The 102,603-nt window shown below is 47.5% G+C and overlaps 1 protein-coding gene across 2 annotated transcripts; it reads right to left on the bottom strand.

Moving 5' to 3' along the window:
• Window positions 1–9,844: 9,844 nt before the first annotated feature.
• Window positions 9,845–90,051, bottom strand: DCX (doublecortin). 2 transcript variants are annotated; one of them, XM_040084123.1, is made up of 7 exons: window positions 89,897–90,051; window positions 87,983–88,373; window positions 76,926–77,266; window positions 35,439–35,541; window positions 31,181–31,318; window positions 24,473–24,567; window positions 9,845–21,611 (listed from the first exon to the last, which is right to left on the bottom strand). In XM_040084123.1, the coding sequence occupies exons 2-7, from the start codon at window positions 88,344–88,346 to the stop codon at window positions 21,555–21,557; spliced, it is 1,098 nt and encodes a 365-aa protein (XP_039940057.1). In that variant the 5' UTR covers window positions 88,347–88,373; window positions 89,897–90,051; the 3' UTR covers window positions 9,845–21,554. The 2 variants fall into 2 exon arrangements, with proteins under 2 accessions (XP_039940057.1, XP_039940059.1); XM_040084125.2 differs by having other exon boundaries at window positions 31,196–31,318.
• Between the last annotated feature and the right edge of the window lie 12,552 nt (window positions 90,052–102,603).

The following is a 102,603-nucleotide window of genomic DNA, read 5'->3' as shown; positions in this document are numbered from 1 at the left end:
GAAAAACAAGCTTCTCTCCATACTTTGCTCAGCCTCAATTTCCTTTTGGGCAAATCCTAAACATCTGGGTTAATTTGACTTGAATTTTTTTCTGATTTCAGGACAATAACACATTTATTTTGCCATTATGTGGCTTTTACTTGTATTTTAGTAAATGTGGTCTCATTTTTGAACAAGCGCCATTTCAAAATGCATTACAACATTTCATCTGTACCATAGTTTTATATATTCTCCCCAGTTTTCTTCCTCCATTTAATCCTGATTTTAGCATAACTGGTCTAAGTTTACAAATAGGTTCATTCCTTCTCCTCAACATTATTACTGAGTAAGTCTCCTAGAGGAGTATTTTACATCCACAAAACACTCTGAAGATGATTAAGAAGTATCACAGATTTCTGTACTGCAAGGTTCTGTTGCAGGACTATTTGCTCTTTTACCCCCATTCCTTTTGAAGGCACTCTGAAACTTGGACTAAAAGTCCCTGGAAGCTGCCACTACAATTTTATGATTTCATGAGCAAAAAAGCCTTACATCCTAAAGCCATGCGTTTCCAATTCCTGATTGAGTAAGTAGCCCAGAGTTTAAATCATAATAAAAAGCTGATGCCTGTATATTCCACGTACATTGTGATTCATTTGCACAGCTGAGGGAAGAACGTGAAAACCCCCACAAGAGCACAACAAAATTCCACCTCGTGAGCTGATAATAAATATTCACAGCTTATAAGATGTGTTCTCGCAGTAGCTGCCTTTGCTTTGATCCAGTGCAGAAGAAAACGAGGAGAACTTTTTCACGTGAGTAGTGTAATCCAAGAATTGGATGGGATTTGTCTGGGCTGAGGAGGAGCTCTTGCTGGAAGTGTTGTCAGAAACAGAAATTCCTTTGGACAGGCAGCGAGATGAGCCAGACAGATGACACCTAATGGAAAAAAACCAACCAGGAAAAGAGGTCTCACTTATTGTGAACCATTTAACCTCACAACATCTCAAGTGAAATCCTTGAATGAACCCTGCAGCTTTTAGCTTCCTTGGTGGATGTGTCCCCTCCTGTGGACTGGTTTCCATCCATGACTGTTGCACCTCCTGGTGTCCCCAGTTTGCTCACTGCTCTCCTGCACAGCCTGCAAGCACGCCCCAAGCAGTGCCCCACTACACTCCTCCCTGCTCCAGACTCGCTGCTTTCCAAACCAGACTGCTCCTGCACCCTCAGCAGCAAACCAGAGCCCAGAGCCAGCCTGTTTGGTAAAGAGACACCACAGCACAAGTAACCAGCAGAACTTGCTCCTTCACAAGGTCTCCTCTACCCCACACCTTCAGAAATTCCTGCCCATCCTTGCACACACGCTCCACTGCCAGGCTCTTGCGTCCCACCAGAGATAGGTTCATCTGTTATTCACTTAATTTCATGGGGCAATTCATTAATAAAACATGAGGTGGTTTCCAGCAGAGATTCGACTTAAATCCTACATGTTTACTCTACTCTTTCTAATTCCAGCAGTTTAAACAAAGAAGAGCCCAAGAGGCAGAATCTGAAAACTAAGCAAGGTTCACTGAAAACTTTCAGAGTTGTGTATCCAGTTGTGTCTGATTTTGCTCAACAACAGCATTTTGAGCCTGGATCACTCATCCCCTGCTTTGTGGAATTTTGATAACAGGTTCCGTTCCTTCCTACTTTCTCCCGAACCATAAATGACAGGAGGGGTTGGAGTAAGGGATCAGTCCCAGGCTGATGGCTTGCTAGCACTGAGCCTTCTCCACAGCACTGAGTTAAGGGAAGATAAACCCTAAAACAGAAGGCACAGAAGGTGCTGTGCTTCACCCCTGTCTACAGCTCTCACAGAAAGAGCAGGATATATCCCTTAACTACCTTAACCACAAAAAAGAAGAAAATTTTCTAAGCAGACAAGGCAGCGCTACCGTCGCTCATGTTCCCCGGAGCAGCAGGGTTTGAAGAGGGCGTTTGGAGTTATTTTTCAGGCAGGCTAGTCACGGGGGAAGGAGGAGCAGGGGAACAGCCCTGAGAAGGGATGGCCGCAGGATTTATTTCCCTGCAGAAATCACAGAATCCTCCCTCCCTCTCTCCCTCCCGCCCTCCAGTGAGCCCGGGGACTGGCGGAACGTGCCCGGCAGCCGCGAGGTGGCGACATCGCCCAGGGATGCGAGGGTGGGAAAGGGGAGGGAGGGGCGGGAAAGGGGAGGGAGGGGTGGGAAAGAGGAGGGAGGGGTGGGAATGGCAAGGGATGGGTGGGAATGGCAAGGACAGGGGTGGGAATGGCAAGGGATGGGTGGGAAAGGCAAAGGAGAGGTGGGGAAGGCAAAGGATAGGGGTGGGAGAGGAAAGGGATGGATGGGGATGGCAAGGGATGGGTGGGAATGGCAAGGACAGGGGTGGGATAGGCAAGGATGGGGTGGGAATGGCAAGGGATGGGTGGGATAGGCAAGGGAGAGGTGGGAAAGACAAGGGATGGGGTAGGAAAGACAAGGACGGGGTGGGAAAGGCAAGGGATGGCTGGTAAAGGCAAGGGTTGGGTGGTAAAGGCAAGGGTTGGGTGGGATAGGCAAGGGAGAGGTGGGAAAGACAAGGGATGGGGTAGGAAAGACAAGGGATGGGGTAGGAAAGACATGGACGGGGTGGGAAAGGCAAGGGATGGCTGGTAAAGGCAAGGGTTGGGTGGGAAATGCGAGGACAGGAGTGAGAAAGGCAAGGGAGAGGTGGGAAACGCAAGGGAGAGGTGGGAATGGCGAGGGATGGCGTAGGAAAGACAAGGACGGGGTGGGAAAGGCAAGGGATGGGCGGGAAATACAAGGATGGGGAGAGAAGACGAGGCAAGGCAAGGGAGGGTCGGCAAAGCAAGAAAGGCGTGAGGAAGGCAAGGCAAGGTGTGGGAAGGGTCAGCAAGGCATGACTAGGGGAAGGTTGGAAAGGCAAGGGAAGAGAGGTGTAGCTAAGGCATGATAGCCCTTCCCTTGCCTTGCCCCGCATCTTCCTCCCTTGCTTTGCACTTCCTTGCCTTGCCCTGCCTGCTCTTCCCTTGCCTTCAGATCCCTTGTCTTGCCCTGCCTACTGCTGCTTTGCCTTGCCTTGCTTTCCCTTCCCTGCCCCTCTTGCCTTTCTTTGCCGAGCCTGGCCTTGCCTTGTCCTTCCCTTATCTCCCTCTCCCTTTCCTTTTCTAGCCCTTCACTGCCTCTCCTTGCCTTGCCTACCCATCCCTTGTTCTGCCTGCATTTCCCGGCCCTCCCGTGCCCTCTGTGCCAGCGGGAGCTCCCTGAGGGGCCTTGGGGCCCGGGAAGGGTCACCGGGGTTCCCGGGTGAGGGAAGGAGCGGGTGGAATCCCTGCAGTGCCAGGACAGCGACTGTAGGGATGGAGCTGAAATTATGGGATAGTGAATGGCTGGAACTGGAGTAAAATTGTGATGCGGCAGTTGGAATGCGCGTTCTAGAGCTGGAGATGAAACCTCAGAGAGCTGCAAGCAAAAAAGATCCTGCCGTGAGAACCAGGAGAGGTTTCACCTGGCGGTGGTGGAAGTGGAGATGCGGAGATCGAGCTGAAACGGCAGTGAAAACAGAACTGGCAGTGAAATAAAGCTTGCGGGGCTGGAGCTGAAATCACTGTCGGGATGGCAGAGAGATTGTTGGGAAGTGGTAGCGACATTTGGGATGGAGTAGAGGCTGTCGGGATGTGATAGGGGCTTGTTGGTGTGCGATAGGGATTGTCGGGTGCCATAGGGATTGTTGGGACGCCATAGGGAGTGTAGGGATGCAATAGGGATTGTTGGGATGCGATAAGGACTGTCGGATAGGGACTATCTTTCAACGCGGCCGCGGTCCCGCCGCGGTCCCGCCGAGCTCCGCCCGGGCAGTCACGGCCCGGCCCCCTCAGCCCGGCTGTCCCGAGCCGCAGTTCACACGGCCGCCACTTCGGGACCCTGCAGAGCCGCGGTCTCGCTACCGCAGCCCCGGCAGGTGCTGTTGGGGCCCGGGAAGGGCTGGCGGGGCGCTCCGGTCCCGTTCCGGCAAGGAGTTTGCCGTGGGGACGGCGGGGAGCGGGCGGGACCACGCCCCGGAGCGGCGGCGGCGGCGGGAGCGCGTCCTGAGGGGACAGAGGGGACCGAGGGGAGGAGGGAGGCGGGAACGGGCTGGCCGGGCCGCGGGCTGGGATTGGCTGGGCTGGCGGGTAGCGGGCTGGGATTGGCTGGGCTGGCCGGGGCGGGGTATAAATAGCATGCGCGGTGGGCAGGGGTCGCAGTGAAGTTGTGGCGGTGCTGCAGTGTTGAGGGGTGTGAGCGCTGGGGAGCCGGGTCAGGGCCCTCAGCTACCCGGGCAGGGGACCGCCGGTGGGCCCGGGCCGAGCCCCTGGAAGGGCTGTCGGGCTGCGGCGTCCCGGGGCAGTGTCGGTGATCGGGCTGGCCCCGTCAGTGTCCGCGATGTCCCGTGAGGGGCGGGCAGCGGCGCCGCTGGAGCCTGTGGGGGGAAAGTTGGGCCCGAATCAGGAGTGGTCGGGGTGCGGCCCCGTGGGGATCTGGAGCTTGAAGTAATATTAAAAGTATAGGCAATAAAGTTGTTTTATTCCAGTATTATGTTGCTTTTATGTTCTACTAATATTTTGCATTAGACTATTTTTTTTTTTTTCGCTCTCTTATTAGATAGTGTTTATTAAATAAAGGTTGTAGCACTAGGGCCACAGAGGACATAAAGCCCTGTGGCTGGAGCCAGACCCACGTGGAGCTGAAATAAATCCCACAGGGAAGGGGATGCAGCTGCAGGAGCTCCCCAGGGGCTCCCAGCCCAGCCAGGGATGGAATCTCAGCAGGTTCCTGGGGCTCAGAACCAGCCCAAGGACACATTTTGGGATGGGGAAGCTGGGGCTCAGTGGCTGTTCCTTGCCCCTCTAGGTGGCTGGGGTGGGATTGTGGAAAGGTGTTGGGGGTCAGGTCTCGTTAGCTGCTATTGGGGTGGCTGTGACAGCTCATGGAAATACTGAACTGATGGCAGTGGCTGATTCGTGTCCTTACCAACAGCCCTGGGCTGCAGTGAGAGCCAGGAGCAGCTTTTAGCTGGAGGCAGAGGGAAGCTGAAGAGCAGGAGCTGAAGCAGCACAGCTGGCGAGACAAACATGGGAGGGCTGGAGGTGAAACTGGGGTCGGGACTGGGGGGCTGGAGATAAAATGAAGATCCCGCTGAGAACCTGGAGCAGCTTCACCTGTCAGCAGTGGGGAGATGTGGAGCTGGAGTAGAAACTGAGCTGGCAGTGAAATAAAGCTTGTGGGGCTGGAGAAGGAGCTGAAATCGCTGTGGGGTTGGGATGGGACAGCAATGTAGTGGTGGAGCTCATTGCAGACTAGGCTGGAGCTATAGCAAAGATCCTGCTGTGACAACCTGGAGCAGCTTCACCTGATGGCAGATGTGGAACGAGCTGAATCGGCAGAGCTGGCAGTGGAATAAAGTTTATGGGGCTGGGGTGGGGACTAAAGGAGCTGAAATCACTGATTCTTCCCCAGCTTCCCCCCACTCCTCTGGCAGTGAGGGCCCTGTGCAGTGGAGCAGGACTGGTGGTTTTGGGGCACATGGGACACATCCCCTGCTGCCTTTTGCTCTCTGTGTGGGCAGGCGTCAATCAAGCTGAAAAACACACATGAAGTGAAAACTCCCTGAGGAGCTCACAGAGACAGGAGTTCCCTTCTCTTTGAATTGCCATTTGTATTCCGAGTGTTGTATAAACATTAAATATTTAAAACATTGCCTGTAGCACTCCTGTTTCTCAGTGGGATTTGGATAAAGCCGTTCCTGTCTCAGGGTCATGAGAAATGTGCTCAGGCTTCGTGCCTTCCCCTTCTCCATCAGAGATGCTGAGGCTTCCAGGAGCGCTGCCTCTCACACAGCCTGAAATCAGAGCCTTGTTTAATGTTGGCAGGAGTTGGACGGGGTTTGGCTCAGTTTGCCCTGTAATCCTGGTCTGTGGGATTCTGCTGCTGCTGCAGGAACATTGTCCAGGCCTCCCCCAGCACAGGAGCAGATCTGCGGTCCCAGACAGAACCCACTGCACCAAGCTTTAGGGTTTTTAGCAGTGCCCAGGCCATGCTCACTGCAGTCCACATCTGCTTTGGAGCTGGGACATTTCACCTTGATCATGCAACGACATTTTTTTATTTAGTGAAGATCTGTCTTGCAATTTCAGATGCCAGCTCTGCTCTCACAGTGCTGGTGATTTCTTGCGCTGGCAACTCTTAGCAGCTGTTGTAGTTTCCCAGGTGAAACTCCTTACATCGAGTCTGAAGTTGTGATTATCCCCATCCTGCTGGCACTTGGAGGCCAAAGAAACTCTAAGCCCACTTTGGGAACTTGCTGTGTTTTGCCTGTGGTCCCAGGTGACACAGAAACCTGTGGCTGAAAGAGCTGAAACTCTCCTGAGTTGTAGCCTACTGTTCTAAATATTCTTTTCCTAGTTCTGGTGCCTGGTGTTTAGAGTCACAGCTGATCCACTTTTCTGACCAGAAAAAGCACAGTATCCTGAGTCATTTAAAGACTTAAGGATATTAAGGGCAGGCTTGGTTTTATGTACCTAAATCCATGTCAAGGGGACAGAAGGGTGTTTTTTAATTTCTACTTTAAGGGGGTAAGCCATGAGGGGATGTTGCACTATCCCCTGTGTGCCTGGAGCCTGTTCCAGGGTACTTTGTCATGAGACCCAGGAATTAGGGAATTGTCCTTTAAGAGGAGAGCAGGGGAGGACACGTTTGCCCTTGTCCTCAAGTTCTCCAGCACAGAACTGCATTCCCCCCTCGTGTCCCCTCCCCACCCGTTCATTTGCAGAGCTACAAAAGCTTGGCCTCATCTCCCCGCACTTGGCTCCTGCTCCCGCTGCGTGTGCACAAGCAGTGCATGGGTGGGCGACCTCATTTGAGAGCTGATTTCATTATAGATCAACTGTGTCCCTCCCCTCACGTATCTCACAGTTATCTTCCTCCCTGATGAGGACTTCTTAATTAAAGCATGGACAATTTGTGACAGAACGGCATTTTCTGAAGATTTCCTTCCCTGGTTGCACAAATGCTTCGCTCTCCAGAGGCCAGGCTGGTCATGAAGGTTTTCTTGCTGCACCCTGCTCTAGGTGCTGCTCACCTTTCTAGGCAGTGCTGGAAGAAACACCACAGCCTGATGACAGGTTTGGCTGTGGGTTATTCCAGCCAGGCTTCTGTCCTGTGCTAATTCAAGTTTATGTTGGCATTGGTGCCTTATTTTTCAGCAAAACTGAGGCCATGTCTTTGTCTCCCTCCTGTCCCTGAGGAGAGCAACTGAGTTCTCCTGTTCCACCAACCCTGAAGACCTCAGCAGACCCCAGTGCCTTTGAAGGTCTTTCTGCTTCCTCTGGTGTTCCCTTCCTCGGGCTGTGGCAGCCACGGGGACCCTGCCCTGTCCCCAAAGGCACCGAGGCCACATCAGAGAGCGAGGGAGCTGCGCTGCCTCCAGGACCCTGCCAGCTCAGCCCCTGCCCCCTGTCACACTGGGGGATGATCTCAGGGGGGCTGCTTTAACCCCAGCCCCACACAGCTCACTGCCTTCCCAGGGGATGCAGAGAGTCAGGAGGGTGAAAGGGAGACAACTTGTGGGTTGAGATTAAGACAGTCTAATGCATCAGAAAGGAAGAAACTAATCATGATGATGGAAATAAAAGAGTATTACAATGTACAAAGCAATGCACAATGCAGTTGTCCAGCCCATGGATGGCTTTCCCTCTGTTTATTTGGATAAGCATGGCTCCAGATGGTCTGGAATATCCTTGGGTCAGTCGGGGTCAGCTGTCCTGACTGTGACCCCTCCCAGCTCCTTGTGCCCCCCAACCTCCTCACTGGCAGCTCATGAGACGCTGAAAAGTCTGAGCACAGGCACTGCTTAGCCATGGCTGAAAGCAAGAGTGTGTTACCAACATTATCCTCACACTGACTCCAAACCACAGCACCTGGAGTTGGTGCTCCTGGGAAAAAAATTAACTCTCTCCCAGCCAAAACCAGGCCAGGGAACTCTTAGTCAGGTCTCTTGTGTTCAGAATATATGAATATTGAAAGGTTATGAATAAGCTTTTGAGGCAGCTAAAGATGTGGGTCAGGCTGATGAGGCTGATAAAGCACTGATGCAATTAAAGCAGTGCCACTGGGGTGTTTATCCCACTCAGGGGTTTTCACAGCTCCCTGGAGAATCTCCCTGTGGTTACGGTCACTCCCATCCTTTGGAACACCTCTGCTTTAGAAGGTGGACCAGCACTGCCTGGTGTGCTGTCTGGGGCACAGCACAGAGCCAGCCTGGGGTGACAACCTGAAAAAAGCTTTTTAAACCCCAAGATTTGTTGGCAGATAGTGAAAGGGAGCAGCAGAGAGTGGGGTCAAACTCCAGATTTGATACCACAGGCTCAAGAAGCCAAAAATCTGAACACAGATGCTGAGCATCATTTCCAGTGAGCTAAAATCCTGCCCTGTGTTGTCTTCACAAACCAGGAAAAGCAGAAGACAGCAGCCAAAGGGTTTTGAACCAGGCCAGAAGTTACTCCAGTCCAAGCAACTGATACCACATAAGGCTGACACACTCGAACTGAGACTTTTCAGGAGCAACCATTTTTGCTGCTCTGGATTCCAGGATCCCTGATGTTCATTTCTGTCTAGGTCCAGGCTGATGCAGCAGGAAGGCCAGGCTGTGGAAGCTCAGTTTTTACTCACTGACACGACAGTAAATCTGGAGTGATTCCTTATGTGCCAGAGGAATTCCTGCTAAGACAGCAGCATCATTTCCAGCGGCTTGCAGTGCTGGTTGGGGGTGCCACACTACCAACATTTAGATTTCCTTTTAACTCTCTCCGGAGTCCCTGGAATAGCTGTGATACATGCACACGGCAGGCTTTAAATCTGCCATTTTCAGAACGTTTTGCATGGGCAGGAGCACTTCCTCCAGGATTTTATTGACCTGACCCAACACACAGCCCCTGGAAGAGACACCAGGGTGCTTTGTTGACTCCCCGAGTGCACAAGGACACCAGCAGAGAGTTTTCTAAAGCACTCCTTCTGCTTTTCTGATGACATTTCCTTCAGTTTCAGCCCATGCACATTCACATAAAGGCTGCCCTGAGAGTGGCTTTCTCCTGGTTTCATGATGGGAACTGCATTTTTTTTTTTTCTCCACGTGGCTTTTCCCTGCAAACAGAACTGCACTGTCTGTGCTGCTCTGGCCTGTCCGGGCACAAGTGGGTGCCAGCACTTTGCCAAGAGGGGCGATGGCTTGGTGGCCTCAGCCTTTTTGTCATTTCTCAGGGCTCCTGGGGAAGAAATCTTTGGTCCTCACTGTGGTTCTGACAGAGAGGCTGGGAAAGGACAGCTTGGAGCTTTTTCAGGCCTGTGTGGGAAGGCAGGACAAACACAGTGCAGCTCTCAAATCTCACCAAACTTCCCCAAACTCATGTGGGACCGCGCAGGCCTTGCCCAGGCCCTGGATGCCAGGGCAGAGTTCAGACGGGGGTCACGTTTGCTGCTTTGAATCCGCAGTTTGATCTGCAGTGCTCACACGGGGAAAGAGCTGCCTTTATTTTCCTCTTTTCTCCCAGAGTGGGACCCACAAGGAGCTCATCCCTTTAGGCAAAAGTATGGGTCCTGCACAGGTTGGGCTGCTTCAGTCAGGCAGATTTGTATCTTAATTAATTCAGGAGCATCAAATTCCCTCCCCAGCCTCTTTTTTTTTTTTTTCTTCTGCATTTATACAAGTGAGGCAGGTTTGGGAAAGCTGAGGTATCAAAATGAACGAGTGTTCTATAATTCCCAAGTCACAGTCAACACACACTCGACAAATAAAAGCCTCAGAAAGGTTTTTCTCGGCCTAAATATTGAAACCAAATTTTATTTTTTGAAAATGACATTACACACATCTTGCAAATGTACATTTAGATGAGAAAACAATGAGTAACAAATATTGAGAGCAAAGCTATAAAGTGGACAGGTTCTCTGCTGCATGGCATTGCATTACAAGAATACTCAGACCCGGGATGGTTATTACAAGGAGTAAAAACAGTTCACAACACCTCACAAAAATGGAAATTTTTTTCCTAGTCAAATCTTCTGACAAAAGGAAATTCTGTTAAGGGAGAAGAGCCATAGGGAGTAGAGGTGTGGATCTAGGTACGCTTTGTGATTTTGTGGCACGGCTTTTTGGGGTTTCCTTAAGTCCATCTCTTACAAAATGCATCTTTGTGAGTGACCCCATCTTTTCCAAGACTTTGCCAACAGAACCACAGCTAATAAACGAGAAGCCCCTTGTACTCAACTCAGAGCTCGGGAGTGTGGAGCAGGAGTTGTCCACAGACCCCCCCCCAACAACACAATTGCCATATCCCACCCCACCCCCTCGCTGTGTATGCAAGAAAATCAAAAGTGTGTGCAAACTCCGCAAATCAGGGGCCGTGGGACGAGTCCCAGGGACAACCACCACCGCCAGGAGCCGAGGCGCGGCCAACGCCGCTCGTGCCTCAGCTGCAGTGGCCCAGCAGCACCTCACCCTCCGCCAGAGCCAAACTTCCAAAGGCTGGACTCGCTCCCCAGCTCCAGCAGAGGCAGCGGGGCACTGATCTCCGCCTGCTGTATCCTGGAAGTTGGATCTGATCAACGTGCCAAGGCAAGGCACTGCGAGAAATACGTTCCCCGAGAGAACCTGTTGAGAACTGCTTTTCAAACCTGGTCGTTTTGTCATTTTATTTATGCCCAAATCTGTACTTTACAACCACGAGAGAGAGAGAGAGAGAGAGAGAGAGAGAGAGAGAGAGAGACAAAGACAGAGTAAGAGAGAGGGAGAGAGAGAGAATCTTTCCAGGAGGAAAGGAAGAGCTAATTAAGAAAAGAGAGGTACAGGACCATGCATTTACTCTCAAGAGCTTGTTCACGAGCAAGCCAACATTTCTAACACTACAACCACTCGTCTACATCTGTTTGCTAAGTAACTGAGTTCTACCTACAACTAGAGAGCAGAAGGGGTCTTTTTATCTTCTTCCCCCTCCCCTTAAAACGTCGATAAAAATGTTTTCTGTACAAGTTGAATGGCACAAAAGGTGGTTAAAATGCTAAATAACTCACCACAAGTGGAGAATGCAAAATTAGTTCAAAACATGCATGGACTGTGTACAGGTAAGCAAGGAATCATTGGCATAAAGCTGCAATATATTACAAGATGATACAGTTGAGATCTTTTGGAATAACCTCTGCTTGTTCTGTCCCTTTGAGGAGACCTTCGCATAAAAAATTCGGCATAAAGGGAATTCAAGGTATGCGTCCAAGCAGGAAGTTAACTATGGGCAACGTTATTTGTCTGAAGAGAAAAGCATTTCCCCTCCCCTTCCACACACTCTCCCAAGGTACAAAAGTCAACATGATCAGCATTGCTGCAGGCTTGCCAAAAAGAAAGGTTAGACAGGTCTGGGGTAGGAGAACGAAAGCACCATTTAAATTAACAGCTCTTTGTACAGTGTCATTAATTAAATACCTTACTCTTTAAACAAAAACATCCTGAAGTTTACCAATCCCACCAAAATAACCACGGACCCCTTCCCACCCCCGTGTCCTCCAAGGTTATGTACACAGAGTTTAAAGTATACCAGCTAAACTTTAAACCCAGCTGCCCCTCCAACCCCCGCCCTCTGAGCGACAAGAGAAAATACATCGTGGCCTCTCAGTTATATTATATTATATTGCAGCTTTGTCGTTAATGAGGAAATCACACCAACTCAAGGAATGACCTAAGACAGTAACCCACGCTCAGGGTGCAGGTCAGCTGCACATCTCCCTCCCTCAGCACCACTGCGTGGTGGCTCTGCAGCTCTGGGAGCCGCAGGGTCCTGAGCAAAGGCAGCTCCTGCTCTGCGCACACGAGCAGCGTGAGGAGCTCGGGCTGAGGGGATGGGAGCTGCTCGCCTCAGCCTGGGACGGGATTTGTAGCTGAGAAAGCAGACAAAGGCTAGTGACAGCAAAGCCAGCAGGCTGATCCTCCTTTCCTGTGCTTCCAGACTAGGCAGTGTCACAAAATCCGGAGAATTACGCAGGGGAATGTGTCATTTCAGAGAATGGAAGAGATTTGGCTAGACAGGTTTCCTCTTTCCAAAAGACCCTGGGTGTTTTCTAATGGCTAATCACAGCTGTACTAGGACTGCCACGGTGCTAAAGCTGCTTGGATCACCCATCATTTAAATAAGAAGCAAACTAACAACAATTTCGCGTGTCAGTATTCAGCATGTAATTACAACTCACAGGCTTCCTTGTTCTTACATTCAATACTCCTGTTTCACCATAACTAAAAACGCCAATTAACAGTGCAATTAATTCCCTAGACATTCTTCTTTTTAGGCAGATGCATCATTAGACATCACACTAAATCTGGAAAAAGCTCCTCTGTCTCAAAGAGGGGGAGAGAAAGGAAAAAATGCTGTGTGTTCTGCAACCCACCCATGACTGTATGGACAGCATGAGAGAGAAACAGAATATCACAGGATTTCACCTGCCACCTGCTAAGGAAAGTGAATTACAAGTCCACCCATACCTGCTCTGCAGTGTTTGGAAGCAGGTGGATAAAAGCAGCCATGCTGTAATTAAAATAAAACCAAAATACTCCCCCAACATAACCCCAAAACCCAAACAACAAAAATAAACCCCGCAAAATGTTTCTCAGGGATTCTGTGAAAATGAAGTTTGTCATGTTGAGAACTGGGCCTGGACCCAGGGTTGGGATCCATTTGGTATTTCCCAAGTCGGACCCTGTGCGTGGGTTTCCCAGAACTCGGGGATTCCGGGCAGGGTTTGGTTCTGGCTCTCCCTGACCAGGTGCCACCACCGTGTTCCATCCTGACTGCACGTGCCACGTGAGTCCCAGGGCTCTGCAACTGTGCAAATGTAACTCCATTTCAGCTCCATCTCCTATATATAAACTCTTGCAAAGAGAGATGAAAGAACCAGCTCGGATAAAATTCAAAAGCAGCCTTGAGTTTAGATGAGTCACCTAAAATGAACCGAACCTTCCTTTTTATTTCAGGCGATGCGTTTCTCTAAAAACCAAGCCAACCATGAATCTCTATTCTGCCTGGTACTAGCTGGGGCTAGAGTAGAAAAATCCTGGCAGAAACAGAAATACTACTTCTAGTTCCATAAACCTGCTGGGTTCAGGGCACGTCTATTGGAAGACTGAGTGAGAGTAAAGTGAGATAAAGCCAACACTCTTCAAAAGCAAAAAATATGGAGGAGGCCCTGATTTGCTGAGGTTCCTTGTTTAATTTTCAATTCTAAAACTTTTAAGGTATTTCAACAAACTATTTCAGCTTTATCATTAACTATAATTAAACTATACAAAATATCTCCCATCTATAACTTGCTATTCGAGGTCCATACATGAGATCACTTTATAACCGGGGTCAGTGAGGTTTTCTCTGCAAAGGCTGCAGCTGTCACCCAGGAAACTGAATCTGCACTCAAGTAATCAATCACACAAAAACTATCAACAGTAATCAGTGTTTGAAACAGGAGACCAACCTTGGACCAAGTAGATTCATAAATTAATTACAGAGGAGCTTCTGCCTGGTTAAAGCAGCAGAAAATTAAGTGTATTGGGTTTCATTTGATTTATATTGAGTGTCTGAGAATTTATGGAAATAGAAGAAACACAATCTTTATGCAACAACAATAAAAATAATCGAGACTATACAGCAAAAAAGTGCTTGGATAAGTCAGTTATTCTGTGGTTTAGGATTAAATTCACAAGCACTATAACTCAACTGGATTTAGGAAAAAGATCTCATGAGAAAACCAGTGTTAAACACAGGTGCCCTCATTCAGCACGGACTTCCCATTGCTGTGGTGGCTGCAGCAGCTCTCACACAGGGGCTGAGCATTTCCTGGGCAGGATCAGCATCACCTCTGTGCCCACACAGCAAACCCAGGAAACCTCCCCGAGGAGTCTGTCCTGGCTTTTCACCGTGGCTGGCACTTTTCCCAGAGTTTGCTGAGCTCTGTGGGAAGGGATGGGAGGCTCTGAGGTGCCCTCATTATTCTCCTACATTCCCAGAGTGCCAGTTCTGTCCTGCCCAGGCCAGGGCGTGCCGATCAGTGATTGCTATTTCTGATCTGACGCGGGCAGGAGTGGGAATAAACCCAACCCACGGCTTGGTGCTGTCCTTCAGCACAGGGCTGCATCCTCCCTCTCCCTTTGAGGGGTGGGACATGCTGGCAGTGGACTTCAACAGCAGCAGGGGAGAAGCTTCACACCAAGTTCTGCCTGCAGCCAGGTTTGGCCTTATTTCTGCCAGGGGGAGAGGGACAGACTCTGCTCAGACACTACCCCTGGCCTAGGGACCTGACAGTGACTCCCAGCAAACAGCCAGGAGCTGCTGCTGCTCCTCTTCTGTCCAAACCAAACACAGATCCTCCGTGAGCCCCAACCTCCTTCCTTGTTCATGCCCAGAATTTCTTGGCTTTTGTCTTTCGTGATTCCCACCATCAGTGGCACTGACATGTCCAGTGCTGTGCCTCGTGCTCTCCCTGCCGTTGGATCCCTCAAGCTCCAGCTCCTTTCATGACCTACCTCCCACCAAACATCCCCCACCATTCCTCTAAGGAACAGGCTTTTCCCTTCATTTCCTGTGTCTTCCATCATGGCATCTTTCCCTGATGATGCCAACTTCCTTTTTATCAGCTGACAGATTAATGACTGCCAAGATTTGTTAATTCCATTTGGGCATCCTCCTTTTTTTCTTCGGTTTGAGGGATAAACTGCCAGACCTAGGGAACCTCCAAACTGGCTCGAGAGCCCTGAGCTCATGGAGATAAAGAGCAAGAGTGACAAGAGGTGAGTTCAAGTGCACTAAGCAAGGACACTGCAATGCAGCTCTCTCCCATGCAGCCATCTGGCCACAAACACTTTCTAAACAAGGTTTCCAACACCTGGCCCACTGTTGACTTGGTAGAAAGCCCCTGAAATAATTAGACTTATTCATTGTTTGTAAACACAAGGCTCGTATTTTGACTACTAGCACGAATCGCCCCTGATATGTGCAGGTACATTTAACAAAAAGAGGGGCAGTGGGGGCCGTGTTCAGGCACCAGAGAAATGGGCTGCTGGATGAGGGTATCTCCTTCCTCCCAGGGAAGGTGCTGGTTCCCCATTGTTTCAATGGAGAACTAAAAATCAAGTGTCTGTCTTTCACCATGACAAATACTGAAGCGTTTTTACAGCAGAGTTTTGAGAGAGCCAGAGTTCTGTGAGAGACTTGCCAGAGATAACAACGTGCTTCTATAAGGTGTTCAGACTTTGCTGAGCAAGGAATATATTTTAAAATCAAGCTCTCTGTATCTGCTTATCTCAAAGCACCCTACAGGTGGGGGGAAGTGTTGGGACCAGCCCTCTGTGCACTGGGACACCATGGCACAAGGAGAAGTGATCTGTCCAGAGTTGTGCCACCCCCCAACAGCTCTGAAACCCCAATGGCTCTGAAACACCACTGCTGAATCCACTGGGTTCGATTCCCATTTGCTCAGAAGCTCATCTGTTGGCCAAAAATAGGTGTTGATGTGTTTAACCTTCTCTAAGCAGCGTCCTGAGGGATGGACAGTGGCCTGTGACCCCAAAACTCCACATTTTCACCTGCAGGTGTAGTACTCATACCATGCCCTGCAGCTGGGATCCTGTCAGAGCAGCTGTGCAATGGCATCGCTGGAAAAGCCTTTCCACCCACCTACTTACATTCCCTGGAAATCTCCCCTCTCCCTATCAAAACGTGGTTTGTCAGCTTGGCCTCAGACTCTCAACCATCACTGACTTGAACTGTTCCAGAGGAAACAAAACAAAACAAGGAGGGGTCTGTACATTGCTGCTCCCAGCCTCTCACCTGCAGGCACCAAGGGAAAGCAGCTCTCGAGCAGGAGCAGAGGAGGAGGATGAAGAACATCTGACCAGCAGAATCAACAACCACTGCAGCAGAACCCAGCCCTGTTGATCCACAGCGAGGAGCAGCTGTGAGACACAAGACTCAGCTTCAACATTTCCTGAGATACTGCAGAGAGGCTCAGATTCATGCAGATGGGACAGAGGCATCAGCCAGAAGAAATCCGTGGTCCTGGAGACAGCAGTTTTCAAGAGATGGGCTAAACGCCTCAAGACAAAGTGTGCCCTGTCTCCTTTTGATCAAGGCCTTGCTGGGCACACGCACAGTCCTGCTTCTGAAGCCCAAGGGATGTTAGAAGGCACTTAAAGTCTTCACCTTCCTGCTCTCATCACACCAAGGTGGGGTTTCAGCTGGATCTCTTCCAGGTGTCTTGTGGAAAGCACTCGTCCTGTTGCACAGACTGACCTGACTCTTCAGATACACCCAAAAAAGATCCTCATCTCGTGCCATCCATTTGCTTCTACAAAAAACCTCCCCAGTCCCAAACACTGTCCCAGCCTGCTTCCACCAGCAACCAGAAGAATAACCTGGAGCCTAAGTCTCCACGAGGAAAAGCAGCTGTTTTGTTCCATCGTGGTCGTGATCAGCACCTGGCGTGTGGCAAACACACCTCCACAGAGCTTTTCTCTGGTTATGGATTGTCTTAGCTTGAGGAGACACCTTCTAGCCTAATTTTTCATCTACTTTACTTGTCTATTTTTTATCCCCTTCTCTAATAATGGTTCTGCCTGTAGCACAGTGAAAGAGAACTCTCGGTTGCTTTGCGTGGCTGTGGGGCACCACCGAGGTGAGCGACAAAATCGCTCCCAGCACACTGGGGAAGGCTCAGACTGGAAAATCCACGCTGGGCCCCTGCAGAGAAGATGCCACTTCCAGGGATGGTTGTCCCTGGAACAGTGTCTGGGTAGGGACTCAGCCTGGAATCCCAGAGCACTCCCACAGGGTTTTGCTGGGAAGCAGCAGGAAGAGCAGCGCTGACCTCAAAGGCGTGATAAAGCAAAGACACGGCATCCTAGAAAATGTTATCCATATGGATAAGGAGAAATGAACGCTTGAATGCCCTTGTTTCCCACTGGAAATGCCTGGGTGTAACACTGCTTTGCTGTTTGGCACAACTTTTGGTCCTACCTCCTTTTTTTTCCCCTTCAAAAGTACTGAACAAGCAAATGAAAGAGAAATAGCAGCTGGGCCAGGTGTGTGGGTTTTTGTGTGCCTACACATGTGCTAGCTGAGGATGAGAGAGATGTGGAACTCGTTTTCTAAGCAGGATTCTTCTTTTGTCTATGGAAATAACACAATTAATGTTTCTAGCACCTGGGAAGACCATAAATAATCTGCAGATATAGGAATCACAGACAGTGGTAGGGAAAAGCTGCTTCCAGCTCCCACCACAAAGCAAAATCCCATTATCAAACTCTTTCCAAATCACTTCAAGATATTTAGCTGGTGGAACTGAACTAGCTCCAAATCTTATACCAGATGAGGCTTTGAACCAGAAACTTCAGGATTATAAATGCTTTACAAGTGATGAAAATCCCAAGGCTGAAGGTTTTGCTGCATTGCTCTGATTTTTACAGTCAAGACCAACACCTGAGCCTAAGAATGTTAAACCCCCCAGTCTCTGCTATTCCTTCCTAATGACTGTGTCAGAAATAGGGATCTTTATATGGCAATTTGCTAAATTATACTAAATAAAGGCAGATTTCAAAGAAACAAGCCCTGCTACTTTAAGAGTTTCTCCAGTTTGGTTTTAAATACTGTATTGTTTTAAAACAATATAGTCTCAGTGATTCAATTAGTCTCTGAAAGCACTAAAGGCAGCCTCATGAGGCAAATTAGACAGGGTTTTTATAGGAGAATTAATGTGGCAAATCCTCATATCATGTGGAGCTTTATGTGCTTGTAAATATTAAAAAAAAAAAAAATAATAAAATGAAAGGTGAACTCTGGAGTATACAATGGAATTACTATCATCTGCTCCAGGATCTCACAGGGTCAGGAATTGCTATAATATATTGGAAGTAATTACTAATTCACAGCAGTTCAGGAAAGCTTTCTGACCAAACCCAAGCTTAATCTCGTGAAAAGTCAACAGGAATAAAGCATGTGCTAAAATTTAAACGTTTAAGTTCTTTCCTGAATCAGGGCTGTCCTTCTGTTTAAATAATTCAGGTCTGATGCCTGTGCACTGTTTTTCTTTGTATTCAAATCTAGATGAGGGATCCTACAAAGCCAAAGATAACTAGTTCTGAATGTATGTAACATTCCACATGCATTTCTGTACAAGAACTCATGCAATATTGGCATTAATACAGACTTCACTCTATGCTACAGCTGAAATGCTCACTGACTTCTACTGCCCAGGCATTTCTACCTAGAAAATTGCTTCTTAAACTTGGGAGTTTGACCTCATACCCTGTTTTCTTTGTGGCTTCTGCTGGTTTGAATGGCTATTTTTCCCATGGAACAATTTTTTAAAAATTCTTTTAGGCCTTTTCAAGGTCCCCCTAGTTCCCTGAAGGAATTGCTGGGCTCAGCCCCACCACAGGATGATCCTCATGCAAACAAAGCTGCACTCTCAAGGGAGAGCTGGCAGGATCAGGTTTTAGAGGTGTCACCAGGTGCAGCTCAGGAGGAAGAGCTCAGGGATTCCTTAGTCATGCTCCACCAGGAAAAACATCTCCAAATAACCAAGCAGAACTTTTGGCAGGAAGGAAAAGAACCCCTTCTCGAGAGCCATCCAAACAAAGGATCATTCCTCCCTTGGGATCCTGCTTTCTCTTGCACCAGCTGCACTCACAGACACTGGGTGAAAGCATCTCCCAGATCCCTTTTCCTCCCACCAGCAGCTCAGGCTGCAGAGAGCAGCCCAGGATAGCAAGGATTTGGGATTCCTGGTGGATGTGTGGTGAGTGTCCCGCAGTGAGCAGCAGGAGAACCTGGATGGGACTGCATGGCTGGTCTCCTGGTTTATCTGAGGACAGGTGGCAGGACAGGCTCACGCTGACTGTGACAGGAGTGGCCTCTGTCCCCATGTGACAGCACCCTGAGCTGCAGCTCCAGTCCATCCATGGCTACTGCCCAGGGTCCCTGGAAAGGCAGAGACTCAGGGAGGGACGCTGAGATTTCCACCAACAGAAACAGGGGAGAGGGTAAAAGCATGTCAAATTATCTGTCCCACTAAAGCTTTCACCAAGACAAAAGCTCTGATGAATAATATTGTTATTAGCATAACCAAGGCCTTTGACATCCTTATGCTTAAAAAAGTCCTTTTTTGTTCATGACCGGTGTCTACAGTAGCACTCACAGGGTTAAACAGCCAAAACTTAGCACCCATAACCAAATCTGCACCCAGAATATTCCAGCACCTTCTGTTAGAGGATCTGAAAGCACTTGACAAATGTTAACCAACATTTGGCCTCACAACCCCCAGTGAGGTAGAACAGAGCTGTCCCTGCAGGGACAGACAGACAGATTGAGGCACAGGGTTACTCAGAGACCTGCTCCCATTCAGACACGAAATTCAGCAATGCCAAGGGCTGAGAGGTGTGCTGGCTACTGCACCCAAGCTTTGTCCACAGCACCATCCTTCCCCCCACAAACCCTCAACACGAGCCCTTAGCCTGTGAACTCACCCCAGGATTCTATTTACAGTATTTAAAATGACTATTTAGCAGTTGTGCAGTCAGAGGGTTACTCAATCAAATGAAGCTATCAGTGAGGACAAATGGTTTCTTGTGCAAAACTCCGGGTGTAAATGATCATGCACTAAAACTACTGGGTGCAAATTTGGTGCATGATAACTCTGACCCCTTGACAATTCCCAATCCTGGCCTCTCTCTGCTAAATCTCTTTTAAAAAGTTGCATTGTAAGCGTGATCGCACGAGCCTCGGAAGATGCAGCCTGCACAGATTGTTTCATCCCAGCAATGCAAGCAAACAAAACGTGGAGTGGCTCTGGGAACAACCCAGCGTTCACGGAGCATCAATCATCACAAGGATAAAATCCATCCTAATCACAAGGGGTTGCAAGGCAACAGGGAGTAGGTGTCTATGTGGGGGAAAAAAAATAAAAAAAAACCAAAAAAGGCAAATAGAGCAACAAAGACTTGATTGCACAGATTTCATTTAGGTAAAGTTCTGCAAGAATCAGTTTCATCAAAGCTTATTCCATGAGGGAGGGAGGCAATGGCAGCTAGGACAAAGCTTCAGCGCAGTAAAAACCACCAGACCTGCGTGAGGAGATGAACTTTGCATTCTGGAGGAGGCATTACTGATTAATAAAAGCAAAAGCTTTCTCTAAATACAGCGAGTTTGTTTTTCTCACTTAGAAGATTTTCTTAAAATACGGGTTTTAGAACATTTTGTTTGTTACACAAGTAGAGAATCTGGCCATAGTTAGGAATACTGAAGTGTAAAAAAATGAAATACGCAGTCTTAAACATTACAAAAACTATCAAAACATTCAATATTTTGAATTGACCTTTTTTTCCCCCCCCTACATGTGTCTGTTTTGGCAGTGATGACAAGATTTCTAAACTGAGTTGCTGTTATTATTGTTCTGCAGTTGTGGTTGGTTTTTTTTTTTTTTTGTACTTTTTTTTTCCTGAACATGTTTTTTAAACAAAAGAAAATTACCAGCGTCTATAAAAAAGAAGGAGCTTGAATCCTTACTCCCGAAACACAGATACAAGATTTTCCTTTATAAAAAGTGTATTGATTTTTTGCTATAAAAAGTGACCTATAGGGTGTCAAACCTGAAAACAAATTCTCACAGTGTTTTCAGTGTTGGCTGTTCACAAGGCATTACTGTTACAAACAGAGATAGAGAGATACCATAGGGGAGGTATAAATATTTGTTACCAGCTAGCAGCATCCTTGGATTGCATGTGGAAGGTGTTCTGCTCCAGATAACTCAGCTGATTTATGGGGTTTTTTTTTTTGCTTAATTATTAAAAAAAAAAAAAAAATCCCAAACAATATTGGAATAATTTGAATTATTGTACTAACCTTACTTAGCATCTGACACAATCATTCCTAATCTCATCCAAGCTTCTGCTGGCTTACTAAGCATCGAACTAGAAACTCCCTTCCTGTCCTAAAACAATAAAACTAAGACTCTTTAGAATGCAGGTGCCAAAATTGTGGCTGTGAGTGAGGAGCAGGTGAGCTGGCACGGGCTGGCAGTTTGCACAGGTGGAGAACGTCATCTGCTCTGCTCCAGCTTGCAAACTGCTCAGCAAGGGGTTCACTTGCACACCTCCAGGGCAGCTACTTCACTAACGCCAGGAAAACCACATGGTCGCAGCAGAAGAAGAAATCTTAGAAGAAAATGGGGAATGCACGGAATCGCTGGCACCGTCGGCCCCAAATTTCTCACAAATGCCCATTTTGCATCCCTGTAACTCAGAAGAATGGTATCCCTCTATCTCTATAGACTGGCAGGTGTTGGGTTTGTGGCACAGAGAGGAGAAATCACAGAACAAAAATGACATTTAACCGTGTGTCCTTTGACTTGAAAGCACCAGTCACCTGTCTGCTTGTTTTGGCAGAGGTACTTTGCTGTATCCCAAATGCAGCGCGGGCGTTTTCGCTCCGCGGCGCTCTACATGGAATCTCCGAGGGAATCCGAGTCATCCAAAGACAGAGGCAGGTACAAGTCCTGTAGGGGGAAAGGGGAAAATGTTAACCCTCACCATCAGCTCCCACCTGTGACGGTTCTGGCTTCTTTTTTTTTCCTTGCCAAGGTCGGGATGAATAATACACGGGAAACGGAGATTTCGAGTTCTGGCTTGGGTGTTTATTGTTTCTTATCTATGTACAGCCTCACAAGCTGTGAGCTCTAAGTAGCAAGGTAGAGAAATGGTAAAATGGAGTGCCTCTAACTCTTTCCAACGTTATTTAAGTGCTAATCACCCAATAACGAGGTGACACCTCTATTATTTATATTTCTGACCCAGTAATGACCACCCAAGGCCCGCAATGCAGACCTTTTTCACCAGATTACAGAAAACCACCCAAACCCATGGAGAAGAAGGAAGAAGAAGGTGAAGGAGAAGGACTCAGACAATGCCCAAAGTTCTCCATCTTGACTCACACACATTACTATGTACTAAAAACTTAAATCTCAGTTTTTCACCCTGTGATATCACACAATTCCATTCAAACCACACACCCACAACCCCAGTGCTATCACTCAATTTTGGAAGCCTGTCCCACGGCCTCAGGTCTAATGTGGTGCTTGCCTGAGGGTCAGCATCCCTCAGCTCAGAAAGCCTGGAATTTTCAGCCTCCAGGGTTCCAACACCCTCCCTTGGCCAGGCAAAAGGAAGCAGCTGAGTGGTTCAGTTGTGGGCAGCTCAGAGGGTGGAATGGGGTGACTGGGCTGGGCTCCCCAGAATCCAGGGAGTTCCAGGCTAAAATCAAGGCAGGCTCCTTGCACAGAGGAGCAAGAGCATCTCTGTTCCTGACTGTTCAGGGATAAGTATGAGAAGTGTTTTATTAGTTGTTCTGGATCAATGTGTCCATTCCAGCACGTGCATGAAAGAGCTGCACCTTGCCTTAACCACATCTCTTTAAACCTGAGCCCACAATGAAGAGTCTTACCTTGGTTTGGCAGCTGCCCTCAGGACAAATCTCCAGGAAAATCACGTGTTCCATGGTTTATTCTTTATTTTAAGTAACTTCTAATTGGTTGGAACGGTTAATAAAATAATCCCAAGTTGATTATTTGGATCAAATGCTCAATGTAAAGCTTTTCCAGTGTCCCTTTCGGGCTTAACCATTTTATTCCACTTGTTTAAAGTTCTGTGTAGGACAAGGTACAGGAAACAGCTCAAGGGCTAAAGCTCTCCTGGGACCTTTTTGAACTCTGATCCACACACAGGTAATAACTGTGAGCAAAATGAAGAAAAACCCCAATATTCAGGAAGGAAATTCACAGAAATCTTGATATAAGAAGAGGTAAAAATAGGACTTTGTGGTGAACTCAACCTAAGCATTTCTCACTTGAGCTTTAAGGGCAAAAAAGAAAAGCGATTTCATCATAAGCAGGAAATTGCTCCTGGGAGAAAGACAGTGATGCATGAATATTCTGGTAACCTAAAATGCTGCATTTGTGCTTGCTGATTGGCTTAACTTAGTGGGGAAAATCATAGCTGGGTTGGCTTTGCCCTCAGAAGTCACCATTTATTACAAATGGTCTCAGGGCTGCACTGGAAAGTCATAAATCAGCCAGCTGAAAACATCCATAAAACATAAAAAAGGTGAGTTTTACTTGTCTTGCCCGAGAAACAAATCCTCATCTCCAAAGTTCTAAATGAAGTGGAAAGTTTGAAAAATATTTTGTGTCCCTGCTGCTGAAGCACAGGACGTAGTCTGTAGCATTAATTCTACTGAACTGATGAACTCAGACCATGGGCCAGGTTCCGTTCTCAATTATAAATTAGTAATAAATCTGGACACGCTGTGTTAAATTTGGTGTGTTTTCTCAAACATAGACTGAGCAGCTGAGAACAGAGTGAGGTCCTGAGGAAGGCAGAGTTTTCATTTGGATTGAGCTGTGCCTTTGTTAAACAGAGTTAGCTCAAGCCCTGCAGTCTGGCCCACGGTGGGTTCCACGTGGCTGCTGACTGCAAAACCTCAGCACCACCAGAATTCTTTAATTACTCTTCAAAAACTTTGAGTCAATGCTCTGAAAGTCAGGCTGAGATGTACATTCTGTTTGATAAAGAGAAACCTTCCTGAGTGCCTCTCACACCTACATTTGTGTCCCAGCTCCAATTCCCGCATCAAGAGAAAACTTCTGGAAGCAGCAGTGTGGCTATTCCAGAACTGCAAAAACCCACGGAAATGAAAGTCAGAACTCAGCACAGAGGGGCCCTGAGTAACAGGAACTGAAAAAGCCGTGACAGCTGCTGTACCTTTTAAATAAATCAATACATGAATTATCCATGAGGCAGCAGAGGTTTCCTGATCTCTGCCAGGATGCTGTGCTACCTGTCGGCCACGCTGTCTGTGACCAGCTACTGTTCCACAACACAATCACCACGCCAGCTGTAAGAACCACCTGCTTCCTGTAAAACAGAGCACGGCCTTCAATAATTTACAAAAAATGCAATTCTTGAGGAGCATCGTTGAAGTGATGTCTTAGAGCTCCAGTGGCGTTTGTGGGGCTGATTTGCCAACACCTGGGGCTTTCCAGGGCAGGAGAGTTCACATGAAACCACATCCATCAGTGAATTTTTCAAATAGTGGTACAAGCTCGTGGTGAAGTTGTGTCCTCTGATCCCTCTGGATGGTCTCCAGCACACATCACCCGCTCCAGGGCAGGAGTCAGGCCGGTGCTTTGTTCACCACCTTGCCCAAAAGGCACAACTTTTACAGGTAAAAGGCCAATCCCCGCTGTTTGAACATCGGGAGCTGTTGTTATTCTTGCAGAGGACACGGCCAGGACTTCAGTGCCACACAGATCTGAGGGGCTGAGGCAGAAGGAGGTGTAGTAAGGTATAAGAAACGTAATACCTTGTGCTTACGGAGGCTCCCTGGGCTGGTGGGCGTGGAGATCGGCGACTGCTTGGATTTGGGTGTGGACAGCTGACTGCTGGAGGTCCCGTTTGCTGGCAGAAAACAAGACACAAGCTGGAAATCAGGCAAGCAAGGGGAAGATCTTTCTCCTTTTGGGAGATGGAAGGTCTCCAAGCGTTTAACACCGTGGTTTGTTCATGTTAGGCAGGAGGTAAAAAAAAAAAAAATTAAAAAAAAAAAAGTGAACAGCATAGCTCTAAACATAAATCCAGGATTTCAGCTGCTCAGGGTGACTGCAAAATACAGTGAGATACAAAATAAATGGAGGGAGCGATACTTCACACAACAAATATTCGCCAAGTCGATCCAAAGCACACATCACCAGAAAAACAGGAAGACAATTTCTGTGTTCTCAGACTGGAAACCAGAGGCTGAAGACATTCTGAATCCTACCCAAGCAATGTCAGATGTCAATTATACACATTAAAAATTGGACAAACAGCAGCCTGGAATGCCCTGGCTGTAGTTTGCTGTGGGTGGGATTAAGTGACGATGGAATTATGCTTTCAGTTGTAACAGCTGAATCTGCAAATCAGTTACTTAAAACTCATCAAGTACTTGAGTGTCTGGAGGAGACTGAAGTATGAAGTATGGTAGAGTAAAATGTGTGAATGCTGTATTTTTGAGAGCAAAACCAGCACAGCTCTTGCTTTAATGCCTAAGAATGGCTCACTCCTCTTCTCTGTTCCCTCCTCGTGAGAAACGGGGGGAGCTCAGGTTTGCAGCAAAGGCAGAGCTCAAACAGGTGTGAAAAGAAAAGTGTTCAAAGCCCCGGGGCAAAGGAGGAGCTGCCAGCACGTTAAAGCAGCTCCGATGCAAGAAATTCACTGCCATGTGGCTGCTCTGCCTTCACAGCCATCATCTCCATGCATTTCCCCCTCTGTTGAAGGAGGAGGTTGGTTATTCATCACACACAGCTTTTTTCCTACCACAAATGCACCGTACTGAGGAAATGGATATTTTTAAAAGGTGGTAGAAATAATGATTTATAGCTAATTGGGGCACAGAGTGACACATCATCTCCCTATCCCCCTCAGACCATTATTTTATTGATAGGGGGGAAAAAAACTGTTCTGGAAAGGCAGAAGGTGTTTCCTGCTGGTCCCTGCACTGAGCTGTGCCACACTACAAAATGAGCTGCCCTTCAGGCTGCTGCGGGGAAAAAAAAGCAGAGTTCTCTAACTATATGCCAAATAATGAAGGCAATTCGGTAAAAAAGAACTTGGATCTCTTCTATGTTTTATTTCACTGAGTGAATTTGTGTTCCCTATTAAAGAAAATGTGGGGAACAAGAGGACTGATATGATCTCCATTAGCTAGAATCCATTTCCAATTTCTAAAATGCCTCTTTCTTCATCTCCAGTTGTCGCTGATCCTTCCTAAGCTGAAGAATGCCACCTAACAACTCCGCAAGAAACCCCAATTTCCCTTCCACAAACAAGACTGGAACAACAGCAGAGCCAGTGTGCAGCAAAAAGGACGTAATTGCTGCAGGGCAGGACAGAAACTCCCTAATACAATGAGAGTTTTAAGTGCTACAGCAGGGATGTAAATATTTTATGAGCATCAACAAAAAGCCAGATGTGACATCCAAATCAGAAATGGAATGAGACGGATGGATATCATTACAAATGCAGCAGAATTCTGCAGCAGGAGCAACAATGAAGGAGCCCAGTTTAATTTTCTCTGCCTGCTAATGAAGAATGGTGCTCATAAGCAAACTTGCCTGCATTTCCTTTGAACTGAAATGCAAGAAAATAACAGGAGGCAAAGAGCAGCTCCCAGGTGGTGCATATCACTGCTGCTCCACTGAAATCTGCTGATGATTTAGGGTAGCTCAGGATCCCACCTACACTCAGTTATTAGGAACTGTTCTTTAGAACCAGCTTTCATTTCAATTCTTTGGTGTTTTTTTCCCCCACTGTTTTATTCTTTGTGCATTATGGCTTATTCATGGCACTGTATTTGCTCTGCAACATCAATTTACCTTAAAGTGCACATATAATATCCTTTAATTGCAGGAGCACCTGCACCTTTTTCCACAGGATCCTCACCTCCCCCCGTGCACGAGGCAGTTTGCGCTCAGGAGAGGAATCAGCCTTGTCCATGAGCACATGAGAGGGAGGATGGAGAATATTCCTGCCATGTTGGAGATGAGAGATCCAGGCAAGCTGAATTCTCCCTCTGCTTCCCCCACAGATATTTTAGAATGGTGTGGGTTGGCAGGGACCTTAAAGCCATGGCAGGGACACCTTCCACCATCCCACATTGCTCCAAGCCCTGTCCAACCTGGCCTTGGGCACTTCCAGGGATCCAGGGGCAGCCACAGCTTCTCTGGGCACCCTGTGCCAGAGCCTGCTCACCCTCACAGTAAAGAATTTCTTCTTACTATCTAAACCTGCCCTCCTTCAGTGTGACTCCATTCCCCCTTTGTCCTGTCACTCTGTGCCCTTGTCAAAAGTCCCTCTCCAGCCTTTTTTTAGGTCCTTTTTTAGTCAGATTTCTCATATGGAGTTGTTCCCTGAGTGTTGTTTAGGTTTGCTGGGATGACTGGGGCTCTGGATCTGAATTTCCAGTGGTGATAAGCACCAAGACCTGCAAATGAGGTTAGTGAGATCCATCTTTTGAACTCAGTTTCTGTCCACAAACAGAACTGGAAAAAGCAGGGCCTGAGGCTCACAGTGAGTGCTCAGAATGTGTGAAGATACCCATTTCTACTAATTTGTTAAATAAGGTTAATAATCCGTGCTTGATTGGGGTTCCCAGGATTCTGCAAATGAGATCCCAGTCTGAGGAGCCCGTACACCACAGGAGTGAGAGGAAGGACCATGAAATCCATGGGTAGCTTTGTCTCCAGGTCAGGGTTTGAAGTGCCACCAAGAAAATAGAGAAAGGGAACAAGCAGAACAAGGACAGCAGGAACCAAATGTAGAAACAGCAGCTTGTTCAGAGAGCACGAGCCATCCTGCCCTTCAGGACAGAAAGATAAATCCTCAGGAGTGGAAGAACTCAGATTGCACAGGCATCCTTTGCTCAGGCACCTCCAAACCTCCAGGCACTCAGCTCTGCAGGGCAGGAACCTTTCCCCCCGTGTTTGGTGAGGGGATCTCTCCTGGGCGCGCCCCGTGGGCTGGCAGTGAGCAGGACACAGGGACGAGCAGGGGACAAGCTGCTCTGTCCCGTGTGGCATTCCCCAGACATCTGCTGCCTTTGAACACACCCATCCCTAATGACCCCTGGGAGCAGCCCTGCCGCCAGGACAGACGGACACCGGGTCTGTTTGCTGTTGGCTGCTGCCTGGAGAATGTGCTTTTGTCCCTCTGTCCATCAGTGCACTGAGACTTTAAGGTCCTGCAGCAGCCTCAGAGCCCTGCTCGTATTCTCCCCGAGCCAAGGCAAGGCAAAGACATTTTCAAATTTCAGTTCAGGTACCTGTGACTCTGTCCTGGTTTTAAAAAATCATAAGCTCTGCTATCACAGCACAGGTTTTTATACACTGCACCCTCGTTTGGTATGTCAGTAGGTGTAAGATAAATTCATGGTTTTGTAACAAAGAAAGAATGGCAAATGACATCATTCTTTTCTCTCCTGGATCTCTCCTCTGAGATTTAGCTCTGGCTTTTGCTTAGTCTGACTCCTCATTGGAGCAGTCTGTTAAAGAAATTTTGCCAAACTCCACGCTGACCCTACTCCATTTAAATCTCACGGATCAGAGCAGAAGCACAGAGACTCTCTCGATGTGCCCATTTTTCCTCTGCCATCTTAGGAGAAGGAATTGGATGGTGCCCTGCAGGTGTGGTTCAGTACGGATTTCACTGCTCTAAGCTGTGCCTTTTAGCAAAGCTGACTCCTTAGGAAGAAAAATTAAAGCTAGAAATACACAGAAGCTTTGTAACTCCAATTTTGCCAGAAATCCACTGGCATTGCTGAGGAAGTAGAGATATGGGTTGGGCATTAGTGAGGGAAGGGAGAAGGGATTTCCCTTGGGAATACAAGGATTGGGGTGTGTCCTCATCTCCTTATGGCAAGACACTTTTTGTTCTGCATTTATTCACTTAATTTTCATCCGTTCATTTAAATGACTGCGTGGTAAGAGAAAAGCACCCTGCCAACAAAATAATGTTTCAATTGCTTCTGTGGCTTTGCTGCCTCGCTTTTTTGGATATCCTGGGAGCTGAGGGGCTCTGGCTGCCTGAAGGGATTGAGCTTTTCACAGTGAGGCCCTGACACCTCCCTGTGAGGTGGGTTCAGACCCCTCTCACCCAAAGATTGACCTCCAAACCTGCACTGACATCAGTGCCCAGATATGTCCCAGTGGCCTCGCAGACCTTGGTGGGAAGAAAGGATACAGAAACCTACACAGAAAAGAGCTGGAAAGAACAGAAACAACACAAAACCAAGGAATCTCTGCTGAGTTTCCACATGACAGCCACAGCAGAGTGAAAGACGGCAAAGACAAAAGGTACAAATGGGTAGGAGAGCGAATACAAAGCAGAAATATTGCATATATTTGAAGTAAAACTGCTTTTAAATAGTTTCATGTATTAAATGGGTGAGACTCTGTGGGGAAAAAAATAGGTCAGATCATCTTTTATTAATCAGACTTCATTCAGCTTTCTTTGCTTTTTGAAAGTGATAACTCAAAAATGCCATCTAAATGTAAATATTGATTCTTAAAAGATGTGTAAATCCACTTAATTTATTACCAGTTCAGTACAAGAATACAAAATGGCATTCTTTTTTCTCTCTGTCCTGAGAAAACAAGAGTCTTCTATTTTTCAGTACTGAAAGAGCTCAGTCTTTTTTATTCTCATTAAGCAGGACAAGTGCCATTTTTTTCCTTTATTGAAATTACAGGAAAGCACGAAAGACCCTTGTCTGGACAGATTAAAGAAACCTGATTTGCTCTTCATTACTGACCTTAACTCCAGGAACTGGTTATTGTTCAGCCTTTCTGGTCGTTTTAATCTCCCCCTGAAAAGCTCTGCTAAGTGTGTTCATTAAAGCTCATCAGATGAGTCACCATCCTGGGCCTGGTTAAAATCAGTTAAATCAGGCACACAATAATTGCCATTTCATATTAAACTCTATGTTCACGCAGTAAACTCTGGCTCTGGTGGGAACCAGCACCTGATGCTTGTGGAGGAAGTTTAAAGCTGCTCATGCATGAGCTGACTCCCACATCACTGAATGTTACTTCTGGGTTTTTTGGAAATCAGCATCGTGCCTTCAATTGTGCCTACACAGCTTTAGCACGCATTTGGGATTGTGAAAGTGGTTAAGTTATGGCAATTAATACATTGAATTGAATACAATGACCCAAAATACTCCCAAACCCGGCCCGAAAGTGGCCTGGAAACAGCCTCAAAACAGCCTGAGAATGCCCCCAAATCCCCCCCAAATCAACTGGAAAACAGCCCAAAAACAGCCTGGAAAGTGCCCCCAAAATACCTCAGAAACACCACGGAAACAGCCTGAAAACAGCCCCTAAATACCCCAAAAAACATCCTGAAAACAGCCTGGAAACACTCTGAGTTTGAGAATAGCCAACAACAGATTCTCAAAGAAAAACTTCATGAATGCAGAATCACCTGAGAGAGAAACATTTTTTTAAAAAATACAGAGTCTTGGCATGTGCCAACCGATTTCACCCTGTCTCTTTAGGTAGCTGAAGAACACCCACGCACCCTAAACAAACGAGCTGCTTCCTGGGGAAACTCCTTCTGACTACTGCCAAGAGAGTTTTCTATCTAACAATCCCATTCCTGCTGTTGTGTGGTGTTCCCATGCAATATGCAGCACGTTAGCATGATGGTGAAAAGGAATTTCTGGGTTTTATCACCTCTGTTGGTGCTGTGGGACACCTGAACTCAAGCTGTGAAGCTCTCCTGGAATTCTGACATGTTTAATTGATGATTTGGCCATTTTAGTGAGAGGCCACATCTGGGGCTCTTTTGGAACAGAACAGGCAGGCAGGTGATGGATCAATCATAACCCCAGAAACTCTCCATGACTCTGAAAACCATCAATTACCAGAATTACTGCAATTTGCAGCCCAGCCTTGGATTGACAGCTCTGCAGCTCTCCCTCCACATGTGCTGCAAACCCAGGTTGCTACAGAAGGAGGAGGGAGACAATTTCAAATGGTGCAAGCTGCTGCAGCAAATTAGGATTCCCATTTTCCTTCTCTTCCATCCCTGAATGAGTGTCTCAGTGTCACATCAATAAAGCCATCACCAGTTCTGCCATTGCAAGGTCACTGGTCTCCTTTAAATAATGACTGGAGGGAGCCACTCCTGACCCGTGCAATAATCACCAATAATCACCAATCATCACCAATCACACAGGAGGCCACCCTAAATCACTCTGCATCTACAGGGACCATCTCTGGGGCCTTGATTTCCTGCCTAGGGAATAGAAACCTCTTTTAAAATATTTCTGGGGAAGGAGGCTCTGAGGCTGTGGGTGGGACAGCCTCAAGCCACAACGGCGCTTCACCAGCCGGGAGATTCCTTCCCAATGTTTTTTAAGCGCCCGTAGCGTCTCGTTTCCAAAAAACACCCGAGTTTCCTCTGCAGGCACAGGGAAGTTTTTGCTTTTCCCTTGAGCACAGTGAAACCCAGACACCAAGGAAGAATCACTCACCATCTTGGTGGTTACCTGAATCGGCCGGGGACTTGCTGCGGCGCATGGGCGCGGGGCTCTTGGCCGAGCTCTTCTGAGGGGTGGGGGAGGATTTGCTGCCCGTGGCCCCTGCTGGGCTCCCCTTCATCACCCGGCACTCTGGGGAAACACAAACACACCTGATGCTTTCTATCTTCTTTTCTGCCAGGGTCGGGATTAAATGCTCGAGACAGTATTTCGTGTTTGGACTCAGATGTTTATCAATTCTTATCTCTATCACAGTCTTCACAAGCTGAGAGTTCTACAGCACTTCTAGCTAACAAAGTAAAAAATGGCCCCATCTCTCTCTCTACGAGGCCTTTTATGAATAAACTGTCCAATTAAGAAATGACACCTATATTATTTTTACTTTTAACCCAATAACCAGCCACCCGTGGCCTGCAATGTAGATTTTTCTACCCAATTACAAAATCCCACCCAGACCCATGGAGAAGAAGGTGAAAAAGAAGGATTGGCCTATGCCCTAAACCCTCCATGTTGCTTTATATATACATTACTATATTCTAAACCCTTTAATTCTACGTTTTCCACTGCGTGATATTACACACTTCTATTCAAACTCCACACTCATAATCCCAGTGCTATCACTTAATTTTGGAAGCCTTCTCCATGACCTCAGGTCAATGAAGTGGTTTTTTGGGGGTCAGTGCCTATCAGCACAGAAAGCCTGAAATTCTCAGTGCCCAGGGTTCCAACACCCACCTGGTTCTGACCTTGCTGCTCCCTGGTGGGAAACAGCCACGGGCAGCTCGGTGCTTTGTCTACAGAGAGATGCAGAAAATACCCAGGGCGAGAGAAAAGCTGGTTATCATCCTTTGTTCTCCAGGGCTGAAAGGAGACTCTTCAAGGGGAGGGCAAAGAGAACAGCTCTGCTCCTCTGGAGGAGGTGCTGAGACTCTCTGTGTGTCAGGCTGGCTCCTACCTGTGTCCTACCAAACGTTTTCTGCCCTTCCCCTTCCCTTGGCTCTCATGAGCGCAATGAAAATGGTCAGCACTGAGTGAGGGAACACTCAGGCCAGGGAAATCCAGTTAATTTGCTGTAGCCCTTCCATGAAGACCCAGTGACAGGAATGATGAGTGCCCTTTGTGCAGGTGCAGAGAGGCAGCAAACAGCTCATGGTGTGATGTAAATAAAGTGTCCAAGTGGCAGATGGGGCAGCTGCCCCCAGGAGGCTTTCACCCAGCTGGGATCAGCCTCTTCTGTCCTCAACAAGCTGCAGCTCCTCAGATGCAGAAAGGAAGGGGGACTAAATGGTTTTAACACAGCACATCCTCTGTCCTGGCCACTCGTCCCTTTCAGCAAGGTTTGTATATATATAAACAAGCCCAGCAGATTTATGTACTGGAAGAAGTGAGCAGATGAGAACCCCAACTGTGCTTTCTTAAAAAATTAAATAGGCCAGGAAGAGTGGAATATGTAAACATGATCTACAGGGTCCTGCAGAGGGGAACTGAAATGCTAACAGACCTCCACGTGTCCCAGGATTTCAGGTCTTCAGAACCAGGCTTTATTTACACTGAGAGCCAACAGAAAAAGAACTTTCCACCCCTCAAGTTATTAACTTAACCCGGTTAAGAAGAAGGCAATAAAAAAGGGATTTCCTTTTTGTCAGATGCTAGCTGGTCCCACCTCATCTCCTCCAACAGCTCGTCCTCACCAAGATGTGAAAAACGTGTCGTTTTTCCAGATGTGAATTACGTGTTCCACATGCAGGCAGCTTTTCGTGGCAAAGTTCAGCTCAGCCCCACGTGCTCCATGCTGAGGACCCCCTGGAATGGAGTCCCCGATGGAACTGAGGCAGCACAGAGCAGAGAAATAATTGGCCAACCGAAAGCAAGCTGTCTGACCCTAAATGTACGTGTTATTTAATTATATATCAGTGTATCTACGAAGATGTAATTGCCCTAAATTTTTCCCCAGGCTTTCCTCATTCTCAGCCAGCCAAGGATCCATCTCTGCTCCTTCTGGATGGTTTGAGGGAGAGTTTTGCTGTTGGGTCGTGCAGCACAAGAATGTGAAGGAGAGGAGGCCTTGTGCTCCAGGGATGCTGCACGGCAAGAATTAAACCTACACTCAGCTTGTTTTTTCTCCTGCTAAATCAGTTTTGGAGATTGTAAATCAGGGGTAGAAAAAGTTGTGGGTTTTTTCCTTCAAAAGTACTTGAATTCTCATTGATGATGTCACAGAAAAGCTTGTAGAGGTCCAGCACCAATTTAGCCCCCATTTTTTGTACATGAAGAGCAGTACTGATGTTGTGAGGGGACTCAAAGGGTGTCAGGCAGCTGTGTTTAGTCACCTGAACCACTCACTAAAAAAAAAAAAAAACAACTAAAAAGTAAAAATACTTCATGTTAGGTCTTTGCGAGAGCTTCCAAATTTATCTTCTTCTTCCCAGGGGAGTAATTCCTTGGAAGGAAACCTGGCTTTGCCTTTTCCAGCACAGAAAGGCTGACTCGGAGGAATTCCTCCAGCTCAGCCCTTGGCAAGTGTCTGCACACGAGAGGCAATCCCTGAGCTTCTGCCGGAGGTGGAAACCTGGCTGTGCTGAGGCTGGTGTAAAAAGGCCTCTAAATGTCCCCAAAATGACATTTCCACCATGCTGAAACCAGTGGGTACAAAAGGGACAGAGCAATGTCATCTGGAGGGTGCTCAGCAGCAGGGATTAGAGGGTGGAAGCTGTGGTGGGCAGCCAGGAGGAAAAAGATGACATAATCCTCCCTTGTGCTGCTTCTCTTTTTGTTTCCTGATGTCCTGCCAGAGCGAACATAATAACCAGCAATCCTGGTGTGTGTCATCCAAACAGGCAAGGGAAATTTCCCCGTGACAGGCGAGGTTTCAGTAAGTGACACTCATCTGCCAAAGCTCAGGATTTACAGCTCTGCTGGCAGCATCTGCCTGGGAAGGAGGAAGGGTGATGTGTGTACAGTGGGGAAACGATGCTGAGGCTCCTCATCTGCCTCCTGAGTGCTGCAAGGCTCCCCTGAAAATACCCCTGGAGCTCCTTTGCTGCCTTCCCAACAGCAAATTTGGCTTCTTTCTGCCAGAGAAATTCAAGCTGGAGGAGAGAGCGGTGAGCAGAAGCGAAGGCAATGAGCTGGGCTTTCCATCCAGTTGTTGTGCCAGGACTGCATCCAAGCTCTTTTCCAGTGTGGAGCTCCCTGTGGAGCTGACTCAACTGCTGAGTGGTAAAAAATGTGAAGCTCAGCTTACAGATCACTTCCCCAGCCTGACACGGGCTTTATTCTCTGCCTGCAAAGTCTCAGCTGAACCTTGGAAATTCTCTTTGAATTACCCAAGAGCATCAAATGGGTTCATCTGGAGTACACAGGTCAGAAGGACCAGCACTAAAATAAAATCAGGCCTGCAAAGGAGTCGTAAAAAACACGGTGATTGGAGATTGGAGGCTGCTTGACTTCCCGGCGCCCACCAAAAATCCTTTTTGTTCCTCAATACAGAGCAAGTTTGCAGCACACAGGACAGGATGGGGTTGTGCTCCTTACACAGCACACCCAGAGCTTTGGACAGCAAGCCTAGATGATTGGAGACCACATTTTTTTTTTAGTTTGAATGGTCAAAATGACATTAATTCCCTCTTGCTGCCCTCACTGGCACTGCAGACAGGTGGGTACAGTTGCCAGGGAGGGTGGGTGGTATGTCCTACAAGCAAGCTCTGTATATTCTGTAAAATGAAAGATTTTTTTTTTAATTGATCCCAGAGACTCACACTATTACAGGCTTCTGCTGGCAGTGGTATCAACAAGAAATAACAGTGCTGTCCCAGTCATGCCCCCAAAAAGGGAATTATTGCCCTGCTTTTTGAATCAGCAGAAATAAGCAGTGGAAGCGTGATTTTTTTTTTTTTTTTCATCTGTTGCTTGCTTCCATTTTTAATATGCATGTGTCTGCATAAGGATGATTACTTCTCAAGAGAATTGCATCTATCTGACTGTGACTAGAGAAAATTGGAAGTATAAACACTCCCAGATTTTGCAAAATGTCACATTTTGCTGTAGGAATGAATTTATTCTGACTCGGGCTACCTCAATCAGTATTTGCCTGATTATAATACTGCTGACTGGAGAAGTATCACAAAGGGATGTTAAACTCCTTGAAGTGGGCCTTAAAAACCAGAACAAAAGCATGCATCATTATTATTACTATCAGATATGAGCAAGTGAATGGCAAGGCAATAAAACCACAGAGCGTGGTCGATGTTACCGCTTTCATCCAGGGAAAAGTCATCCTGTGCATAGCGGAATTTCTCTGGGCCACAGGCGATGAACACATCATCATCCCCAAAGAAATCATGGAGACAGGTCACCTAGAGAGAGAGCAAAGTCATTCATTTTATTTTTAATTGGCAGCACTCTGACGTGGCTCAGCGTTGTCTGGAGCAGAAGGGGGCTCTGCCTCTCTGCTTCCCCGGGCAAGCCAAGCCTAACAGAGTCATTAAAAAGTAAAACCAACAAAAACTGGAGATAAAAATCCCAAACAACTCCCTTGCAAGTCCTTGGAGGTTTGGCATTTCCCACCCAGCTGATGGATACATCGGTCACCCGAAGGAATGACACAGCTGCTTCTAAAATAAGAGCCCACGCTGGCAGGGCTGTGACACCACTGCCTGTGCTGAGGGGTGTCTTGGTACCTGCAGAGCCTAAAACCTCAGAGAATCGCTGGGTGTGAGCACAGATGTGGAGATGTGACTCCTCCTGAGCAACCCTGATGACAAATTCGAAAGCCAAAACGTTTATTCGGGGAGAGACCCGAAGTATGACAGGACAGCTTTCCCACCCCAGCAGCATTTAAATGCAGATTCACTGCAGGTGTTGTGCCAGCCTCTCCCTCACTGAGTGCCTTGCTCCTCATTTTTGCCATCCTCAACAGGAGGAAGTTTTATCTTGCAGTACCTGGAGCTCCAACCTCTGCCTTGCCTTGCAGCATCAAACAGGAACAAAGCACAAGACGTGGGAGCCCCAGATCCACTGATTTAATCAGAGAACTGATACCTGGGAGTTTGGAAATGTGAAAATGCATTCACGTTGCTGGGAGAAAAATTTAAAATCCCATCAGGCTGGGAGCTCCTCCCCGTATTCAGCTGGCAGAGATCTGCAGTTCTCTACAGATGATGGACTTGTTTTAACAATTCCTAATATCCTGATATCCCAGACAAATATTGTGTCAGGAGCAGCAAAAACGCTCATCTGCAAACACCCCAGAGTGGGACAGCTCCAGCAGAGCCAGCCTGGGGCAGCCACACAGCCAGCAGAGCCCAAAGTAGCTTCCTGAAGTCCCACTCTTGCAGGAAACCATTCCAAGCAAGCACAAGGTGGGCACTGATGTTTCTGATGGAGGTGAGAGGCTGAGAGCTGCTGCTGCTGCCCAGTGTTTCACCGTGTCTGGGCACTGGGAGGGACTGGGAAGAGCACTATAGAAAACCACGGGGAGCTGACTGCAGGCAGAGCTGAATTTCTGTATCTACTCATCTCCTGGAGCTGGACTGCGAAAAGTTAATTTCAAGCTCTAATAAATCAACTCTAAAGAAGGCTTTTGGCTATCTTAATAAGGCTCAGTATTTCACAGTGGTTAGTATAATGTGTAATTAAAGCACTGCCTGTGACTGCCAGCCCTGGTTAAGATGCCAAACCTTAGTGAAAAGCCTGTTTTTCACATTGTCATGGCTTCCAAAATGGAGCGGGCTGAAATCTGCCGTGCCTTTGATCAGAGTTAGAATTTTCTCTGCTAACTCTGGTGAATTCCTATTGCTGAATGCCTAAAATTAGATTGGAAATAGCTAACTTCATCTATAGAGAATTCTCCCGAGGAAAAGATGACATTTCAAACCAGCACTTGGTATTACAGCCCTCCCCCTGAGGATGTGTGGCACTGATTCAATTGCAAATAATTGGGTTTGGCTCAACGCACGAGTCCCCATCTGAACGCCAAGCACTCCACTTGTGCCACTGAAAAGACCCGTGGGTTGCTCTGCTCCATTGTGCAGTTAAATCTGTGATCCAAAGCTGCACCAAAAAGGCTTCAAAAATTTCCCAGCCTTCTGCATGAAAGCAGAAAGAACCCACAGATGCTTTTGTTGTCTCCAGGTCAGAAGTCCAAGCGTGGATTTTGTCCTTGACTGCCCACAACCACCCCGAGCAAAAAGGAAGTCCAGGCAATCAAGAAAATCTCCAGATCCAAGGGTCCAAGCACGATGGAGAATCCCCAACGTGTCCAAGGACGGGAACCTGACTGCATTTCAAACAGAGATACCTGCAATCCACTTTTTGCATTCCTGTCCCTGCAGAGAGCATCATTATGTGTATTTTAGAGTTGTGAACAGCTCAGGGCTGAGCACTGGAGGCCGGTAGAGAATTCAATAATCTACTCGCTGAACTCTGAATATTCAGGAAACAATCATTTCAGTATTTGTCTTGCTTGTTCCTTTTTGGCTTCCTGTTGTAACTTCCACCACTAAGAGCTCACCACAACATAGCAGAAAGGACAGCCAAAACCCATCCCCACCCTCCTTAAACAGTGCAAAATCCAGAAAACCACTGGGGTCCTGTACTATGGGCCCGTGGCTCTGTTGCTTATGCTCACCACGTGTGTGGTATTTTCTATTTACCTTCTGTTTATTCAACTCCAGCCCTTGGTCCCTGCTCTGAGTCCCTGAAACACGTCCCAGATGGGTTCCTGTGCACAGGAAACCTCTGGAGTAAACTTTCTTTGGGAAAACACGTGATTTCACTGCTGGAGCTGAGAGCACCAGAGCCAGCTCGTGTGAGGGGTGCAGGGAAAAGAGAAACCCACAGGATAAACCCTGGATGTGCTCATCCCTGAAGGACATGAGGCTGGGAAGTGGGGCCAGAACTGGTTTGAGACCTCATTAACCAGCAGGGAATGTTTAAGGGCTGTTCTTGACAGGCAAGGCCAAACCTCTACCTGCAGTAATGTAGTAGAGGCTTTTAGAGACTCCCAAATGACATTATTGGTCTTCTCTCCGGTCTTCAGAAGTCTTTTCTCTGATGTTTTCACCGTTAGAATAAATAAATAGAATAATAGATATTTTTATTTTATTAAAATAATATTATTTTTATTTTCTTTTAAATTTAAATAGATAGGAGATGTTTTATTTATATTAATGCGTCTATTTATTAAAATAATTAAAATAATAAACAAATAAATAAACATAGTACAAGTCTCCCCCCAAGCAGTGTGGACATTTTGAAAGAATATTTTCTGCTTTAGCTTGCTCTGATCTACCATTCTAATTATGTCCAAAGAAGGTTTATATCAACAAAACATTCACCCCAGATGATAAGGTGATTTTTTTTTTTTTTTTTTTTAATGCTGCCTTTTGCTTTTAGTTATAAATTTATTAAAGCACAAGACAAAACCCAGTAGAATCCAGACAGTGCAAGGACCAATGCTGCCACTTGCAAAAGGTGATTTTGTTGGTGGCTGCACCCTCAGCAGTGACTCCAGGAACCAACAAAATAGGAAGATTTTGTCTTTCTGCAGTTTTCAGTCTACAAGCATTTTTCTTCTATAACAAAAATTAAACTTGTGTATATAACTACAGTAGACAAGACAAATAGCATTGATTTCCAAGCATGCCTTTGTTTAAGGGAGGATAATATTGAATTTGAAATTCAGGATTGAAAGGACAATATTGACTTGGGAAAGGATCCTACTGTATGAAATGTTTGCTCTCCAATTCCTGTAGCTTAAGCAATTCCAAGGAAGGAAATCATATTTTCACACACAGTCAATGAGGCACAAATTTATTTCCTACAAAGTCATTATTTCTAATAGATCTGATGGCAGCATTTTTCTTTGTGCCAAGGCCTGGCCTTTAAAAACCTTTATAATATATATTCTGGATGAAATAGAAGGTTGTAGAGATTAGTTTGCAATTCCTTAGGTTTTTCCTGGTTAAATTAAATCCTTCTCTGCTTATATGAGAAAAAACTTCCCTGAGAGGATGATCTAGCTGGGATTTCTGCAGTGCCAGTCCATCAGTGTCTGCTGCAGCAATTCTAATTGCTGCAAGGAAAAGCTGCAGCCTTGTGAGAGCTGCTGATGAGCCCTGCTTCATTTTAATACAGCACTTGTAGGACTAAGCATTTTTCAGGATTTTGACAAAATGGAGCTTGCCTCACACACACATCCCTGGCTGTGAGCTCCCAGTTTGCTGAAATGCCTGCGATGGCTCAGACAGAAATTCTGAGTTCACCTGGAAACAGAGCAGTGAAAACTCAGGATCTACAACCGGCACAGCTCGGAGGAACTGGCTGTTCCCACGTTCCTCCAGGAGGCAGCAGCAGTATTTGGAAACTGTATTTTATTAATAAATAAAACAATTTAAAAGAATTAGAGGGGGGGAAAAAAAAAAATGTTTGGAGACTTCAGTTTCAGCCTGACTCACCCAGCAGTGCAGAGCCTGGGCTGCTTGGAAGGGCTGGGATTATCCAGCTCCTTTTGCCCCCTCTCAGCTCCTCACTGGTCCCTCCAAACGTGGGCACAGCAGTGACAGAGGGTGAACTGATCTGTCCTCTTCACCCTCCAGAGAAGTGTCTTTTTCAGTCAGAAAATGTTCTCGTTTTCAGCTCTCTCCCTCGGTGGTGATTCTGTAAACCATTCTCTGTGTGATATCCCTCCTGTTTAGGAATTTAGGCAGCAGAACAGTGATAGCGGCACAAAAGTAGCTTCAAAGTCCTTAAATTTCTGTGAATCTAATGGATATGTTCAAAGAGAACAGATCTCCACTTGCTTTCTTAAAATCATCAGTTCTTCAGCTTGTAGGCTTCCAAAGGTCAGAACAGGGGGGAAACTGTCTACAGAAAAAGCCAAAAAAGGGCCAAGAAGACCACAGAAGACAACTGCATGCTGTACACACCTACAGCCTGTAAGAACAGAGCTGAGTTAAGGCACACTCTTCTTTTCTAGGCTGCTTTGATAAGTGCTGTACTTATCTGTACATAACTGAACACATCCAATCACCAGATAAATATAATTAATGTGTTTTTAGATGCCGGCTCCTGTCCTTTCTCTCTCAAGTCAGACCAGCAGCCAGACAGGCACCAAGAGTCAGCTGGGCTGAAAATGTCACTAAAACCTCTTTAAACTCTGTTTTAACTCACACCAGCAATCTCAGGGATTTATTTATACTCCATCAGCTGTACTCCAAGTCGGATTGGCGGTGGCCTGTTTGTCTCAGGTCTGAGGAGCCAAAGTCCTAAATCACAAAGATTTGTGCTTTATGATGTGTCGCTTGGGTGTCTGCAATCAGCAAAGCACAGAAACCAAACACAGACTGACCCACAGAAAGATTCAGAGGAATACTGGAATTAATGAAATCAGGTAGTGAGCTCTTCACCACACGCCCCCAAAGAAAAAGATTTCAGAAGACTGAAGGGTTAAGGGAGTGCGATGGAAAATAAAGATGTTGGTATTGGAATGCAACAGCACTTAATGCATTTTTCTTTTTAACAGTCTGAAGACTGCAAGCCCAAAGCAGACACTGAATTGATTTACATTTTATTAGATTCTGGTTTCCTGCATTTAAAAATAAGAGATGTTTGGATTCAATTATTCTTTTAAAGTACACACACACCCACTCAATAGAGTCCACATTTGCAATCACAGAAAGAGAATTACTCACCGGCTTTCCTGAAAAAATACTGCTTAAAATTGATAAGCAATAAAAAGAGGAGCAGGAAAACCACAAATATTAACACAAAGTGGACCCAGAGCGCTCCTGCATGCCCAGGCCTGTGCCACACAAATATTTTAATTGCATTTTGGGGAGCCCTTCTCTGAGCAGCGAGGGAAGGGGCCTCTGTCACCCTGCTCTTCCATCTCTGCCCCCCTGGGTCACCAAGGGTCCATGTGGACACCATGGCCAGGCTGTCCCCTCACTGCTGGAAAAGGGCAGGAAAAGTCACCTCTGGGTTTCTGTGTGCCCTTTCAATAGAAATATGCAGAGATTTCTCCATTCCTTCATGCATTATTCAGAGATCTCAACTTTTCCTTGTATTCACATTCAGGCCCTGCCTACACAGTTTGGTTGAAACAGCCCAATTCCACTCTCCTGTAGAGTTTTTTTTTTCTTCCTTTCTCACCTACAGAAGAGAAAGTTCTGGGCCAGTCAAGATGATCAAATGTTTTCTTTGATGCCAGAAGGAATCTTTACACTCTTTTTTTTGTTGCTGAAAAAAGGAAATCCTCTTAATCAGGCAGATCCTCCAGCAGGTGGATCATGAAGAAACTAAACCAGAGCAGGGACACCAGCTCCTGACCAATATGCATTATGTCTAGGACAAGCATTTGTGATGCTTATTGAAGTGGAATAAGAAATATTCATGCATGTGTGTCCACAGCAGCTTGTAAGAGTCCATGCATGAAGAAATGCTGCTCTCAAGGGGCTGCAGCACACGGTGCCTGTTTATTTAAGTACTGGAAATGGGTGAGTTTGAAACAGAATGGAACAAAAAGCAGGAGGGAAGGGAGGTCAATAGCCAAGCTACCCAGTAGGAATGTTAAAGCTGAATTTTAATGTAACTGGTGAATTAGTGGTGATTCCAAACTGTGTGAAAATCCAGTTAGCCTCTGGGAGAAAGGTTAGTTTGTTATCCCCATTCCCTATACATATGGAGGAGACTGAAACAGATATTCAGGCTGTTGATTCTTTTTAACCAGAAGAAAGGCTTGCTCTTGCATTCATGAGGGTATTACTCCGGGGATAAATGTGCTGTGAAGTTTGGGGGAACAAAGAGCACAGCCATGCAAACCCTTATATAAAACATTACCATCTCTCCAGTCGGAAAACCGTAAAATGAGGAGTTCTGGGCGACAGATTGACTTTGAAAGGAGAGATTGCCAGCACAAACAGCTCCAAAACAGGTAGCACTTAGGAATTCAGAAAGCTGAACCCTAACCAGCATCCCCTCATCACTCTTGGGAGGAAACTGTAGTTTGGGATGACAGAAGATCAGCAGAGACTTTGGAAGCAGCACAACTGCATGGCGAAGGTCAAGCAACGCTAATTGAAAAGGGAGTCTTGAAAGGAAGGACACAGGGAGCTTGTAAAGGTGAGGCTGGAATATCCATTAATGGGATTTCCAGATCCCAAAAACTCCTAAAATCTATAGCTGTTGTTGATCCTGTTGTGCACAGTTTCAGGACAGGGAAAGGCTGATGTTCATCTTCGTGCAGGTCTCTCCTGAGTGAGGCACTGACAGCGATGAGGAGATTTTGGGAAACAGATCCTCACCCTACTTACAACACAAACACAGCACACTGTGCCAGAATGGAGTGCTTTGGGACAAAGCTGATGTGTTCATGCATTTCCACTTCCAGGAGTAAATCCACATTCCTTCTTCCCAACTGCTGCCAGCACGCAGCCATGGAAGGAGAGGGCAACATCCCAGCACAAATAAAGTTCTGGAAAAATGGAAATCACACAGAAAAGCTTCATTTGTTCCTACATCCTCTGTGATGCAGTGTAAAGAGACGCGAGAGAAAATTCTGTCTACAGTCATCGCCCGGAGTGACAAAGGGAACGACAGGAAACGTGATTTAGTTTCCCTGTAACACGTGGATGTGTTTTACTCACTGAGGCAGCCTCTCTGAGAAATGGAGTTATTTGAGGTTGTCCCGCGTCCTGCTGACATCAGTAACTGCCTTCCAAAATAAGTGCTGGGGGGAAATGAGTGTCAGGCTTGCTTGTTTTTATCAGTGCATCAGCAGAGTTCGGGGACGTTTCAGTTCACTCCTTTGAAGGAGCAAATTTTGCACTGGCTGTGTCTGTCCTGGCACACTGACACACTTCGTCAGAGATGCCCTCATCCTCCCTGGCACTTGTGGTAGACAGATTATGTTGATTAGGATTGAGTAAATCACAAAAAAACCCACAAATCTCGCTCTAAAAGACACAGAGGCCTGGCCTCGTTTGGCCTACGTAACCTTCTTTTCAAGAGTGGGCGATAAAAAAAAAAACACAACACCAAACCAACAAAAACACAACAAATCAAGAAAGTAGCCGGATAAATGCTTTCCCTCCATCTTATTTGGCACTTGTCCAAGGTGTTTTTGGGCTCCTCAGTGCCGTCCTGGGTTTCCCAGCCCAGGGAAGAGCAGGAACGGGAGTGTGGGCCCCAATCCTTCGGGGTGTGAGGGGGCCTGGGGCACAGGTACGGGGTTTGCCCCTCTCTTTTGTACATCTGTAAAATCCTGCACGCCTCCCCAACCAGGGAGATGTTGAGGAGCGTCACCCTGGTTTTTCTGAGTTTTTTAAAGCCTTCTGATTGTTCATAAGATGGAGTCGGTTTCTTTAGCTTCTGCACAATATTAGGAGCAGTTTTTCCCTTTTTTCACGCACGGTACACATAAACAAACCTTTTGTTTTTCATTCCTTGTCCTTTTTTTGCATATTTCTAACCTGAAAACAACTGTAACTGACAGCTGGTCTGGCCACTGGGGTGAGAGGTGATAACCCCAGAAGCCAATCCACAACCAGCATCAGAAATGTATAAAAAGTAAGAAATAAACAGGCAGAGAGGCTCTTGGCCTTGGGCTCTCTCTGAGGAGCAACTCTGCCCTGCAAATCTCTTGTCTCCGTGTGATTACTTTGCGTGCCGCGATCACAGAGTTATATTTTTTACTTTCTGCCATCAACCTGCATGGAAAAAAAGACACCAGTGTGAAGTATTCAGCTTCTAAGTTGTTTTTGCCCACCCAGAGAAGGCAGTTGTCGGGGGCTCCTTTTGCAGGAGTTTAAATTCCCCGGCATTCCGGTGGTTTTAGAGTCCCGGCCCTCTGCAAAGCTCTGAGCCAAACCGAAGGAAGAGACGGAGTCTTCAGGTTTAGATTTTTCAAGGTTGCATACTTTGTGTTTATTGTTTCTTATCTTACAATTTTCTCAGTCCAACAAGATGTTTGCCGCGGCTTGGACTTCTCACGTCTCCCCCCGAGCTGGGTTGTCCTTATCTTTTATACTGATTGCTACGTATTTCTTATTTACTATTTCTCGCCAATGCCTATCACTATTACTAAAAAGGTCATCTCTACTCTGACCCAATCCTCACTAACTACTTTGTGCCAACGTCACTGCAGAAATGGAGTGAGGGAACAAGAAGGAAGAAGAAGGAAGAAGAAGGAAGAAGAAGGAAGAAGAAGGAAGAAGAAGGAGACAATGCCCCAAATCCTCCATCTTGCCCCATTCACTTCAATGCCAAAAATCCCAAACCCACTGTTTTTTCACCCTGTGATATACTAAACTACTATTTTTCACACTCTTGTGGCCTGCAATGCTTCCTGCAGTGCAAGAAGCCTCTCCCATGGACTGAAATCAAATCCAGTGTCTCTCTGAGCTCTGGGCTCTGGGCTGGGGTCCCAGACCCCCCTGCCCAGGTCTCTGACCCTCCAGGGCAGCCAAAGGAATGCCCTGGACTCCAACACTAAGTAACTCTTCCTAATGCATCTCCAAAGCTGGTGAGGGACAAACTATCCCATCCTCCAGCAGCATAAATTCATTTACAGCCCATGGATACAAAGTCAGCCAAACTCTCGAATTACGTGGGAAGATGCAACTGGTCTGTGTCTCATTAACACTGGCTTTGCATTTCATCTCGCTCAAAGCATCAGTGCTGTTGCTCAATTCCTTAAATATTCTGTAAAGGCTCCTGGAGGCATTGTGACTCGTTAAATTTCAGTGTTTGCCAGGATCTTTATCACGCTGTTAATTCTGGGGATTAATGGGAATTTAAAATGGTGGCCTTTAAAAATTAAATTGCAACAGATGCGACATGAAATCTAAAGGAAAGTAACAATTGTTATCAAGCTGTTCTTCCAGGGAGCTAAATTTTCTTCCTTAATTACAATTCTGAACCTGTTCTTTGTGTTTTGGGAGATATCCTGAACTTACAGCGAATGCCTATCCCCTCCCTACCAGAAGAGTTTTGTTTTCACCCTAATTTCTGTTAATCTTTGAATAAAGCTATTAATTTCTTTTTTCCTAATTAACAGGTCTTTTCAACTCAGCTGACAGTGAACAGAGTAGTGGAAAATTCAGCATTATGTCCTGAGCTAAACCATATTAGGGTAGAAATTACCAGTGTTAAGCAGTCTGGGAGATAAAAATACTTTGTATAGCACATGTAGAGAGGCTGCTGAAATGGATGTCCCAAAGCCCTTTCACATGAAAATCTCCTTTTTTTGCCTTTTTTTTGCGATGTATTTCATCCCTTCCACATCTGCAGGACCAGTGACACTCGGTGTGCAGCAGCGTTAATGGAATAATTGATGCAGGAATAGTGAAATAGATGATGTGTAAAATGGCAGGCTGCATAATTGTCTGGAGTGAGTTCAAGTATTTCTGCAGTGAAAAATTGTCCTGTTTTACACTCCCATCACGTCTCCTTGCTGCTGCGTGGCGAGCGAATTTCATTTGGAGAGGATCCCAAGATGCAGTTGATTTACTGGCGGGATTCCAGAAGGCAGGAGGTTAAAACCTCCCTACCCCAACCAAACAGCACCTGGGAGAGGCATTCCAGGGTTCACACTGCTCTGGGGAGTCACCCCTCAAATTACAGCCCAGTAATAAACACAGCACACCAGGGTGGAGCTGTGCCACTGAGCAGTGGGCAGAAGAGCACCTGATCAGAGAAACAGAAAATATGACCTTTTTAATATTTCTCTTTTTTTGGCAATATTACGTGACGGAAGGAGGGGGAATGGGAAGAAGGTGAGTTTTTAGAATGATGGTGCAATTAATTTGTGCTCCTGTGAAACATGCAAGAACCATTAGACTTGCATGGTGTTTCTCATCAAATCGGTTGTAGACTACTGAAGCAATTAGAAACTAATTGCTGTGAGATTCCCCCAAGAGATATAAGATGGAAACAGGAGGTGGCCAGAGGCTTACAAACAGAGGTGTATCTGTTCCTTTGCCAACCTCTAGGAAACAGCACATCCCACCTCTGGAATGGTGCAGAGGTGACTGCAGGAGCTCGTAGATCAGACACTGACGTTCCCTTTGTGCACTCTCTGGGATAATTGGGTGTTGCTTTGCTTGTTTGAACCACAGAAATCATCCATCGGGATTTTTAACTCCTCTGCCCGCTGCTGCATGAACTCATCAGCTCTTCACCTATCCTTCACTCTCCAGTTCTCCCCCAGCCCTCACCCCTGGAGACTGAGGGTCGTTTCCATGGTAAATGGATCCTTTCTGCTGGTGTGGGCTCCAGGCTGGCAGCTGCCATGCAGTGCCTCCCTGTCCTGCCACAGGAGCTGTGCTGAGCTGGTCGTTCCCCCTGGCACTCTGCTGTGAGGCCATAATGAACGCAGGGAGCTCCTCACAGTCGTCTTCACCCTTCCAGGGGTAGATATTGTAGATTCTTTCCTCCCCTGACCCTTCCTGCTGAGCCTCACCTCTGCACAGAAGAGTTTCTTGTTCCTTGGCAGGTTTTGAGTCAGCTTCTGATGTCAATTATGTGCCCACCACCCCTGGGTCAAAGCATTCTGAGTCCCCTTTGTGACTGGGAGCAGTAATTTTGCAACTACAGTTGAACAAAAGGATGTTAAATAACCCTTTGTTAGCTTCAGCAAAGCTGACACATTAATAATATCCACGAAAAGATGCAGGTGTTTTGTTGGGTTGGCTCGTCACTGCAGGGTTTTTTGTTCGTTTCAGGGTTTTTTAAATTTTGTTGTGGATGCCAAGGAAGAAGCAAGGTTTGCTGTCTGCTCACGAGGGGAGTGCTGCTCATGCATAAACAGCTGTGTGGGCATCGCACAGAGGCTGAGGACCCAGTTTTGAACAGGAATGTAAACAGCAAGGCCAGAGCCACGCTGACACATGAGCCTCGTGGTGCAAATCCGCTGAAGCAGAGCATCAGTCGGGCTTCACTCCCTGATCATACTGACAGCACTTCTGAAACTTTCCGTTTTTAGTTTTTCCCCCTCAGATATTCTATGGCCTCCCTTTGCTGCCTTCCCCTTTCATCTCAGCCCCAGATCATTCCTGACAGGTAATCCAGCAGTGTCAGCCTCTCCCATGGCAATCTCCCTTCCCTCGGCGGTGTGCTTTCAATCTGCTCCAGCACTCTCATAAACATCCAGCACAGACAGCCAGGGCTGAGCTTTTTAAAGAAACACTGAATGTCTGCAATTCCTGTTGGGCTCAAGAACTGCAGAAACACGGCATTTCTGAAGCTTGGGATAGCAGGGATAAGTGGAGGGAGGTAACAGTAACAAAACCAGTGTTGTGCTTTCCTTGGTGTCTCTGAAGAAATCTTGTTCAGAATATATATTTCCATCCAGAATATGGAGCTGGAGGTCACTAAAATGTCACCGTGCTAAAACAACTTCCTCTTATTTCCCCCCGTGTGCCCAGGCAGTGAAACAGCTGTAACCAAATAAGGCAACACACGAGCATCCTTAAAAAAGAATTAGGGAATCATGTCCTGACAATTAATATGCTGGTGCAGTCAATTCCTGGAACATCAACTCAGCCATGGTACTTGCACACTACAACAGCTTAACAAGCATCTTGCTTTCGCTGCCTTGAACTCAAACATGCTGAAGTAATTTTAAAAACCTGACACTCTTCTCCCTTTGTAGTCCAGGCTAAATATTTTGTTTCTTTCCTCCAGAGAATTCATAATCTACACTATTGTCTTGTTTTAGTTCCAAGGCAGCCCTCTTAGACAAAAGAAAAATAACTGCCTGCCTAGAAAATCAGCCTTAGATAATGAACGGTGCAGTCTCTTTGCAACTCCTTTTCACTTCTTTGTAACACCAAGACAAGTGTTAAATTCACTTATCCAAGCTGACTTATATTCCAATTTTTACTGAGAACTCTGCTGTCCCTTTCCCCTGGTGAGCTGATCTGGTCCCGAGGATGCACCCATTGTCCCTGGGTGTGGTGGATTTTTTTATTCAGTTTTATTGAGTTTTATTCAGCTTGGATTCTGACCATGGAAATCCCAGCTTGGGCACCCACAGCCTGTCTGGGGTGGAGCTCTTGCCAAGAGCAGGAGCCCCTGGGAGAGCAGGAGGAAGCTCTCCAGGCCAGTGTGTGCAAACCAAACTCTCCTGGTTACTCTGTGAGGTGCTGTTTCCACCCAGATCTCCTTCACTGGCAGCAAACCCAGACTGTATAAATATCCATTTATTTAATGACCACCAGGTGAACTAAGCATTATGCCACAATAACATATTGACTCATGACAAAAGAGTGCTATTCTGCCTACTGCAAGTAAAATTTAGGCCAGCGAGTGGCAGAAAAAGTTTCCAGTCATTCCCAGAACAGATTTCTTTTCTTCTCTTCAGGATGCAAATGGAAATCTGGGAAGTCTTATTTTATGATCTGAGCCTTTGTAATCCCGTTTAAGGTGCCCATTTAATCCCATTTCAACTCACCTACACTGAATTAGACTGAACTAGAAATAAAGCATCGCTTTTGTTAGGTCTGGCACTGTGCTACAGTCATCCACTCCAATTCTGCATGAAAGGGACAACTCTGAAGAGCCCTGGGGTGCTTTTATTCAGTCCTTTGCAGCTCCTCTGGGATGTCCCAGAATCTGGGGGAATTTGGGGGAATTTGGGGTTTACCCTGGTGAGCACCACACCCAGTGAGAATCAGGAGCAGATATCCCATGTTGTGGTGCCTTGGGTACATGTGAAAAATAATGCCATTCATTTTAAAAAAATCATTCTGCTAGATTTATTTTTGAATGTTCTGTTGAGAACTTGGTTTTGTTTTGGTTTTTTTGTTTTTTTTTTTCCTTCAGCAGGTAGCATCATAGCAGCACACAAGAAAAGGCATCCAATTTGAATTGTGCATACATTCATCCTGCTGTAATTTCCCACTCACGGTCACAGCCCCTAACAAGATGATGCTGCTCTCTTGTTTGTGTACACAGCCCAGTCTGACGTTTTGGGGGTTAATGAATGGTAGCAAGGGAAGGCATGGAAATAAAATTAGCAATGCCCAGAGCAGCCCACTTCATCAAACTCACCAGTTTATAGGATTAGCAATGGATTCTGTGCAAATCTCTGCTATGGGTATTACGAGCAAGATTTATGCCAATTAGCAGTAACAGTGCAGATTATTTGGGAAGAGCATTGACAAGAGTTAAAAGCTCCCTGCACTTTCAAACTGTGTTGTTGGTACATCCATTTCAAGCATTCAAGTCCACTTCCAGGATTATTTTTACTCATCTCCCAAATGCTCTTTGATTTCTCACATGTATTCACGGCATTGTTTCCTGAGGCAGTAAAGAAGGATGAGTTGTTCCTTTCCTAAGATAAATCTTGCACTCTCAAACTTCTCTGGGTTCAGGCCAGGCTGCCCTCAGCAGAAGCCCTCGTTTGTTACATTCTGCACTTTTTGTGTGATTTCTCACCACACAGAACCCACTGGGGAAATTCCCTGCTGAATTCAGGAGGGATCAGGCCCAAATCCTCATGGCAATCAAGGACCTGAGGGATGGAATTCCAGAAGTGTGTTGTTAGGTGCCACTCGAGCAGCAGGAGAGCTCAGCAGAGTCTCCAGCAGAGGAACATTCCTGATGGAACACAGCTCCTAAAACCTGCAGCTCTCCTGTGGGCATCAGGACAGCAAATCCACGTACAGATTCCATTGACAGACTGATTAGAAAAGGAAAACTTCAAACCTACAAGACAGGGACAAGGCTGAAACCGGTGCCACTGTAGATAAAACATCCCTTGGAAAGCCAAGTTTTTGGGGGGAGTAACATTTGTTCTGCTCCTTTACAACCAAGTTTTAATAAATTAATGAACTTCCAAGACAGCATCCTCTCATCTCTGCACAGTGGATTATTGGGAGCCCTGGGGGATGTGTGAGCTCGTCCCACTCTGCAGGGACAAAGGTGCTGAGTTTGGTCTAATTCCACACACACACACACGAGCCACAGATACACTCATGGGCTTTTGCTCTAAAACAGTTGATAATCTCCCAGCCTGTTCATCCTGAAGAAAAGCTGGTTAATAGAACTAGGTATTTACAACTGTGACAATTACATTGAAGCAATTTGTGTGCGGTCATAATTATGTTTCTAACTAAGATTAACTTAAATTAAATGCTTTTAATTACAACTTGCACTGCCTTTGGCTGTTGTGCAGACCGTATTGTGACACTTACGCCTCACCAGACGTGAGATTTACACTTTGCTGTCAAAGCTGACCGTAATTATTGGCTAGATATTTGATGTCAGGTGCTGCTGACATCGCAAAAGGGCTCAGTGCTGGAAACCACGGAGTGGAAGGAGCAGAGATTGAACCTTTCAAGAGCTATTTGCTCAAACTCCTCTGCTAACACCCTGTCTGCCCTTGTGATTGCAAGTTCTTCTACCTGTCTGCTCCAGAAGAGGAGCAAATGTTGCTTTTTATTTCAGCAGGAGCATGTGGAAGCCTCCATCTCTGTATAATTTGCTGGAGTCCCTTCTTGACAACTACAGGAGCCCAGCTTACATATTAGATCCGAATTTGAAAAAAAAATTAATTCCAAAGGGTCCTCAGAGGCGGCATCTTCATTATCCAGAAAAGCTTGGCATGTAAACTCCACCTACCAGCATTCAAAAGGAATGAGTGATCAAAGCCAGATTACAAATTCATTAGCAATTAATCTGTTCAGGAAAACCTTCCCTGGTGCTTTGCAGGAATATGATAGGAATATGATTAATGGCAATAGTTACAATAGGATTATGGCCAAACCCATAAACAGCTGCTAAAAAACATAACCACAAGAGCCTTGGAGCTTCCTTGCTGAAGAGAGACTGTTTGGTGGAGATGTGCTCAGAGCTCTGTGTCCTTCCACTGTGACTGGAGACCTTTACAAGCCTTAACATCACTGTGGAGAGTTGGTAATAAGAGACTCAGTTGTATTTCAGGGCCAGCATTGCAGTGCTTTGCCTCCTTTGTGCCCCATCCAACTGTAATGTCTTCAGGAAAATTGAAGATGACTTAAGGCAGGGCAGAACTCAGCCCAGGGCTTCCCCTTTTGGGGTTTGCCTCGTTCTCTCTCTCCACGTGTTGGAGTGGGAAAGAGTTACAGAAAATATTTCATCCCTCCCTTCTTTCTGGGAAGACTGTCACAAGAACAGCTCTCACCGTGGGCACACGTGTGACACCTCCCCTCCAGCACAGCCCTGTGCCTTGGAGCCTGCATCAGCACCTTGTCCTTCCCCAGGAGGCTGTCACAGCCCTGCCTGCCCTCCTGGTGAAGGGGAGATCAGGAGGCCCCAAATCCCCCTTTAAAGCATAGTCTCATCTAGAGAAGGCGTGTTTTGTGCAGTAAGAAACATTAAAAAGATCTCCAACCAGAGCTACAGCCTGTCTGATTAGCCTGACAGGAACGAATCACAGAACGGTTTACGTTGGGAAAGAGCCTTAAGATCGAGTCCAGCCATGAACCCAGCACTGCCAAGGCCACCACTCAGTGGAGAATAATGCTCATCCCACTTGGTATTCATTCCAATACATATTTCATCATGTTGATGCATATTTTATTGCACTTTTTGTACCAATTGCTCCAGCATTTTGCTTTTGCAATGGTGCCTAATAACCCATGATTGCATGCAGCCCTGTGTGTTTGTGACTGGTGTGATTCCCCCCTGTCCCAAGGAGGGAAGGATCTCCCCAGGCTCCTGTTTTTCCCTGTGTATTGCTTCCAGTTTAGTTCTCCTTCCCTGGGTCACTCAGCCCATGTTTTTTCCGTTACAAGAATGATCCCATTCCCAGCTCTACTCCATTCCTGCAAACTTTTAGATACAACATCCATGGCCACTCTACCCAGAGAAACCAGATCCTGGAATTTTTACTTTCACCCACCGTCGTCCTGACTGGAGTAAGTTTTATTCATAGAAATACAGATTATCATCTGGTAAAACACTAAGAAAAAACATAAATTTGCACAAAAGATAAACCAGTGCTCACAAAAAGATAAACCAAGCTGCCATTTCTGAGTTAAGCTGCTGGCTTGTGGATGGCCATTGCAGTGCACCACTGTCACCGGGACACACAAAGCAGTCACATGCAGACAAGAGATTTTTGCAGAGGTTCTTCCGATCCAGCTCACAGCTGAGAAAGCCGAGAGAAGAGACCCCTTTGTTTATTTCTTACTTTTTATACATTTGTGGGTCTAGCAGAAGATTGGCTTTTTGGGGTTTCTACCCCTCAGCCTCAGTGGCCAGAGCAATTGTCAGTTACAATTGTTTTCAGGTTAGAAATATGCAAACAAAGGACAGAGAATGAAAAACAAAGGATTTGTTTATGTTACATCTGTGGGAAAAAGGTAGAAAACTGCTCTTAATATTGTACACTAACTAAAAAGATCTGACTCCATTTAAGAAAATCAAAAGGCTCAGAAAAACCAGGGTAACACACCACACTCTGCAAAATCAGGCAACGGAAACCATGAACCTTTCTGCAGTAGATTGTTTCCAGCATGTTATTTGACCCACCAAAGAAATCTCCCAGCTTTTAAGAGCTCAGCAAGAAGGATGCAGAGCACAGTCTGGTGTTTCACTCCATTCCACAGCCCAAGCTAACCCTAGGAAGAGCCACCTGAAAATGCACAAAAGGTCGTGTCTGCAGAGCTGCACACGTCTGCTTGTGTTTATATATTTCATGTGTATTCATATCCTTATGTGCAAGTACACAAAGATGATTTCACATCTTGAAAGAACACACAATATAATATTTCACAATACCCCAGATGAAATGGTTTCACCATCAGATCCTCGAGGACAAAATGTCAAAGCAGCTGTTGAAGGTCCTACATCAAATTAGTTCCTAGAAGGAAATAGATTCCTGTCTACAGAAATCACTGTGGCTTTAATGACCCGTGTTAGAACTTGGAGCATTTGAATAAAGCTCCACGAATGTATCAAAATTAAATCAGCACCCTTGCAGAGTTATGTCTTTTAAATCAAATGCCATATGTGCTTTTGCACTCAGATTTAACACGTGAATTTTAGGCCGTTTCCCTAAGAGAAATCGAATAAACAAATTTCATATGTATTTATTTCTAGCAGTACAAAATACATCCCTCTTCCCAACACACTTCAGGGCAGATTTAAAAAACACACATGTACACGCACACACGTGTGTGTGTATACATACACATATACATATATATATATATATATATAAAATTACCAGATTTGTGGACACCATGCCCAGGGAAACACAAGAGTGAGGAGCACCACTGACATTTTTTCAATGTGTTTCAGGCCACTGGGAAGGCAGTGTCCAAATGTGAGGGCCTTCCAGGTCAAGTTACCCCTGAGCTACTGGATTTGGGGAGCCCTCAGAGCACCCACTTTTCTGGAGCCTCAGCACTCGAGGTGAGAGAAGCCCTCTCAGGAACTCATTTAAAACTCCTATCTGCAGTTTTGAAAGTCCAAGTCAATACCCTGATTTTATAACAGAGGAGCGGGGAAAGAAAAAGAGAAGGAAAAATGTGTTTTTAGCAGATGAGAGCCTTGCAGGTTGGTTTTCCCCGCTCTGGATGTTCTTTGGGCAGAAGAGCAGAGAACAAAGCCCGGACTGGCAGGTTCCTAAGGGCTGGATTAGCATTCTGAGACCCAGAAGCAGATGGCCACAGGAGTCCCCTGGGACAGGATATCACAGACACAAAGCCTGGTCCCTGAGACAAGCACAGGTCCTTCCATGGCTCCGGACAGAACCTTGCCTGGGCAGGCTCCAAAGTTTGCTCTTTGGGCAGTAAAGCACAGGCACTAAAGTGGCTGAATTTAGCTAAATTCAATCACTCTGCTCTCTCACTGAAGGTGACATAACCCAGCTTGTTCCCACCATCCCCAATCCACCCAGCCCTGAGGAGCACTGACACAGTCCAGCCCCGGAGATGTGTCCTGACGATGCAAAGACACTGCGCCAGTGTCACCCTGCAGGGGACAGGCAGTGCCTCAGTGAGCACCAGGATTCCTTCCCTGCACTCAGAACACTGGATCAGGAGGGGCAGGGCATTCCCTGTGCGTCCAGCTGCTCCAGGAACAGGTGAGGCCATGTATCTAACCAGCAAAACAACTTGAAAAGCATCTTCTGCCAAACAGCAAGATTCAGTGTTTGCAAAGGATGCTGGAAAAGCACTGCTGACTCTCTTTTAGCTAATTCCCTTCTCCTGCTCTTCCAAATTATTCTGTTCCCTGTGGCAGATTAATGATAAAGAGGCTCTTCTACCAGCCACACGTGGGGTAAGTAATGATCCCAAACTTCAGGTCACCAGCCTGTTTGTTGCCCTCTCCTTTCCTCCTGTACTCTCCACGCACACTTCCCCCTCAAGGAATTCCTTCTTCACTCTGGAGCTGTGAGAAAAACCGAGTTATTTCAGCTGCTCACAGGTACAGGCCCCATTTCCACCTGGAGGTCCTGCAGGGATAAGTGGAGATTAATTGTGCTCTCCCCAAAGCCCTTACTTTTGATAAATGAAATTTGCCTACGTGCTTTGTCCGGGAAGAGCAATTTCGAGCAGGTATGGAGTGCACACACTGCAGCAGTTCAGCACAATGCAGTTGGGAGCCTGGTTAATTGACAAGGAAAAATAGAAATAGAAATAAACCTTCCTGTAGGGAACCAGGCTGCATTAGTGGGGGAAGTGAGAGAGGTGTGGAGAGGATTGCTGAGCCGGGCAGGGGAGGAGGTGAAGGCTGGAACTTCTCCACTGCTGCTGACCTGGAGCTGCCAAGAGGACTGGGGGTGTAAAATAAAAAGAGATCAGTGACAGAAGGGCTCTTGGCTGCCTTTAGGACCAGTGTGACAAATGCTACCCACAAAATGAGACCTGAGCTGCACCGTCCTTCCCGAGGATGCAGCATCACCTCCCACACCCAACACCAGGTCTCGTTATTCTCCAAATGGACTTGATGCCCCTGGATTTTGGTCTGACACACCCTTGAATAATTTAATCAAGCCTAGAGTGTTCCTATGCTTGACTAATTGCTTGTCTTGGAAGGTGCTCTTCCCCCCCCAAATTAAAAGGTGCGCTCAGCCAAAGTAATCCTTGTTGAGGCATAAATCCGTTTATGCAAGTTACCAAAGCTACCGCTCAGCTTTTGAGGGCTGGAAAAGTTAAAGAGTGTCCTATATTGAACTGAATCACAAGTACTTCTCCATTTCATCAATATTCCCTGAACTTCCCACTCTGAATTCCTGCAGGACAAAGTGTCTTTCCCTATCAGCGTCCTTACATTAAAATTTTTAATCTTTCATGCCGCCTGCTGGGACCGTCTGAGAAAGGAACCCAGAATAACCACAGTAATCACAGCAATTCTAAACTTTGCACCCGAATTCATCCATTTGGCACCTGTGATTACTGAATTTGAGCCCAATTTGACACTGCCCTTATTTTGACGCAGATTTGCCACAACATTTCTTTTGCCATGTGCCAGTTCAATTACAAATACTCTGTCTGCGCACTGCTGCCTTCCAGATGCACTGAACTTCCCTCCTGCAGACTACAAGAAAATGACTTGGCTCCCTTTCCACTGCTTTCTTTTTATTCCATTACATCAGGCAAACAAACAAGACATGTTTGCATTAATTTAGTACATCACTTAAAATTTCCTGTGCTATTTTTTTTCTTCCGAAGAGACACCAAAAAAAAAAAACCCAAAGCATGCAAGCCCTGTGCATTGGTAACCTGTGTACTAAAATATCCATATTCTTTCTTATTCCAGGGAGTAAGAGAGGGATAGAAAGCAAGAGGAATTTTTATAACATCTCCCCAGGTGGTAAATGCTGGTTCTTTCATGTAACTGAATTTTATTACTGGTGTTCAAGGGCCGAATCCTGCTTGATTAATTTTCAGTCCACCTATTTTCTATAAATGCTGGAGTAAAATGGAGAGGAATCTGGCCACTGTAGTAGGTTAAAAATGCACTGGATTCTCGCCTCCTACAGGTTTGGGGGAGTTTTTTGTGACTTCCAAGATCTGGTCGCTTGGTTATAATTGATCCAGTGACAACTCTTAGAGCAGAACCGATCCACAGCCAGAGATGCCAAGCAAATGGCTCCGCTCTCTGAACAAGTGCTTACCTTTACCCAAGGCTCTTCAGACTTGAGATCTGCTCCAGCAAGCAAATGCAGGCAACCTATTTGATAAGGCTGAAATAACCATCAGGCTGGATGCATCTTATAACCAAGGAAATGAACTTTTGGACCTTATTGAGCTCCACAAGAGGATGATTTTTTTTTTTTTCCCCAGTCCAGTGTACTGGGCCTGCTGGATTTAGAGCACTTGAGCAGTTGGCTTTCTACAACAATTTTATTTCTTTGTGCAAGAGGGAGGCAGCACATCCCACGGGCACCCTTCCATTCACCTGTGCAGATCTCTCTTCTAATCCTCTGCCCATTGGGGTGTGCAATAACGTCTCTTTCCTCACCTGCCTCCCTGCATGGACATGTGGGAGGAGCTGCTGCTGACCTGACAGTGAACCTCACTGGTGGGAACCGGGGCAGCACCTTGGCCTTGACCCAGGGGCACCAGAGCACTGCTACCACAGCAGGGCAGGACAGCCCTGCGTGTGCTCCACTTCTGATCTGCTCTGGCTTTTGGGCACCTCACAGCACCAGAGCCCACTGCCAGCAGCCCCAGGCTTTGCTCAGCCATTTACACCAACCAAAAGTGAGAGCAGGCTGCAAAGGAAGGCAGAAAATCAGGGGCTCTGTGGCCAGCTGGGCAATAAACAAGCATCTCCAGTAACAGGATTAAACCCTTGCTAGGTTACAAGTGTGTCAAGTTCACAAACAATCAGATGGGGCCATGCCCTCAATCTGCAGCGCTTGACGTGGCAGCTCTGGGGCAGGCACACCGAGCCTATTGGCACACACATTCATATTTGGGAGATCAATATAATGCCCTCATCCTCTCCAGTCAGACATTTTGCCGTTTTCCTTTCAGCACATCGAGTGGATCCCCACCTCAGTCCCTCTGTGCAGGTTCCTTTCCCTGTCTCTTGCTGTCACACTGACAGCTCGACAGCTGATGGCCCCTGCACAGTGGAGAAGCCAAGTGCAAGCTGGAGCAGGGGTCTGCCCAGTGAGTAAAAGAAAAACCTGAAAACTACCTCCATAGAACTGGGGAAACCTGGAACTGGGAGCTCGTGTTGTGTTCTGAAGGTGAACAGACAAATGGTTGGATTAATGAAGTCCAGTTCTGCTTAGAGATTCTCGGATGAGATTTGAATCCCAGGATTCCTCTCTGCTCCAGTCTGTCTGTTCAGTAAATTAATGAGCCAGAGCAGGATCTCCAAAGGTGCTTGTCTTACCCTGCAGTGATGCAGCAGAGGGGAAGGGGCCGTGTCCTGGACAGTCCGGTTCTGACCTGTGCCAGTGGCACGACCAGAATGAAAACAAGATAATAAGGGAAGCACCTCTGAGGAAATCATCCCTTCCAAGGCAGGCAGGAGAAGGTATTTCTTGGAGCTCTCAGCTGTGAGACACAGCTCCTCTGCCACAGCCCCAGGAGCTCAGCTTTGGCACTGAGGCAATTCCTCAGACAAAGGATGTGCTGGAGCTGGGTTACATCCCTGCTGCTGTGTGAGCCCAGCTGCACATCCACAGGGATCCACTGCCCTCGCCTCCCTCTGCTGAGAGAACTCTGCTACAAGGATGCAGCTGCCTAGAAATGATCCTGAGCTGCTCGGTTCAGATAAATTAGGAGAGATTTTTTTTTCCCTTCTGCACATTTTGTTTTTTCCTCTGCGGCCATGAAGGGGACAAACACTGAATCTCCTGCCTGGAGCTGCCTCAGATGCTGGCAGGGAGAAAATAGTAAAGGTTGTTTTGTCTGGTGCCTAAGTGGATAAAATGGCAGATTTGCCCTAAGAGAAAACTGGGTAATTTCTGAGACTGGCAGAACAATGCTCCTGCTAACAGTATCATGCTCAAAATGCTCTGTACACCCTTTCCAAATGCATTTTTAAGCTGTTAGCACTTAAACAAGGGAAAGAAGCAACACTGTTAGAAAGGACAAGGGAAAGCAATATGAACTACATTACTTTGGTTTTAAAAGCAGCTTCAGGAACAGATTATCAGCCAGTGTAAGTCAATAAATCTGCTCTGTTTTAATAGAGTGACCCAGGCTTATGTGAGTTCTTCCTCTGCAAATAGCACCTCATCCCTCCCCTTTCACAGCGTCTCAAATTCATGCTTTGGGGACATTCCATTGTCAAGAAGGATCTATTTTTTTAACAGTTCTCTTGCAAGCACATCCCCAAATGTGACAGCCAGACAACTCCCATACCAGCCTTGCTAATGGATTTCTGCAAAGTCTAGACCTGCGTGCACTGTGCTTTGGGAATATGTGTGTTTGGAGTGCCACCAGAAATAGCATCTCCACCACGGTGCCAGCCATTACATGGGTGCTGCCCACAAGGAATTCTTTCACAGCTCTCCACTGCGAGTTCCGAATTTTGCTCCTAACTAAAAGGAAGAAAAGGGATCGAAACCTCGAGTATCACGCCTGGTTATTACAAATACACTGTGGCACTGGGGATGTTCCCAGTCTGGGGCCGAGGTCCCCACCTGCAAAGCCTCACAGAGCTTAGTCTGTCCCTAAGCTTGGATATTTTCCCTCTTACAGGTATTATTTAAAACCTGAAACCAGGCTGAAGCAGCTCCAGCCATGTCCATTTCTGCATTCAACAAGATGAACTGGTTTCATGGGAGAACAAAGAGAAAGTGCTGAAACAGCACTGGGCAACAGAGAACAGGCTCTGCTTAGGCACCTTTAGTACGAGAAAACGCTGATCCAGGGCATCAAGACCAGAAAATATCAGAATTGCTTCAGTCAGGCTGAAAAAAATGGCATGCAATTATCAAAACCATCAGAAAAGGCTGCATTTGCTGAGGATCCACCCAGAGACTTGATTACTGCCACAGCTGCCTCTGCATTTCTCAGGGGTTCCTTAAAATCACTGAGGAATTCTTAAAATAAACTGAGCCCAGCCAGGCCAGGGGGATCTGCAGGGGGGGACAGACCTGCACACAGGTCACTAACTCAAAGCTAGACACGAGTAAAACAATACAAAATAAAAGTAGCTCTTGGGGATGCTGTGACCTTTGCTGTTACAGATGGGTTTATTCCAAGTGACAGAAGCATTTAAATGACTGGGTAATGGTTTCCCCTCCAAAACTGCGTTTCTTGCTATATCAGACGTTGCTGATTCCTAAATTATAGTTTGTCTTTAAGTAGGTTTTTCCAGTCCTTGCTCCACAGGGGCTGGCTGGGACAGTGATATCATTCCTAGGGAAAAGCCACAAACTTTTAAGTGAGCTACAGTCAAGTTCAATTAAAAACAACACAAGCATTTAGAGTTACAAAGAACAAAACTTTCTACAGCCAGCTGGCCCGGGGAGGGAAAAAAACCCATAAAATCAAGGCTTATTTTGTGTAGCAGCAGATTTAAGTCAGTGTGCTGGCATTTTGGATGCAAATGCTGCAAGGGTTGCACGGGGAGGATGGACTCTGCTGAGGATGGGGATAAAGGCCTGACTGTTGAAGAGCCTCATTCTGCTCTGGTGAAAAGCAAGTCCAAAGTGCAGCGTGGAGTAACAACGGGGCAGACAAAGAGCAGCCCAGAGGGGCTGGAGCCACAACAAGAGAGCAGGCAGGGAGTAACAAGCTTCTGCAGTGAGGAATGAAGCAGAACAAAAGGCTGGTCTGGAAAAGCTTTGACAGTGGGCAAACCAGGACACGTTTACACAGGTTTCCTCCAAAGGGCCAGCTACCCACTGCAGGCTGAAGCTGTGCACACATCATGCTGTGATCCCAGGTGACATCCACCCTGCTCAGGTGGCTTGGGTTGCAAGATGTAACCAAAAGTGTGTGTTCTATTTGCCATCTCTTGAAATTGGCTGGGGAGGTGTTTTCTTTATTTCTTGTATAATCCATTCCTCATAACTCTGGTCTGCAGGGGTTGGGTGCCTTCTGATAATGGGAAGCTGTTAATCCAGGTGTGTCACTGCTCTTTATCCCCTCCAGGACCCATCCTCCCTGCAGGGATCTCTGCTGTTCCTGGCCCATCCAGGCTCACTGCAGGGCTGAGACAATTCCATCATCCATGGGGAGATGCTGCACCCAGGGGAGGAGCCCGGCATTCCCAGCTGGATCACACCTGGCACTGGGAACAGCAGCACAGGCTGTGTGCACTGGATTGCCAGAGGAACACCAGAGCCATCTCAGCACCACTGGAGCTTCTACAGGATCATCTCTGCTCCAACAGAACCACACCTGGCACTGCAGGAGGACTGGACTGGGCTGCTCCAACACCCTGACCAACAGCGTGTCAGGCTGTGTTCTGACTCTGTCAGGGTTTCTAGGATTTGTTTGTTTTCTTGTAGTACATTTGTATTTTTAATATTCCTAGTAAAGAACCATTATTCCTATTCCCATATCTTTACCTGAAAGCCCCTTAATTTCAAAATTAAAATAATTCAGAGGGAGGGGGTTTGCATTCTCCATTCCAAGGGAGGCTCCAGCTTTCCCTGGCAGGCACCTGTCTTTCCAAACCAAGACATCAGGGCTTGAGGAGGCAGAGCAAACAGGGTGGGGCAGTGATGCTCCCCAGCAGCACATCCAGGTGCTTAACTGGCACTCAAAATTATCTTCACAACCAGGAGCACAAGAGGTGCAAACGTGGCCCTTCTGGGGCTGAGGAAAGCAGCCTCTGTGCGAGGCAATTAGCTCCCTGTTGTAGGGGACACCAGTGCATCCTTACTGTCAGGGGTGACAGTTCAGGAGCAGTGCTGGTTCTCCCCTCATCATGGAAGGCCTTGGACCATCAGGCTGAGGTCATGGCCTGTGGATGTGTTCTGCAGACCTCAGTGAGCTTTGGACAAAGCTCTGCAGCCGGGCAAGGAATAAATCTCCATGCCTCAGAGATTAATGCATATCTATATGGGAAAAGGTGAGTCCAAGGCACTGTCCAGCCCCTGCCACGTGCTGTGCTCCAGCATTTTTCATACTTCTTTGAGGTTACATAAGAATGTAAATTACAGGTTTATTCAGGATGACACCACCTGCACTGCTGGACACTTCCTCCAACCTGAGCAGTGGAAGCCCAGGACTCAGGGAGCTGTGCCAAGCTGCAGGGCACAACCTGGATTGCTGCAGGGCTCAGGAGGGAATCCCATTCCTCCCACTCCTGCAGACCCTGCTGTATTGCCCAGGGAGCATTTCCAGCTAAAGCAGAGTCAGCCAGGGGCAAAATGAAGGGCTCGGTAGGTTAATGGTCTCATTTGGTGTGGCAAATCCGCTGAAATCCACTGACAAATCAGGAACATAATCCCATCTCTTTTATTAGTGACATGCTTCAGTCTTCCCTACAAATCTGAGAGCGGAGCTTCCCCAGTACCTCAAACCCAGTGATTTCCCTCAGAAGGGACGGACTCCTCAAACTGCCTGGTAGGAATGTCTTTGCCCCTGAACACAGTGAGGATTAAGGTGTGAAATTCCTATTAGGGCGAGGGGATTAGGCTGGTGGATTTACATAAGGATTTGACACAGAGGATCGGTTCATCGGTGGCTGATGCTCTGCCTCAGCGAGGGGCAAACTGCTGATGTTTCAGCGAACAGTGACGCTCCTCCTGCACAAACATACTTGCATCTTTCTGCACAGTGCTGCCTGGAAAGGACAATTCCTTCCTGATCCCCTCAGTGATGGCTGTAAACCCTAAAGCGCGAGCTAGGGGATTGCCCCGATTATTGTCCCGACACATCCCAAAGTCATCGGTGAGGAGAACTGCCGGATTTGGAATCAACAAAATCCATGCAAATGCCACGCTTGCAAAAAGTATCTGGGAAGCACCAGCTCAGGGATGAAAACCCTGCCATGAGTAACTGTATTAGAGTGACAAAATGTTTTCAGGGCAAAAAAAGGAGATTATGGCTTAAGTATGTGAAGCTTTTAAGAAAGAAATTCCACCCCAGCTGCTGTTTCTTCACTGAAATAAGGCCCTGTGCAGGCACGTGGGCATAGATAAAAGGTCCAAAGCCCCCAGGTGTCCACTACAACACCTGCTGTGACAGCTGATGAGTGTGAGGCACTAAAATTCAGAGCCCTCACTCTCACAGAAGATCACACCAGCGTAGCCCTTCCCCTCAGCAGCTCTGCATGCTACATTTAGCACCGAGTTAGGCAGGTATGTTTCCACTTCAGTTCATGTTCCTCAATCTTTTCTGACCTTAGCCTTGGGAGCAGAGCAGCCCAAACTCTCAAAAGGTAGTTTTACCTCTTGGTACCTTCAGGGCTTTTGGTCTGGCAGGAAAATGCCAGAAACCAACAGCACTTTCTGGTCTTGAATTTAACAGCAGAGCCTTAGTGCATTTACACATCAGTTTATCCATGTTAGCGTGCATTTCCTCAGTGAACTGTAAACATTCAGGGTTTACTTGTTATTTATGCACCCTGCATTAATAAATTACTAAAAAGCCATTAACACCTGACTAGAATCAACGTATTATTCATTGTTTTACCTTTCACAAAACCCGAGGAGCAGTGTGCTCTTGTGAGGCAGAGGAGGACTCATTCATAGCTGTTTCACAGATGTGACCTGCACTGCACAGGATTATTACAAAGAATGAACAGGCAGGCAGTCACACACTGGATTAAGGAACAATGATTCATAAATCCAAATCCCCGTCTCACATGTTGCTTTTATATAGAAGCTGGTAAAAGCCTGCCTGAACCAGCAGTGGAAATCACACCTTTTCATTTCATTCCTGCGTTTCTGAAACGACAGGCTACACGCCGTCACTTCCCTGACACGGGAAGGAAAAGGTGCACGCTAAAGAAGCCATAAATAGTGTCTGCTGGTGCTCCCTTTTCTATTCTGTTGACTTTGATTCGGGTCCTCGCAATTACTGGGAACAAGAGAAAGACAAATAAAATTATCCCAGCTGTTTGTGGCGGACAGCCCATGCCTCCCAGCTGAGAGCTCTTTGTGCTGCTGAGAGCGTCACCAAGCAACCAGCCCTGGCAGCTGCCAGGCTGCAGAAAAGAAGTGAAAGCATGACTTATGGAAAAGAAGCACACGTGAAGGCTGGGACTGGATCAAGCTCAGCTTTGTCTCCTGCCTAAATGTGGCACCAGAGATTGCCCCCGGTGGATCTCACCCGCTGAGGGGGCAGAACCCGGATGCTTCTTTTGTTTTAGAAGCCTTGCAGAACTGAGACCAGGTATTCTGTAAGCTGTGCAATGAAAGGAAGGGGGAATTCAGTCTGTTACGATGCTGTTGTGACTTCTACTCCCCGTCAGTCTTAGCTGGTGGTCCAAAAAGCAGCAGAAGGTGGCCCGGGATGCAGCTGCCAGAATGAGTGCATTGTCCCAGCTGTAAGTCATACCCACGAGTAAGTTAAGTGGAGGTGAAAAAAGATTGTCTGATAATTGGAACAATATGGCAAGGAAAGCAGAGCAAACAGGCAAATCCCCATGCACACAGGCAGGGAGTGAATAAAACGGGAGGAGGGGGTATGGAGAGATAAATGACTCAGTCCAAGTGTGCTCTGCTTGCTCCTGATTGTACAGCAGAGAGGGGCAATAGACATTCTTCCTGCAGAATTTAGGCAAGGCTGAGAAACCCTGGCTGGCACCTTCCCTGAGCCACAGCATTCCCCAGCTCTCAGCAGTCTTACAAATGAGTCCTGTTTTACCTAAAGGCAGCTGAGACAGAGATGCGTGGAAACTCTTCCAGCCTGGACATTAAAGACAAATTGACAAACTCATTTCAGCTCCCCGAGAGTTTAAACGTGTCACAGCAGCCCAGCCTGAATACAGCAAATTAAATGCCTCACTCGTGGTCACAGAGTGTGGTTGGATTCAGGCCAGGACCCACTCCTGAATACCTGCAGCACACTGTCACTCATCTGTGACATCAGATATTTCCTGCGGCAATTACCTTCTTCTGCTTCTGAGAGAAAGAAGGTCTTTGTGAGCTATGCTGGAAAAAAAAAAAAAACAAGTTGGTTTTCACTCATTATGAGATCTGTAAAACAGTGCTCAGTGCACTTTTTGGCCCAAATTTATTTTTCCTTATCTGCTGTCTGCTTTACGCTACACTGAACGCATGCGACTGGACACAACCCAAACAGCGCACGTCAGGATCAGACGGCTTTTTCTCCAGCATCTCCTTTTTGGAAGAAAGGGCCTTCTGCAGAAATGGTGTAAAAATGGAGCAGTTCTGCACTGCTTGGCACTAAATCACTACCTGCTGCCAAGAGCAGTGCAAAAACTTTATGAAGAAACTCATGATATGGATGAAAATTCAAGGAAGAGCAGACATTTCAAAGAGCTGTTCTCCATTTTAAAGCTGCAAGAAACGCCAAGACTGTAAAGATCTCTGTTGCTCTGCAGTGCTAAAAATAACATTTGCCAACAACTCTATCGAGTCTCTTGCAGAAAATTCAGCCTTATGGCTTTCATTTTCATTGTGAAATGAACACAGCATTTTGCAAACCTCCGTGACTGGGGTTGTCTAAAATGAAGTAAATCCCCAGTACCATTTACTCTCAAAATATTAAAATTCACTAGAAGCAAAAAAAAAAAAAGATGCTTCAAATTTCAGCTGGTATTAAGAGATGTAAGTTCTTGTTTCTAATCCATTATGAAGGGCTTTCAAGTAGGCAAGAATGACGTTCTTAGATCCTAATGTTGGCTACCTAACTCGACTCTTTGATACACTTCATTTACATGTAATCCTGCCGCCTGCCAGCAGTTGATAAGGTTCCTGATATCTGCACGTTTGAGAAGGAGAAGTTCAGTTCATGATGGGCTAAAGCTGAGCTCCGTGATGGGAGGCTGCTCAGGTTTAGGGTTTCACACAGATTTTTTTGCTTGCCTGCAAATGCTTCTCAGCATTTCTCCCCAAATAATTTATCTGCCAAGTTTAAAATTCTTGACCAAGTTGAAATGGCTGCATTGGATTTTTTGCTTTTTTCCGTTACTAAAATATTTTATGAGTTCCTGTGAGCACTGGGTGGTGGGGAGGAAAGCGAGGGGCGTATTTTTCTCTCCATTTATACTCTCTGGTAGATAAAAGGAGAGCAAAAGTTTACAGAAGTGGCTGAGAGAAGCTACAAATGCTGAGTTAGTGGCTCTACAGCACATCTGACTGAAGGATGGACAGGTCCATACCCATCAAGAGCAAGACATTTCCAAGCACTAAATTTTATGTCCCTCATGTAACGAGCAGGATCATTCCACGTGGTTTTGACAAACCCATTTCAAAGGTCCCAGCACAGAGTCATGGAACAGTTTGTGTCGGAGGAGGCCTTTAAAGGGAATCACATCCAACCCCCCTGCCATGGCAAGGACACCTTCCACTATCCCAGGCTGCTCCAAGCCTTGTCCAGCCTGGCCTTGGGCATTTCCAGGGATGCAGGAGCAGCCACAGCTTCTCTGAGCACCCTGTGCCAGGGCCTGCTCACCCTCATTGTAAAAATCTTCTTCCTTTATCTGATCTAAACCTACCCTCTTCTAGTTTAAAACCATTGTGCCTTGTCCCAGGATACGAATGTGCCCCCACCTTTGTTCTAAGCCCCTTTATTTACAGAAAGGCTGCACCACGCCTTGCCATGCAGTGGGATAAGGTGTGTCAGCTGGCCCTAGAAATTCAGCTTATTCCCCATCTGCAGAGCTACAGCTGGAGCTTCTCTCAGCATCTTTGCATAACTGGAAACCTTGAGTCTCCAAAAGAAGTGAACCTGGCAGGCAGCTCACCTCCACAGCCCGGCCACAGCCAAACTCCCTGGGTTCGGTGTTGCAGGCACAAAAATACAGCAAGACTGGGCAGCAGGGGGTGATTCAGCACTCAGCAGTGCAGAGAAAACAGGCTCGGAGCATTTGCTACCCCCTGGGTGTCTCACCAAAGCCCCAGCTCCAAAACACTGCATGAACACGAGCTCCCAAGCACCTGCAGGAGCCGACCCAGCCCTCCTGGGTTTTTCACAAGATGGGAGCACAGCACAGCCACTGGAGCAGCTCTTTCTGTCCCTCCACACTCTGAGACACTTCTGAGAGTGTGGAGAGGTGAAGTGGAAAGATGAATGGAATACAGCAATATTTTTTAAAAGCTGCGTGAATTTTGAATGGATACCATATGCTTCAGCATGCTGCTTTGATTCTCCCCTAAGATATTATTTACTAGCCTGCCTCAGCAAGGCAATCCTCTCTCCAGAACAGTTATTTTTAGTTTAAAAAGACAAATATAAGAGTAATTTCTACCAGTGCTGCTTTGAACTTACGATCATCCATTACACTGCCTGTTCAGCTCGGTCCCCCGAGTTTTTATTACAACAATTATTTCATCCTCTTCACCAAGTGCTTCCACCTCCAGATCACTCAAGATAGTAAACACCACTTGTTTCTTGATATTTTTTTTTATTACTCTGGTAAGAAGTTATTTCTACCCTGGTTTCCTCTTCTAAACCTGGTTCAAATCTGTGATATTTTCACTTCTTATCACTACCTCAGCTTCCTTCAGAGGTTCTTGAAGGAGCCTTTCTTTCCTCATGAATTTTGAAGTCCAAATGTTGATTGGCTCTCCCCCACCCCATGGCTTTATTATTTTATACTAGCAGATCATCAAAGTAAAAGGGGTTTTTGCATGTTGTAGCACATTTTTTCACAATTTTATCTTTCACTTTTATCTTTCACAGAAGCCGAGTTTCCTGGTGACACACAGAGGAAAGCAAGTACCCTTAGTCCCTCTCTGCTCCTCTTTCTGCACTAATTTGGGCATGAGGGAGTGAGGAAGAGCACAAGAGAGGATGTCAAGAGTGCAGGGGCACAGCAATAACGTGAGGAAATGCTTCTTTCACAGCAGAGTGCACACACCAGGAGACACTTTCCTGAACCCATTTCTGTTCCCTGTTCAGAGAACCAGAATAAAGACAGAAAAAACAACACCTGCAGCCACAAACTGTTCTGCCAGGAACACAGAGAGGTGCTTCAGGGGACTTGGACTGATCAGCCACAGCCAGGGATTGATGCCCATGGTCAGGGATTGATGCCCACGGTCAGGGATTCCTGTCCATGGCCAGGGATTGATGTCCATGGCCAGGGATTGAGGCCCATGGTCAGGGATTGATGCCCACGGTCAGGGATTGATATCCATGGTCCGGGATTGATGCCCATGGCCAGGGATTGATGCCCATGGTCAGGGAGTGATGCCCATCATCAGGAATTTATGCCCACGGACAGGGATTGATGTCCATGGTCAGGAATTTATGCCCACGGACAGGGATTGATGTCCATGGTCAGGGATTGATGCCCATGGTCAGGGATTCCTGTCCATGGCCAGGGATTTATGACCATGGCCAAGGATTGATGCCCACAGACAGGGATTGATGTCCATGGTCAGGGATTCCTGTCCTTGGCCAGGGATTGATGCCCATGGTCAGAGATTGATGTCCATGGTCAGGAACTGATGCCTATGGCCTAGGATTGATGCCCACAGACAGGGATTGATGCCCATGGTCAGGAACTGATGCCCACAGCCAGGGATTGATGCCCACACAGGGATTGATGCCCAGACAGGGATTGATGCCCCCAGGACCCGAGCTGTGGGTCCTGCAGCCCCAGGGGATGGTGCACCAGAAGCATCAAGGAGCAGATGGTGAGGGCAGGGCAGCGAGGAAGCAGCCCCAGTCCTGCTCTCCCCTGCTGCCCCGCGGGCTCAGGGGCTGCATAATGATTCCTGTGGCGCCAATAAAAGCTCGTTGAGCTCATTGTCCTCCAGATAACAGAGCTCAGACCTGGAGGACTGGCAGGACTGACCTCCCATGCCAGCTCTGACTGGAGCAAAATCCCCTGGAAAAATCCTGCTAATGAATGGGGCATATTATCTCATCTTCCCCATGCTGGGGTTTTGTTCATAACCAAATCCCCCACTGGGGAAAAAAAAAAAAAAAAGAAAAAAGAAACAGTAAAAGGCAGGATAGATCCTACACCCACTCTAGCTGAAAAATCCTTGTTCCGAGGTATTTTTCAAGGTAAAAAAAAAATACAAAAGCACCATGAGCTAATACACGCTAATTTCCTACTTATTTTAGATGATGTGGATAATTTTAAAACTGTTGATAACAATGAGATTTGAATTTATGCCAAAGAATAATGTGAAAGTAAGCAAACATTTTCAAAATGCAGTCACAGACCACAGTGAGATGCCTTTGGTTTTGGTTTATTAGGCTTAGGGAGCAAAAAAACAATAACATGGCTCGAGGGTATCAGAGCACAATAGTCCCTGGGATTCTTTAACTACAGGAAGAGTTAAGATTGCTTAGACAGCAAATTGAGCTGCAGAGCTGTGCAGTACAACACTTAGCAAAACGTATTTATACAGATGAAGATGTGTTTACTCACACACACAGCTCTTGCCGCTAACCAAGGAACTAGAACTGTGTTTAACAGTATAGATTATTATTATATATCCACTACATAACATCCAGCAAGGCCTGGCTGCACGTCCACAGGGGACAGGGTGTGCCTGTGGCTCGGAGCAGTGAATGCTCTGCTTGTTAGCCCTGCTGATTCCTCCCTATTCAGCCTGAGCAAATCTCCAGGAGCAAGTTCCAGCTCGATTTTAATCGATTTGCTGCAGCCTGAGGAGCACTGGGACAGCCCTCAGCTCTCCCAGCTCCTCTCTGCACCTCCCCACATGTGCAGGACTACCTCAGCCAGCTCTGAAAAGCTCCAGGGATTGCAGCCAGCTTTTGTTGTTGTTGTTGTTGTTGTTGTTTTCTTCCTCAGCTCCTTTAGACACACTTATGACACACATTTCTGCGTGCCCTTTGCCAGGCAGCATCCTCTGCACATACATGAGCAAGGCTATCACTCCTTCCCTTGCTGAACCCATCAAAACACCGCTGCTGTCACTGGCATCGTGGCCAAAAAGACAGGGTGAGGAGGGCTTTGACAACCTCTCACACTTTTAAATATTTCCTTAATATTTAAGCTCCATCAAGATACAGGCGCTGCGCACGAAAACGAATAATCCCTGCTGCAGCCCACGTGCGGTTTCAGAGGCAAGAAAGAAGGAAATGCTGGCTGGCAGCTCTATCACAGCATTTCTGACCAGCCTCTGTCACCTGGTTCTTTGTCTTTATTCACACCTAGAGCAGGCTTTTCCTAGAGAAAAGTGTGCACTGTGTCACATCTTACCTGCCACTGAGTGAAAACAGCTTTCTGGTTGAAGCCAGAAAGAATGGAGAAGAAGAACTGGTTTCAGGCAGTCAAGGAAAAGAGGTGAACTTGCACCAGGATGAGGAACGTGGCACCAACCACCACGAGATTCTCAAGGTGTGTCCCCCCGAGGGAATTTGGGGGGTGTTTGCTCAATCTTTGAGTTACTGCAGGTAGGGAGAGGTGAGCAAAAATTAAGTGTGATGGCACTCACAGCCTAACACTGAGGAGCCTGGCACACCAGACTAGACATTTCCCCATTATAAACAGCAGAAATTCACATATTTGATTATCCCAGGTGATCAAAATAAGACTCTACACCCCTGCTCAGGGTTCTAAGTGTAACCTCCTCCCTCTCAGGGCAGGAGGGACTCTTGTTCACACTGGTGGGATTGCTGCTGAAGCATCAAAAAGGAGCCAGAAACTTAAGTTTCATATAAAGACACAAACTCACAATGGGAAAAACAACAAGGCTTTCTTGGCCTGTCCACTGCTCCAGATATTCAGCCTTATTTCCCTTGCTCATTTTCAGCCCATTTATTCCAAGATAAACCCTCTGGCACTACAGTGAATAATCCTCTTTTCTCCTGGGATTTGGAGTGAAAAGGGAACGTGTCACTCCGTATGACAGAGAGAACTGCTAAAATAAAGATGCTACTGAGGATCGAATTTTTAGCATACGTCTCTTTGGGGGTGTGAATAGCACCAGGATGCAGAACCAGGGGCCACGTACTCCTGGGTCACCAGGTCAGCTCTGACTGCATCTTTCAGTAATTTTGACAGCCTGCCATCTGTGACACGAGGAGCAGGTGTTCATGTGGAGCGTGGTTCTAAAATCAACCACTTCCAGCGAACAGCAGCTCTGGAGCCTGCCTGTGGACTGGGAGCCTCGCTGCCTTGAGAGAAAAATGGATTTAGCAGAGGTTTCTGGCACAGCCAGGATCTGTGTAACAGCAATGTGCCAGTGAGTACACAGCACCACAGCCCTGAGCATGGCAGGCAGGAGGATGACACCTCCTCCAGAACCTGAGGGTGAGGCAAAGCAGTGGCAGAACATCCAGCAAAGTCTGCAAGATGATGCTGTACTGCACTGCCTCCCCTTGCTCTACACACAGAATTATAGAAAGGTTGGGGTTGAAGGGGACCTTAAAGCTCATTCAGTGCCACCTGGGCACTGCCAGGGATGGGGCAGCCACAGCTTCTCTGTGGGCCTCATCAACCTCACAGGGAAGAGTTTTTTCCCAATGTCTGGTTTAAATCTGCCCTCTAACAGCTGAAATCCATTTTGCCTGTGTTTCCATCACCTGTCTTGGGGAGCGGTCAGAGACCACACCAATGGTAACCAGGCCAGTACAATGCCCACAGGAGAACAGGTCTGATCAAGAGTTCAGCTGCTGAGATCAGGGCTGTGCCCGCTTTAGGAAGCACAGGAATTAGGATTCAGTGTTCCAGACAGACCCCTCTCCGCCCAGATTCCGTGGCCCACAGACCCGAGGAAACAGAAACTAATAAGCATAAGGTTCCTAAAGAACTTCTGGGAAAGTCTTCTGAATATTTTATCCTAAGTACTTAGATACACGCTCATGGAAGCTCGGCTTACTCATTCTAGCGAGCGCTAAAATCCTTGTGGGATACCTGAGGACTAATTGGTTTTGTCTGTGTTGGTGTCTAGTCACTGCATGAATCAGGCAGTGCCGAACCTGCAGCTCACACCGAGAGCTCCCTGAAGATGGAGAACAGGGCTGTGCTGTCTGGCTCTGTAAGTGGCTTGGGTTCAGAAGTTCTCCAGTCCATCCATTATTACTGATCCTCCTTGCATGACACACAGGCTGCTGCAGAGGAGGAATCTCACGCAAGCGCCCTGAGCCAGAGCACCTGCACCGGCCCCGGGGAGGAGCGAGGCTGGGACTCAATTAATCCCCATCCTGAGTGATGTGGGCGGGGATCCTGCCTGCTCCGTTCCTCTGCCCATCCAGACCTGTCCCCCCGCTATCCAAATGGGAGATTTATGCGGGGCCTGGCAAATCTCAGCAGCGAGCAAGAAGCTCGGGGAGGAGAGGGCTGAGAAACAGATGCAAGCCAGACCCGGGTTTGTTGTTCCAGCTTTGTGCAGCAGGGAGGGAAGGTGGGACTCGCTGCTCCCCTTGGCACTGGCTGCTGCAGGAGCCTTAGCAGAAGGTGGGATACAGAACCCCTTGCATCCCTCTCCTGCTCCTCCCACCGATTTCCTTCCAGGCTAAATTCCAGCTTTACATGAGCTGCTTGTTCTGGGGTCCCTTCAGTGCTTGTTCTGGGGTCCCTTCAGTGCAGGTTTTCAGTATCCTAAAGGGCAGGCAACAGCTTAGAAGGAGGAGTTGTTGTGACATCCTCCCCCCGGACATGTGCAATAACACAAAGCAATCTGCTCACTCTGTAACCTTGAACCTGGCGCCTCGGGGTGTGAATTAACTCCTGCCGGGGCTCTGCAGGGAACAGGTTCCCTCTGCTCTTCCAGCAATGCAGATGTTACTGGGTACAGGCACACTGGTGTCACCTCCTTCCTGAGCACCAATTACAGATTACAGCTGTTGGAGGCATTTTTATATTTCAGTACAAGCCTTGTTCCATGTCTCATTGATACAATTTCATTAATACAATCAATAGATCCACATCATCCTGGAAGAGTTTGGTCCGCTGCTGGTATCAACATTTGAGTGTTGAATTTTTTGTTACTTTTTTTTCCAAATCCCAGCTTAAAATCAGCGCAGCAACTCCAAAGTTTGGTTTCTCCAGCGCAGCTTGTAGGGGTGCCTTAGTGCAGTATTTAGGAGATGCTTTATCAACTAATTTATTGGCTTTGATCACAAAATCCCAACCTTAAACTTGCTGTAAGCTTTGCCATCCTGCTTCTCCCTCTGTGGCTGCTGCCCTTCCTCAGTGCAGGAAATCTAAAATGAAATGGCACCGTCTTGCCCGGCCAGGAGAGGTGGGCTGGCCCCCGGGGCACTCTGCAAACAGGGAATGAACTCCCCTCATCACCTGCCACTTGATATCCTTATCAAAGCCCAGCCTGCTAGAGGGGACCATTTCATTAAGAGTGGAAACTCTTTGGGGAGCGCAGTCACAAGCGCCCTGACATATGGAAAGGGATGGAATTTCATCTGGTGAGACAGACAACACTCAGGTGGAGCAGCAGCACCGTGTCTGGGCAAGGGAACAGCCAAGGAGCAGAGCATGGGCCACTTCTCCCCGTGCTGGAAGATTTCAAAGGTCAGAGGAGATCACTGTCACTGTTGGACATGAAAGAAAGACAGAAGACTCCAGGTATTTCAGAAGGCAAAGAGTATAGAAGGCTTTATTGTCTATTTCTTACCACCTTTGATGAGGTGTTCCGATACAGATTTAACATGATTGGTGAACAGGAATAACACCTGTCTAATCCCGTTGGTGAAACCAGAGCAACAGCAAAACCCCACCTGGAGAAAGATTGTTTTGGGAAGGGATAGTTGTTTTACCAAGATTGTTTTGAGAAGAGGCTTTCTCAAGAACTTTCCCCTTGGGAAACAGTCAGCACTGCTGGCAGGCTGAAGTCTTTTAGACCAGAAGTATCAGGCCCACAGATCACTGCATGTTATCATGGCTAAAACCACAGTCTGTTCCTGCTTGTTGACCAGAATATCTCAGTTTATGTGCAGCTGAAGCGTGCAAGCTCTCCCTGCTCTGAACAGCACCTATTCTGCTTGGTTTTGGGGATGATAATTGTTGGGTCACACAATGGGGTGTTTAGTTAATTAAGGCGTGGCAATAAAACTGCTGGAGAAAAAGAAGAAACTTCACACCACAAAAAAAAAAAAAGATCTTAATGCTAAAGTACAACCGAACTTGTCTGATGAATTTCTGTTTATCACCAAACTCAGCCAACGACCAACAAAAAGGGACGGATTTTTGTCACCGCATCTCTTCAGGCCCTTGGCTGAACGACTCACAGACCTTGGAATAAAACACGGGGCAGGGAAAGAGAAGTTCAGCGTGCACAGAAGGCACCAGCTTTCCCAGGCCTCTCAAAAGCAGGAAGGAATGCAGGCAGAGCCCACCTGCAAAGCAAGGTGCTGACAGCAGCTGCACCGGGCTGCCGGTGGTGGAGCAGCCTCCTCTTCCCCAGGGAACACCGGCGCATTGTGCAGCACGGCTCAGCAAATCCACAGCAAATCCACACAAAGCCTGGCTCAGCCTACTGCATTCAAAATATCTGAATGCAACTTCATCCACGGCCTCAGAGTCTGCTTTCTAATTTGGTTTGTTAACGACGCGAGGCGGGAACTGTCATCACGTGTCCATAAAGTAGCCCAGGAATCCAGACTTACTTGGGGCATTGGGTAGAACGAAGAGTTTGTTAAAAGGAGGAAGAATCTACCAAAATAGCTGTTTTCCAGCATGATCCGCAGGCCTGACCAAATTGAATCCTGAATGTGTGTATTTTAATTGTTTGTATTACACATCTCAACACTACAACTGTTGTAGTCGTGGAATCAAGTACTAAATTTGGCCCATTGCAGCATTTGTTTAATTTACTGAATTCTTTGACCCACACCATTTCCTGTACAGCCATGGAAGTTCCAAAGTTAAATCTCTGTTGTGATCCCCTGTCACGACTCATTTTTTGGTCAACTATTTGAAAAACCTTTCTTCAAGGTTTCAAACCTTTTTCAAGAGCTCAGGGGTGTACATCAAGAGGTAATGATCTGCTCCAGGGAGGGAAAGAGCTTGAGTCCAGACATTAGAAATATGTGCAAGTCAAATAAACTACTCAAACACAAGATGCTAATTTAGCAGCTTCAAGGGCCATATTTCTCCAGCCAACCCACAACATAAAAAGACACAATTTCATGAGAATAACCCAACCCCACTGTTGTTTCGAGTGCCACATTTATTCAAACACAGCCCACCAGCTCTCAATTAGCTGCTTTCGCACTCCAACTGCAGCAGGTCTGCAGTGCACAGAAATGTAATTATCCACACACCACCCTGTCACTGCCACCACTGTCTGTACTTCTAAAGCATCTTGATTACTCCGCTGATGAGCACTGTGGAAATGCCTATAAATAAAATAATCATCTCCCCTCATTAAGTCCCAGCTCGTGGACTGAGGAAGGATGATTTCCCTTTGTACGTTCCTTTTGTAAATTTTATCATTTCACAACAGAGGGAGCAACGTGCCTCTGATGGCGCTCAAAGAGACAGACTGTCATGATCCTTGTCAGCATTTCAGCTTTGAGCAGCTTGCATTTTTTGCATGAATATTTCCTCCTGAAAATAAAGTGCTGTTTGTCAGAATCACGCATGCAGTAATCTCTTTCTAATGTCAGCATCAGACATGCAAAACCCCCTAATGTCATGTCAGGAGGTCAGATTTTATGGAGCAGTATGTCATGGAAACCCTAACAGCCAGCATAAGCTCCTAGCTGTGACTTCTACACTAAGAACACACAACTATAATAAAGAATAGGCATTGAAAGAAACCTTCCACTGAAAATAAAGTCTTTGGTGAACCAGGTTTGCTCTTCAGGGAGCTTCAACAGCAATTGGTGCTGCAAACAAATATCAAACATCCCATTACTGCCAAATCACAGTCTCGGTGTTTTCAGTAACTGCGTTACTTGGGTGTGCATTTGCACACACTGAAACTCCCGCTGGCACCTCCAACATGCAATCAAATATCTCATTTCATAAACGGTGAATTATAGAGCCAGAGGAACAAGTTAAATGTCATATCAGCGCTGATCCTGTCTTGCTCTCCAGCCAGAGGTGCAAGGAAATCACTTCAGCCCCCGTAAACAGCTAGAGGGGGAGAAGAGAGCAGTCTGATGGGAGCTCATGGAGCACCCCTGTCCCTGCACCATCCAAAGCAACACCCCATCTCCAGACTGCCTGCAGCTCTCAAGGGACTGAGGCCACTCACAGGTTCAGATTAAGATCCTCCTTCCCAGCTGGGAGAACAGCAGGACTCTGTCAGCATGAGCAGGGAGCCGCTCTCAGGCCACATCCAATTATGAAACCCTCTGCAAAGCTGCTGTGGCCCAAAGGGCATGGTCCTGTGCCAGGTGTGATCACCTCAGGGAGCACATTTGACTCCCTCCTTCCTCTCCCCCGGTCTCTCCCAAGGTTTCCCGTGCATCACTCCTGGGATCACTGCTCATTTCCAGCAGGCCACTGTGTCTGTGGACAGTGCAGCTGGACAGTCACCCTCTCATGTTCAAACCATGCATCCCAGGAAGGAAAAGTGCTGTGTTGAGACAAGTGGGAACAAAAGCTTTGGCAGACAGATGGGATTTTTTTTTTTTGTGTGTGTGTGTGTGTAACTGAAGAGGGAACCCAACAGTAACTAATGTGCAGGACACAGGATGGGACAAAGGAATGGTTTGGGTTGGAAGGGACCTTAAAGATCATTTAATTAACAATTAACACCAGACATCAGGTCAGAGTGACATGCCTCTCTCAGCTCCCAGGCACTACGCTACACTCCTGGACTGTGCAGGACATTGCAGGAACCTGTATCTGGGATGAACATTTTTTATTTGTAAAATCTGCATTTTCTTGAGCAGAGCCAGTACTTGAGTAATTTTCTCCAGAGACAGGACAGAGTTAATTTAAAGCAAAGCCATCAATCCCTAGAATAGCCAGAGTCCAAACCCACACAAGAGCTGTGCTGCCTCACTCCAGAATTTGGAGCAGGAAAAACAGTGACAAAAATAAGATCGTTCCTCAATTACAATAAACAGAAACTTTAAATCAAGCTCACAATTGTCCTTGAAGAATCTAGCTCTTCCCAGCTCCAAAAATGATCCCCCACATTCCTTTAAGGCTTTTCATAGATACAGCAATATGAAATGGCTCGTTGCTGTGTAGCTGCTAACGAGACACAGATGTTTCCTTCAGTTCCAGCAACATGCAGACATGAAGCACATTTTGATGACCTGCTAAATGTTTCTGACTCTTCCTGCACGTTACCTCCTCATGCATTTAGTCAAGGAAATGCTCCACAGCTCCACACTTTCCCTGCTCGCTCTGGAGCTGGCCAGAAGAGCGTGCTGGGATCAAGCACTTTTATCTTAGCCAGCCTTCACCAGAGGGCAAGGGAAGTCAGGCAACACGTTTTCACTGAGCGAGGCCAGCGCTGGAGAGTCCCTCCAGTCAGTCCAGAGCTGGATCAGCTGTGAACCCAACTCCCCCTGTTATTTATTTGGCTGGCCCAGAAGACACGCACCGCACGCCGGCGTGCAGGGCGAGCATCTGTTCCACCCAGACCCACGGCTGCATTCTTTACTTGGTATTAATATCAGGGAAAATTTAGTAACCTAACCACTGGCATGAGAAGCCATACTTCTAAGGGAACAGATGGCAGCAATCATCTCAGCTTAATTTTCGGCTCCAAGAACTGCTCTGAGTCAGCAAAGCCGCGCGACGAGAGGGAGAAAAAGACGCGACATCTGTAAAAACCTCCTACCTGCTTCCCATCCAAGGTGTACAGCTTCTTGACCACCCCTGTCTCCAGTTTGATGGCTTCAGTGATGTCAGTGAGGACCTGCTCGAAGGAGTGGGCGGTCTTCTTGTTGAGGAGCACGCGCACGGCCTTGCGGGGCTTCACCCCGCTGCGGATGATGGTCACCAGCTTGGGGCGCACGAAATCCTTGTTCTCCTTGGCCTGGGCACTGTTGCTGCTGGCCAGGGACTGAGGGGCTTTCTGGTTGGCAGAGGTCTTCACGTTGACCGACCAGTTGGGGTTGACGTTCTTGGTGTATTCCACCTTCTTGAAGAAGTTGTCGGACGAGCAGACGTAACTCTCCCCTTGAGGAAAGGAACGAGATTCCACAGTAACCACCGGCTCCGTGCTCCTCCCCCGTGAATCGTGCAAAAACGTTAATAATTGCTTCCATTAGCACTCCCACGACAGCTTGTTCTTAAAACATTCTGCCTTGTTTTAGTGTTATATTTACGGTTATTTAAAATATCGCTGGTATTTCCACAAAGTGAGCGAGTCAGCCATAAAAATACATAAAATCACAAGAACCAGGGGTTAAAAGAGGTTGAGTCATGAAGGTATTCAGGCACTTGAAGATGCAGCTAAGCTTTCCAAGAGCTTCAGAACACCAAATTAATTTGACCACCCCGATTATTTTATTAAAAAATCATAAATAACAAATTATTTTATAATTATTATATAGTAACTTTATAATTATTTATTAAATTATAAATAATTTGGCAGTTTCCCCTTTATCTTCACAGTCCTAGGTGCTACTTCAGTGTGTCATTCCCCGCCAAGAGGACATCAACATTCATCCACAAAGCGCCTTCTGCATCATGCCTGAAAAATAATCAAAATCTCGTCCCAAACAGTCTCCACTAAAAGTAGCCTTGATAAATCTAGCAGGAATAACAAATATGCACTGTTAGAGCACCAGTGGTTTATTAGGGAACAGACCCAGTGGCAGCTGAGATTAAACACTGCACCAAATACCTCTCCTTGATCTACATGGCCGGTACCAACCAAAAATACATTAAATCCAAATTTAGATATGGCAGAGTTACAGGGTCTCTTTAGTAATTCACAAAAAGCCCTTCCCTATCCCACCCAAAATTAGTTTCGGGCTTTGTCTGTAATTTACAGGATCCTATCTATCTAAGGTCTTAAAAGCACCTTAAAAGATTTGTGTGAGCTTCTTTTGGGCCTGCAAATCTGATGGATGCTGGAAGAGTTATTACTAGAATGAGACTGTAAACCAGTATCCCTAAGGGAATGTAGCTGTCTGGTCTGAAATGACTCAGGCTGCACTGAAAAAAAGTCACTCACTGCTGGAGGAAGAAGCTTTCGTCTCGCCATTAGATAAAATTTTAATAGGAACTGAAGGCATGACATGGGTACCTGTAGGATTTTAGAATCTCTTCTGGTGTTCTCTTTGTTGATCTTACAGAATTAAGTTCTCCATTAACTACGTTTGAAATCAAAATAGATTTAACTATTCTGAAAAACGATTTTGTTAAAGAAAGAAATTCCTTCTTTACAAAAAAACAGATTGGCTGCATTTCCTTGTCTGTCCCTGCCTGCAAACTCCAAGGCTCAGACATCTTTGAAAAGCTTATCCCACAGCCAAGTCTGGCTTCCCATCCAGGGATCTCTAGGACAGGATTTGACATCCAGTTGGCAAAACATGGATTTCCAAACATCCCACGGATTTTCACATGGCCCAGGCATGGAACGTGCCCGGGATAAAGCTCGTACTGGAACTCCTTCTGCTGACTAAACTGCACTTCTGATGGAGGCACCAGAACCCACGGTGAGACCACAACACACACACACAATAAACAGATTTAAATAATAAATAAACAGCACTCTGTGTGTTTCTGTCCCTATTACTGACCAGGGTGTGATGTCACAAGCAGCCATAGAAAAAATGCAGGATTCTAATTTACTTTAACCCCACCTTTGTACCCAGTTTGTCACCGTGATGCCCACTCATGGTGCCTACATCACCACCTGCAGCTCTTCTCCATCAGTTGCACAAAAAATGGCCAAAAACCTTGATCAACAGGAAGCAGATATTCCATTTCCCCTTCTAAAGAGGGAATGCAGATGCAGAAGGGAGAAGAGAGCTGACAAGGTCCATGATGAACACTCAGCTGGGCATTTTGTCAGCCAGTGTAACCCAAACTAACAATAATCGGACCAGCAGGTTCTGCTGGCTTGAACAAACAGTACAAATCTCTAATTGCTGACTGCAACACCCCTCAGTAAATGAACCAAGCAGCCCTGCCCATAGCTGGAGCTCCTTAGTCGCCTATATTTTGTGAATCTGACTCAATAGAAACTCAAATACCCCAGAGTACCACGCATTATACTAAATTCCCTCGGGGATATCGCTTTCCAGAAGCTTTGAATACTTCAAACCTTTCTGATTAATAAGTGATAAGTTGTGGTTTATTCGTCTGCTCCAGCCAAGTGACACCTGGTGCAGAGCAGGCCCAGGCTCCTCTCCAGTTCCACGGCTGAGAGAAGGGCAGCAAGGAGCCTGGAATGCTCCCAGGGAATTAACCATCCTAAGAACCTGAGCCCTGCCAAGCCCGTAATCCCCGGGCAGCAGAGCCCTCCTAAGTGTGCTCAGCAGAAATGTGCATTATCCTCCGAGAAAAGGGATTTCTCTGTTTAAATGCAGCACTAAGTGACTTGAATGCTGCTGTCACTCCTGCCCCAGCTCCCCTGTGCCAGCTCCTCACCTCACCTGCACCTCAGCTTCCCCACCTGGAACACAGAAGCAGACTATCAGCCACTGAAGTGTGGCAAGGCTTGACTTGCATCCACATTTGACCTTCATCTCTATTATTTCCACACATTTGCACTGTTTTCTGTAGACATGTGAGGTGCTGGAGCATATTTTCCATTAACAAGTAGCATGTTTTAAAGGAAGCTGAAGAGATTCTTGATCTGTCCAGTATGGTACCATCACTCAGTTCCAGCTGAGGCCTTTTGAATTCCTCACTGCACACCACAGCTGTTTGTGTGTTTACACCACTGTACACCAAAGGCAACAGGCATGAAGGCAAAACTCTTGCAGGGTTTGCTCTGCAGATGTCACCCTGGGCAGTTGTGCAGATCTGGCCTCTCAAGCTGTGCTCGCACTCACAAGTGGAAAATGGAATCTGCCCTTTCTCCCTTTGTCTCATTTTACCCAAACCCCTGCAAATAAAATCTGCACTTTTACTCGATTCTGAAACTGGAGACACGTTTCCTTGGAGTGTCACTCCAGAAGCTCCTCTCAGCATCGTTTCTGCACTCGCAGCAGCACAGCTCCAGGGAAGAGGAGCTTTTCTGTCCTTCCTCCCTGACCTAAGGAACTGACCTGAAGCTTTAACTTCATTTAAAAACCACTTCAACTAATGTCTTCCCTAACTCAGTTTATGACCTTCAAACAGCAGCAAAATCATCGTTCAGGTTCCTCAGAGGGGCACACGCATTTGCCAGCCAGGAACACACTTCCCACAGTGTATTTCACTTCCCACAGTGGAGTTTTCACCCAAACCTTAGCACGGTGGTAGCAGGATTCAGCAAGCATGGATGAGCTGAAGACCTGTGAACTTTCCAGCTTTTCACTGCACAATGTGGCCAGGAGATGATAAGAAAAAGAAATTTTACAGGGAACAGAGCTACCGTGGAGGGAGGAGTGGGTTCTCTGTGGGTTTCTCTGCCACATCTGTCTGTGCTAAGCCCATAATGAGAAGTCAAGGTGCACAACTGTGCCAGCCACAGAAATATGAGTGACAGACACGGCGTGATAGCAGAAGATGTGCTCAGCATAACAGAAGGAATGGGAAGTGGATGTGAGATCCCGCCACGAGCAAAAGAAACAACTCCGAGAAGAATACTGCTCCCCAGCCCTAAGCACAAAAATCCGTGCAGGAATATTTTCAGGAACACACGTCTCGAGCCAGCAAGCAGCTGTGCGCACGTGCAGAAATCCCTCTGCAAGCCATCAGAAGGCACAACGGACAGCCACATCAGTAATTCCAAACAAACCCCAAAAAGGGAGCCCCAAAGAGACACGCTCAGGCACTGGGGGTGGGGAGCACCGCCCCGACAAACGCCCTGTGGTGCCAAGGACAGCGTTTGTTCGGCGCAGGGATGTCCTTTTCACACTGCAGAGCCAGAGCCTGTTACCTTGGTTTTTCTGAGCCTTTTGATTTTCTTAAATGGAGTCAGATCTTTTTAGTTAGTGTACAACATTAAGAGTTTTCTACCTTTTCCCACAGATGTAACATAAACAAATCCTTTGTTTTTCATTCTCTGCCCTTTGTTTGCATATTTCTAACCTGAAAACAATTGTAACTGACAATTGGTCTGGCCACTGAGGCTGAGGGGTGGAAACCCCAAAAAGCCAATCTTCTGCTAGACCCACAAATGTATAAAAAGTAAGAAATAAACCAAGGGGCTCTCTTCTCTCGTCTCTCTCAGCTGGGAGCTGGTTCGGAAGAACCTCTGCGAAAATCTCTTGTCTGTGTGTGACTGCTTTGTGTGTCTCGGTGACAGGGAGCCCACAGGGGGATGCGCTCTGTCCCCGTGCCAGGGTGACACAGACGTGCCACCAAACCAGCCAAGGCATCTCCTCGCTCCTCCTGCCCGCCCTCAGCAGTGGCTGGGCTGGCTGCAGAGCCCAGCCCTCCTGCCATGGCCATCATATTTGCCACTGGAAGCCAGGCTTGTGTCACAGAGAATTACCGCGGCTTCAAGCGCGTGACACATCCCGGTGCCTGCAGATTTGATGGAAGCACAAGGAGATTATTCAGCTCCTAAAGAAGGGATGATCTCAGCAGAGATAAGGTTAGCCTCAGAGAAGGTTCCTTAGACAAAACCTAAGCTCCAGATGAGCGCTGATCCTCCGGCCCGCTTACAGCAGCTCCCTGTGACAATACCAAAAATGACAGGCTGTGCTTCCAGAGAAAGTTATCCTTCCTCAGCATGCACCAGCAACTTTCCAAGGGTGATGAGCTGCGGGCAGAAGTCTTTTGAGAAAAATCAGGGAAGCTGGATTGAGGCCACTTTGAATGTCTAAGTGTTAACAGTTATTCCAGGAACAGTCTCTGTGGGCAGCAGTCAATTATTTTGGCTGTTAGCTCTGCAGTTGCAAAGTCGAGATTGTGCTACTGTGCCCAGCTTTTGTGTTTCATGGAATTTACCAGGGCTGCAGCAGGAATTAAGTGGACTTAACACCTTGCAGAGTTCATTCCACATGGCGTTGGAGGAGTTTCAAATGCATGGACTTGCTGCTGCTGTATGAGTTAAAAAGACCTACTCCAGTTAAAAAGACCTACTCCGGCATGGCAAAATGAGCCCTGGAAGAGCTCCCTTCCCTTGGCTCCTCCATGAGCAGAAGCACCTCTTCCTCTGCTGAACAAGTGGAAGAAATGCTTGATGAGAAATCACCTTCAAAACCACGCGACGCCTGTAAAGAATTTTGGGGCCACACCAGTCTTAGGGTGACAGCCAGGATGAGCAAGCAAATAAAACAGAACCCCACGGAGAAATCTGGTTATGTAGGATGTAATCAGCTGAGCTATCAGGCCAGCAGACACCCACAGAAAACAATTCCACAGGTTACCAAGGTTTCAGTGTGAAACTACAGGGATTTCACTTTTCCAGGCAAACTGGAACGCACGCGCTGGGTGGAGATTCCAGGATGTTTCCTGTCAACCCCCCCAGTCCCAGCACACACCAGACTCTGCTCCAGGGTGGAGCCCCTCCTATGATTACTTTAAATACTCCTGGACAAGATTTTGGAAAATAATCCCAAGGGCATGACAGGATACAAAAGGCTTGGAATCACTTTCTGGAATATCTCACACAGCCCAAGAGCATTTGCAATGAAACCACAGTGAGCAAAACAAAATCCTAGTCAGCTTTTTCTAGCGTTTGATATGAAACAAGGACAAATTTCAAAGAAGCAGCCCAGAACAGGGCATAAAATCCACCTTTGGATGTGCCTTGCCTTCGCTCCCTCACTGTCCATTTCAGTATGGCAAGAAGCTGGACATGGGAAAGCAGCAAAATTGTGGAGAGGGCTAAAAAACCCTTTTGTCCCACAAAGAACTCATTTATGGGACAACGGGGGCCGGAACAAGTGACCAAGAGCAGCATTTCTTAAGCCATCTTTGCTGCTGAAGTCAATGCACAGCATCAGCTTCCACCTGTACCCAGCCCTCCTCTCAAGGACAAAGAATAATCAGAGCTGAGGCGGGACAAGTTCTCGTCACTTCAGGTCTACAAGGAGAGGCTCAGAATGAACCAAGGTCCAAATCACCATGTCCAGATACCAAAGGAACTAAATTTGAGCTGAAACTTGGATGAAATGCGAGCTGCTCATCTTGAGAAAGGCTGGAACGGAAGGCACGTGATTATTGTAGCATCTTTCCTATGCAAGTTTCCTCACAGCACAAGGCACAAGGATTATCTGTTTGCAAGTGACTCACCAGCAAATGCAGCTGCATAAATCAACTTCCCAAAGCCCTGGTCACTGGAACCAGCCAAATATGAAGGGGAATAGAGCTCACCTGGTGCTCTTTTCCAAAAGATTCATCTCCTACCACGATAAATAGCAGCACCTTGGGCCAACATCCACTCCTGACCCAGCCAAGGCAGTGGGACACGAGTGGGAGGTGCTGTCAGAGTTTGCTGCTGCCAGGATGAGCTGGAGCAGGAGATTAAGGAATGCAGTCCTAATCAACATCAGCAGGTGCATTATTTACAAATATATTAAAGCTGAATGCTGGAAATAGGCAGTCAGGATTGAGACAATGACTACAGGGATGGAATATGGCTGCTAGGAAGGAGAAGGGGAAGAAAAAATGATCAGGTGTGTGGATTTTGAGAGAAGGTCACTGGGACATGAGAGAGCTGGAAAAGAATGGGAAAAGCAACCTGTGACCAGTGAGGGAGAACTCAGCTAGAGAGTTCTGAGGGCTTCCAAAATGTGAGGTGTCAGGGTGCAGTACAGGAAAGGACCAAGAGGCTCATCCCAAGAGATGGGAGGAATGTGAAAAAAGAGTATGAAAAACTTCCCTTGTTCTCATTGTGAGAATAACCTTGAGTGCCAGGGAAGAACTCTGGGTCTGGAGGACAAAAGGGTGATTCTGAGCCCCGGTTAATTAGCAGCACACCACGTGGTTTTCATGCACCTCAAATGTCTGTGCCTAGGATCTTGGTGCTGTGCACCATCATTCTCTCCATAGCCTCCAGAACTACATTCAGGCTGCACCATGTGAGGAGATTTTGAAATCAGAAGTAATCAAGTACTTAGAACATGATGTGAAATACTGTCAGCAATTCACAAGTTTTTGCCATCAAACCACTGAGATGAGCCTCTTTGATGACTTTTCCTAGATTCTACTTGTTTATTGGAAATTACAATGATAAATTAGCCCGCATTACAGCAACAAGCACTGGTTTGGCTACCCTCAGCCTCCAAGCAGAAAGCAAATTAATCAGGCAGATGTGCCCTGGTTGTGTGTGTTCTCGTGTGCCACAGCAGAATTATTCCCAAATTCTGGGTTTCATGCAGGTACCTTGCACACAGCTCTGCAAACACCCAGGCTAGGGGCAGAGCTCCCCACAAGGCTGGTTATAACCACGGTGTTGTAAATTGCTTTTCTACAACAGAAGCGTAGGTCACCCCTAGAAATATGGGATCAATAGCAGCGTGCAGACCTGCTCTGGCATGGTCAAAAAATGCATTCCTTTGTCTTCACTCTGCTCAGGTTTTGTTTTCCTAGCTGAGGCTCTGCTGAGGACACAGCCACACGGACAATCCTGTTTTGTTTTTAGTGCCTCTTCTTCAGCGCTGCTCCCAGATGCCATTTTGGCAGAACAAAGCCAGAACCCAAATGCCAGCATCTCCTGTCTGTACCTCAAGCAGCAAAATGGATTTTCATGAACGAGGTACCTCCTTACCTGCAGCAAAACCCATTTAAAGCAGGTGTAATGACTCAAGCTTTATTAACTGAGAAAAAGCAGGAAGAATATAAGAGAAGGAAGAGTGTAAAAAGGGAAAAAAAGAGCTGCATTTTCTACGGGAGTTATTTCTGAAGATTTGCATAAGACCTAGGACAAGCAGGACTGGGAGCTGCCATTAGAGAAAGGCTGTGGCCATATTAAGAGACCAGAATAAAACATGGCAGAATCTCTAAAATTAAGGGAGGCCACACCTCCATTCGACAGCTGTAATTGGGCTGAGAATAACTCCACTAGGAAGCCTCACAGCTCTGAAAGGCAGCAATTTCTTCCCAGGAAAACTCCTCTATGGAAACCAAGATTTATTCCACGTTCCTTGTCCCCGCGAAGTATTTTGGGGAGATGAGTATCCAGCTTGACAGACGAGGAATTCTAGGGAGAGCTGCTTTAGTCAAGGTCACACAATGACTCGCTGCCGAGGCTGCCCCTGCAGTGCACTCACATCCATTGTCTCTTCCTAAAGGCAAAAGCCTCGTGGATTCTCGGTAGTTACCGAACCGGCCGGGAGGAAAAAGCACCCAGGAGAAAGGGAAGAGCACCTCCCCTCCCGCAACAGGATATTCCAGGTCCGAACAAAGAATGAATTGCTGGCGGAGGAGAAAAGCAGCGTGGCTGTGGGCGCTCTCCATCCACCCCGCTCTGGTTCTGCTGCCGGGCACGGAGACAGGGCTGGGCACCCCAGTTTCATCCAGGGTTTGTCCTGGCGCTCCGGGAGCGGCAGCGCCCAGGGCAGCAGAGGAGCAAACCTTCCCTGCCGAGCAGGATGGATCTCTGACACATCCCTCAGCCCACAGTGACACGCCGAGGGGCAGGCACGGCCCCTCCGGACACGGGGACACGCTCGGGGACAGCTGAGCACCCCCTGCACGGCCAGGATGCTCCCCACACTGCCCCCAGACCCAGCGCAGCCACCGCCGCAGGCTCAGCCCCTGCGGAAAGGCTGCCCAGAGGCACAGGGGCACGGCCCTTGCACACGCAGCACACCAGCTCCCCGTGCCCTGTCCGCACCTCCTGAGCACGCACCGCAGCGCAGAGAAACCCCAGACCTCCCTGCCATGAACCCTCGGCTTCCCAGCGCACAGACACACGCGTGAGCCCCAAGGTTCACCAGGTGCGACCTGTCCAAAGCGCCCTTCTCTGCTCACACACCTCGCTCATTAAATCCCCTCCCTAATTAGGCTGTGTGAACTGCCAGCTCACCCCTGTGCACCCCCAAACACTGAACCCCCCAACAGCCGCCCTCCAAACATCCTCTGTGCACCCCAACACCCCTGTCCACACCCCGCATGGCCCCGACCACACCCTGTGCACACACCGTGTGCACCCAACCCCAAAAACCCATCAGAGTGCACAAACCCAGCACACACAGCTTGTGCACTGAACCCCAAAAACCCCATCAGAGAGCACAAACCCAGCACACACACAGCGTGTGCACCCAACCCCAAAAACCCATCAGAGTGCACAAACCCAGCACACACCGTGTGCACTGAACCCCCAAAACCCCATCAGAGAGCACAAACCCAGCACACACACCGTGTGCATCCAACCCCAAAAACCCCATCAGAGAGCACAAACCCAGCACACACACCGTGTGCATCCAACCCCAAAAACCCCATCAGAGAGCACAAACCCAGCACACACAGCTTGTGCACTGAACCCCAAAAACCCCATCAGAGAGCACAAACCCAGCACACACAGCGTGTGCACCCAACCCCAAAAACCCCCTGTGAGAGCACAAACCCAGCACACACACGGTGTGCCCTGAACCCCAAAAACCCCCTGTGAGAGCACAAACCCAGCACACACACGGTGTGCCCTGAACCCCAAAAACCCCCTGTGAGAGCACAAACCCTTCCCACCCCAGCACACACTACAGGAATCAGCCCCTCTTCCTTTCCCATTCATCCCCACCCACACCATTGGGAAACGCGCTGCACCCAGCCGGGGTGACCCTGAGCCAGCCCGGACAGCCGTGGGGACACCCAGGGGCTGGACACACGGACACAGGCACGAGCTGGACACACGGACACAGCTGTGAGCTGGACACACGGACACAGCCAGGGCTGGACACACGGACACAGCTGTGAGCTGGACACACGGACACAGCCAGGGCTGGACACACGGGCCAGACACGAGCTGGACACACAGACACAGCCAGGGCCGGACACACGGGCCAGACACACGAGCTGGACACACAGACACAGCCAGGGCTGGACACACGGACACAGCCAGAGCTGGACACACAGACACAACCAGGGCTGGACACATGGACACAGCCGCGAGCCGGACACATGGGCTGGACACACGGACACAGCCAGAGCTGGACACACGGACACAGCCAGGGCCGGACACACGGACACAGCCAGGGCCGGACACACGAGTCAGACACACGAGTCAGACACACGGACACAGCCGGGCCGGACACACCCTCCGGCCACACCGAGCGGGCGCTCTGGGCACCCCGGGGGTGACACCCACTCTTCACCCGCTCCGGCAGCGCCCGGCAGAGCACAGCGGGGCTCGGCATCCCCCGGAGCTCGGCATCCCCCGGAGCCCAGCATCCCCCGGAGCTCGGCATCCCCCGGAGCCCAGCATCCCCCGGAGCCCGGCATCCCCCGGAGCCCGGCATCCCTGGAGCCCGGCATCCCTGGAGCCCTGCATCCCCCGGAGCCCGGCATCCCTGGAGCCCGGCATCCCCCGGAGCCCGGCATCCCTGGAGCCCGGCATCCCCCGGAGCCCTGCATCCGCCGGAGCCCTGCATCCCCCGAGCCCGGCATCCCTGGAGCCCGGCATCCCCCGAGCCCGGCACCCCCGGAGCCCTGCATCCGCCGGAGCCCTGCATCCCCCGAGCCCGGCACCCCCGGAGCCCTGCATCCCCCGGAGCCCTGCATCCCCCGAGCCCGGCACCCCCGGAGCCCGGCATCCCCCGAGCCCGGCGAACCGCCACCTCCCGGGCAGCCCCGAGTGGCGCAGCCCCCTGCCCACCCCTCCTCCTCCTCCCTGCTCGTTACCTTCCTCCAGCTCGTCCATGCTGCCGATCTTCCGCGAGCCATCGATGGTGTAGATGTAGCGCACGCCCTGGGGAAGGTTGATGTTGTCGGACAGGGAGCGGGTCAGGTCGGCCAGCAGGGCATCAAAACTTCGGAAGCGGTCGGAGGACACGGCGTATACAATCCCCTTGAAGTAGCGGTCCCCGTTGCGATAGAAACGCACCTTCTTGGCTTTCTTCTCGTTACTCAGCGCCTGTAAGGTCCGGGTTCTGTAGAAGCTACAGTGAGCGCTGTGAGTGGGGCTGGGCAAGCCGTTCATCCGTGTGCCTCGCATGTTTCTGGACGCCTTGTCTCTTTCGTCAAAGTGTCCAAAATCAAGTTCCATAGTTTGGTGAACCCTAAAGATCTGAAGCTGGGCAGGAAGGAGATGGGGAGAGAAGGAGGGCGAAGGGACGGGTTAGAGCCCGGCAGAGCCACAACCCGGAGAGCAAAACGACACTAAGACTGCGTGTGGAGCAGGACGGATGCATTTGGGAAGCGCCCCCTCCCCTGACCCAGATTTGTATCGATTCTGGGGACTGAGAGTAGGAGGGGTCCTCGCGTTTTGAAAGGGATCCAACTACTGGGGGCAGGGAGCTCGTTTCTAGAGAGCCGCCTGCTCCTGCACCTGGGAGTTTTCAAAGTGCAGCAAATCGGGACTTGGGGCCAAAGGGATACGCGGCAACCACAACTCAGCCCCAAAAGCACTCGTCCAAACACCAGTTGGCAATGAATTAAACCTCTGAGCCCTGTGAGGTTTCCTTTGGCAACAGAAAACAAGGAGATCCCAGTAAGTCAGCCTTTCAATCTGCCGAATCACGGAAGGACCCAGAGCATCTGAATGTTTAACATTAGAATAAACTGGCGTTTATGAAAGAATGGTCACAGGGGAATAAGCAGTTTCTTTGTGACAGCCTGTTCAATAAGGGTTAGCAATGAGATCCAGCCCACCCTTCCCCCTATCCGCAGCCCCCTCCTAGCCCATCAATCAATTCCCAGGACCAGCCTACATCTCCAGGAAGAAATGACTGCAAAGAAAAATCTGTCATTGAAACGCGCCTTCGGCAAGCTCTTTTCAGCCCGAGCCTCCCCTGAATTGCATTTTTTTTTTTTGCTCCCGTTTAACGAGGAGGAGAAAATAAAGGGGCTCTTTCCACCCCCCGCTTCCAGCCCTAAGTGATTTAATAGCTGGAAGTGCCCGTGCCCCAGGGACACGCCGGCCCTGCTCCTCACCTTTCATTGTTCTGAGCACGGGGGCTTCCAGCACGGAAAAGCCGAGGCTGGAGCTGACACCCAGCGAGCAGGAATTTTGCGGTCTCCGTGCTCGAGAACAACCTTTCTGCCGCACCAAACCCCCGCACAAAAGGAGCAGGAGCCCCCCGACCCTGCAGCGGAGACCCTTCCACTCCCCCCGGCACCACCAGGCACATGCACCCCACGGATGTCGCTCTCGTGTTAACACGGGGCTCGAAAAGGGATTTACAGCCCTTGGCAGGCAGGTATAAACCCAGGAAAAGCTGTTGCTATCTCATCCCCGCCCTTCACGCTCGGCAGAATGAAGCTCCTTCCCTGTATTTCACAATGTCAGCGTGACCCATGCAGGGGGGAAAAAAAATAAAAATAAAAATCATCGTCCCCAGGCTGCAGCGAGGCAGACGAAAATGCAGGCACAGAAACCCCAAGTTGGGAACGTTCCCCCCACGATGCCCGCTGGGCTGGATTCAGTCTGGTGTCATGCACTGAACAATGAAACATCCAAGCAAGTTCGGGGATGGATCGGAGGATGCGGGGGGTTTTGGTTTTAAAATGAGCTGCAGATGCTGTGAGGCACCGAGAAAAGATTGCCCCTTTCTGTGACTTTTCTGCATGCAAGGCACTCGGGAAAGCTCTACTCACCGGTTTTCAGTGCGCAGGGTGGAGATGCTGAGAGAAAGAAAACCAGGCTCACTCTGCCTTTGTTGTCTGAGCTCCAAGCAAGAAATTCCTGCCAGGGTGGATGAGACGCCTCCTAGGTCCTAGTGCCTTGTTCCAGCCCTTCGCGGTAACTTTGCCTCGGTGATTCTCGCTCTCACCATCAGTCGTCTGCTCACGCTGTGTGCTCGAGAGGAAAACGGGGCGCTGATCCCAGCCCTGGATAGGTCAACAGATGAGTAAACAAAAGGTTTAGAGGGGCAAGTTTGGGGGGGATGCCTGGAAGGATGCAAATTTCCCCTTGAATCCAGTTGTGCCAAGAAATCATCTGGCCCCCCAAAAAAGGAAAAAGCCCAGGATAATTGCCCCAATCCCACAGGATCAGCAGTACAGGGGGGTCACAGTCACAATCCCGCAGCGTGGCACAGTGCTGGCACAAGACTCCTGTGCGTTCGGAGGGCAACTGAGGAAATCTCTGACCAGTGGGACTGGGCACAGCCCTGCTCCTGTGCTGGTTTTACACAGCATCTGGGGTTTACTCTGGCGAGCAGAAAGGGAGAATTCACTTGGTGGTTCTGCATGAGGTGCCCCTGAATGCTTTTTCTCTGTTAACATTGGACACAAGCCAAAGCCAGAGCGCTGAATCCCAGTTCAATCAAATCCCCAGAGGCTTTGGGATGGAGTCATTCAACACGAGCTAAACCCAGCAGATCCAGCGTGCCTCATATCCCACAGTAAGAGAAGTTTATTTTCTTATTCCACTACAGGAGGAACCAGCTGTTAAAAAATCGTGCTGGGCTCTTTCACTTTGACAGCAAAATCTTTCACCTGCTTTCTGGGTGGAGATTTCCATGCTGCAGCACCACTAACCCTGCCCCTAACCCCACTGGTGCTGGCCTCATCTTCACTTTAGAAAAGAATGGGATTTGGAAATGGGAGAGTTCTCCCATCTGTAGAAGGAAATCTTCCCTAACAACACTGCGTCTGTTTCGAGTGAAAACATCAGATGTTGTCATTCTGGCACATCACAGCGGTATCACATTTACACAGAAGAAGTTCATATTTATTCCAGCTTTGTCTGCCCCGTGCATCATAGTCCAGGCAACACTGACACAAACCCACTGAGAGCTCGCCTCTGTTTGCCAGCAACTTTCACACATGACATTTGTGAAAAGTTTCTTATTCCCTGAAAGCACCCTTTTATTCAAAGGCTCCCGTGCATCCTGTGCTGGAGCTTTTGGCTGCTCCCTCGTGTGCGTGGGCAGATCACTGCAGAGGAGACAGATCTGCTCTCCTCCCTCAGGAATTAGCCCTGGAGAGGACCATGGAGAAGAACAGGGTCTGTCCTCCCCAGGGTGTATTTCAGTACCCTCTGAGTGCAGTTGCAAGAGGTCTATGGGACTTCAAGGCTTGTCCTTCCCATTAGATCCTATCCTGAGTTAGATAATTCCTGGCTGATCATCACCATGAGCTTAATCTGTCCGGAATTAACAATTCTTTCCCTTAACACAAATCTGCCCATGCTTTAAAGATTTGCCAAAAATATAAATCGTTCAGCATGTGCCAAGTGCAGCAAGAATAAAGGAGAGTCTTCATTCAGCCTCCAGCAGCACACACAGCTTTGACAGAGAAGAGGAAGATTTTTGGGATGGCGAAGGATCCAGGCACTACACCAAAGTAACCAGGCAGGACGATGTAGACCCAGGTGGAACTGCACCACAATGTGTTAATCTCCCAAATTTGACTTGTAGGGGAAGTTCTGAGGACAGCAAAGGGTGTCAAGCACCATTGACAGATGGCTCTTCTTTCTGCATCCGAGCCCGTGCCCGCTGTGAGATGAGTGTGGATGGACAGGGACAGGAGCTTTTTGGAGCACAGGCACTTCCTTTGAAAAGCATTTTAGAATAATTTCTCCAACAAGAGAACTGGAATTTGTCTCTGACCATAGAATAAGTCTTCTATACCAAATCATGGTAAAGTTCATCTTGAGTTAAACCTCGAGTTCCTCCTGAACAGTGCCCAAAACATCTCCAGCGTCCTCCCTTAATCCTGCCACAAGACCAGGAGGATCTCAGCAGCCAGGGCACCATCAGAGGTGAGGAGCCCTGGAGCCAGGCTGATTTCACGTGGGCTCAGTGAAATCACACCATATCCGCCTCTCTCCAAGTGAGAACAGAGTCACCTCAAACCACAGACACCGGCACAGAAATAAAGAGCAGCTTCTTGAGGAAAGCAAGGGCCTGCTCCTGACTTCATTTCTTCTTCAGAGCTTCTTCCCTGGCATTAAGGAGTTAATGCCAGTCAAAACATATTTACATCAGAAGAGACATCATAACCTAAACAGTTTTAGGCGGCGTGAGTGATCGAGAACTGGAAAGAAAATTCTACTTCCCATCAATAATTCCATCTAGCTGCAAAGGAAAGATAAATTTAGCCCTTCAGGTTAAATTATCTACTTTAAATCAGGTGAATCATCTTTCCTCCAGGAAGGTAATATTTAGACTTTTGCCTGTGTAACTAAATCCATATAAACACAGGTTTGTTGACATTGCTGAGCAACCGTGACGCTTTGGAAAGGCAGAGACTGCAGGTGACAGGGGTTGTGTGGATGCTGTGTGCTAAATTCTTCATGCACACCTAGAAAACCCAGTTTCTGGCATCACTGCGAGCTGCAGTCTCAAATACTCTGTGTCAACACCCAGTTGCTTTGCTGTGCAGCTTCCTGACTTGTATAAAAGTTGCCTCTGATAGCGCAGCGCGTTCTCTGAGCGGGATGTAAGTGAGGGTGATAAGCAGCCAAGGTCTGGCTGTGCCACAGAATCACGGAAAAATCAAGCGATCGGAGGGTTTGAAGGAAGTCTTGGATCAACATCCTCGAGCCAGTCTATTTATAAACACGTGTTTAGTTACTTTTCTTATTTTATCCTCTGTTGTTCTGGGCTGTTTGGAAATTGTCAAACCTGATCACCGCTGTCAAAGCTCTGCCTGATGTAACTTAAACCCCAAAACTCTCTGAAAGGCCAAATTATTATTTCAGGGGTCTCGACACACAACAGAGTGCGTCAAGGCACTCACAGCTGAAATCCCATAAAGTCAATGGCTCAGTCTTGACCCTGTAGAGCAACATCCTTTAAATGTGAATCTTCAAAAGAGCTGAGAGCTCATCAAAGAGTTATCCTCCATCAGGCTATCGGGTTAAGCTCCTCCTACATAATGCTACGAGCTAATGAGCAGTGGGGACTTGGCAGACTTTCACCACATAACATTTGTTTCCTTTGGAGATTTATTTTTATAGGGACCACACGCATCTGAAAGTCTTTTAAATAGCGGCGCTGGAGAGCCAAAGTCAGCCCAGCCTCTGGGGAGAGAAGGGTGGAGGGTCACCTCCAGAGCTGCTCCCCCTCTGCAAGCCCTGGAAACATCTGCAGGGGAACATCTGCTCAGATCTGGAGGCTGAGGGACTGAACCCTTCACAGTCTGAGCCACTGGAACCTCCAGGGAGGAGCAGGGACAAAGTTTTCAGTGTGAGGAAGGAGGAGAGGTGTTGGAACCCTGGAGACTGAGAATTCCAGGCTTTCTGAGCTGGAGGTGCTGACCCTCAGGCAAGCACCACATTTGACCTGAGGCCGTGGGACAGGATTCTGAGGTTGTGTGATAGCACGGGGGTTGTGGGTGTGTGGTGTGAGTGATCTCACAGGGTGAAAACTTACATTTGGGATATATGGGAGCCAAGATGGAGAACTTTGGGTGTGGATTGTTCATCTTTTTACACCTTCTTCTTCCTTCTTCTTCACGAACCTGGGCGGTTTCCTGTAACTGGGTGAAAGAAGTCCACATTGTGGGTTTCAGGTGATCACAATTGGGTTAGAAACATAAATAATATAGATGTCAACTGTTTATTGGATAAATGAGACTTAAATAGCCTTGTAGACACCATTTTAGGGTCACTGTCTTGACTTGTTAGAGAGGGCTCACATCCCGTGAGTCTGTAATAGACAAGGATAATAAATTTCAGAGTGAGACTTCAAAAACGTCTCCCGTGACCTTGGAGCAGGAAAGAACCAGGAACGGCAACAGAGAGGGTGGAAGAAGAAGCTGGGCTCTGAGGCCACCTCGGTGTGCCCAGAGCAGCAGTGTCCCCTGGGTGGGACCTGCCACTGGCCCACACCCTGGCAGGTGCCCTCAGTCTCAGCAGGTGACTTTAGCTTCGGCTATTTCTGAAACCTGGGAGCCTCTGCACCCTCTGAGGGACCATCAGGAAGCAGGGTGGAAGTGAAAAGGTGATTTTCTGTGCCGAGGATCTGGAAACTGCGCAGCTCAATGAACTCGAGATATTCCGAGCACATCCAGATACAACAAACCCCACAACAGTCATCCAAAAGAAAAATAACTTCTGCACTAGATCTCTTCTGGCTCAATCCCCTCTCTTCTACAACAAAACCTCCACAATTAATCAATCTTTCCCTGCTGAAAGGAAATTCCCTGACAGCAGGAAGCGAAGCACCCCACCCCAGCACACCCCCTGTGTATTTTGGGTGAACTCCGCCAGAGCCAGCGAGTTCCAGCTTCTGGTGGCAGCTCAGGGGCAGCGTTTTCCCTCAAAATCCAAGTGCAAAGCTTGCAGAAATCCACGGCCATGCCTGCCTCATGCCCCTCCTGTGCCCAGGGGATGTGCAGAACCCTTCTCTGAGGTTGTCAGTACATTTTTACTGACCGAGCTATGAGTGATACATGGTCTGTGAGCCAAGGGCGTGACAAATGGAACAACAAAACGCTCAATTTCCCCTCTTTCCAAGGTTGTCCGTGGGCTGCATCGTAGTTAGGAGGCTTGTGACCAAGAATTGAGTAACTTCTTGATAGTTTTGTTTTATGCAGTAACTGAATACCTGATCACCAGCCGCTCTCCAAACGCCTGCTGAGTGTAACATTGGCTTGGAGGACTCTCCTGATGGAATTCTATGCGATAGGAGGGAGAATCCCATCAAAGCCATCACGGGGGATCATGTCACATTCAAGCTGGAAGTGCAGGATGTTTCCTTTCAAACACAGATCGCTTCTGTCACCCTGAAGGCAGTGACAGTGAAGTCGCGTGACACTGGGGAAGCGTTTGTAAAAGACACCCAAACAGCTCATCTTTAAAGCTTAGAAATCCCAACAACAGACCGTTCCAGAAGCTGTTTTCCGTGAGACATCCACTCAGTGCACTCAATGTCATCCCAGACCAAGCCCAACAGAGGCTGCAGGATGAGCTCTGTCAGTGTCCTAGGAGTAGGGTAGTAGAGTAAGAATTAAGAGGTAGGAGAGCAGGTAAGGAAAGCTTTTGTGCCTGTTTTACTCTTTTCAGGAGACGGTTCCAATCTCCTTTATCCTAAAAATACAGGCAGCACCAATGAATGGTGGTTTTGGGTTGTTTTTTTTTTTTCATGGCAGCAAATATTCCCCAGCTATTTTGCTATTGTTCCTCTGGCACACATATCATGTATCTACAATAAACTATTGATAATCGGTGCTTTGCATCTGTACTGGCATTTAGAGGCAAATACAGCAATGAGAAAACTCATTTAGCTGCATCAAAAGAAAAGCTTATCTGCCCGAAGTCTCATGCAAATGAGGAGCACACTGAAAGACCATTGTTTAAACATCAGTGAACCGGCGTTTCTTGTCTGCAGAGCTGCAGTCCTTCACTCCAGAGAGACAGAATCTCGGTCTGACAGGACGGAGAAACAATTAAACACTGCGAGTGCAAGGTCAGCACTGGCATCTCCAGCCCCTTTTCCCCAGCGAGGAGAGCCAGCACTGCAAACCCTGCCTCGAACTAAACCAAACGTGGTTTTCTTCTCCTGTAATTCCTGCCAGGCTCTGGAAAGCTGGGTGTGGCACACAGGTGAGCCCCTGAGCACTGGAAGGAAGCGGGTTCCAAACACAGCCTGACGTGCAAAGCCCTGACCCAAGCAGCTGCTGAGGCACCCAGGGATTTCTGAAACATCTCCTGAAGACCTACATAGGTAGAACCCCGTGTATTTGTAATCTTTGAAGCAAAGGTTACGGTATGGAAACACTGTGGGACACTCTGTCTTCTAAAGAGCTTTATTTCAAGTACTGGAGCTCTGAGCTGAACTTCTGCAGGTGAGAGATGGCTTCAGGCAGAAGTTCTCCCTGTCTACCAATGCCTTAAGTTTTAGCTTTTGTATTTTCAGATTCTGTACTGCATTAGTGTGTGACTCTGAACTTCATACAAACAGTGAGCAAGTTCTCCTCACAGTTCAGTCACACAAAATAATCCTTTTCCACCCCAGAAACAGAGACATCGCTGCAGCTTCAGGCCCAAAAAGTGCAAACAACATTGAGGAGAGCAAACTGGGAGGATGGGACTTCATTACCTGAAGCTGTAATTGGACAATTAACCCCAATATGCAAATGGACCAAACCTTACAAAAGCGTGAAAACTCGTGACGCCTGGTCCATCCTGTGTGTAACCACAGCCAGGCTCTTGTACTGCCCAAGGTGCATCCTTTAAAGGCATTTTTAATAAATTCCTGCTTTATTCCTCTAACACTGGCTGGCCTCTGTCCTAGACAGCCTCTCAAGGCTTCACTGCAGTGAGACCATCAAGAGATAAGCACTGAGCATCATCGGCGTCCCTGAACAGATCACTGGAGAGAAGCGTCATCCAGCAGGGAGACAATGACTTTGGCACTCACCTTCTTAGGGGAAAAAAAGTAGCTCCCTTTTACCTTGTGAACATCTGCAGCTTGCTGGAAACTAAGTCCTTTATAACATTGCAAGGGAGTAGGAGATGATTGTAGCAAATGAATCAAAACTTATAAAAATGTGAGACCTCATGACCGTTTGTCCATTTTGTGACCATTTTGGGTCCATTTTGGGTCCAATTTTGTCACAATTTTGGGTCCACCCTGGGTGTAGCCCTGCCCAGGCTCCTGTCCTGCCCAAGGTGTGTCCTAAAGGCCTTTCAATAAATATTTACTTTATTCTCTAGCTCTGTTCAGTCTCTGTTCCAGTTCACCCTTCCCCAGGCATCAATTTGCACATTGGGATTTAATTGTCCCATTCCACCTCCAGGCTGTGAGGTCCCATCCTTCTTGTTCCTCCCTCCAGCCACCGTGGTTTGTGCTTTTGGGGCTGAAAACTTGTACCAGTTGTCCTTGGTGTGCATCAGGAAAAGGATTTGTTTTGTGTCGCTGCTGTGTGCAGAGAGCTGAGTGACCCTGAGTGTGAGCTCAGAGCTGCACTCTGGGCAGCACAGAACCTGAAAAACATGAAAGTTAGAACTTAAGGCATAATTTCCCCCCTTTAGAGGCTTGACAAGGCCTTTTCCTTGTCCAGTCTCTATTTTAAATATCTACTAACAATAGGAAATCAATAACAAATACCTACCTAACAATAGTAAACAGCTAACAATGATAAACACCTAATATAAATATCTAAAAACAGATAAATATCTAATAACAGTGGACATCTAACAACAGCAAATATCTCATAATAGATAAATATCTAGCAATAATAATAACAATAATAATAATAATAATAATAATAAAACAGTAATAAACATCTAAAATCAGTCATGTCTTGTGCAGTTAGGTATTATACATAGAATAGTGATCATTGTGAACAGTACAGAGGAGAAATCACTTAAAGCACGTTTTCACCTGCATCAGTCTGTTTTTACAGTTGTTTCAGGAGCAGAATCTCTGCACTCTGGAGCAGTGAATCCAGGGTCCTGTGCCAGCAATCTCGCGGTGAGGGTGGCCGGCAGGACTTGGAATTGTTCTCTCCACCTTGTAGAGGATCAAGCGTTTCCCGCGGACCGTGCGAGGCGACAGCGATGCCACCCGGCGGTGGCACCGAGCAGCGGGACAGGGCAAGGACACGGCGGCGACGGGCACACACCGACACCGCCAGCGCTGGCGGCGTGTTCATTTAAACGTGCCTAAAAATGGGGGGGAAAAAAATAAAATAAAAATAAAAACCGAACCCGCCAACTGCGCAACACCGGCGGCCGGCAGAAGAGAGGAGTGGGAATATGCGAGCGAAGCTGAGCCCAGGAAGAGGGATAGAGGGAAGGTATTTCATTATATGCTTTTATTTCTCACTGCCCTAGTCTGGTTTGATTTGCAATAAATTAATTTCCCCACGATGAATGTGTTTTGCCCGTGACGGTAATTGCTGAGTGATCTCCCTGGCCTTATCTCAACCCACGAGCTTTTCATCACATCTCTCTCCCCTTGTTCAGCTTCTCTCCAATCATTTACGATGGATGCTCAGGCCTGGACTGCCTAGCAGGGTCAGAAGCAGAATAGCCCTTGCTTAGGCTACACCAGCTTATATTTGAAATATTTCATGGGGGAAAAAAAACCCAACAAAAATCCCTCCCTAAATGAAATTTTAGCTTAGTCAATATTGCATTGAAACACCTGCAATGCTCCTCATGGGAATGGGGTCGGACCGAGTGAAGACACTTGAATAAAAGGAGTCCCGGGGCATTTTAGCTTTTGTCCCCGTTGTGTAGGCGTCCCCTCGGCAGCAGTTAAATGCGGTGCCAGCAGATGGCAATCCGAGAAGGGTTTGTGTCCCAGCAGCTGGCACAGCCACGGGACACGCTGCTCCCCTGCCTCAGGGTCGGGCAAGTCCTGCAGCCAGACCTCTGAAGGAGCTCAGAGGCCGAAGAGAGCACCTGGGTGTTTCAGACACCAGCCAACCACTCTGCAGGAGAGACACCTTCGTGGCATTCCCCAAAACACCCATTCCAGTATTTAACTCGTTCCATAGAATCCTTGCCCATTTCAACAGCTTTTAACTCATCCCATGGAATTCTTGCTGGGTTCTCAGTGCTAGCACAAGGGAATTTCACCCATGGTGCTGTGATTTAGCAGTGTCAGTGTCCCTCTTCGCTCCCACCACTGAGGGTGGGATGCAGGTGGTTTCCTTTGAGCAGGGCTGTCCAAAGCAGAGCGTTGAACTCACACACTTGGGCATTTCAGGCACCAAAATAATCCGTATGCACTCAGCCCATCTTCTCAAGTCCCCATACCCAGGGATTCATTTTCCTCAGAAAGAGCTCCCACTTCATGCACTGAATTGCTGGGATTTGCTGTTCATATTTCCCTCTTCCTCCAACAACTTCTGATCAGGGTTTAGCTGCAGGAACGTTTTCAGTATTGCTTTCAGCACAGCCCTCCTGGATTTTCAGGGGCTCTCAGGGAGCAGGTCTGATGTTCCCTGCAGATTTGCTGTGCTGTTTTTTTTTTTTAAAGGAGCAATTCTCACCCCCAGCCGCAGGACCAGGGTGCCCAGGGACACAGCAGAACCCCAGGGGCTGAGGCTAGAGCAGGAATTCAGACAGGCCACAGCCCACATGCTTTTCCCTCCTGTTTCTGTCAATGGCTCAGCTCTGTGCTGAGAAGGAGCCCGCCTCAAGGTGCCTGTCTGGTGGCTGTGTCTTACCTGGCCTACACAAGAGGTGTCTGCTCAGATTCGAGTCCAGACTGTTCTTAAACCTCTGCTTCTACACCTACAAAGCGGGGATTTTAGATCTGGAATGGAGAGGACTGCTCAGGCTTCCCGGCACTTGTACAAACCCTAAACCAAGGCACATCTTCACCAACACGAGTTTTCCTGAAGAAGAGATGAACTATTGACTCTCCCTCTGTTGCAGTCCAGGGCATTCCTTTGGCTGCCCTGGAGGGTCAGAAACCTGGACAGGGGGGTCTGGGACCCCAGCCCAGAGCTCAGAGAGACACTGGCTTTGATCTCAGTCCATGGGAAAAAATTCCTACACTGAGAGAAGGTTTACAGGCCACAAGAGTGTGAAAAATAGTAGTTTAGCTTATCACAGGGTGAAAAAAACAGTATATTTAGGTTTCTAGCATTGAAGTGAATGGGGGCAAGATGGAGAATTTGGGGCGTTGTCTCCTGCTTCTTCTTTCTTCTTCCCTCACTTCATTTCAGCAGTGACGTGGGCACAAAGTAATTCAAGAAGATTGGGTCAGAGTAGAGATGACCTGTTTAGTATTAGGGATAGACATTGGTAAGAAATGGTAAATAAGAAATGCGTAGCAATTAGTATAAAAGATGACAGCCCTGGGAGTCGAGGAGTCGTGAGAAGTCCAGGCAGCGGCAAAGATCTAGTTGGACTGAGAAAATTGTAAGATAAGAAACGATAAACTAAGTATGCAACCTTGAAAAATCTAAACGTGAAGACTCCGTCTCTTTCATCAGTTTGGCACAGAGCTGTGCAAGAGGGCAAAGGACTCTGAAACCACCTGAATCTCGGGGAACAAGCCCCGACATCTGGCGTCCCTGAGTGGGCACCGACATCCCTCCACAGGGCAAAGTAACCACCAAAGTAGACACATCTAGAAGGACTTGTGGTGACCATTTGGAGTCATTGAAGGGGGTGTGAGTGATCTGTCTGCTGAGGGACGAGATTACAGCAACCTCCAGCTAATTAACAGACAGGAGGTCCCATCCACTGAACCACTGACTGAGCTGGTGCTTTTAATCAGACTCGGAGCTGCTGTGCTGCAGGGCTTCTTTCCAACCCCTCACCCAGGACAGAGATTAGCAGGAGTTTTATGCTAATTTATGTTGGCTGAAAAGCTGGTGATTTTAGGGGACATTTAGATTTCAGGGAGGAACTACTTATTAATATTCATCTCAGCTGCTATAAATACATTTCTAATCCACGGCAGGATTTAGAAGGCTGTGGATGGCAGCTGTGTCACTGCACACGTTGGTTTTGCTGCAGAGCAGGGGTCGTGCTGGGTCAGGGGGTGTTGCAGCATCGCTGTGGCAGGGTGGGTAGAGCTCACAGCTGTGGGATGGGGTTGGTGGCATTTCTGTGTTTCTGCCACAGTGACAGGAGCTGGACAAGTCCCAGGATGAGCAAACACAATCTCTGGGGCTTTTCCTAATTCTGGCTTCTCAAACTAACTTCAAGCTACAGAGCAGGTAGAGCTTTATCTTACGATTCTTCAGGGGCTCTCTGAGCTTCTCCTTTGCATAATAATTGTTCTCTGCCTTGCATTTCCCAAACATCTCCGTACATCCCTTTGCCCCAAAGGAACGGAGGGCTCGAACCCAAATTATACTTGCAAATATGAAGCAATCACTCATCACGCTTTCAACTTTGCTACTCCCCACCTAAACAACTCTCTCTAGTTTAGCCACAATCCAGCTGGATGTGGACATCCCAGAAAGTGGCACCTTCTTCTGGACTCTCTGCACACACATCCCCATGCCCCCAGTTACTTTCCCATCAATAGGAACTGGTTCCAGGATAACTTTTTTGCCGTGGCCAGCCCATTTTGTGGTTTCAGCCACAGCAGGAGAAAAGCATCCATTGGTTTGGCTGTCCTGTTGTCGAATCTCTGGTGCTGCGAAGTCTCCAGAGGGTACAATGGGATTCATGAGGAAAATCACGACATGCAAGACCTAAAGCCCCAAATCCACATTTCTGGAGCACTGAAACAAAGAACACAATGTGAGGGGAGCAGTTACCATCCCAAACCACCAGCAGCGAGCTGGGAGAGGTTGCATCACAGCAGCTGGGAAAAGAGCTTTTGGTTCCTTTACGTTTGCCACACCACCTGGAAAAAAATACAAACCTTGGGGTGGATAAAACCAAGAATAACCAGCGCTAAAGTGACAGTCATCACCAGACCATGAGCTGCAAGGAGGAGAGGTGCTACTGATGGCTGAAGTTTCAGCTTTCCTGTATTTCAGGTTCTGTGCTGCCCAGGGGTGCAGCTCTGAGCTCACACTCAGGGTCACTCAGCTCTCTGCACACAGCAGGAACACAAAACAAATCCTTTTCCTGCTGCACACCAAGGACAACTTTCATCCCAAAAGCACAAACAAGGGTGGCTGGAGGGAGGAACAAGAAAGATGAGACCTCACAACGTGGAGCTGGAATTGGACGATTAAACCCCAAATGGACCAAAACTTATCAAAGCATGAGATCTCGTGACCATTCAGCCATTTTGTGTCCATTTTGTGACCATTTTGTGTCCATTTTGTGACCATTTTGTGACCATTTTTTGTCCATTTTGTGTCCATTTTGTGACCATTTTGTGTCCATTTTGTGACCATGTTGGGTCCACCTTGGGTGTAGCCCTGGCCAGGCTCTTGTCCTGCCCAAGGTGTACCCTAAAGACGTTTCAATAAATATTTACTTTATTCTCCAGCTCTGTCCAGTCTCTGTTTCAGCCTTCCCAAGGCATCACTACTGCACCTTTGTCAGAAATCAGCCTGCTCCAACCTCAGCCAGGGAGCCCCGGAGCAGATTCAGATGATGCTAAACAAAGACGTCTTACACAGCATCCTTCAGGAGGGAAGCAGGCAGCAACTCCTCCTCGTGTAGCCACTCCCTGAAGTGCAGAGCCTTGGATCTGTGTCTGGAATAACGAGCTGGTCTCCTGAGCCCCTGGCAGAAGCAGCAAGTGGCAGCCATCTGGAGTGTGAGGTGGCGCCGTGCCAGCATCGCTCCGGTGCCAAGGAGGGCTCGGAGCAGGGGTGACTTGGAGCAGGGAGCACATGCACAGCCTGGAGAGAAGGGAGAACAAGGCAAGGAGCAAACTGAATGAGGACTACTCTTAAAGAGCCTGGGATTGATGTTTCACTGAGAGCAAGCACAGTTGGAAACCGTAGGAAATATTATTTCCGGTCTGTTTGCT

Source organism: Hirundo rustica, chromosome 21, assembly GCF_015227805.2.
Source record: "Hirundo rustica isolate bHirRus1 chromosome 21, bHirRus1.pri.v3, whole genome shotgun sequence".
Taxonomy (NCBI): Eukaryota; Metazoa; Chordata; class Aves; order Passeriformes; family Hirundinidae; genus Hirundo; species Hirundo rustica.
This window is presented reverse-complemented; position numbering and strand designations above follow the sequence as displayed.

Bases quoted from the DNA above. Each gene is read 5' to 3' on its own strand.
- DCX (XM_040084123.1), bottom strand. From the start codon at position 88,346: ATGGAACTTGATTTTGGACACTTTGACGAAAGAGACAAGGCGTCCAGA. The intron at 31,319-35,438 runs GTAACATCGACC...GTGTTTCCCCAG, and splicing joins CTTTTCCCTGGATGAAAGCG to AGTGCCGGGTGATGAAGGGG. The intron at 21,612-24,472 runs GTATTACGTTTC...TTCCCCCTACAG, and splicing joins GGAGCCTCCGTAAGCACAAG to GACTTGTACCTGCCTCTGTC.